Here is a 121,896-nt window from a genome sequence, read left to right as displayed (position 1 = left end):
ATGTGACGAAAAAACAATCTCAGAATGGCCTGGATAAGTCAAAGTGTTTTAAAGTTATCAGCACTTAAAGTGACACTGGTCAGATTTGCAAAAAATGGCCTGGTCCTTAAGGTGAAAATGAGCCCGGTCCTTAAGGGGTTAAAGTGACATTTCACACTGGAGAGCTGATAAACTTCCCACAAACTCAAGCCAGGCTGACATTTTGCTCAGAAGGAATACTCAGGCACATGCTACAAGACCAGTTATGGGAGGGGGAATACTGTAGAGCACTGTAAGATTTTAAGCTGTTGTGCTGCACCGCAGGCTAGCCCGCACCACACACCCATACAGTTATTCTTGTTTTATTTTAGGGTAATAAAAGGGAAGGTGTAACAGTTTAGTTGTGCCCGTCAGTAGGTAAATTACCACGCTTTTCTCCTGTATCCATCGGAGGGTGCTGCGCTGTGCAGCACAAGGGTCTGAGCCATCGGGCTAGGTGTATGTAAATCTATTGTAGGTTTCCAGCATTTGTGGTTGTGTTCATTGCCACATTTAAGTTAAATTCTGTTTTGGCAAAAGCTGCTGGTGGAGTTGTTTTCCTCGTTCATGACTTCGCTGTATCCTGGAAAGCCCACCCCGGTACACGGCTTACACAGGCACAGGCAGCCATTCTGGACAAATCATGATACAAATGAGACAATGAACTGTGTGTAATGGATCAAGCTTTTTACTTCCCCAAAACCATGCAATATTACATGAAGGAAACAGTACAAGTTTATATGGCAGAAATGAATATATAACTGATAGCTGAGCAATATATAAATATAGATAGCAAAGGCACATGTATAAGATATCCTTTATGTCCTAAAGCAATGGCCATGTGACTGTAAAGCTATAAATAACCTATAACTCCTAGCAAAACCTTTGTCTAAGGCATCATGCGCACGACCAGTGCCGTTATTTGCGGTCCGCAAACAGCGGATCCGCAAAAAATGGAAGCCACCCGTGTGCCTTCCGCAATTTGTGGAACGGAATGGGCGGCCCATTGTAGAAATGCCTAGTCTTGTCCGCAAAACAGACAAGAATAGGACATGCTATATTTTTCTTGCAGGGCCACGGAACAGAGCAGAGGATGAGGACAGCACACGGAGTGCTGTCCGCATCTTTTGCGGCCCCATTGAAATGAATGGGTCCGCACCCAAGCCGCAAAAACTGCGGCTCGGATGCGGACCCGAAAGACGGTCGTGTGCATGAGGCCTAAATCAAGTTTTACTGGGAGTGTTAGTTTTTCACTCGCTGTGGAAACAGTGGTGCAGGTTTGATTCCAGTAATAATGACTATGTTATGTTGCTGCAAGAAATTGGAAGTAACATCATGGAGGTCTTCATCATTATTATGCCAAAGTGTTGCAGTAGATATTTTCTTCCTGGATAATAAAAATGTAATAAACGAAACGCACAATTAGAGGCCAAATCTATTACTGTCTGCAATTTCTGTTAATTAACTACCAATCAATATTTGGCTAAAATATATTGAATATTTTATTATAATCCCTGGTTTCTGTTTTATAAAAATAAATTAAACAATAGTGACAATTTAAAAAGATTCTCATTAAGGTCAGGACTCCAGAGGAATTATCTGGCTCTTCACCTAAAGACACAATCCATGCATAACCAGCTACGTGTCTTTAGGCCTCTTTCACACGGGCGTCATTTTTTTTGCCCGGATAAGAGGCGGGTGCGTTGCGGGAAAATGCGCAATTTTTTCTGCGCAAGTGCCAAACATTGTCATGCGTTGCACTCGCGTGAGAAAAATCGCGCATGTTTGGTACCCAAACCCGAACTTCTTCATAGAAGTTCGGGCTTGTGATTGATGTTCTGAAGATTGTATTATTTTCCCTTATAACATGGTTATAAGGGAAAATAATAGCATTCTGAATACAGAATGCATAGTAAACCAGCGCTAGAGGGGTTAAAAAAAAGAAAAAATAATTTAACTCACCTTAGTCCACTTGCTCGCGAAGCCCGGCATCTCCTTCTGTATCCTCTGCGCTGAAGTTGAACAGGACCTGGGGTGAGCTGCTCCATTAAATATCAGTTAAGGACCTTCGATGACGTCACTCCGGTCATCACATGGTACGTCACATGATCTTTTACCATGGTGATTCACCATGGTAAAAGACCATGTGATGACCGGAGTGACGTCATCGAAGGTCCTTAACCGATATTTAATGGAGCAGCTCACCCCAGGTCCTGTTCAACTTCAGCGCAGACTCGGAGACACAAGGAGATGTCGGGCTTCGCGAGCAAGTGGACTAAGGTGAGTTAAATTATTTTTTATTTTTTTAACCCCTCTAGCGCTGGTTTACTATGCAGTCTGTATTCAGAATGCTATTATTTTCCCTTATAACCATGTTATAAGGGAAAATAATAATGATCGGGTCTCCATCCCGATCGTCTCCTAGCAACCGTGCATGCAAATCGCACGGCATCCGTACTTGCTTGCGGATGCCATCCGATTTTCACACACCCCATTCACTTCTATGGGGCCTGCGTCACGTCAAAATCGGACAATATAGAGCATGCTGCGATTTCAACTGAACGCACAAGTGATGCGTTAAAAACATCGCTCATGTGCACAGCCCCATAGAAATGAATGGGTCAGGATTTAGTGCGGGTGCCATACGTTCGCCGCACGGATCGCACCCGCACGGAAAACTCGCCCGTGTGAAAGGGGCCTTACTTTTTACCTCTCTGCCTTTTAGTAGCCAGTTCTTTGCCATTGATATAGCTCTATGAGGACTTGTTTTATGAGGAAAAAATAGTACTCCATGGGCCAGATTTATCATTAGCTCAAGTCAGAATAATGGAGTGAAAATTTGCGACTTTTTTCTGCTCTGCACTATGCTCGCCAGTTTTCTGAAAGTGGGGGTGTTTTCTTATGTAAATGACTCTCTATACAGATTTACTATTGCGACTATTGCAATTTCACTCCAGTGAGGACCATGCTTAATTTATGAGACTTTTTAATAGAACATGCAACTTTTTTGTAAAGAAGTGCCACTTTTTCGTAAAGATGTGCGACTTTTGTAAAGCTGCTTACTGACAGATAAACAACTACCGTCAAACCACATTTATTACAGTCTTTAAAGGCCAATCATAAATCTGACTTGGCTAAAACTGACTTTAGCCATATGTGAAATGAGTAATGATAAATCTGGCCCTATGACTTTATCTTAGTGGCACAAATATAGAAAAAAAATGATTTTTGGCATTTTTATTTTAACTTTTCATACTATTTACATTTCACAATGAGTAACCTGTTAAGTGAACTCTTCAGGTTATTGCATGACTAATAATAGTAGATGTTTGTTTTTATGTCGTGTACAAGAAAATTTATATTTTAATATTTTACTAGATAATCAAGACTTTGTCATTGTCCATCAACTAATACATCCTTTAAAACCTTTTTATTTTATTTATTTTATTCTCTTAAACACAGAGAATGCGCAGCAAAAAAATCCATAGTCTTCTCCTTTTTATCTACTCAATTTACTTGGTCCTGCTATCTCTAATATTTCTGTTAAGGGCTCGTTCACACAAACGTGTGCTGCCCGTTTCCGTATTGCGGACCACATTTGCGGATCTGCAATACACGGGCACCGTTCCGTGGCCATTCCGCAGCACGGATGCAGACCCATTCACTTCAATCGGGTCTGCAAATCCGGAGATGCGGAACAGAAGCACGGAACGGAACACTACGGAAGCACTATGAAGTGCTCCCTGGGGTTCCGTTCCGTGCCTCCTCACTGCAAAAAGATAGAACACGCTCTCTTTTTGCGGAACGGAGGGATCGCGACCCATTCAAGTGAATGGGTCCACGATCCCCAAGCGGCTGCCCTACGGATGGTGCCCGGGCATTGCGGACCGCACATTCGTGTGAATGAGCCCTAATACTGAAAAAATATAAGAAATCCTCTTTCTGTGATCCAGGAGCATGCCCATCCTTCTACTCCTCACTGTGAAATAACATGCTGTGCTACCAATGGATGCGACAGGAGCCTCCCTCCTCTGTTTTTTAGTAACTACCTGTATTTCTTATGTAATGACAATTATGGACCATCTATAGGGATGATCGAACCCGTGGAAGTTCGGGTTCGCCAGGTTCGGCCAAACTGCAGGTCAAAGTTCAGGTTTGGGACCCGAACTTGACCAAACTTGACCCCGAATCCCATTGAAGTCAATGGGGACCCGAACTTCACTTTATTATTTTGTGTTATAACATCGGAAAATAATAGCATTCTAAAGAGAGAATGCAAAAGTATATGGCCATTTAGGGGTTAAAAAAACAACTCACCTCATCCACTTGATCGCACTGCAGCAGCTTCTTCTATCTTCACTGAACAGGACCCGCCAAAGGACCCGCGACATGCATGATGGCCGACATTGCAGGTCCTTTGGCGGGTCCTGTTCAGTAAAGATAGCAGAAGCTGCTGCAGCGCGATCAAGTGGATGAAGTGAGGTGGGCTTTTTTTAACCCCTAAATGGCCATATCGTTTTGCATTTTGTCTTAAGAATGCTATTATTTTCTGATATAACCGCGTTATACGGAAAATAATAAAATCACCTGAACACCGAACCCGGACTTTAGTGAAAAGGTCTGCGTTCGTGTCCGGGAACTTTGCAGTTCGGGTTCGCTCATCCCTGTCTATTCTTATTACTCTATGTTGTGTCATTGACATTGACACATTGCTCTTTTATTCCTTCTAGAACTTTTGAATGAATTTCTAGGAGTTTTTAATGAAGCTCCATTTAGGTATTACTAATTGAGGTGTGTATCTTCAGTCTGCCACTGGTAGAACTGATTGGACAGTGTCAGACTGTGAAGGGACATCCACCCAACTGGCAACACCTAGATTGACCTTCATTGAAAACTGTTGGCAATTCATTCATGAACTTCTGACAATAATTCACCTATCCAGTCTCCAGCAGTGAGATCTCCAGCTTCAGTGTGACCACGCCGGGAGATATGCGCTGCAAAGTCATGCCCTCTTGTGACATGACAGCATCTCTAGCTACAGAATGCAATGCTCTGTCCACAGTTGGCATGTGCTGGAGGAAAACCACCAGGTCTTGATTATTCAGCTGTTCTGTTCCTGTGTCCTGCGTCTGACTAATGGAGTCATGGACCTATCAGGTTCTGATCCTGGGACTCGGTGCTCTATTTAAATCTCATGCTGGCAATTCACCCTTGAAAGTTATAGGTTTACTCTTGTGCTATGCACCTGGTTCTGTCTTTGCATGTTTTGGATTGTTTAGTTTATTGACCTTGGTTTGCCTCTGACCTCCTCTGTCTTGTGATTTTTGTACTGTGATATCCGTCTGGTTCTGATTTTGGCTTAGCTATTTTGACTACCCTCCATCTTGTGATTTTGTACTGTATTGTCCTTCTGGTTTTGACCTATTTTCATACAACACTTTTCTTTGTGGTTGCGTCTTTGTGTCTGTCTCTCTTGCACTTAGCTGAACAGGGAACGTTGACCAGTTGCGGTCTTGCGCTTAGGGCTTGCACTGCAAGTAGACAGGAAAAGCTGCTTGGGTTCCAGTCTGGACTCACCATGCGTGTTTCCTGCCTACTGTGCTAACAGATACCATGCATGCTAGTACATTTTCTTTTGTCACTATGACAACAGATGCTGTTTGGGCAACATTTTGTGTGCACTAGCAGCAGGATTATTATACAGACTGTCCTCTGGTCTTTTCTTGGTATCAGGTGCTGACTACACATGAGTTCTCCAGTTCTTGGTCCAATCACAAGAAAACGTGGGGACATGAGCAAAGATGGGAGCCTCTTGTGATCATTCTATGGTCACTATTGAGCACATGCAGGACTTATTTTGCAGCAACATTCAATCCTGGCCATTGTAAAAAACTGTATTGAGATATATATACAGTATGAATCAATAAACTGTATATCATTATATATACGGTATATATATATATATATATATTTATTTATTTATTTATTTTAAAAAGAGGATGCAGTTTAGACTGCTTAGACTTGGCTATGAGCCTGCTGCAGCGTAAACCTTCCAAACCACCGCGATATTGACCAGGTGAAGCCATGCCTCTAGGCCCCTATTGTATCTGCTAGGAATATACAAGACTGTTTGCTTTGGATGTTTCCCACCAAACCAAATGGGAGATTGTAAAGTACTGCACAGTAATAATTCAGTTTTACGTACGACTGGGAAACATCGCTTGCTCAGCTTTGGAACAGAACAGCTCTCAGTAATACGTACATTCCCACTATTGTCTTGTGCCTGATATGTGGATCCTTTTCTTTGTTTCCTGGGGTTTGTAGGTTTCTTCACTAGAAAACAAGTAAAAGTGTAATCAGTTGTATGTTCATGCAGCACATTTTGTAACGTATCAGCTGTAGATGGTCAGATGTTTCACCCGCAGTAGCCAACACAGGAGAAATCTAGTATGATAATGGCACCAATTGGAAAATGTTATACAGTATATGCACCCATGCCCTGCCCTAAAGGTAAGAGATCCTTCTCTGTGTCGCCCAAGTGCTGTAATACAGGGTGGGGCTAGCGGTTGTCTTATTAGGATATCACCTTGATGTAATGAGATTTGTGGCCATTCAAAAGCACAAAACTGATGTCTCAGAACATGAAAGGTGGAACGTGGAAGCTCTCTGTGATCTCTCATAGTCTATATTACTTATCGGAAGCAGAATATTTGATGCGGTTGGCAGTGTTGTGTCAGTCACTTTTGATTAGCTTCTGACCTTAAATCAAATTTCATAAGTAGAAATCAGAATTGGATGCATAGATGAGGAAAATGGAAAAAGGAGCAGCAACAGCCCGGGAGGAGGAGGAACAAAATTGACCTTTATCCTTTTATGCACTTACATTATATAGCGCTGACATATTCTGCAGCGCTTTACAGACATTAGCATCAAGCTGTCCCCAATGGGGCTCGCAATCTAAATTCCCTATCAGTATGTTATGTCTGCTTAGTGAAGGCAATTTTCAAAATGTTACTGTATATCTAAATAGAGAAAACATTCTTCCACCTAGTCATTCACTCAAATGCATGTTAATAGGGATCTTTAGGATACCTTCAAAATATCTCTTTACCTTATGTACATGTACAGAGTGGACGTCCTACATATACTGTACACATTCAGAAACTTATTTACAGTATTTTATACAGACCGAACACAGAAGAGCCCCGTTGTCCAGGCAGTAATATTGTGCACTCCCTTACCTAACTGATTTTTCTTCATGCGTTGCTTCATACAGAAACAGGATCCCACAAAAATGATGATGAGGGCACCAACATTGCCAATAACCATCCCAATAATGACGGTCAAATCCATGGTTGCAGTTATACAAGCTACAAAGATAATAATAATAATAATAAAAATAACAACAATATTTTCTGGCACCTCTACAATAGAACTTCATCATTGTTTCCAGTTATGATGCTCTCCATTCTGATTCCCCTACATAATGTGTCCACTAATAGGCATGGCATCATAATTTGTCTAAAAGGTCCAGGACTAGGGATGAGCGAACCCTAACTGCAAAGTTCAGGTTCATAACGAACTTTGCAAGCTTCGGTACCCGGACCTGAACCTGGACTTTTCCACTGAAGTCCGGCTTCGGGTTCAGTGTTCGGGTGATTTTATTATTTTCTGTTATAACATGGTTATATTGGAAAATAATAGCATTCTTAAGATAGAATGGAAAATAATATGGCCATTTAGGGGTTAAAAAAACAAACAAAAAAAAACCTCACCTCATCCACTTGATCGCGCTGCAGCAGCTTCTTCTATCTTCATTCAGCAGGACCTGCCAAAGGACCTGCAACATACACAATGGCGTCACAGCGCTGTCCCACGTGGTGACATCATCACACATATCGCAGGTCCTGTTCAGTGAAGATAGAAGGAGCTGCAGTGCGATCAAGTGGATGAGAGGATTTTTAACCCCTAAATGGCCATATTCTTTTGCATTCTGTCTTAAGAATGCTATTACTTCCCGATATAACCATGTTATAACAGAAAATAATAAAGTGAAGTTTGGGACCCCATTGACTTCAGTGGGGTTCGGGGTCAAGTTTGGGTCCTGAACCTGATCTTCGACCTGAAGTTCGACCGAACCCAGTGAACCCGAACTTCCACGGGTTCCCTCATCCCTATCCAGGAGGACAACCCAAAGTGTAGATCATGACACACTGAGTGTTCTCCCACATGGAGGGAGAGGTGTGCTGTAGACTTCACTGCACATACTGTATAACTATTTGTTGGTCTAGCAAAATCTAGAAAAATATAATTTTTCATACCTTTTTAGAGTTTTTCTTACTTTTTCATGTACAAAAGCACACATTTTGAATAAACAGCACAGTGATCTTTCTAATAGTCTTTTTATACCAAGAGGGCTTCAGTAAGATTTCACCATCAACACAGGTGGGGATTCTTTCCTGTAAGAGCAGGGAGACTGTGGAAATCCCTGCCACCAGTTAATGTGATTAGAGATCAGCGAATCGAATCCCACGAAGTGGAATTCGATCCGAATTTCAGGACAAATTCGATTTGCCTCGAAGTCGAATTTCCTTGTGCTTCGTGTCAGTGAGTCGATTTAGCCTTAAATAGTGTAAAAAACTAAAAAATTCAAAGTTACCTCCTCCATTTGCTCGCGACGGGCTGCCAGCCTCAATCTTGATTGAAGATCTCGGTCGAAATCCCGTGCGTGGTGACGTCACCACGCCGGCCGAGATTTAGCTCCAGATCTTCAAGCAAGATGGTGGCGGCCAGCCCGTCGTGAGCAAATGGAGGAGGTAAGTTTGATTTAATATTTTTATTGTTAATTTTACACTGTTTTTACACTCAGATGCCGCAATCATGTATGAACGCGGTATCTAAGGAGTACAATGATGGGGGAGGCGCTATCACATCAATTGTTTGGTCAAATTCGGCGAATCAGCCGAATCGTACTTTTGAATTATTCGCTCATCTCTAATTGTGATGGTTGATTCATTAAACAAGTATAATAAAAGGAAAGATTTTCTCCCTTCATTTGGGGCAATTGTCATTTGCTTCATAGGGGTATTTTGCAATCCTCTGATGGGTTTATTTGATGGACTTGTGTCTTTTTTCAATCCTACTAAATGCCAACTATCTACCTATTTTAGGAGAATCTACTTTAAAATATTTTAAATTTGCAGCTCTGCTCTCTCTGCAACTGCCACACCCGCTCCACCTTGATTGTCAGGGCCAGGTAGTGAAAACATCATCACATCTAGCCCTGTCAATCAAAAGGCAGAGGGTGCAGCAGTTGCAGAGAGAGCAGAGCCTCTAAGTGTAAGGGCAACGCCTCCGTTGCTCCTAGATTCTCATTTGCATATACTAAAACATCATTTTTTTCTCAGCAATTCAGGGAAATATGAAGATGGGACCAACACAGAAGCCTTCAGCTGCCGAGCGCACATGCAACAGTTCAGCCAGTGTCATAGGTACAAATCTGCTGACAGATGCCCTTTAATATACCCCAAATGACCAAATACACCTTCTATTCTCTCCCTAGAATCTTCTTATACTGTCCCTAGCTCAGAGCCACAGCACAGCTTCCTGCCAGATTGCAGGAAGAACAATGCTGAATAATGTCTGCTCATTGTACACAGGCAGCATCCTGCCTGCTTCCCCCTGATTGGCTGAGCCATATCAGGGTCAGCCCTCCTCTCCACTTCCTCCCAGTGATTCTTCTTCCTCCCTCATGGTTCTGCCCACCAACATGGACAGTAAAACGGCACTGAAAACAGAAAAGCTTTTGATTCATTTGTTGGACAGATTTTTGTAAAATTCTTAACAAATCTGGTTCAGCAGTCTACTCTAGAAAATCTCCAGTATACCATAAAATAAATAATCTAAGATTGCTTACATCTATTTAGCTTTCTAATCATGCAGTATATACTGTATATACACACAGTTCATATATATATACACACACACACATTTAATAGAAATAAATCTATTTGTTTTACCCCATTTTGTGCAAACTTGAATACGTTGTTCACTCAGCCCAAGTGTATTCCATGCCAAGCATCGGTAGACATCAGCTGTTGATGGCATCACATTTATCATTGCTGACTTTCGACCATTATTAGATGTCTCTATGTCAAATTCCCCCTTCACCCAGACCACAGTAGCATTTGGGTTGCCTTCAACACTGCAGACAAGGGTCAATGTTTCAGCTGAATCAATACGGACTTGTTGACTTGCTGGATGTTCTCCGCCTGCAAACATTTTACCATAATGAAACAAATGAAGGTTGTCCTTGCACCAGTGTGGGTAAAAGGTAAAACTGGAATCAAAGGGGAAGGCAGTATAGAGCTAAAAGGCTGGCACATGAGGGGGGTGGGGGAGGGTTGAATAGAAAAAAGAGCCTTGGGCCTGAGTGTGGAAGGTGGTGGAAAGGTAGGACCCAAGACTAGAAGGGATCTAAAATTGCAATAAAATGAAACTATAAAGTTTGTAAATTCAGTACTTAAAATAAATAAGGGAAGTCATGGACATGTCAAGGTCTATGGAAGTGACATCAACACATGAAGCTTCATAAAATGATTGCCCATTGTCCAGCAGCTACATAAGATAATCATGACCGATGCCGAGCTTTAGCAGAAGGCACTGGAAACATGTTCCTTGCAGTGATAAATCACATTTCACATGATAATGTATAAATCTTTAGATGCCTTGAGAATAATAAATACTAGAGTGTGTAGTGCCTACTGTGAAATTTAGGGAGGAGGGAGAGGTTTGGGGTAGTTTAGCACAGTTTGAGCCATTTGATGATTTGAGCGATGCTACAGTATGCAAAGACATTTTAGACACTCTTTGAAATGTTGTGGGAAGCTATTCTAGAGCAATGGAGGCTGCTATATCTGCAAAGGTAGGCTTACTACATAGTAACTCCAAGGATAGACATTCCTGGTCTATAAAAATGGAGCAACAGAGGTAAATTTGAAAGCCATCAGATTAAAAGTGTCTCTGTCTTGAGTAGTGGTCTCAAACCAGAGCCCTTATATATGTCAACGACCGGAGAGAAAGAAGAGAAAGTGGAATACAAGTGAAAGACCAAGTAGTGTTTAGTTGGTATGAAATTCAGGAATACAGAAATACTGGAATACAAAGCAAAGTAGGAAGCATAGGGCAGATCTAGAAAGAGGAGCAGAAAGTTATGTAGAAAGTGGAGGACAGGTCTAGAATGAAGAGCACAGAAAAATGGAGAAGGAAGAAGACAAGTGTAGAATATAGAGCACAGAATCATGGAAGTTAGTTAGTTTACAGATATAATTACTTTGTCTCCGTATTAACCCCTTCTACCCCAGGCCAGTTTTCACCTTCCTGCCCAGGTCATATTTTGCAAATCTGACCAGTGTCACTTTATGTGGTAATAACTTTAAAACGCTTTTACTTATACGGGACATTCGGAGATTGTTTTCTCATCACATATCGTACTTCATGACAGTGGTAAAAATAAGTAAAAAAAATAATAATTTTTATTTATAAAAAATACAAAATTTACCAAAAATGTTAAAAAAAATGAATTGCAAATTTCCAAATTTCAATTTCTCTACTTTTATAATAGATAGTAATACCTCCAAATGTTGTTATTACTTCACATTCCCCAAATGTCTACTTCATGTTTGGATCATTTTGAAAATGACATTTAGTTTTTTTGGGACGTTACAAAGATTAGAAGTTTAGAAGCACATCTTAAAATTTTTAACAATATTTCCAAAACCCAAATTTTTCAGGACCAGTTCAGTTATGAAGTCACTTTCTAGGGCTTACTTATTTGAAACCATCTATAAGTCACCCATTTTTAGAAACTACACCCCTCAAGATATTCAAAACTGATTTTACAAACTTTGTTGCCCAACGAGAATATAAGGAAAATGGGAATAACATTTCAAAATTTAACTTTTTTACAGCAGGTTTAAAATTGTAATCACTTTTTTCTTTAACACATTAAGGGTTAACAGCCAAACAAAACTTAAAATCTATTACCCTCTATTTGGAGTTTAAAGAAACACCCCATGTGTGCTTAAAAACTGAAGTATGGACGCACAGCAGGCTTCAGAGTTGAAAGAGCACCATATGGCTTTTGGAGAGCAGATTTAGCTGGAATGGTAATTGGGAGCTATGTTGCATATGAAGACACCCTGAGGTGTCCCTACAATGAAAACCCAGCAAAAAGTCACCCCATTCTGGAAACTACACCCCTTAAGGAATATTTCAAGGTGTAGTGAGCACTTTGACCCAATCTGGCGTTTCACAAAGTTAGGAAACGCTTGGCTGTGAAAATGAAAAATAATTTTTCATTTTCACAAGGGGTGACAGGACAAAATGTACCCCACATTCTGTTCCCCATTTCCCCCCGAATACGCCAACACACCATATGTGCTCAAAAAATTATGTATGGGTGCATGGCAGGGTCCAAAAGGGAAGTAGCGCCATAGAGCTTTTGGTGGACAGATTTTGCAGGATTGGCAACTATGTCACATATAAATTCACCCTGAGGTACCCCTAGAGTGGAAATCCCCCAAAATTGGCCCTATTCTGGAAACTACACCTCTCAAGGAATATTTCAAGATGTGTAGTGAGAACTTTGTCCTCAAAGGTAAATCATGGAATTGACAGTGAAAATGAAAAATAAAAAATCTTTCCAGAAAAATTGACTTTAGGCCCAAATTTTTCACTTTCAAAAGGGGGAACTGGAGAAAATGTACCCCCAAATGTATAAAAAATTTTCTCCTGATTACAGCAATACCCCATATGTGCTTGTATACTGCTATATGGGCATACCACAGGGATCAAAAGGAAAGGAGCACCAAATAGCTTCTGGAAGGCAGATTTCACTGGATTAATTCACAGGCGCCATCTTGCAATTGAACACACCCTGAGGTAACCCTAGAGTGGAAACCCCCAAAAAGTGACCCCATTTTGGAAACTTCACCCCTTCAAGGAATATTTCAAGGTATGTAGTGAGCACTTTGACCCATCAAAAAAGTTGCTTTACACCCACATTTTTCAGTTTCACAAGGGATAACAGGACAAAATACACCCCAAATTTTGTTCCCCATTTCCCTCCGAATACAATATATGGGCGCACAGCAGGCTTCAGAGTAGAAGGAGCACCATATGGGGTTAAGAGAGCGGATTTAGCTGGAATGGTAATTGGGAGCTATGTCTTATGTGAAGACACCCTGAGGTGGCCTTAGAGTGGAAACCCCCAAAAAGTTACCCCATTTTGGAAAAAGCACCCCCGTACGAACATTTTAATTGGTAGAAACGGTACTTTTTGGCAAACAGGTGTCTCACTAAAGACAGAAATACTTGAGAAAGCACTTCAAATCTCACATTTGTAAGAATGAAAAATTACTAGCAGACCCCAATATTTCACTTTCACAAGGAGTTAAAGGAGAAAATGCACCCCAGTATATGTTCCCCATTTTCTCCCCTTTTTGCAAACACCCCATATGTGCTTGTAGCCTGCTGTATTGGCGCCCAGCAGGTCTCTAGAATCAAAGTACAAAAACTGTTTTTTGCAGGCCTGAATAAACCGACATGGATTTTAGCTGCCATGTTGCAATAAATAAATTTCCTGAGGTTCCTAGAAATGAAAAACCCCAAGAAGTGACCCCATTTCGGTAAAAGCACCCCCGTACGAACATTTTAAGTGGTAGAAAGGGTACTTTTTGGCAAACAGGTGTCTCAAAGAAAAGAATATGTAGAGGTTGTTGGAAAGTGGAGATGCAAGCGAGGTGGACTAAATCAGGGATATAAAATTTAAATATTACAGGGAGCATAAAGGATGAAATAAAAAATCCATGGATGAGTGGTAAACTCGGAAACAATGCTTTATGCAGAGGCCAGGTTTTTCTGGGCAGGTGTCGCACTGATAAGTGGCGTCTTTTCATATTCCCTTTTTGTAACAAACACGACATTGTTTTTGGGTCTTGCCCATCTTTGCTATTTGTGGGACTTCACCAGGGAAATGTTGTCCTGGTCAGTAATGTATCTTGGTTTTGTGCTGCCCTAAGCAAGACTAAACTTGGGCACCCCACTAATATAAATTTGACCCACCCCTTCCTGTCAAGACCAAACCCCTTCCTCTTTAGGCTCCACCCTTTCCTGTTAGAGCTTCACATCTTCCTTTCTGTATTTAAAAGTGAATAACGATCAGTGCATTGTTGGCAGGGGCCTGGCCTCAGTTTTCAAGGTGCAGGATCCGTTCTGCACTTGGAGGAGATAAGGCTCACCCTAGAGTTGCCAGCCCATGACTCCAACTCTGTGTGACGTCACGACGGCAACGCGCGGACGCAAAAGGCAGGGGAGGTCGGGAGGAAGTCAGGAGGAGGAGGAAGTAAGTCTTTCAACTCCTTCACTATGCGGCACCGGCGTTGCCGCTCGCATAGTGAAGGATCGGATCGGACAAGGGGCAAAAAAAATATTTAGCATATTGTGTAACTATCACTAAGCAAACAAGGCATTTTGCCGCCCCATTGGCAAGTGCCGCCCTAGACAAATGCCTTGTTTGCCTCTTGATAGATACACCCCTGGTCCTGGTACAACACGGGAACTATGACCTCCTGAAGTACTCGGGCACTCCCCTTCCTGACTTTGGAAAATTAGGGTCTTGATGACCACCTCTTGGAACTGAAGGAAAGTTCCTGTGTGGTCTCCAGCTCGATGTAAAATGTATGCATTGTACAGTGCCATCTGTACAATGTATACGGCCAGCTTTTGGTACCACACCTTAGTTTTACGCATTGCACTGTAGGGCTTCAGAACTTGATCAGACAGATCAACCCCTCCCATGTGCCTGTTGTAATCAAAAATACAGTTTGGCTTGTTGACAGTGGTAGTGGTACCTCGCACTCGGGCTGGAGAACTGGTGTGAGTGTGAATGGTGGTCGGTACAAGAACATCCCACTTGTCTTTGTACTTAACTGCCAGGATGTTCTCATGGCAGAGAGCCTTACTGTCACCTTTTCGGAGTAGTTGCCCTACCAGGGATCTAGGCAAGCCTCTCTGATTTTTGCGTACTGTGCCACAAGCCACAGTACCTCTGGCTTTTAGGGACATGAATAAGGGTATGCTGGTGTAATAGTTATCCACATAGAGATGGTAACCCTTATCCAGCAGTGGGTGCAGTTAGTCCCACACGATCTTCCCAGTAACTCCTAGGACAGGGGGGCATTCAGAGGGTTGTATCCGGTAATCTTTCCCCTCATAAACCCAGAACCTGTATGTGTACCCAGAGGTACTCTCGCACAGCTTGTACATTTTTATTCTGTACTGTGCCCGCTTGCTGGGCAGGTACTGGTGGAATTTAACCCTTCCTTTAAAATGTACAAGGGACTAGTCTATGCTAATTTCTTTTTCTGGGGTGAACACCTCTGTAAATTTGGAGTTGAGGTGCTCCAGGAGGGGTCTTATTTTGAATAGACGGTCAAATTGTGGGTCATTTTTGGGGTGGGGGGGACACTGTGCGTTAACATTATAATGTAGGAATTTCAAAATTGTACAAGACATCTGAACTCCAATATTGTCTCATTTTGTTTTTTTTTACCAGGCCCATATGCAGCAACAGCCCCCAAAATGTCATAATGTCGGCTGCATTTACTGGGGCCAACCTAGGGGTCTAGCATATGAGGATGTCGGGTTTTGAGCTATAAACTGCTGGGCATATAAATTTGTTTGGGTCACCATAAAATTTATGAATTTTTCAGAGAAAAAGCTTTTGAAAAAATCTATTTCTGTGAAGCCCGTGTAGTCAATTTGGGGCTCATAATCCTCCGGTGGTGTGGTCCATAGGGGATCACTAGATGGGGGAGCTACTTCATCTCTCCTGGGGCATCTCCTTGAGGGTCCCTTATCCCTGGATGATGATGATGATGAAGGAGTAGAGGAGTCGAAGAATGTAACATCCTCTTCTCCCTCACTTGCAGTCTCCGTTTCAGAGGCAAGGATTGCGTATGCCTCTTCAGTGGAGTACATTCTCTGGGATGAATGAGACATTTTTATTTTTATTGGTGTGTGTAAAATGAAAAGTGTGAGGGGTGTATGTAGTGATTTAACACGTGAGGGGGCTTGTAATGCATTTAAAATAAAATTTACGATAAAGAAAAAAAGAGAGAGAAGGAAAAGAGAAAAAGATAAGTGAAATAATAAGAACATTTTTTAGAAAAAAAGGCTAAAAAAATAAATAAAAAAAAGCACTCAAACCTGAGCAGACGCTCATATATATAACTAGATAGCACTAAATTATTTCTTTTTTTACCCCCAAAAAAATAAAAACACTAAACCTGAGCAGATGCTGTCAGTAATTGGCACTGCTGACCTCAGCAGGTGCAGGACCCACGCACGCAGATGGCACGTGCTTGGGTTCAAAAATCTAACCTAGTACTAACAAAAATTGACATATATATATATATATATATATATATATATATGTATGTATGTATACTGACAAAAACACAAGTACTGATCAGCACTTGCCAGTCACAGCTTGCACACAGAAAAAGTGGTGCAGAGCTGGAAATGGCAAAAAAGCCAATAAAAAAAAATATAAAATTAGCCAAAGATCACTACAGCTGTTCCAGATGTTGTTGTTCTTCTACTAAGTTAACCCCTGCCCCACTGTCAATAAATACTTCCATTTCCACAGTTTTAGAATCTAGCGCCACTTTGGCAGGCAGGAGAAATCGAGTACTACCGGCAAAAGACAAAAGTACATTCTCAACTTCCCCATCCACACTACCAAGAGTGAGAAGAGGACTACACACATTAGGACTTTTTTTTCCCTTTTCACCTTGATGTTTAACATAAGGACATACGTTAACAAAATGTCCTCCTTGACCACAGAAAAAGCAAAGTCTTTACTAACCCTAAAGTTTTTATGACCTGGTCCAGGTGTGACCTGACCCAATTGCATTGGCTCATCACCAGACACGAGCTTGAGTGTCTCATTACCCAGAGTGTCAGAAGAGACCACTTCCCTGTATGATAATACGTCCCGAGCGAGAGGAACTTTAGATCTCTCTCTCAGGCATCTATCAATATGCACCACCAGAGACATGGCCGCCTCCAATGACTCTGGATTTAAGTGAAATGCCAAGGCGTCCTTCAGGTTCTCAGACAGTCCTTGACAAAATTAACTACGGAGAGCTGGGTCATTCCACTCCGTATCAGTTGCCCACCTCCTAAATTCAGAGCAATAGGACTCAGCAGAACATTCTCCCTGCTGCAAGCAACGCAACTTAGATTCGGCCAGGGAAACCCGATCAGGGTCATCGTAGATATGTCCCAGAGCTCTGAAAAATTCATCTACCAACCGGAGGGATTGTGAACCAGTCGGCAAAGAGAAAGCCCAAGATGAGTCACCTTTCAGCAATGAAATTATAATCCCCACTCTCTGACTCTCGTCCCCAGAAGAGCTAGGACACAGTCTGAAATATAATTTACACGATTTCCTGAACCAAACAAAGTTGTCACTTCCCCCGGAAAACCTATCTGGGAGAGCAGCCTTCGGTTCAGGACAGGCCTGGTTCCCTCTGCGGAAACCCACCGCCTGTGGTCTCTGAAACTGTGCAATGGCTGTGCGGAGGTCAGCTACCTCCAAAGACAGCTCCTGCATACGATCGACCAGTGCAGAAACAGTATCCATAGCTGCACTGATAAAACAAAGGATGACGGTTTAGGCGGTTGATAATGTCACAGGTTAAGGGGAACCGGACCCCAGTGATGGCCAGTTCGCAGTGTTCGCCAGCGAACACATGCAGGCTGCCATCTTTAGTAAGGTAGACTCGCCCGTCCAGCGATGCACAGGTATGCCCTTACCTGTGCCTGTGCCGCGAGCCGGTATGAAATCAAATGAGTTCGCCGGGAGCAGGCAGTTCTGAGAACAGCCCGATGAATGTCCCTGGCGACTGTTCTCGGAACTGCCTGCTCCCGGTGACCGCATTTGATTTCAGACCGGCTCCCAGCACAGGCACAGGTAAGGGCTTACCTGTGCATCACCGGACGGGAGAGTCTACCTTACTAAAGATGGCAGCCCACATGTGTTCGCTGGCGAACACTGTGAACTGACCATCACTGCCGGACACCCAAATACACACCAAAATGAATAGACAACAATCTAGGCCTCAAAAGCTAAGGAAGAGGGATGGGGACCTCCTAGGCCTTTCCCTAACTCCTGCCAGTATGAGCAGATCCTGATGGTGGAAATACTCATACACCAGATACCTAACACCCTGCTAAAACTGACGAGCCCTAGGATAGGTAGCAGGGGATGAGATAGCTGGTTCCTTCCAGAATTAAGGAATCTGAGTCTCCCTGAGGCCTAGAACCAACACACACCAGATAATAAGAAACAGCGAAGGCAACAAGTACTTAGCTTAGAGATGTATGGAGAAGCAGGAGATCCCAGACAAACCAGCACTAGCAACTCCAAGCAGAAACTATCAACTGCATGGTCAGCAGTGTGAGGCGGATCTAAATAGAGCCTCATCACTGATAATGAGCGGCACCTGAGGAGAGGTGAGATCCTGCTAAACAACAACATACATAGAGGAAAACAGAGTGTCACGGACGGTGTACAGGAAACAAGACAATGCAACATGCATATAATGTCACGGATGGTGTACAGGAAACAAGACAATGCAACATGCATATATGACTCATTGGATCCAAAGCTAAGGAACCAAAAGGGAGACCCCTGCACAAGATCTGGCACTTTCCCTGGCTGCTCAGCCTATGCAAAAATACCAAAGGTGGATGGTTGCATATCCACGTACCTCGACTATATAACACCTGAACACCCTACAATAGTGAGGGGACACGACCACCGGCTCCCTACACCAGACACGGAGGGAGTCAGGGTCACCTGGGATCCAGCAAACAGATAAATGTACAGCACTTAGCTTAGTAGCAGACTGGGAAATAGGATCAGCATGCACACACACTCCAGGAAGAAGTATAAGCCGCCCAGTAATGCATTATGGGGAGGAATTTAAAGGGTAGCAATCAGTCCAACTACATGACAGCTGAGAGAGGGTAACGAGATGAGGAACTGAACACCACAACAAAGAAAACTCAAGGAGGAGGTTCTGAAAGGCTTCTGTCAGAGCTTCTCAGCTGTCTGGTTGTGACAGTACCCCTCCCTCTACGAGAGGACTCCGGACACTCAGAGCCCACCTTCTCAGAATGGGACCTATGGAAAGCCCTGATGAGACAAGAGGCCTTAATGTCTGTCACTGGGACCCACATCCTCTCCTCAGGACCATAACCCTCCCAATGAACAAGGTACTGAAGAGAACCGCGGACAAGACGAGAATCCACAATCCTAGAGACCTGAAATTCAAGATTCCCATCAACCATAATCGGAGGAGGAGGCAAAGGCGAGGGTACAATGGGTTGAACATAAGGTTTCAATAAGGACTTATGAAAAACATTATGGATCTTCCAAGTCTGAGGAAGATCAAGATGGTAGGCAACAGGATTGATGACAGACAGGATTTTATAAGGCCCAATAAACCTAGGACCCAACTTCCAGGAGGGAACCTTCAATTTGATATTCTTGGTAGACAACCACACCAGATCACCAACATTCAGGTCCGGACCAAGCACACGTCTCTTATCTGCCACACGCTTATATCTCTCACTCATGCTCTTTAGATTATCCTGAATCTTTTTCCAAATAGATGACAAAGACGAGGAGAATCTGTCCTCATCAGGTAAACCAGAAGACCCCTCTCCCGAGAAAGTCCCAAACTGCGGATGAAACCAATATGCACCAAAAAATGGTGACTTATCAGAGGACTCCTGACGACGGTTATTTAAAGCAAACTCAGCAAGGGACAAAAAAGAATACCAATCCTCTTGATTCTCCGCCACAAAACAGCGCAGATATGTCTCCAGATTCTGATTGACGCGCTCTGTCTGGCCATTCGACTGCGGGTGGAAAGCAGAAGAGAATGACAACCGAACCCCCCAAGCGAGAACAGAAAGCCTTCCAGAATCTGGAAACAAACTGCGTGCCCCTATCAGAGACTATGTCTGAAGGAATACCGTGCAATTTGACAATGTGATCAATAAATGCCCGCGCCAGCGTCTTAGCATTGGGCAAACCAGGAAAAGGGATGAAATGCACCATTTTGCTAAAACGGTCCACCACCACCAGAATCACAGTCTTCCCCGAGGAACGAGGCAGGTCCGTTATGAAGTCCATGGACAGATGTGTCCAAGGACGGGAAGGAATGGATAAGAGAAGGGGACCTGATGGCCATGAATGAGGGACTTTGGCACGAGCGCAAGTCTCGCAGGCTGCCACAAAACCCTCAACCGACTTACGAAGCGCAGGCCACCAGAATCTCCGAGCGATGAAATCCAGTGTGGCTCTTGCCCCCGGGTGCCCAGCAAGGACCGTATCGTGGTGTTCCTTAAAAATCTTGTGTCTTAAAGCGAGAGGCACAAACAACCTCCCAGGAGGACAAAGATCAGGAGCCTCTGACTGGGCTGCCTGCACCTCTGCCTCCAATTCAGAAAAAAGAGCAGAGACCACCACACCTTCAGCCAAAATGGGACCCGGGTCTTCAAACTTCCCGCCTCCCGTAAAGCAACGTGACAGGGCATCTGCCTTCACATTCTTAACTCCAGGGCGGAACGTGACAACAAAATTAAACCTAGAAAAGAACAAAGACCATCTGGCCTGTCTCGGGTTCAGACGCTTGGCTGACTCCAAGTAGGCCAGATTTTTATGGTCAGTAAATACGGTAATAGGGTGTCTGGCTCCCTCTAGCCAATGGCGCCATTCCTCAAAAGCCAACTTGATGGCCAACAATTCCCTATCTCCCACATCGTAATTTCTCTCTGCGGAGGAGAGTTTTTTCGAGAAAAAGGCACACGGTCGCCATTTGGCAGGAGAGGAACCCTGAGACAAGACCGCCCCCACACCCACCTCAGAAGCATCAACCTCAACTATGAAGGGTAAAGAAATATCTGGTTGCACCAAGATGGGAGCGGGAGCAAAACTCTCCTTGATATTAGAAAAAGCCTTACGCGCCTCTACTGACCAAGAAGAAAAATCTACCCCCTTTCTGGTCATATCAGTGAGTGGTTTAACAATAGAGGAATAATTCAAAATAAACTTCCTGTAATAATTGGCAAAGCCCAAAAACCGCATCAGCGCCTTCTGATTCTCAGGAAGCTCCCACTCAAGCACGGCGCGGACCTTCTCGGGGTCCATGCGAAAACCAGAAGCGGAGAGAAGAAACCCCAGAAATTGAATTTCTGGAACCGCAAACACACATTTTTCCAGTTTTGCATATAATTTATTCTCCCGCAGGATGAGCAAGACCTGACGTAAATGTTCCTTATGAGTCTTGAAATCAGGAGAAAAAATCAAAATGTCATCCAAAATGTCATCAAATGATAAAAAATGCTGTTCATGAAATGCTGAAAAACGGCTGGGGCATTCATCAAACCAAAAGGCATAACCAAATTCTCAAAATGGCCCTCAGGGGTATTGAAGGCCATCTTCCATTCGTCCCCTTCTCTGACCCTGACCAGGTTGTATGCCCCTCTTAGATCTAATTTGGAAAAGACTTTAGCCCCAACAACCTGGTTAAACAGGTCCGGGATCAGAGAAAGCGGATAAGGGTCACGAATAGTGATACTGTTCAGCTCCCTGAAATCCAGACAAGGTCTTAACCACCTCCGGACCGCCTAACGCACATGTGCGTTCCGGAGGTGGCAGGCTGGCGCACAGTCACGCATATATGCGTCATCTCGCGAGACGCGAGATTTCCTGTGAACGCGCGCACACAGGCGTGCGCGCTCACAGGAACGGAAGGTAAGCGAGTGGATCTCCAGCATGCCAGCGGCGATCGTTCGCTGGCAGGCTGGAGATCCGAATTTTTTAACCCCTAACAGGTATATTAGACGCTGTTTTCATAACAGCGTCTAATATACCTCCTACCTGGTCCTCTGGTGGTCCCTTTTGTTAGGATCGACCACCAGAGGACTCAGGTAGGTCAGTACAGTCGCACCAAACACCACACTACACTACACTACACTACACCCCCCCCCCGTCACTTATTAACCCCTTATAAACCCCTGATCACCCATGATCACCCCATATAAACTCCCTGATCACCCCCCTGTCATTGATCACCGCCCTGTCATTGATCACCCCCCTGTCAGGCTCCGTTCAGACGTCCGTATGATTTTTACGGATCCACGGATACATGGATCGGATCCGCAAAACGCATACGGACGTCTAAATGGAGCCTTACAGGGGGGTGATCAATGACAGGCGGGTGATCACCCATATACACTCCCTGATCACCCCCTGTCATTGATCACCCCCCTGTCATTGATCACCCCCCTGTAAGGCTCCATTCAGACGTCCGCATGATTTTTACGGATCCATGGACACATGGATCGGATCCGCAAAACGCATACGGACGTCTAAATGGAGCCTTACAGGGGGGTGATCAATGACAGGCGGGTGATCACCCATATACACTCCCTGATCACCCCCTGTCATTGATCACCCCCCTGTCATTGATCACCCCCCTGTAAGGCTCCATTCAGACGTCCGCATGATTTTTACGGATCCATGGATACATGGATCGGATCCGCAAAACACATGCGGACGTCTGAATGGAGCCTTACAGGGGGTGATCAATGACAGGCGGGTGATCACCCATATACACTCCCTGATCACCCCCCAGTAAGGCTCCATTCAGACGTCCGCATGTGTTTTGTGGATCCGATCCATGTATCCATGGATCCGTAAAAAATCATGCGGATGTCTGAATGGAGCCTTACAGGGGGGGTGATCAGTGACAGGGGGGTGATCACCCTGATCACCCCGTCATTGATAACCCCCCTGTAAGGCTCCATTCAGACGTCCGCATGTGTTTTGTGGATCCGATCCATGTATCCATGGATCCGTAAAAAATCATGCGGATGTCTGAATGGAGCCTTACAGAAGGGGTGATCAGTGACAGGGGGGTGATCACCCTGATCACCCTGATCACCCCCTGTCATTTATAACCCCCCTGTAAGGCTCCATTCAGATGTCCGCAAGTCTTTTGTGGATCCGATCCATGTATCCATGGATCCGTAAAAAATCATGCAGATGTCTGAATGGAGCCTTACAGGGGGGGTGATCAGTGACAGGGGGGTGATCACCCTGATCACCCTGATCACCCCCTGTCATTGATAACCCCCCTGTAAAGCTCCATTCAGACGTCCGCATGTCTTTTGTGGATCCGATCCATGTATCCATGGATCCGTAAAAAATCATGCGGATGTCTGAATGGAGCCTTACAGGGGGGGGTGATCAGTGACAGGGGGGTGATCACCCTGATCACCCTGATCACCCCCTGTCATTGATAACCCCCCTGTAAGGCTCCATTCAGACGTCCGCATGTCTTTTGTGGATCCGATCCATGTATCCATGGATCCGTAAAAAATCATGCGGATGTCTGAATGGAGCCTTACAGGGGGGGTGATCAGTGACAGGGGGGTGATCACCCTGATCACCCTGATCACCCCCTGTCATTGATAACCCCCCTGTAAGGCTCCATTCAGACATCCGCATGTCTTTTGTGGATCCGATCCATGTATCCATGGATCCGTAAAAAATCATGCGGATGTCTGAATGGAGCCTTACAGGGGGGGTGATCAGTGACAGGGGGGTGATCACCCTGATCACCCCCTGTCATTGATAACCCCCCTGTAAGGCTCCATTCAGACGTCCGCATGTCTTTTGTGGATCCGATCCATGTATCCATGGATCCGTAAAAAATCATGCGGATGTCTGAATGGAGCCTTACAGGGGGGGTGATCAGTGACAGGGGGGTGATCACCCTGATCACCCTGATCACCCCCTGTCATTGATAACCCCCCTGTAAGGCTCCATTCAGACGTCTGCATGTGTTTTGCGGATCCGATCCATGGATCCGTAAAAATTATACGGACGTCTGAATGGAGCCTTACCAGGGGCGTGATCAATGACAGGGGGGTGATCCGGGAGTCTATATGGGTGATTACCCCCCTGTCATTGATCACCCCCCTGTCATTGATCACCCCCCTGTCATTGATCACCCCCCCTGTCATTGATCACCCCCCCCTGTAAGGCTCCATTCAGACATTTTTTTTGGCACAAGTTAGCGGAAATTTTTTGTTTGTTTTTGTTTTTGTTTTTTCTTACTAAGTCTCATATTCTACTAACTTGTGTCAAAAAATAAAATCTCCCATGAACTCACCATACCCCTCACGGAATCCAAATGCGTAAACATTTTTAGACATTTATATTCCAGACTTCTTCTCACGCTTTAGGGCCCCTAAAAAGCCAGGGCAGTATAAATACCCCACATGTGACCCCATTTCGGAAAGAAGACACCCCAAGGTATTCCGTGAGGGGCATATTGAGTCCATGAAAGATTGAAATTTTTGTCCTAAGTTAGCGGAAAGTGAGACTTTGTGAGAAAAAAACCCAAAAAATCAATTTCCGCTAACTTATGCAAAAAATAAAAAATTTCTAGGAACTCGCCAGGCCCCTCATTGAATACCTTGGGGTGTCTTCTTTCCAAAGTGGGGTCACATGTGGGGTATTTATACTGCCCTGGCTTTTTAGGGGCCCCGAAAGTGTGAGAAGAAGTCTGGGATCCAAATGTCTAAAAATGCCCTCCTAAAAGGAATTTGGGCCCCTTTGCGCATCTAGGCTGCAAAAAAGTGTCACACATCTGGTATCGCCGTACTCAGGAGAAGTTGGGGAATGTGTTTTGGGGTGTCATTTTACATATACCCATGCTGGGTGAGAAAAATATCTTGGTCAAATGCCAACTTTGTATAAAAAAGTAGGAAAAGTTGTCTTTTGCCAAGATATTTCTCTCACCCAGCATGGTTATATGTAAAATGGCACCCCAAAACACATTCCCCAACTTCTCCTGAGTACGGCGATACCAGATGTGTCACACTTTTTTGCAGCCAAGGTGGGCAAAGGGGCACATATTCCAAAGTGCACCTTTCGGATTTCACCGGCCATTTTTTACAGATTTTGATTGCAAAGTACTTCTCACACATTAGGGCCCCTAAATTGCCAGGGCAGTATAACTACGCCACAAGTGACCCCATTTTGGAAAGAAGACACCCCAAGGTATTCCGTGAGGGGCACGGCGAGTTCCTAGAATTTTTTATTTTTTGTCACAAGTTAGCGGAAAATGATGATTTTTCTTTTTTTTTCTTTTTTCCTTACAAAGTCTCATATTCCACTAACTTGCGACAAAAAAATAAAAATTCTAGGAACTCGCCGTGCCCCTCACAGAATACCTTGGGGTGTCTTCTTTCCAAAATGGGGTCACTTGTGGCGTAGTTATACTGCCCTGGCAATTTAGGGGCCCAAATGTGTGAGAAGAACTTTGCAATCAAAATGTGTAAAAAATGACCGGTGAAATCCAAAAGGTGCACTTTGGAATATGTGCCCCTTTGCCCACCTTGGCAGCAAAAAAGTGTCACACATCTAGTATCGCCGTACTCAGGAGAAGTTGGGGAATGTGTTTTGGGGTGTCATTTTACATATACCCATGCTGGGTGAGAAAAATATCTTGGTCAAATGCCAACTTTGTATAAAAAAATGGGAAAAGTTGTCTTTTGCCAAGATATTTCTCTCATCCAGCATGGGTATATGTAAAATGACACCCCAAAACACATTCCCCAACTTCTCTTGAGTACGGCGATACCAGATGTGTCACACTTTTTTGCTGCCAAGGTGGGCAAAGGGGCACATATTCCAAAGTGCACCTTTCAGATTTTGCAGGCCATTTTTTACAGATTTTGATTGCAAAGTACTTCTCACACATTTGGGCCCCTAAATTGCCAGGGCAGTATAACTATGCCACAAGTGACCCCATTTTGGAAAGAAGACACCCCAAGGTATTCCATGAGGGGCATGGCGAGTTCCTAGAATTTTTTATTTTTTGTCGCAAGTTAGTGAGACTTTGTAAGGAAAAAAGAGAAAAAAAAAAAAATCATCATTTTCCGCTAACTTGTGACAAAAAATAAAAAAATTCTAGGAACTCGCCATGCCCCTCACGGAATACCTTGGGGTGTCTTCTTTCCAAAATGGGGTCACTTGTGGCGTAGTTATACTGCCCTGGCAATTTAGGGGCCCAAATGTGTGAGAAGAACTTTGCAATCAAAATGTGTAAAAAATGACCGGTGAAATCCAAAAGGTGCACTTTGGAATATGTGCCCCTTTGCCCACCTTGGCAGCAAAAAAGTGTGACACATCTGGTATCGCCGTACTCAAGAGAAGTTGGGGAATGTGTTTTGGGGTGTCATTTTACATATACCCATGCTGGGTGAGAAAAATATCTTGGTCAAATGCCAACTTTGTATAAAAAAATGGGAAAAGTTGTCTTTTGCCAAGATATTTCTCTCATCCAGCATGGGTATATGTAAAATGACACCCCAAAACACATTCCCCAACTTCTCCTGAGTACGGCGATACCAGATGTGTCACACTTTTTAGCTGCCAAGGTGGGCAAAGGGGCACATATTCCAAAGTGCACCTTTCAGATTTTGCAGGCCATTTTTTACAGATTTTGATTGCAAAGTACTTCTCACACATTTGGGCCCCTAAATTGCCAGGGCAGTATAACTATGCCACAAGTGACCCCATTTTGGAAAGAAGACACCCCAAGGTATTCCGTGAGGGGCATGGCGAGTTCCTAGAATTTTTTATTTTTTGTCGCAAGTTAGTGGAATATGAGACTTTGTAAGGAAAAAAGAGAAAAAAAAAAAAATCATAATTTTCCGCTAACTTGTGACAAAAAATAAAAAAATTCTAGGAACTCGCCATGCCCCTCACGGAATACCTTGGGGTGTCTTCTTTCCAAAATGGGGTCACTTGTGGCGTAGTTATACTGCCCTGGCAATTTAGGGGCCCAAATGTGTGAGAAGTACCTTGCAATCAAAATGTGTAAAAAATGGCCTGCAAAATCTGAAAGGTGCACTTTGGAATATGTGCCCCTTTGCCCACCTTGGCAGCTAAAAAGTGTGACACATCTGGTATCGCCGTACTCAGGAGAAGTTGGGGAATGTGTTTTGGGGTATCATTTTACATATACCCATGCTGGATGAGAGAAATATCTTGGCAAAAGACAACTTTTCCCATTTTTTTATACAAAGTTGGCATTTGACCAAGATATTTTTCTCACCCAGCATGGGTATATGTAAAATGACACCCCAAAACACATTCCCCAACTTCTCCTGAGTACGGCGATACCAGATGTGTGACACTTTTTTGCTGCCAAGGTGGGCAAAGGGGCACATATTCCAAAGTGCACCTTTTGGATTTCACCGGTCATTTTTTACACATTTTGATTGCAAAGTTCTTCTCACACATTTGGGCCCCTAAATTGCCAGGGCAGTATAACTACGCCACAAGTGACCCCATTTTGGAAAGAAGACACCCCAAGGTATTCCGTGAGGGGCATGGCGAGTTCCTAGAATTTTTTATTTTTTGTCGCAAGTTAGTGGAATATGAGACTTTGTAAGAAAAATCGTTAATTTCTAACGATAATTTGTTTTCCCTTAGTCCTAACAGTGGCACAGATGGGGGGTATTCTGCCCCTGTGGACTGGTTAGGACAGGTGGAAGTTTTAATGAACAATAAAAAAACACTGGCATGCACACGCCCTCCCTGCCCCCAATAAAGAGGGGCGTAGCCCTCATGCTATTGTGTAGTAACAAGTAGACCAAAAATAATAATAATAAACAAAGGGGGGGAAATTTGTGTGCCACTGTTAGGACTAAGGGAAAACAAATTATCGTTAGAAATTAACGATTCCCTTACGTCCTAACCAGTGGCACAGATGGGGATTTAGCAAGTAGAAACCCCCATGGGAGGGTCCTCATGCCTGGCGGAAGATAACACTGTCCGGCCAAATGAGGAATAACTATGTATTCTAGTATCCACTCTATAGTGTGAGATAAAAGTGGAGTGAGAACTCCAAGAAGCTGACTTACAGATCACATCCAATGGGATCGAGCTTCTCTCTGCAAAAGAAGTGGCCACTGCTCGAGTAGAGTGGGCCCTTACAAATTCAGGGGGCTCCGAGCCCTGAGACATATAAGACTCCCGAATTGCCTCTTTAATCCAGCGGCTGATGGAGGGCTTAGAGGCTTTCCTCCCCATATGGGTACCGGAAAAAAGGATAAGGAGGTTTTCATCCTTCCTAAATACCTTGGAGCGTTCCAGGTAAATCCTAAGACATCTCGCAATGTCGAGGGTATGGAGCCCTCTTTCCTCAGAGGAGAGGGATGGAGCCAATGTTGGTAGGGAGATCACCTGGTTAATATTGTCAAAGGAGGGAACCTTTGGGATGAAGGTAGGTAAAAATGTGAGGAGTACCCAATCCTGCAGGAACTTTGTATAAGGCTCAAAGGCAGAAAAAGCCTGGAGTTCCCCAACTCGCTTTGCAGAGGTAACAGCCAACAAGAAGGTGATCTTCCAGGTTAGGAACCTGAATCCCGCCTCCTCTAGGGGCTCAAAGGGGGGAGATGATAACCCCCTGAGCACGACCGATAAATCCCAAACAGGGATGGGTCTGATTACTGTAGGCTTTAATCTTGAGGCTCCCTTCAGGAATCTCTTGATAAGGGGGTCTTGAGAAACAGCTCTGTTGAGACAAGCAGAGATTGCTGAAATCTGCACTTTAAGGGTAGCGGGTGATAGCCCCCTGTCCAGACCGTCCTGTAGAAACTGTAGAATCATCGGGATGGAAGCTTCAGCGGATGTTTGCTGATGCCTAGAACACCAGGACGAAAAAATCTTCCAGATTCTGGAGTAGGCCTTGTTGGTAGCTTCTGATCTGGAGTGCTCCAGGGTTCTCAAGACAGACCCCGATAGCCCTTCTATCCTTGGAAGGGGCTGATCAACCTCCAGGCTGTCAGGTTGAACATTTGAAGATTTGAGGAGACCTGGGTGCCCCCCGACACCAGTACTCTCTCTGGGGGGAAGCCTCAGAAATTGACCCCGACTCATCTGTAGGAGTTGGGTAAACCAAGCTCTTTTCGGCCAGTATGGGATAATGGCGATAACTGACGCTTGGTCCTGCCTGATTTTCATCAAGACCCTTGGTATCAAGGAAATTGGAGGGAAGATGTAGGCCAGCCTGAACCTCCATGGGATTGACAGTGCATCTATTGCCACCGGGTTGTCCTCCCTGTAAAGGGAGCAATACCTCTCCACCTTGGTGTTGAACCTCGTTGCCATGAGATCGATCTCTGGCATGCCCCACCTGAGTGTTATCTCCTTGAAGACCTCTGGATGAAGTGACCATTCTCCGGTTGGAAGACCTCGGCTCAGGCGATCCGCAATCACATTGTGAACTCCGCGAATGTGAACGGCTGATAAGTGGGTGAGGTTCAGTTCTGCCCAATCCAAGATCACCCCTATCTCTCTCAGGAGACTTTGTGACCTCGTGCCTCCCTGCTTGTTGATATACAACACAGCGGTCATGCTGTCTGACTGTACCTTCACTGCCTTCCCTCGAATGATGGGAGCAAAATGAAGAAGAGCTAGCCTGATTGCTCTGATCTCCAGGAGATTCGATGACAATAACCTCTCCTGAGGTGTCCAAGTTCCCTGGACTGTCTTGTCCTGAAGATGCGCACCCCAGCCTACTAGGGATGCGTCTGAAGTAAGTATGATCCAAGAGGGCTGGATCAGGGACTTGCCGTCCATGAGGTGGGACCACCACCTCAGAGAGGATCGGACTTTGTAAGGCAGGGAGAGCACGGAATTGAGTCCCACTGGACTGTGATTCCACTTGGCTAATACTTCCGACTGGAGCGGACGTAGATGCCATAATGCCCAAGGCACCGCCTCTGCGGTTGAAGACATTAGTCCCAACATCCTCATCCACGTTCGAATCGTTACCTGTTTTGGTACAGAGAGGGAATGGGCTGTCTGTTGTACGGATTGCTTTCTTTCGGGAGTGAGATGAATCGTCATCCTGACTGAATCCGCCATGAACCCCAGGAACCTTACTGAGGTGGCTGGTTGAAGTTGGGATTTGTCCCAATTGATTATCCATCCTAACTGATGTAGGAATGTAACAGCCTGTTGGATGTGTTGGGACAGGATCGCTTGGGAAGGAGCTCTGAGGAGCCAGTCGTCCAGGTATGGAACTATGCTCAAGCCTTGAAGTCTTAGTGCGGCCACCACAGAGACCACCACTTTGGTGAAAGTGTGTGGGGCTGAAGAAATCCCAAACGGGAGGGCCACAAACTGAAAATGCTTTAGGACCCCCCCGATGTTTACCGCAATCCTTAAGAATCTTCTGGACCCAGGATGGATGGGAATATGGAGATAAGCATCCTTGAGGTCCAAGGTTGCCAAGAAATCTCCCGGCATAAGAAGATTGGTCACTGACTGGATAGTTTCCATACGGAACTTCTTTTGTCTTATGAAACGGTTGAAGAACCTCAGATCTATAATCATTATCCACCCTCCGGTACTCTTGGGTACCAGGAAAACTGGGGAGTAGATACCTGTTCCCCTCTCTTGGAGAGGAACCTCTTCTAAGGCCCCCTTCTGGAAGTATTCTAGTACGTAACTTTCTAGAATCTTCTGCTTGTTGCTGGGAAGAAGCCTTGTCTGGACAAATTTGTCCAGAGGCCGACTGCTCAAGTATACAAGGTAGCCCTGAGAAATTACACGCAGGACCCAACTGTCCTGGATATGATCCTGCCAACAAGGTAGAAAGTGTTGTAGGCGACCGCCTACGGGAATGTGGGGAGAAGGGAGCCCGAGATTTCCAGTCAAACCGGCTAAATACCAAGAGCCTCGAGGAGGCCCGCAATCAGAGCGCCGAGGACTTCTTGGGGGGTCTAGAACCCCGAGAGGATCTCCCTCCTCTACGGGAACCCCAATTCCTCTGGGGTCTGGGTTGCGGTTCCGCTCTGGAACCATACCCCCTGCCCCGACCACGAAAGGACTGCTGGGGAAGGGACTTGCCCTTCTTGTCCGACAGCCCCTCCATTATCTGGTCCAGCTCTGCACCAAAAAGTTTGCCGGGTTCATACGCCATGGCACAAAGATTGTGCTTTGAGGTCGTATCGGCCTTCCAGGGTTTCAACCAAAGCGGACGCCTGTCCACGGTTGAAAGGGCCATAGACTTGGATGCCAGCTTCAGTTGTTGTGGAGCTGCGTCACACAAGTAATCAATGGCAAGGCTGGCCGTCTTGCATGAGGCCAGAATGTCGTCCCTAGAGACCCCATGGTCCAGGTCAGACTCAATTTGGGAGAACCTTGTTTTTAGAAAATTCGCCACTTCGGACGACGCAATCGCGACTGAGGCGGAGGCCGAGGAATAGGCGCGCCTAAGGGCGCAGTCCGCCTTCTGGTCCATTGGGTCCAACAAACTTGACCAGTCGTCTGAAGGGATCAGGGTCCTTCTGGATAATTTCGCGATCGCCATGTCCACCTTCAGGACAGGCCCCCAGGAAGATACCAGATCCTCCTTGACCGGAAACACGGCCTTGAACCTTTTGGTCAACACTGGACCCTTCTCTGGCTTTCTCCACTCTGTTTTCATCAGAGATAGGAGAGAATCATCCGCTTTAAAGGCCCTAGGCCCCCTAGAGGCAGAGGATGAGGCTTCCCCCGGGTCAACGTCCTGGTCCTCCGACCGGACGGATTTTAGTAGCCGCTGGGCCTTCTCCAGCGGGAAAAAATAGGAGAATCCATCCTCCTCGTCCGAGGAGGAGGCGGAACCTTCCCTCGCCTCCTGACCCCCCGAGACCTCCATCGCACGATGGGGGGAGGAGGGACGATGACGCTTGGCGACCAGGGCACTCTTCAGTTCCTGTATGGAGGCGTTGACCTGGGTCATGTTGGACTCCATGTACCCCTTCACCCAATCGACCACGTCGTGGACAGATGGCTCCAACTGGGGGAGTGACTTGGCCCTACAGGGTGGGCAGCGGGAGAAATCATAAGAGTCCTCCAGGACAATCTGGCAGTCATGGCACTGCAAGTGGCGCCTCTTGCCCGCGGATTTCCTGCTGGGCTCTCGCTCTCCGTCACCGGTAGACGACATGGCTGAAAATCAAAAGAAACATGAATTTAGGAAAATTCAAGAAAGACAGAGCTTAATCGCAAGCTTCAGGATCTTTACCCAGAAGATCCTAGCAAGCTCTTATAATAAGGAAACAAATGATTTTCAGCACAGAGGTAGCAAAACTCTCTAGCACCAAACCACACTCAAGGTTGACAGCAAGCTGCGCTCCAGGAGACTGAACCTGGAGCTTCACCAAGTTTAAATAGGGTTTGTTGGCGCCAAAACGAAAGCCCCGTCCCCAAAGGGGGCGGGGTAAACCTCTGAGTTTTTCTCATCTGAAAAACAAGGAAAACCTCTGCATTAGGGACCCAGAAAAGGACCCTGAACCACTTTAAAGGCCCCCACGGTCCTAGTTATCTAAAATACACCTCCGGCCGACGTTATCAAACGGCCGGAGCGAAAACCGGAAGTGACGTCACTTGACGTCACCTCCGCAAGATGGCGGCGCCCAGCTAAACATGCGGGACGCCGCTACTGCCGCTCCCTACTCCACCTCAGGACAGAGGTAAGCCCCAGCCTAGGGCTGTGCCAGACAGACCGCTGGATACCACAAAGCTACGGCCGGAGGACATCCTCCGGCCGCATGGGAGGAGCGGCATCGTTCCAAGGAACCATAATACAGAAAAAAAGGGAATAGTACTCTCTCCACCACAAGGATGGAGGAGTGCACCACCCGTCCCTTCCTGTCCGCAGGACAGAAAAAAACACAATAGCATGAGAGCTACGCCCCTCTTTATTGGGGGCAGGGAGGGCGTGTGCATGCCAGTGTTTTTTTATTGTTCATTAAAACTTCCACCTGTCCTAACCAGTCCACAGGGGCAGAATACCCCCCATCTGTGCCACTGGTTAGGACGTAAGGGAAATAAAAAATCATCATCATTTTCCGCTAACTTGTGACAAAAAATAAAAAGTTCTATGAACTCACTATGCCCATCAGCGAATACCTTAGGGTGTCTACTTTCCGAAATGGGGTCATTTGTGGGGTTTTTCTACTGTTTGGGCATTGTAGAACCTCAGGAATCATGACAGGTGCTCAGAAAGTCAGAGCTGTTTCAAAAAGCGGAAATTCACATTTTTGTACCATAGTTTGTAAATGCTATAACTTTTACCCAAACCATTTTTTTTTTGCCCAAACATTTTTTTTTTATCAAAGACATGTAGAACAATAAATTTGGCGAAAAATTTATATATGGATGTCGTTTTTTTTGCAAAATTTTACAGCTGAAAGTGAAAAATGTCATTTTTTTGCAAAAAAATCGTTACATTTTGATTAATAACAAAAAAAGTAAAAATGTCAGCAGCAATAAAATACCACCAAATGAAAGCTCCATTAGTGAGAAGAAAAGGAGGTAAAATTCATTTGGGTGGTAAGTTGCATGACCGAGCGATAAATGGTGAAAGGAGTGTAGTGCCGAAGTGTAAAAAGTGCTCTGGTCATGAAGGGGGTTTCACCTAGCGGGGCTGAAATGGTTAAAGAACCATCTTTTTTCTTAACAAAGAAAAAACCAGCGGCAACAGGTGACTTCGAGGGTCGTATGTGTCCTTTTCTCAGACTCTCAGAGATATAAGCACGCATAGCGATCCTCTCAGGTTGGGAAAGATTGTATAAACGAGATTTAGGCAGCTTGGCGCCTGGGATGAGATTAATAGGGCAATCGTACTCCCTGTGCGGGGGCAAATCCTGAACTCCACTCTCAGAGAAGACATCCGAAAATTCAGAGAGAAAAGATGGTACAGTCTTAGTAGCAACCTCAGAAACAGATGTCGTGAGGCAATTCTCTCTGCAAAAGTCACTCCAACCATTTATTTGCCTCACTTGCCAATCAATGGTGGGGTTATGTTTAGTGAGCCAGGGTAGCCCCAACATTAGAGGAGTAGGCAAACCGCTAAGGATGAAACATGACACATCCTCAACATGAGCATCACTCACAATTAAACGGATATTGTGAACTATGCCCTTTAATGATTTCTGAGAAAGTGGAGCGGAATCAATAGCAAAAACAGGAATATCCTTTCCCAAAGTGCGCACCTGGAAACCATGAGTTATTGCAAATTGATTATCAATGAGATTGACAGCTGCTCCACTATCCACAAAAATCTCACAAAAAATGCTCTTGCTCTCTAGCGCCACCGTAGCAGGCAGGACAAAACGGGAACTACAAGCAAACGGAAAACCTTCAATTTCCGCCTCAACCCTGTCAATAGTAACAGACGGAACATTTTTAAAAGATTTTTTCCTGTTTGTTTCTTTATTACTCCCAGAAAACTGCCTGAATCTCCTAGAGGGACAATCATTTGCCAAATGATTTATACCACCACAACAAAAACAAACCCTCCCATGCGAGCTGAATCTTCTATTGTCAGAAGCAATCAACCCCAGCTGCATGGGCTCCTGCTCAGAAGGGGCTGACAGCGACTGAGACACCTGCGCACAGAATGAGACCGCTGCACTGTCCTGGGACTGAGTATGACAAGAAGGAGATATCTCTCCTCTCTCTCTAAGACGCCTGTCAATACGAACGGCCTGAGACATAGCAGAGTCCAAGGAAATAGGCCTCTCATGAAAGGCAAATGCATCTTTCAATCCCTCTGAAAGACCATGGCAAAATTGACTTCGGAGTGCAGCATCATTCCAACCAGTATCAGCTGCCCATCTCCGAAATTCTGAGCAGTATATCTCTGCGGATTGTTTACCCTGGCATAATAGACGTAGTCTAGACTCAGCCAGAGCAATACGATCCGGATCATCATATATATGACCCAGGGCTAAAAATAATTCATCGATTGAACGGAGAGGCCGTGCCCCCTCCGGCAGCGAAAAGGCCCAAGACTGAGCGTTACCCCTGAGCAGCGATATAATGATCCCCACCCTCCGTTCCTCATCACCAGAGGAATGGGGAAGAAGGCGAAAATGGAGTTTGCAAGCCTCTCTAAAACGCACAAAATTCTCACTATCCCCGGAGAACGTATCCGGGAGCGAGATCTTAAGCTCAGAACAAACTCCATGAACGCAAGCTGAACCGGTCACTTGAAGCTGAGAAAAAGTCTTACGGAGATCAGCTACCTCCAATGAAAGACCCTGGAAGCGTTCAGCCAAAAGTGAAACCGGATCCATGCTTGAGACGGTTTTGGCGGCTTATAATGTCACGGACGGTGTACAGGAAACAAGGCAATGCAACATGCATATAATGTCACGGACGGTGTACAGGAAACAAGACAAACCAACATGCATATATGACTCACTGGATCCAAAGCTAAGGAACCAAAAGGGAGACCCCTGCACAAGACCTGGCACTTTCCCTGGCTGCTCAGCCTATGCAAAAATCACAAAGGTGGATGGTTGCATATCCACGTACCTCGACTATATAACACCTGAACACTCTACAATAGTGAGGGGACACGACCACCGGCTCCCTACACCAGACACGGAGGGAGTCAGGGTCACCTGGGATCCAGCAAACAGAAAATAACAGATAAATGTACAGCACTTAGCTTAGTAGCAGACTGGGAAATAGGATCAGCATGCACACACACTCCAGGAAGAAGTATAAGCCGCCCAGTAATGCATTATGGGGAGGAATTTAAAGGGAAGCAATCAGTCCAACTACATGACAGCTGAGAGAGGCTAACGAGATGAGGAACTGAACACCACAACAAAGAAAACTCAAGGAGGAGGTTCTGAAAGGCTTCTGTCAGAGCTTCTCAGCTGTCTGGTTGTGACACAGAGAGACCTGTCAGATAGCCTCACGTGCAGCAAGTCTATCTGATTTTCTCACCTCTCAACCAGAGAGGGGTCGTGTCAGTGAGAGGCCATTGTCTACTTACTGAATGTGAATAGTATCAGTGACATACTGAGGTCCAGGCACACATTAGGCAATAGTGTTATTATACACTCAATGTGGTGAGGAATTATTGGACATCCTTTGCCGTCTTGTCTGTTCATATATTCCTCCTCCCCACATCAATTTTGTCCCTAGCAGTGCCTGCAAGATAGCAGTGCCTGCAAGTTAGCTGGCAAACCCCCTGGTGAATTATCCCTGAGAAATTAGGGGGATTGGACTACTTTCTATGATAATAATTTTCCCCAATTATTTTAATATATATAAAAGTTATACTTTAGCGACACCTATTTATTTAGTTAAACTTCTAGCACGTGTAGTCGCCAAATCAATTACATGATCTCTGAGTTAATCCTAATAAATATAGAGTTTTTTTGACTGTTAACCTTTGCTTTGTTACTGGAAATTTTTTTACTAAAATGGAAAATATGACAAATAAGTGATATTCTGAAATTTCATCTACATTTTCCATTAATTTTTGTGGAACACCAAAAGGGTTAACAAAGTTTGTAAAATCAATTTTGAATACCTTGACGGGTGTTGTTTCCAAAATGGGGTCATTTTTTTGAGTTTCTACTCTAGGGGTGCATCAGAGGGTCTTTAAATGTGACATGGCAACTTAAAATTATGCCAGTGAAATCTGCCTTCCAAAAACAATATGGCATTCCTTTCCATCTGCGCACTACCGTGTGCCCGTACAGCAGTTTGCGACCACATATGGGGTGTTTCTGTAAACTACACAATCAGGGCAATAAATATTGAGTTTTGTTTGGCTGTTAACCCTTGCTTTGTTACTGGAAAAAATAGATTAAAATGGAAAATCTGCCAAAAAAGTGAAATTCTGAAATTTCATCTACATTTTCCATTAATTCTTACGGAACACCTAAAGGGTTAATAAAGTTTGTCAAATCAGTTTTAAATACCTTTAGGGATGTAGTTTCTAAAATGGGGCCATTTATAGGTGGAGTCTCCATTCCCCAGCAGCTGTGTTTTTTACAGGGAATTGGGAGCCCAGTCTCCATTCCTCAGCGGCAGAGTGTCCTACAGGGAATAGAGAGCCCAGTCTCCTTTCCCCAGCAACAGGACACTGTATTGGGAGCGGAGACAGTCGGTCTCCCTCCCCAGAGGCTGGAAGTATGTATGGGAGAGGAGCTTGTTACCCCCTCTCTCTATTGGCAGTGTGAATTCCAGGGAATTGGGAGCCCAGTCTCCATTCCCCAGCGGCTGTGTGATTTAAAGGGAATTGGGAGCCCAGTCTCCATTCCCCAGCGGCCGTGTGATTTACGGGGAATTGGGAGCCCAGTCTCCCTTCCCCAGCGGCCGTGTGATTTACAGGGAATTGGGAGCACAGTCTCCATTCCCCAGCGGCCGTGTGATGTACAGGGAATTGGGAGCCCAGTCTCCATTCCCCTGCGTCCGTGTGATGTACAGAAAATTGGGAGCCCAGTCTCCATTCCCCAGCGGCCGTGTGATGTACAGGGAATTGGGAGCCCAGTCTCCATTCCCCAGCGGCCATGTGATTTACAGGGAGTTGGGAGCCCAGTCTCCATCCCCCAGCGGCAGTTTAACGCACCAGGGGGAGACAGTAAGCCCCACAACAGTGCAGATGGGACCGTGGTCTCTGCACTCACAGCACAGGGGGTAGGGACAGTCGGTCCTGTCCCCCAGCAACAGGGCTGTTTAGCCAAAAGTCTCCCCCCACTGCAGCATGGTGGTCTATCTAAAGGGGAGACAGTCGGTCTATCCCTACAACAGCAGAGCTGTGTATGTAAAGGGGAGACAGTCGGTCTCCCCCTCCAACAACCAGGCTCCAACCAGGCTACTTCCGTGGTAGTGCTGGCACCAGGGCAAAGTACCGCTGGTCTCTGCCCACTCAGCAACCCACCAAAGCAGTCTACCAGTCCCCCACACAGCCGTGGTGAGGCACCTGGACATAGACAAGTTTATCCCTTGCTCAGGTACAGTAACCATTTATTGTGGGTGGGCTGTACTGTTGTTTCTATTTTGTGGGTGGGCTGCTGGACTAACAAGGGCACTGACTGGCAGGAAGTCAGATACCCTGTTAGTCTGTTTGGAAAAGGGGAGAGATGTGACGAGACCAATCTCGCCACATTGCATTGGAGAAGTCTAGTTGCCAGCCTGCTTCCTTTAGACTATGGCCTCATGTTAAAACGCTTGATTTTCCCCTGCAAAGACTATGTGAAAGAATTTGGCTCCATGGCAATTGAACTGTATTTGTGTATTCTGAGTGCCATTCACCTAATAATATGTGCTCAGACCTGAGCTATCTGGGGATATGTTAAATGTCTATGTTTTATGCAATAGCTACACAGTTAAATATTCTTATGTCTTTGATTGTCTTTTGCTACCATGTGGCTAATGAAGTTTTGCCTCTGCCCTTGGAGATAAATGGTTTCCAGTTTGGGAGATTGGTGTCTTTAGTAGCTGCCTTTGCATCTGGAAAGGGAATATCTCTTAAACGGCGTTTACCCCGTTTTATGCACGGGGTGGCGTTACAGTTTCTATTATGTAAGCCCCACAAAGTGAATTCAGACATGAACTGGTCCTTAAAAATTGGGTTTTGGAAATTTTTGTAAAAAATTTAAGATTTGCTTCTAAACTTCTAAGCCTTGTAACATCCCCCAAAAAATGTAATTTACAAAATGATCCAAACATGAAGGAGACTGTTACGGATCTCCTGGCACCCCGACTGGGTACCTCCATGGGCTTCCTTAGGGCTTCAAGCACCCCACTTGACATCGTAAGCACTGCAGACCCCACAAACCGCCGCAGCTTGGTTGGGGTCTCGCCGTCTCCTACCCACCCTAGACCTATAACAAGGCTCTAGTGGGTGAACCTCTCTTCCTTCAGAGAGCCATGCAGGAACAAGCTCTTAAAAGAGCTCAGTGATTAGGACCAATGGAGTATACAGCATATAGCATTCCCCAGTGTAGATACAGCCTTTCCCCCCACAGATGAGACAAGGCTCTATGTTGAGGGTAAAACAGGAACTCTTTAATGGGGCTACATGTCAGCCTTTTATGCAGGTCTTCCAGCAAAGGACACTCCCCCTGGGGACCTTGTGGAAGACTGCGACAGTTTATACATTAGCCAATCACATGCATTTACAATTTTGAAACCTTCCCAGCAACCACCTCCTCTGTCTGTGACGCAATCAACAACATACAATTAGCATTGCCTGTGATGCAATTACCAAAAACAATTAACAAAACACAATAGGCTCTGCCTGTGATACAATTACCAAACATAATAGACTAACTTAATCACTCACAGGCAGAAAACAGAAATTTTTCCCAAAACACAGAAAACACCTCAAAACCCCACGTATCCCCATAATTTTTACATCCATGGATAGTTCTGATCTGGGCCAACAACATATCCAAAAACACTCAGATCTGAGCAGGGGTTCCCGAAGTCCATGGAAGTCATATTTGACCGACCGCAAGCATGGCTTTCCTGCTCAAAACAGTTCCACAGATTTAGGCTGTGCGGCCGGTCTACCTTCTCCTTTAAAGTTAGTATGGGCCATAATCCTGAGGCAAGAGGCTGGAAAACAGGCCCTTCCAAAACCCAGTGGCGAGGTTATTTTCGCCACAGAGACATATGGGAAATTTAAAGTAATAACTATTTTAGGAGGTATCTGTTTTCAAAGCAGAGAAATTGAAATTATGAAAATTTGGTATTTTTTTTATAAATAAAAATGAAATATTTTGTCCCAAATTTACCACTGTCATGAAGTACAATATGTGACGAGAAAACATTCTCAGAATGGCTTGGATAAGTAAAAGCGTTTTAAAGATATCACCACATGTCAGATTTGCTAAAAATGCCCTGGTCCCTAAAGGGGTTGTCCGGGGTCAAAGTTTTTTTTTTTTTTTTAAGTGTTAACAGGTGATTCTAGGTCCCATATGTTTTAAGGTATTTTCGCCATTTCTACACTGCTCCGACAGTCCCCCACGGACTGTTTACATCTCTGTTTATTTATATCTAACTTCCTGTCGCTCTGCACTGTGGGTCCCAGCGCAGCGCGGCATCACGTGCTTTCAGAAGACTCTCATCCCCTCTGTGACTCCGCCCCCTCATTGCTATTCATATTATTATTATTATTATGCATCCGCCCCCCCCCTTGAATCATATTCCGCAAAGTTCCCTTGCCTCCTTCATTGTAAACAACACACCCTGCCCGGGGACGTTACCGGACACTGGGCGTGTCTCAGTGCGATCTGTTGCTGCCTGAGTACCGTCCCTTCGAGCGCTCTGCATAATGCCTGCGGCTGATGGTGACATCACCGGGCTCCTTAGGAAGCAGATGAAGTGGCTTCGCTCTGCAGAAGGGACTGAATGTGAGAAAAGACTCACTTCCGGCGGAGAATTTGTGTAATGAATACGGGGTATGGGAAAGGTAGTACAGTCATGTAGGAGATATTTATGTCCTTGTTAAACAATTAAATCAATGTCCCCAATCCAGGACAACCCCTTTTAGGTGAAAAATGGCACGGTCCTTAAGGGGTTAAATGACAAATAAGATGCATTTTATAAATATCAGCTCTGCAATATCTACAAGTACAGTATGTAAAAGATAGAAATATTACCTTTGGACGAATGAATGTTGATTTTCATATTTCTAGGTGGGTCTGAAAGAAAACAGTGTTTGTAAGAAATAACATTCCCATTTTCGCAGTGATTATTTTTTATGATGTCTTAAGATATGACATGATTTGCACAGTCGAGTAACATTATTATGACTACTTCCTACTTTCGACATCAGCAGGGAATAGCTCATGAAGGACCCATGAGTCGTCAGCTGCCTTGGAAGGCTTTGGCTGCCTGCACACTTACCCCTCGTTGCTGTCATAAGGTGGGCAATTTATGAGAGTTGTACAAGGGGATAATTATTGGCTTTCGGGACAAAGGTGGCGGTATTTATGAACTGGACAGTTTGTGAACTGTTTTTGTGCTCCTGTGGGGAAAGTGTATCATGAGTGGACAAATGGCACAATTGTGAATAAGTGACATGGAAACTGCTAAGGACTACGTGCCATTGATGTGAGAGGTGAACGTCAGATACTAAGGAGAGCGACTGCTGACCGATGCGCTACAGTGGAGCAGCTATCTAAAACATCAGGCTTTGAAGCAAATGCATGGTCACAGCACCTCTGCTAACCAAGTTGCATGCACAGAAAAGGCTTCAATTTTTGTGTCAGTTTCTAAATTGGACCTCAAATGATTTACAAAGGGTTGTTTTCGCCAATGATTTATGTCTAGAAGTGTCCAACATCGGTTTGTAACAGCATGACAAAGACTTCTACGTACTACCCCCTTAACAGTGGCGTACATAGAGAAGTAAGGGCCCCCTAACAAGGATCAAACCAGGCCCCCACACAGGACAGAAGGGTTTCTGCCTAAACCCTTTTCAATGACCCTTGGGACATTTTTCCACTGCTTCATTTGCTAAAAGTTGTTTCTTTAGAGCATGGGTGCACAACCCGCGGCCTACAGAACCAAGTTTTGCGGCCCCCATCTTCCTGGGCAGAAGCACAGCTGATTGTGCAATCAGCTATGTTTCTGCTGGCAGCGCCGCGCGACGATGGATGACAACTCCTGCACTGTAGCAGAAGCAAGTCGGAAGCAATAGTGAGGAAGCCAAGGAGAAGGCAGAAGCACTTTATCAGCGCTTCTGCCTTCTCCTCAGATAGATGAGTGGTGCGATGAGCGGCTTGGGGCAGAGGAGCACAGAGCTAACCCTAACCCTGATCAGCTCTGCCTTCTACAAACCCCCACCGCATTAAACTACATTAAAAATACAAATAAAAGAAAAAAATAAATTAAATATGTGGCAAAAAAATAAGAATATAAAAAAACATAAAAAGGAAAAAAGGAAAAAGCGCAAAATAAAAGAGTGCTCAAAAAGAGCGTTTTTATGATCATTTGGGGAACATATTATGTGGCAAAAATATATTTAAAAAATATTAGAAAGTTCTATTTTTTTTTTTTTATAAAATACAAATAAAATAAAAAATAAAAATAAATAAGATACAAATAAAATAAAAAAGGAAAAAGTGCAAAATAATAGCGTGTTCATTGTCCCCCAACAGACTTTTTATGACCTTTTTGGGGACATATTATGTGGCAACAATATACCTAAAGAATTATTAGGAACACCTGTTCTATTTCTCATTAATGCGATTATCTAGTCAACCAATCACATGGCAGTTGCTCCGATGCATGTAGGGTTGTGGTCCTGGTCAAGACAATCTCCTGAACTCCAAACTGAATGTCAGAATGGGAAAGAAAGGTGATTTAAGCAATTTTGAGCGTGGCATGGTCCGAATTTGGCGTAAACAGAATGAGAACATGTATCCATCATGCCTTGTTACCACTGTGCAGGCTGGTGGTGGTGGTGTAATGGTGTAGGGGATGTTTCCTGGGCACACTTTAGGCCCCTTAGTGCGAATTGACCATCGTTTAAATGCCATGGGCTACCTGAGCATTGTTTTTGACCATGTCCATCCCTTCATGGCCACCATGTACCCATCCTCTGATGGCTTCTTCCAGCAGGATAATGCACCATGTCACAAAGGTCGAATCATTTCAAATTGGTTTCTTGAACATGACAATGAGTTCACTGTACTAAAATGGCCCCCACAGTCACCAGATCTCAACCCAATAGAGCATCTTTGGGATGTGGTGGAACGGGAGCTTCGTGCCCTGGATGTGCATCCCTCAAAGCTCCATCAACTGCAAGATGCTATCCTATCAATATGGGCCAACATTTCTAAAGAATGCTATCAGCACCTTGTGGAATCAATGCCACATAGAATTAAGGCAGTTCTGAAGGCAAAAGGGGGTCCAACACCGGATTAGTATGGTGTTCCTAATAATTCTTTAGGTGAGTGTAGTTAAAAAAAAAGTAATAAACCAATTATAAAAAAATAATACAATAAAATTTTTATAAAATGCAAATAAAAATAAAAAAAATAAAAGGTGCAAATAAATCAAAAATAGGGTCAGTGTCCCCCAAAGGTCTTTTTATGACCTCTTGGGGGACATATCATGTAGCAGAAATATATTAAAAATTAAGTTAAAAAAATGACTAAAAAATTATAAAATTCATAAAAGAAAAAACACCCACACCAACCAAAACCGTCACCATTACCGCCCCATTTACATAAAACTATACATATTATATAACAAAACGTCCTACACAAAATAGGAAACTAATTATAATAATTTATTTTGGAGTAAGTTTGCATATTTAAAGAATAAGGAGCTATGGTTTGAAAAAAATAATACTTTAAAAAAATGTTTTGTAAAGGTTCCCCCAAATCAAACTACAAAAAAATTTATTATAAAGCCCTATTTGTCACGTAAAAAAAAAATTGTTGCAAAAAATATTTTGGTAGTTTAACAAATAAGATTGTTACAGCTTTTTGAACCACTTATGCTAAATCACAAAAAAGTGGTCATTGAAGGGTTAACCAATGATCTCCTTCCCCACTAGTTACTTGGTGTCTAGGCCTAGCACTCATACTTACTTTGTGAATTATTTATTATTGGTGTTTATCTTTTTCCCCACTAGTAAGTTAAAGCGTTTACTGGTTATTGCAGAGCCCCTATAACGGTAGGAGGCGGTAATAACCAGTGGGCCCCATAGCAGTTGCATTGTCTGCCGTTATGGTACTTAAGCCCCTGCCCCTTAATTCCCCAGACTTGGACCCAATTAAGCATCTGTTTGACCACCTCATTCATTTTGTTCGTCCTGTGGATAGTCCCCCGTGCAGCCTCCATCAGCTGTGGGATGCAATACAGTCAGCATGGCTCCAGATACCTGTGACAACCTACCGGGACCTTATTATGGCACTCCTAGCTGGTCTAGCTGCTGTTCGTGCTGCATGCGGCAGTTACCTTGGATTTTATCTGGTGTTCATCATAATGTGGCTCCACTTTGTAATAGGTAATGATACTTACAGTGTACAATTACATTAATATTTGTGCTTTTTATCACATTTTCAGTCAATGTTGAGCATGTGTAGACACCGGTATGGTTCAACGTTATGTTTTGTAGTCTAAGTTCTAGCTTCTTTCCATTCCCTTGCTGGAGAACATTGTTCTTCTCATCCGACCAGGTCATATTAAGTGTTAGATTACTTTGTACTGAGCAGGTCAATGTCATTGATGAACCTTCATCCACTTTTATAAGGTCTATTATGTTCTCTTTGTTTCCTATAAAAAAAAGAAATTCTTTACAACCTGAAGACATAATAGAGTATGACTGACATAGCGTTCATAGAGAGAGAGAGGGCTAACCCAAGGTTGGAGGGATATCCTCTCCACAGAACCTACCCCTTTAATAAACTAGCATGAGGAGAATCAACTCAAGTATCATGGAAAGGAGATGAGACAAACAAACCTAAGTCCTTCCATCTGGTTAGCAGTGTGGTGATGGTAAGACCACCAGAGGATATCACTAGAAATAAGTCAAAGCAACTGGGCATGTTGTAATTATTTTTTTTTCTTGAAGATGTTTCACTAATTATCTGACCGGTGTTCTAAATTAGAATTGTAACTGTAATAAAATTATAATTCAGGAAGCTAGTCAGATGAGTGGTGAAATGTCTTAAAAAAAGAAAAGTACGGCTGTTGAGACTTATTTCTACTGATGATGCATGACCTGGATGAATGAGAACCTTCACAAATAGCACCAGAAGAGACCACCATGATACTCCTTTGTTATGAAGACCACTCAATGCTCTATTTGCAGCTACACAAAAGGAATTTCTAACCTACAATATCAGCCCCTAATTTAAAACCCAATTCAACCTAAATAATTGAAAACTCATAAAGGAGATAAAGGAGCACCCTTTTTAAACTCTTGATAATAATAATAAAATAGTTTCCCAAAAATACCCCATCTTCCTTAAAGCCACGGATGAAATATTTGGATGTCTGCCGCATAATATTCTATGATCTACACCATTTTGGCTCTCAATATACCTGAAAACACGAGCAAATCACTCCTTAAAGGGGTTTTCCCTCAGGACAGGTCATCAATAAGATAATTTGAGACCCCTGCCTATCAGCTTTTTGAAGAGGCTGTGGCATAATGCGATGGCTTCTGATAAGTGATCTGCACAGACCAAGAAGTGGTATCTAATATTAGGCTTAGGGGCCAGTGCAAAAACTGCAGAACTTTAGTTGTAAAGTAAAAATAGTAATATGAAAAATACAAATAACCACAAAAATGTCTTTAGAAATGTTTTGCTTAAAAACTTGATTTTAACAGTAGGTCATTTTAGATGACACATTTCATTTAAGTTACAGTACTTTAGAACCTCCGATTTTAGGTCTACAAAGCTAAAAGTTAAAATTGTGTTTTAGCACAAGTGGTCCAACATGAGATGTTAGTTATACGGTAGTTTTTGTGAGGGCAGAGGGTAAATCTCCAACATTATTATACTGTGTTTCAATGACTTTTTCCAGTATACAAGATAGACAATAACATGGGAAACTATGTTGTTCATTAAAAGGGTTCTGCCAAGTTTAGAAGTTATCCCCTATCCAAAAAATAGGGGATAGCTAACTGATGAGTGAGGTCTAACCATGTATCTGATGGAGAGGCAGGTTGGGCAGGCACCCTACCACTCCATTCATTCTCTATGGGAACTCCGGGGATAGCAAAGTCCAGCGCTTCGATATTTCTGGCTGTCCAATAGAGAATTAATTCATCAGCTTGAGGAAATGGAACTTCCATTCTTGGAATCAGTGGGTGTCCCAGAGGTTAGACCCTCAGCGATCAGTTAGTTATCCCCTATCCTGTGGATAGTAGATGACTTTGAAACTTGGCACAACCCCTTTAAATGGCCTTACCATTTATCTCCCCTGTGATCATAATAGATGTAGGACCTGCAAGACAGAACACAGGTGAGAAATAAACTAATCTCAATTGATCTGATAAATCACCTCATCACCTCATAGGGGTAACACTCGTCTCCTCAAAGTCCTGAATCTAAAACTGACTAAGCAGCCACTGCTTATATAGCCATAATTAATGAAGCATCCCGGTTCTGAAGTCTAGTATAACCAGGTGACAACCCCTGTGGGAACTGACTAGAATGGATGCTGCAGTGCTGTAGAGAAAATCTATAACTACCCAGCCTTCTAGTCCTGGGATAATGATGATAATAATCTCAGAGTGGGGAATAATAATGATTGACTCCAACGTCACCACCACATGGGATGATCTTCAGCTGGACCATAATTGTTTATAAGTTTATGCCCACTAGTGGATCCCTTTGTTCTCTGACAGCCAATCCAACCCTGAAGAAGGATAACTGTAATATGTACTTACAGCAGACATCAAGAAGAATGTTTTTTTGAGTTTTCATCCCCTGGATATTTGTAATCTCACAAGTGATGGTTTCCTGGTGATCATCTAGAGATGGGATGAATGTGACTGTAGATGAATTCTTCCAGACACCAGCCACATTACTCTTCTTCCATTGGAAATCTATTGATTTCTCAGAGCAGTTCCCAGGAGGAGCACAGGTCAAAGTCTTACTTCTTCCAGCAATCACTCTCCCAACATGAGATGTGACCGGAGCTAAAGGATGAATACGGCGATACAAGAAATTATTAGAATTTTTTATCTTTGAAACATCTACTAAACTTAATCCAGCAGGAATAATTGGGAATCTACATTTTCATTCTGTAAAATCATCGATATATAAAATAATACAAAGATTGAAAGTGTAGAAATCAATTTTATTTTATTTTTTTCATTTTGCTAACTGACCTGGAGAAGGTTTGATAATACTAGACAACAAACTGAACTGTAGCAACAAATGCCAGGAGTCTTCTGCCATTGTATGAATGGCAGAGAATCCTCCTGTGGGTCCAGGGTCTGGTACCATAATGGGCCTCAAACGTCCAGGAGAAAAAAAAAAACGATTCTTTTGGAGACAATCTCTTACCAATAAGTTCTATTTCTTTGATTCAAAACCTCTAACCTTTAAGGACCAGAATAATTTTTAATCTATGGATTTTTGGTGGCCGTTTTTTTTGTGTGATAGGTAGGGACGTAGCTAGGCAGTATTGCCAGTTGTAAGATACCAGCTGCAGTTAAAATCTACAGTATAGTGGTCAGGACAGACAGGAGAGGTGGTGGGGTCTGCAAACATGGAGTCTGCTCATCACTCTGCTCTCTCTTTATTGGTTGGACCTAACCAGTCCAACTTTATATAGGAAAAGTAAATGTGTAAGTTGTATATATGTATGTGTGTGTATATACTGTATGTACGTGTAATAGATGTGTATGTGTAATTAGTATACACTTACAATATGTGCTATCTGTATATATCCATGTATAATCTACTAATATAGCTATATGTAATGTCTGTGCATTCTGTAAATACATATGCACCATGCTATATAGTATGTGTAATGTTTGTGTGTATATTTATGTGTTATGTGCAGTATATGTAACTTGTATGTGTAGTGTAACAGTATGTGCACGTAATGTGCATGTATCTGTGCTTAGGGTAAGTGTATGCATGTATACGGTATATAATATGTGTGTAATGTGTAACTTCTGTATACTAGTGTGAATACATACATGTTTATGTACAGTGTACTAATTATGAGTATGGTATAAGCAGAGGTGGACAACTTTTTTTGGCTTTTGGCCTGAGGACCGCATCATTGTCACGTCCCTATATTTTAAGGGGCTGCAAAAAAGAAAGAAACAAACATTGGCATTCGTTTTTATCAGTTTATTACACAGGCTGATGCAAAATGAATGGGGAAGAATGATCACTACCACGGTCATTCCTCCCTCCTATTGATAATCGGTAGCCCATCACTGATTACACTGTGACATCTGCTGACCATTATTGTACATCCTGATAAAATATGGAAATCAGCCAACAAACAAGTGATTGCTTGTTAATCAGCTGATCAGCGGCACGATTATACCGGCCAGATATCAGGAATGTCCATTCCTATGAAGACTTGTTCGATGTAATAGGGACCTAAAGGGATTTTCAATTTTTTTTAGCAAGTTCCTTCACCATGGTCCCTGAAACCGAAGACTTACCTTATCTTTCCTGCTCCCCGCTGCATCGGTCCTCTGTGCTGCCCCCGCTGTCTCCATCTTCCGTCCCGGCACTGTTTACATCCAGCAGGCTCCCGACATGTCAGAGCTGCTGCATAAAGTGCAGGCCGTCTGTTCGCGCTTCCGGCGTTCACTTCCTGCCGCTGCTCGCCTGTCTGCGCTACAGCGTAACTTCGGCCTTCCCGCTCACCGCCTCATATGCGACGTGCCCACCAGGTGGAACTCCACCTTGCACATGCTGGACAGACTGTGCGAGCAGCAGCAGGCCATAGTGGAGTTTCAGCTGCAGCACGCACGGGTCAGTCGCACTGCGGAACAGCACCACTTCACCACCAATGACTGGGCCTCCATGCGAGACCTGTGTGCCCTGTTGCGCTGTTTCGAGTACTCCACCAACATGGCCAGTGGCGATGACGCCGTTATCAGCGTTACAATACCACTTCTATGTCTCCTTGAGAAAACACTTAGGGCGATGATGGAAGAGGAGGTGGCCCAGGAGGAGGAGGAGGAGGAAGAGGGGTCATTTTTAGCACTTTCAGGCCAGTCTCTTCGAAATGACTCAGAGGGAGGTTTTTTGCAACAGCAGAGGCCAGGTACAAATGTGGCCAGCCAGGGCCCACTACTGGAGGACGAGGAGGACGAGGATGAGGAGGAGGTGGAGGAGGATGAGGATGAAGCATGGTCACAGCGGGGTGGCACCCAACGCAGCTCGGGCCCATCACTGGTGCGTGGCTGGGGGGAAAGGCAGGACGATGATGATACGCCTCCCACAGAGGACAGCTTGTCCTTACCTCTGGGCAGCCTGGTACACATGAGCAACTACATGCTGCAGTGCCTGCGCAACGACAGCAGAGTTGCCCACATTTTAACGTGTGCGGACTACTGGGTTGCCACCCTGCTGGATCCACGCTACAAAGACAATGTGCCCACCTTACTTCCTTCACTGGAGCGTGATAGGAAGATGTGCGAGTACAAGCGCACGTTGGTAGATGCGCTACTGAGAGCATTCCCGAATGTCACAGGGGAACAAGTGGAAGCCCAAGGGCAAGGCAGAGGAGGAGCAAGAGGTCGCCAACGCAGCTGTGTCACGGCCAGCTCCTCTGAGGGCAGGGTTAGCATGGCAGAGATGTGGAAAAGTTTTGTCAACACGCCACAGCTAACTGCACCACCACCTGATACGGAACGTGTTAGCAGGAGGCAACATTTCACTAACATGGTGGAACAGTACGTGTGCACACCCCTCCACGTACTGACTGATGGTTCGGCCCCATTCAACTTCTGGGTCTCTAAATTGTCCACGTGGCCAGAGCTAGCCTTTTATGCCTTGGAGGTGCTGGCCTGCCCGGCGGCCAGCGTTTTGTCTGAACGTGTATTCAGCACGGCAGGGGGCGTCATTACGGCACCTACGCAGCCGCCTGTCTACAGCCAATGTGGACAAGCTGACGTTCATAAAAATGAACCAGGCATGGATCCCACAGGACCTGTCCATCCCTTGTGCAGATTAGACATTAACTACCTCCCCTTAACCATATATTATTGTACTCCAGGGCACTTCCTCATTCAATCCTATTTTTATTTTCATTTTACCATTATATTGCGGGGCAACCCAAAGTTGAATGAACCTCTCCTCTGTCTGGGTGCCGGGGCCTAAAAATATCTGACAGTGGCCTGTTCCAGTGTTGGGTGACGTGAAGCATGATTCTCTGCTATGACATGAAGACTGATTCTCTGCTGAGTCGCTGACATAAAGCTTGAATCTCTGTTATGGGACCTCTCTCCTCTGTCTGGGTGCCGGGGCCTAAATTATATGACAATGGACTGTTCCAATGTTGGGTGACGTGAAGCATGATTCTATGCTATGACATGAAGACTGATTCTCTGCTGGCATGAAGCCAGATTCTCTGTTATGGGACCTCTCTCCTCTGCCTGGGTGCCGGGGCCTAAATATCTGACAATGGACTGTTACAGTGGTGGGTGACGTGAAGCATGATTCTCTGCTATGACATGAAGACTGATTCTCTGCTGACATGAAGCCTGAATCTCTGTTATGGGACCTCTCTCCTCTGCCTGGGTGCCGGGGCCTAAATATCTGACAATGGACTGTTCCAGTGTTGGGTGACGTGAAGCATGATTCTCTGCTATGACATGAAGACTGATTCTCTGCTGACATGAAGCCAGATTCTCTGTTATGGGACCTCTCTCCTCTGCCTGGGTGCCGGGGCCTAAATATCTGACAATGGACTGTTACAGGGGTGGGTGACGTGAAGCATGATTCTCTGCTATGACATGAAGACTGATTCTCTGCTGACATGAAGCCTGAATCTCTGTTATGGGACCTCTATCCTCTGCCTGGGTGCCGGGGCCTAAATACATGACAATGGACTGTTCCAGTGTTGGGTGACGTGAAGCCTGATTCTCTGCTATGACATGAAGACTGATTCTCTGCTGACATGAAGCCAGATTCTCTGTTATGGGACCTCTCTCCTCTGCCTGGGTGCCGGAGCCTAAATATCTGACAATGGACTATGGACTGTTACAGTGGTGGGTGACGTGAAGCATGATTCTCTGCTATGACATGAAGACTGATACTCTGCTGACATGAAGCCTGAATCTCTGCTATGGGACCTCTCTCCAATTGATATTGGTTAATTTTTATTTATTTTATTTTTATTCATTTCCCTATCCACATTTGTTTGCAGGGGATTTAACTACATTTTGCTGCCTTTTGCAGCCCTCTAGCCCTTTCCTGGGCTGTTTTACAGCCTTTTTAGTGCCGAAAAGTTGACTTCAATGGGGTTCGGGTACGGGACGAAGTTCGGGTCGGGTTCGGATCCCGAACCCGAACATTTCCGGGAATTTTGGCCGAATTTCTCGAACCCGAACATCCAGGTGTTCGCTCAACTGTATTCATAAGGCCAGACTGTCATTGTAACCAATCAGACCCCTGTGATTTCAGGCTATTAACTGCAGCATCTGAGGAGTTAAATGACCAGGATCAGAGTAATTTTGATCCCAGCCATTGTCAGTGAATGACAGCCAGAACCTGCCACGTATGAACTGTGCTGTCTGCATCCATAAGCCCATTCTGCAGCCCCACAAAAAAAAAAAATAGAACATTTTCTATTCTTGTACATTTTATGGACAAGGATAGGACTGTTCGAGAGATGGCAGGACATTTCACAAAATGCGGAATGCACACGGCCAGTATGCATGTTTTGCAGGTTAGTGATTTGTGGATTGCAAAACCACCAAAGGTCGTGTTCATGATTCTAAGGCTACATGCACACTACCGTATGTGTTTTGCGGTCCGCAAATTGCGGATCCATTGTAACAATGCCTAAAACGGACAAGAATAGGACATGTTCTATTTTTTTTTGCGGGGCTATGGAGCGGACATACTGATGCGGTGTGCTGTCCGCATTTTTTGCGGACCCATTGAAATGAATAGTTCTGCATCCTATCCGCAAAAAAAAATGAACGGACACGGAAACAAACATTGTTCATGTGCTAATGGTTTTAAGGGTTAAACTCAGGGATGGGAGTATTCAAACATCTGTGCTCTGTTTACACAATCTGAAGGATTGCATGGAAGAGTGAATTATTAGGCTTTTCTGTTATTTCTCCTTTTTATTTTTAGAACAAGTTCTGCAAATTTTATATAAGTCCTTTATTTCGTATATATTAAAGGGGTTTTCCTTTTTTTTTTTTTTTTTTTTTTTTTTTTTTATAATAAAAGGACCCAGAACTAACAAAGAATTGTTACTCATCTCCTCTTCTCCCCTATGCGTCTGTTCCTGCACAGCTTCAGTCCTAGAAATGGCCTGATTAACGAATGACTGTTAGGGATGAGCGAACTCGAACTGTATAGTTCGGGTTCGTACCGAATTTTGGGGTGTCCGTGACACGGACCCGAACCCGGACATTTTCGTAAAAGTCCGGGTTCGGGTTCGGTGTTCGTCGCTTTCTTGGCGCTTTTGTGACGCTTTCTTGGCGCTTTTTGAAAGGCTGCAAAGCAGCCAATCAACAAGCGTCATACTACTTGCCCCAAGAGGCCATCACAGCCATGCCTACTATTGGCATGGCTGTGATTGGCCAGAGCACCATGTGACCCAGCCTCTATTTAAGCTGGAGTCACATAGCGCCGCCCGTCACTCTGCTCTGATTAGCGTAGGGAGAGGTTGCGGCTGCGACAGTAGGGCGAGATTAGGCAGATTAACTCCTCCAAAGGACTTGATTAACTGATCGATCTGCAGCTGTGGATCATTGAGCTGCTGATCCTCAATTGCTCACTGTTTTTAGGCTGCACAGACCGTTTGTCAGTCTCATTTTTCTGGGGTGATCGGCGGCCATTTTGTGTCTTGTGGTGCGCCAGCACAAGCTGCGACCAAGTGCATTTAACCCTCAATGGTGTGGTTGTTTTTTGGCTAAAGCCTACATCAGGGTGAAGCTGTCACACCAAGTGCATTTAACCAGCAATAGTCTGTTCATTTTTTGGCCATATACAAAATCAGGGGCAAGCTGCGCCTGTCACCAAGTGCATTTAACCCTCAATGGTGTGGTTGTTTTTTGGCTAAAGCCTACATCAGGGTGAAGCTGTGACACCAAGTGCATTTAACCAGCAATAGTCTGTTCATTTTTTGGCCATATACAAAATCAGGGGCAAGCTGCGCCTGTCACCAAGTGCATTTAACCCTCAATGGTGTGGTTGTTTTTTGGCTAAAGCCTACATCAGGGTGAAGCTGTCACACCAAGTGCATTTAACCAGCAATAGTCTGTTCATTTTTTGGCCATATACAAAATCAGGGGCAAGCTGCGCCTGTCACCAAGTGCATTTAACCCTCAATGGTGTGGTTGTTTTTTGGCTAAAGCCTACATCAGGGTGAAGCTGTCACACCAAGTGCATTTAACCAGCAATAGTCTGTTTATTTTTTGGCCATATCCCAGTCTAATTCTGTCACTAAATCCATACCGGTCACCCAGCGCCTAAATACTAGGCCTCAAATTTATATCCAGCTAAATCTGTCCCTAGTGCTGTAGCTGGGCGAGTTATTTAGTGTCCGTTCAAGCACATTTCTTGTTCTGGGTTGAAATACAATTCCCAATTTAGCAATTTCATAATTTAGTGGTTCCTGCTATATCAGAGCTATTTGAAATCTATCCCAAAAAGGGTATATAATATTAAAGGTGCACATTGGGTCATTCAGAATAACTTCACACACACCCGCTACTGTGTATTTCCAAGTCTAATTCTGTCACTAAACCCATACCTGTCACCCAGCGCCTAAATACTAGGCCTCAAATTTAAATCCCTCTAAATCTCTCGTTACCGCTGTACTGTTGTTGCTGGGCAAGATATTTAGTGTCCGTCAAAGCACATTTTTTGTTCTGGGTTGAAGTACAATTCCCAATTTAGCAATTTCATAATTTAGTGGTTCCTGCTATATCAGAGCTATTTGGAATCTATCCCTAAAAGGGTATATAATATTGAAGGTGCACATTGGGTCATTCAGAATAACTTCACACACACCCGCTACTGTGTATTTCCAAGTCTAATTCTGTCACTAAACCCATACCTGTCACCCAGCGCCTAAATACTAGGCCTCAAATTTAAATCCCTCTAAATCTCTCGTTACCGCTGTACTGTTGTTGCTGGGCAAGATATTTAGTGTCCGTCAAAGCACATTTTTTGTTCTGGGTTGAAGTACAATTCCCAATTTAGCAATTTCATAATTTAGTGGTTTCTGCTATATCAGAGCTATTTGAAATCTATCCCTAAAAGGGTATATAATATTGAAGGTGCACATTGGGTCATTCAGAATAACTTCACACACACGCTTCTGTGCATTTCCAAGTCTAATTCTGTCACTAAATCCATACCGGTGACCCAGCGCCTAAATACTAGGCCTCAAATTTAAATCCCTCTAAATCTCTCGTTACCCACCGCTGTACTGTTGTTGCTGGGCAAGATATTTAGTGTCCGTCAAAGCACATTTTTTGTTCTGGGTTGAAGTACAATTCCCAATTTAGCAATTTCATAATTTAGTGGTTCCTGCTATATCAGAGCTATTTGGAATCTATCCCTAAAAGGGTATATAATATTGAAGGTGCACATTGGGTCATTCAGAATAACTTCACACACACCCGCTACTGTGTATTTCCAAGTCTAATTCTGTCACTAAACCCATACCTGTCACCCAGCGCCTAAATACTAGGCCTCAAATTTAAATCCCTCTAAATCTCTCGTTACCGCTGTACTGTTGTTGCTGGGCAAGATATTTAGTGTCCGTCAAAGCACATTTTTTGTTCTGGGTTGAAGTACAATTCCCAATTTAGCAATTTCATAATTTAGTGGTTTCTGCTATATCAGAGCTATTTGAAATCTATCCCTAAAAGGGTATATAATATTGAAGGTGCACATTGGGTCATTCAGAATAACTTCACACACACGCTTCTGTGCATTTCCAAGTCTAATTCTGTCACTAAACCCATACCTGTCACCCAGCGCCTAAATACTAGGCCTCAAATTTAAATCCCTCTAAATCTCTCGTTACCGCTGTACTGTTGTTGCTGGGCAAGATATTTAGTGTCCGTCAAAGCACATTTTTTGTTCTGGGTTGAAGTACAATTCCCAATTTAGCAATTTCATAATTTAGTGGTTTCTGCTATATCAGAGCTATTTGAAATCTATCCCTAAAAGGGTATATAATATTGAAGGTGCACATTGGGTCATTCAGAATAACTTCACACACACGCTTCTGTGCATTTCCAAGTCTAATTCTGTCACTAAATCCATACCGGTGACCCAGCGCCTAAATACTAGGCCTCAAATTTAAATCCCTCTAAATCTCTCGTTACCCACCGCTGTACTGTTGTTGCTGGGCAAGATATTTAGTGTCCGTCAAAGCACATTTTTTGTTCTGGGTTGAAGTACAATTCCCAATTTAGCAATTTCATAATTTAGTGGTTTCTGCTATATCAGAGCTATTTGAAATCTATCCCTAAAAGGGTATATAATATTGAAGGTGCACATAGGGTCATTCAGAATAACTTCACACACACGCTTCTGTGCATTTCCAAGTCTAATTCTGTCACTAAATCCATACCGGTGACCCAGCGCCTAAATACTAGGCCTCAAATTTATATCCCGCTAAATCTCTCGTTACCGCTGTACTGTTGTTGCTGGGCAAGATATTTAGTGTCCGTCAAAGCACATTTTTTGTTCTGGGTTGAAGTACAATTCCCAATTTAGCAATTTCATAATTTAGTGGTTTCTGCTATATCAGAGCTATTTGAAATCTATCCCTAAAAGGGTATATAATATTGAAGGTGCACATTGGGTCATTCAGAATAACTTCACACACACGCTTCTGTGCATTTCCAAGTCTAATTCTGTCACTAAACCCATACCTGTCACCCAGCGCCTAAATACTAGGCCTCAAATTTAAATCCCTCTAAATCTCTCGTTACCCACCGCTGTACTGTTGTTGCTGGGCAAGATATTTAGTGTCCGTCAAAGCACATTTTTTGTTCTGGGTTGAAGTACAATTCCCAATTTAGCAATTTCATAATTTAGTGGTTTCTGCTATATCAGAGCTATTTGAAATCTATCCCTAAAAGGGTATATAATATTGAAGGTGCACATTGGGTCATTCAGAATAACTTCACACACACGCTTCTGTGCATTTCCAAGTCTAATTCTGTCACTAAACCCATACCTGTCACCCAGCGCCTAAATACTAGGCCTCAAATTTAAATCCCTCTAAATCTCTCGTTACCGCTGTACTGTTGTTGCTGGGCAAGATATTTAGTGTCCGTCAAAGCACATTTTTTGTTCTGGGTTGAAGTACAATTCCCAATTTAGCAATTTCATAATTTAGTGGTTTCTGCTATATCAGAGCTATTTGAAATCTATCCCTAAAAGGGTATATAATATTGAAGGTGCACATTGGGTCATTCAGAATAACTTCACACACACGCTTCTGTGCATTTCCAAGTCTAATTCTGTCACTAAATCCATACCGGTGACCCAGCGCCTAAATACTAGGCCTCAAATTTAAATCCCTCTAAATCTCTCGTTACCCACCGCTGTACTGTTGTTGCTGGGCAAGATATTTAGTGTCCGTCAAAGCACATTTTTTGTTCTGGGTTGAAGTACAATTCCCAATTTAGCAATTTCATAATTTAGTGGTTTCTGCTATATCAGAGCTATTTGAAATCTATCCCTAAAAGGGTATATAATATTGAAGGTGCACATAGGGTCATTCAGAATAACTTCACACACACGCTTCTGTGCATTTCCAAGTCTAATTCTGTCACTAAATCCATACCGGTGACCCAGCGCCTAAATACTAGGCCTCAAATTTATATCCCGCTAAATCTCTCGTTACCGCTGTACTGTTGTTGCTGGGCAAGATATTTAGTGTCCGTCAAAGCACATTTTTTGTTCTGGGTTGAAGTACAATTCCCAATTTAGCAATTTCATAATTTAGTGGTTTCTGCTATATCAGAGCTATTTGAAATCTATCCCTAAAAGGGTATATAATATTGAAGGTGCACATTGGGTCATTCAGAATAACTTCACACACACGCTTCTGTGCATTTCCAAGTCTAATTCTGTCACTAAACCCATACCTGTCACCCAGCGCCTAAATACTAGGCCTCAAATTTAAATCCCTCTAAATCTCTCGTTACCCACCGCTGTACTGTTGTTGCTGGGCAAGATATTTAGTGTCCGTCAAAGCACATTTTTTGTTCTGGGTTGAAGTACAATTCCCAATTTAGCAATTTCATAATTTAGTGGTTTCTGCTATATCAGAGCTATTTGAAATCTATCCCTAAAAGGGTATATAATATTGAAGGTGCACATTGGGTCATTCAGAATAACTTCACACACACCCGCTTCTGTGCATTTCCAAGTCTAATTCTGTCACTAAATCCATACCGGTGACCCAGCGCCTAAATACTAGGCCTCAAATTTAAATCCCTCTAAATCTCTCGTTACCCACCGCTGTACTGTTGTTGCTGGGCAAGATATTTAGTGTCCGTCAAAGCACATTTTTTGTTCTGGGTTGAAGTACAATTCCCAATTTAGCAATTTCATAATTTAGTGGTTTCTGCTATATCAGAGCTATTTGAAATCTATCCCTAAAAGGGTATATAATATTGAAGGTGCACATAGGGTCATTCAGAATAACTTCACACACACGCTTCTGTGCATTTCCAAGTCTAATTCTGTCACTAAATCCATACCGGTGACCCAGCGCCTAAATACTAGGCCTCAAATTTAAATCCCTCTAAATCTCTCGTTACCGCTGTCCTGTTGTAGCTGGGAAAGTTATTTAGTGCCCGTCAAAGCACATTTTTTGTTCTGGGTTGAAGTACAATTCCCAATTTAGCAATTTCATAATTTAGTGGTTCCTGCTATATCAGAGCTATTTGAAATCTATCCCTAAAAGGGTATATAATATTGAAGGTGCACATTGGGTCATTCAGAATAACTTCACACACACGCTTCTGTGCATTTCCAAGTCTAATTCTGTCACTAAATCCATACCGGTCACCCAGCGCCTAAATACTAGGCCTCAAATTTATATCCCGCTGAATTTGAATACAATACATTGGGCCAAATAATATATTTGTTGTTGTGGTGAACCATAACAATGAGAAAAACATCTAGTAAGGGACGCGGACGTGGACATGGTCGTGGTGGTGTTAGTGGACCCTCTGGTGCTGGGAGAGGACGTGGCCGTTCTGCCACATCCACACGTCCTAGTGTACCAACTACCTCAGGTCCCAGTAGCCGCCAGAATTTACAGCGATATATGGTGGGGCCCAATGCCGTTCTAAGGATGGTAAGGCCTGAGCAGGTACAGGCATTAGTCAATTGGGTGGCCGACAGTGGATCCAGCACGTTCACATTATCTCCCACCCAGTCTTCTGCAGAAAGCGCACAGATGGCGCCTGAAAACCAACCCCATCAGTCTGTCACATCACCCCCATGCATACCAGGGAAACTGTCTCAGCCTCAAGTTATGCAGCAGTCTCTTATGCTGTTTGAAGACTCCGCTGGCAGGGTTTCCCAAGGGCATCCACCTAGCCCTTCCCCAGCGGTGAAAGACATAGAATGCACTGACGCACAACCACTTATGTTTCCTGATGATGAGGACATGGGAATACCACCTCAGCATGTCTCTGATGATGACGAAACACAGGTGCCAACTGCTGCGTCTTTCTGCAGTGTGCAGACTGAACAGGAGGTCAGGGATCAAGACTGGGTGGAAGACGATGCAGGGGACGATGAGGTCCTAGACCCCACATGGAATGAAGGTCGTGCCACTGACTTTCACAGTTCGGAGGAAGAGGCAGTGGTGAGACCGAGCCAACAGCGTAGCAAAAGAGGGAGCAGTGGGCAAAAGCAGAACACCCGCCGCCAAGAGACTCCGCCTGCTACTGACCGCCGCCATCTGGGACCGAGCACCCCAAAGGCAGCTTCAAGGAGTTCCCTGGCATGGCACTTCTTCAAACAATGTGCTGACGACAAGACCCGAGTGGTTTGCACGCTGTGCCATCAGAGCCTGAAGCGAGGCATTAACGTTCTGAACCTGAGCACAACCTGCATGACCAGGCACCTGCATGCAAAGCATGAACTGCAGTGGAGTAAACACCTTAAAACCAAGGAAGTCACTCAGGCTCCCCCTGCTACCTCTTCTGCTGCTGCCGCCTCGGCCTATTCTGCTGCTGCCGCCTCGGCCTCTTCCTCCGCCTCTGGAGGAACGTTGGCACCTGCCGCCCAGCAAACAGGGGATGTACCACCAACACCACCACCACCACCTCCGTCACCAAGCGTCTCAACCATGTCACACGCCAGCGTTCAGCTCTCCATCTCACAAACATTTGATAGAAAGCGTAAATTCCCACCTAGCCACCCTCGATCCCTGGCCCTGAATGCCAGCATTTCTAAACTACTGGCCTATGAAATGCTGTCATTTAGGCTGGTGGACACAGACAGCTTCAAACAGCTCATGTCGCTTGCTGTCCCACAGTATGTTGTTCCCAGCCGGCACTACTTCTCCAAGAGAGCCGTGCCTTCCCTGCACAACCAAGTATCCGATAAAATCAAGTGTGCACTGCGCAACGCCATCTGTAGCAAGGTCCACCTAACCACAGATACGTGGACCAGTAAGCACGGCCAGGGACGCTATATCTCCCTAACTGCACACTGGGTAAATGTAGTGGCAGCTGGGCCCCAGGCGGAGAGCTGTTTGGCGCACGTCCTGCCGCCGCCAAGGATCGCAGGGCAACATTCTTTGCCTCCTGTTGCCACCTCCTCCTTCTCGGCTTCCTCCTCCTCTTCTTCCACCTGCTCATCCAGTCAGCCACACACCTTCACCACCAACTTCAGCACAGCCCGGGGTAAACGTCAGCAGGCCATTCTGAAACTCATATGTTTGGGGGACAGGCCCCACACCGCACAGGAGTTGTGGCGGGGTATTGAACAACAGACCGACGAGTGGTTGCTGCCGGTGAGCCTCAAGCCCGGCCTGGTGGTGTGTGATAATGGGCGAAATCTCGTTGCAGCTCTGGGACTAGCCAATTTGACGCACATCCCTTGCTTGGCGCATGTGCTGAATTTGGTGGTGCAGAAGTTCATTCACAACTACCCCGACATGTCAGAGCTGCTGCATAAAGTGCGGGCAGTCTGTTCGCGCTTCCGGCGTTCACATCCTGCCGCTGCTCGCCTGTCTGCGCTACAGCGTAACTTCGGCCTTCCCGCTCACCGCCTCATATGCGACGTGCCCACCAGGTGGAACTCCACCTTGCACATGCTGGACAGACTGTGCGAGCAGCAGCAGGCCATAGTGGAGTTTCAGCTGCAGCACGCACGGGTCAGTCGCACTACAGAACAGCACCACTTCACCACCAATGACTGGGCCTCCATGCGAGACCTGTGTGCCCTGTTGCGCTGTTTCGAGTACTCCACCAACATGGCCAGTGGCGATGACACCGTTATCAGCGTTACAATACCACTTCTATGTCTCCTTGAGAAAACACTTAGGGCGATGATGGAACAGGAGGTGGCCCAGGAGGAGGAGGAGGAGGATGAGGAAGAGTGGTCATTTTTAGCACTTTCAGGCCAGTCTCTTCGAAGTGACTCAGAGGGAGGTTTTTTGCAACAGCAGAGGCCAGGTACAAATGTGGCCAGCCAGGGCCCACTACTGGAGGACGAGGAGGACGAGGATGAGGAGGAGGTGGAGGAGGATGAGGATGAAGCATGGTCACAGCGGGGTGGCACCCAACGCAGCTCGGGTCCATCACTGGTGCGTGGCTGGGGGGAAAGGCAGGACGATGACGATACGCCTCCCACAGAGGACAGCTTGTCCTTACCCCTGGGCAGCCTGGCACACATGAGCGACTACATGCTGCAGTGCCTGCGCAACGACAGCAGAGTTGCCCACATTTTAACCTGTGCGGACTACTGGGTTGCCACCCTGCTGGATCCACGCTACAAAGACAATGTGCCCACCTTACTTCCTGCACTGGAGCGTGATAGGAAGATGCGCGAGTACAAGCGCACGTTGGTAGACGCGCTACTGAGAGCATTCCCAAATGTCACAGGGGAACAAGTGGAAGCCCAAGGCCAAGGCAGAGGAGGAGCAAGAGGTCGCCAAGGCAGCTGTGTCACGGCCAGCTCCTCTGAGGGCAGGGTTAGCATGGCAGAGATGTGGAAAACTTTTGTCAACACGCCACAGCTAACTGCACCACCACCTGATACGCAACGTGTTAGCAGGAGGCAACATTTCACTAACATGGTGGAACAGTACGTGTGCACACCCCTCCACGTACTGACTGATGGTTCGGCCCCATTCAACTTCTGGGTCTCTAAATTGTCCACGTGGCCAGAGCTAGCCTTTTATGCCTTGGAGGTGCTGGCCTGCCCGGCAGCCAGCGTTTTGTCTGAACGTGTATTCAGCACGGCAGGGGGCGTCATTACAGACAAACGCAGCCGCCTGTCTACAGCCAATGTGGACAAGCTGACGTTCATAAAAATGAACCAGGCATGGATCCCACAGGACCTGTCCGTCCCTTGTCCAGATTAGACATTAACTACCTCCCCATAACCATATATTATTGGACTCCAGGGCACTTCCTCATTCAATCCTATTTTTATTTTCATTTTACCATTATATTGCGATGCTACCCAAAGTTGAATGAACCTCTCCTCTGCCTGTGTGCTAGGCCTAAATATATGCCAATGGACTGTTGCAGTGGTGGCTGACATGAAGCCTGATTCTCTGCTATGACATGCAGACTAATTCTCTGCTGACATGAAGCCAGATTGTCTGTTACGGGACCTCTCTCCTCTGCCTGGGTGCTGGGCCTAAATTTATGACAATGGACTGTTGCAGTGGTGGCTGACGTGAAGCCTGATTCTCTGCTATGACATGCAGACTGATTCTCTGCTGTCATGAAGCCAGATTGTCTGTTACGGGACCTTTCTCCTCTACCTGGGTTCTGGGCCTAAATTTATGAAAATTGACTCTTACAGTGGTGGGTGACGTGAAGCCTGATTCTCTGCTATGATATGAAGACTGATTCTCTGCTGACATGAAGCCAGATTGTCTGTTACGGGACCTTTCTCCTCTGCCTGGGTTCTGGGCCTAAATTTATGAAAATTGACTCTTACAGTGGTGGGTGACGTGAAGCCTGATTCTCTGCTATGATATGAAGACTGATTCTCTGCTGACATGAAGCCAGATTGTCTGTTACGGGACCTTTCTCCTCTGCCTGGGTTCTGGGCCTAAATTTATGAAAATTGACTCTTACAGTGGTGGGTGACGTGAAGCCTGATTCTCTGCTATGATATGAAGACTGATTCTCTGCTGACATGAAGCCAGATTGTCTGTTACGGGACCTTTCTCCTCTGCCTGGGTTCTGGGCCTAAATTTATGAAAATTGACTCTTACAGTGGTGGGTGACGTGAAGCCTGATTCTCTGCTATGATATGAAGACTGATTCTCTGCTGACATGAAGCCAGATTGTCTGTTACGGGACCTTTCTCCTCTGCCTGGGTTCTGGGCCTAAATTTATGAAAATTGACTCTTACAGTGGTGGGTGACGTGAAGCCTGATTCTCTGCTATGATATGAAGACTGATTCTCTGCTGACATGAAGCCAGATTCTCTGTTACGGGACCTCTCTCCTCTGCCTGGGTGCTGGGCCTAAATTTATGACAATGGACTGTTGCAGTGGTGGCTGACGTGAAGCCTGATTCTCTGCTATGACATGCAGACTGATTCTCTGCTGACATGAAGCCAGATTCTCTGTTACGGGACCTCTCTCCTCTGCCTGTGTGTGTGCTGGGCCTAAATATATGCCAATGGACTGTTGCAGTGGTGGCTGACGTGAAGCCTCATTCTCTGCTATGACATGCAGACTAATTCTCTGCTGACATGAAGACAGATTCTCTGTTACGGGACCTCTCTCCTCTGCCTGGGTGCCGGGGCCTAAATATCTGAGAATGGACTGTTCCAGTGGTGGGTGACGGGAAGCCAGATTCTCTGCTATGGAACCTCTCTCCAATTGATTTTGGTTAATTTTTATTTATTTAATTTTTATTTTAATTCATTTCCCTATCCACATTTGTTTGCAGGGGATTTACCTACATGTTGCTGCCTTTTGCAGCCCTCTAGCTCTTTCCTGGGCTGTTTTACAGCCTTTTTAGTGCCGAAAAGTTCGGGTCCCCATTGACTTCAATGGGGTTCGGGTTCGGGACGAAGTTCGGATCGGGTTCGGATCCCGAACCCGAACATTTCCGGGATGTTCGGCCGAACTTCTCGAACCCGAACATCCAGGTGTTCGCCCAACTCTAATGACTGTACATCGCAGTGATCCTCCTCAGTCAGTGGTTGGCCAAGCAGGCTTTTCCTTCCATTTCTGGCAAGTGAGGACTGGACAGAGAGTGCAGAGAGGCGGGAACTGGAGCAGGAGCGGAATGACAGCAGAGGGGGATCAATGGAGGTACACCTCTAAAAATGTATCCATGGAAAAGTAAAGTATAATGTAAAAAACCTTTATGACTCTGTCTTGTTGTTTCTAAATGGTATCTCCCAAAGAAGGAGAGCCATCTTGCTAGTGCCAGCTATTGGAATGAGTACCCTATGAGTTAAAATTCTTTTTTTCAGCAATTCTTGGAACATGACAGCAAAATAGCCAAGCTATATATCCACCCAGAGAGAACTATATTGGGGGATTTGACCTTCATCAGTATGGAGTAGGATTATATTTTCCTTGTCATGATCCAAGACTTGCTAAAAAAAACTAAACACTTACTTATTAGGGAGTCCCTTCCAAAAGTTGGTGGTAACAACATGGTTCTCTACCTGTGGGAGAACCTCTTTATGCAAATGCAGTATTTTTCTATAGAGCATTGCTAGTAAGTCTATATACAAAGGAGAGAGAGTTCCTTCCCAAAAGCTCCATCGAAAGGGGCTTCTTATGAGTAAATTTTCAACTTTTTAACAAGCCTTGGAACACAATAAGGGAAATGTAAGGTAAACGTTGGAGGTCACTCTCCGGAAGCACAGTTATAGAAACTCCAAATTGCAACCTATCTTCCAACACCACTCTGGTTAGTAGGTACCCCTAGGTGTTCATCAAAGCCCACTGCAAAGTCAAGTGGAATTAGCTGTAAGAAACCTAGGTTACATCTGTGGAGTAAGGCAACAGAAAACTGGGGCAAGCTCATAGGAAGAAGACCTTACCTGGTGACCAAAATAAAAACTGAAAAATAATCAGCTAGCCAGGGTCAAGACCAGACGAGTCAGTAGTGGCATAATCAGCAGACAAGAGGTTAATTAGGATCCAAGCTAAAGTTAGTCTACAGAGCATATCAATCAAGATTGGGGAATGAGAACTAAGCATAGCAGGGTAAAAAGGAGTCAGGAGAATCACAAAATCACAGGCACTGATGAAGAGTCAGTGCCGGATCTAAATCCTAGCCCTCTGATAAGACACTGAGCCAGAGGTCTGACTTGTCTTATCTCTCTAATAGGCTCACCAGATTGGCTCTACGTGCAGCCAAGCGAATGGCACATGCATCACCACTGATCTCCTCCTGCACCACCGCACGGATGGGAGTGGTAGCTCCTGGGTTTTAGAGACAGACACCACCAGATTGTGGCCAGGTAGGTATATGACAGAACAATAGCCAAGCTAAATATCTGGCATACGTGGCCTCTCACTCAGCAAGCGAGAATCATTCCAAAACAGCTTGTCTAAAAATTGATGCATGGCTTGACTATTTTCTCTTCAGGAATCTTGTGTCTGTTTAGTTCTAGAAAGAAGTTGAGTATGTGGCATTTGGACTTATCCCCCATAATTGGTGGTGGTACTGTGGTGGTACTGTTCGTGTTTTTGGGTGTCTGGACTGTTTTAGGTAAATTTGATGATCAATTTGCAGCTTGTGTGACTTGCAAATTTGATTGATTTACTTATTTATTTGCTTGTTTTTTAAACAGATTAATTGACATTACTTTCTATATTGGCAGACTAAATAAAATAGGAAGTGCAGCCATGTTAGTTCTTACTTTTGAAGCAAAGTCATCAACAAATGCCCATTTGCCATATTATCAGACTGGTTATTAAGGGCCCTTTACAGAGTCCGAGAATCCGGCAGATAATTGCTAATGAGCGTTCATAGAAACTTTCATTAGCAATTATTTGGCGGTGTAAATGTGGTGTGGGTAATAGACGAACGAGCGAAACATACATTCATCGGATAACAGATCATTTGAGCGGACACTAAAATCGTTGTTTGCCGGTAGCAGATCGCGCTGTGTAAACACCCTCTGCTGCTGGCAAATAAAGGTCTCTTTAAACGGGACGACGCAGCAGGTGAGTTCCTTCCTGACAAGCCCCTGATTATCAGTGACGGAGAAACATTTACATGCCATTGCCCGTCCCCATACAGACTTGTTATTTGCTGTCTGCACAATCTGCTGCTGGCAAAAGACGATGTTTGTGTTCACACAAATTATCTATTAAGCGAAGAATGATCGTTTTGCTTGTTCATCGGGTAATCGGCAGCACCTTTACGCTGCCAGATAATCTCTAACAAGGGTTCCTATGAATGCTTATTAGTGATTTTCTGCCAGATTCTGTATAGGGATGAGCGATGGCATTAGCGATCACTCCTCTCCATACTGTGGAGGAGACTGCTGCATGTAAATGAAGAGGTCTCCTTTACTGATGAGCAGGCTATTGCCGACAAGGAGCGATTCCTTCCCGATAATCGTCTGCTGTATCGTCCCATGTAAAGGGACCTCTAGAAACCACAGACATAGATCACAATTATCTGAGATTATATGGGGTTGTTACTGGCGGATTCCTGCACATTGTCTCACACTTACCAGTCACAGTAACAGAGGTTTTTCTTTCTCGGATATAACCATATTTTACGTTACTGTCTTTGCTTTCTTCAAATCTAAAGAAATATTCCCCCTCATCATCTCGTCTGGCGTCAGTTATGGTCAGGGTGCAGTCTCCGGAATCTGGATTTCCAGTCAGATGGAAGTTTGGTTTTTCCACGGCACTAGATTTATCATTACTGGCTAGGAAAGAATCTGAATTGGGATCTCTCCAGTATCCAAAGGAATTACTGAATGTATTTCTGCCATCAGCAGTGAATTTACAAGGAATCGTGACGCAGAGACCCTCCTGTACCCTGACACTGGAAGCCACTTCAATAGAATAACCTTGAAGATGTATGACCTGGCTTGAGATACCTGTAGAAGGATAAATGACAGCATTATTACTAGTATCGAATGAATCAAAGTATCTGAAGTAGACTTTGATATGAATTTCAGGAAGAATTTGATTTGCATGGAAGCCAAATTTCCTTGCGCTTCGTAGTAGCAAATCAATTTTTCCTGAAATGGCGTAAAAAAGAAACAAAATACATACTCACCTCATCCATTTGAGCACAAAGATGCCGCGGCGGCCATCTTTATTGAAGATCCCACCCGAAATCTCGTGTGCGGTATGATGTCTCCATGCTGGCCAGCGTGATGATGTCATTTCCCACCACACAAGATTTTGCATGGGATCCTCAGTCAAGATGGTCGCGGGAGCCTCTTTGGGCTCAAACAGATGAGGTGAGTATTATGATTTTTTTTAACGCCTGAAACAACTAATTTTTCATCTCAGATGCAGCGATCAGCAGTGAATGCGGCATCTGAGGGGTCCAATGATGGGGGACAACGCAATCACTGTTCTCCATCATTGCGCCTGCTACTTACAGAGAAATGCACTAATAGATGATATGTAATAATTAGAGATGAGTGAAGCTATGAAAACTTTGATTCACAAAGAAATTTGCTTTGTAAAGAAATTCATCACAAAGCAAATTTCTTTGTGAAATTTGGCGAAGCAGCCGAATCAAAGTTTTCATAGCTTCACTCATCTCTAATTATTACTTATCATCGATTACATGTATCACATAATCCACATGGATATTGACCAATAAAGGACACAATGCTTCATTTATTTATTGTGGTAATAAATTAAAACTTAAAGGGGACGGCCCATCTGGGACATTGATGGCATATCTCTAGGATATGCCATCAATGCCAAATACAGTCATGTGAAAAAATTAGGACACCCTTTGAAAGCATGTGGTTTTTTGTAACATTTTTAATAAAAGGTTATTTCATCTCCGTTTCAACAATACAGAGAGATTAAAGTAATCCAACTAAACAAAGAAAACTAAAGAAAAGTCTTTTCAAGATCTTCTGTAAATGTCATTCTACAAAAATGCCTATTCTAACTGAGGAAAAAGATAGGACACCCTCACATGTATTCCCTCTTAAATTGGCTCAGATCTCACACAGGTATATCACACCAGGTGCACATAATTAGTAGATCGTTACTCTGCATGTTGAATGAGGCTTGCCCTATTTAAACCTCAGACATTTAGTTTGGTGTGCTCCTGACTGTTGAAGTGAGAGTGAGCACCATGGTGAGAGCAAAAGAGCTGTCAGAGGACTTCAGAAAAAAGATTGTAGCAGCCTATGAGTCTGGGAAGGGATTTAAAAAGATCTCAAAAGATTTTGAAATCAGCCATTCCACTGTCCGGAAGATAGTCTACAAGTGGAGGGCTTTCAAAACAACTGCCAACATGCCCAGGACTGGTCGCCCCAGCAAGTTCACCCCAAGAGCAGACCGCAAGATGCTAAAAGAGGTCTCCAAAAACCCTAAAGTGTCATCTCGAGAACTACAGCAGGCTCTGGCTACTGTTGATGTAGAAGTACATGCCTCTACAATCAGAAAGAGACTGTACAAGTTTAACTTGCATGGGAGGTGTGCAAGGAGGAAACCTTTGCTTTCCAAGAGAAACATCGAGGCCAGACTGACATTTGCCAGAGATAAAGTTGACAAAGACCAGGACTTCTGGAATAATGTTCTTTGGACAGATGAGTCCAAAATTGAATTATTTGGACACAACAGCAGAGGACATGTTTGGCGTAAACCAAACACAGCATTCCAAGAAAAGAACCTCATACCAACTGTGAAGCATGGAGGTGGAAGTGTCATGGTTTGGGGCTGCTTTGCTGCAGCAGGACCTGGTCAGCTCACCATCATAGAATCCACGATGAATTCTACTGTGTATCAGAAGGTGCTTGAAGAACATGTGAGACCATCAGTTAGAAAATTAAAGCTGAAGCGGAACTGGACCATGCAACATGACAATGACCCAAAACATACTAGTAAATCAACCAAAGATTGGCTGAAAAAGAAGAAATGGAGAGTCCTGGAATGGCCAAGTCAAAGTCCAGATTTGAATCCCATTGAGATGCTGTGGGGTGACTTGAAAAGGGCTGTACGTGCAAGAAACCCCTCAAACATCTCACAGCTGAAAAAGTTCTGCATTGAGGAGTGGGGTAAAATTTCCTCAGACCGATGTCGAAGACTGGTAGATGGCTACAAGAACCGTCTCACTGCAGTTATTTCAGCCAAAGGAGGTAACACTCGCTATTAGGGGCAAGGGTGTCCTATCTTTTTCCTCAGTTAGAATAGGCATTTTTGTAGAATGACATTTACAGAAGATCTTGAAAAGACTTTTCTTCAGTTTTCTTTGTTTAGTTGGATTACTTTAATCTCTCTGTATTGTTGAAACGGAGATGAAATAACCTTTTATTAAAAATGTTACAAAAAACCACATGCTTTCAAAGGGTGTCCTAATTTTTTCACATGACTGTAGGTGTGAGTCCAACTTCTGGGATCTGCTTCTCTCTAGAGAACCGGACCCCAAAGTGAAGGAGAGCGCACCACCCACACTCGGCTTGAGCCCAACTATGTTCGGAAGTCCCATAGCTGTGACTGGAGAGCACACTGCGCAAGCGTGGTCACCTCTGCATTCACCATTATGGTACTTCTGGAAATAGCCAAGCGTATTTTAAAGACAACTATAGCAGTAAATGGGGGGTGGCATCGCATGCATGGCTGATCTCTTTTTACTTCAGGAGTTCTATTCTGGAGATAGGAGTGGGTTCTAGATGTAGGATCCCCACCTATCTGACATTGATGGCATATCCTACCGCCAAGACCAACTTCACCCGCACCTACTGTGTCCTTCTCCCATACCATGTAGATTGTAAGCCCTCATGGGCAGGGCCCTCTCTCCTTCGGTACCAGTTTGTAACTTGTCTTGTTTATGATTAGTGCAATTGTCTGTATTATGTATGTATACCTCTTCTCATATGTACAGCGCTATGGAATGAATGGCGCTTTACTAATAAATAATAAATAATAATATTCTAGTGATATTCCATCAATGTCTTGTAAGGAAACACCCTTTAAACCAGGGGATATAGAAACATAGAAACATAGAATGTGTCGGCAGATAAGAACCATTTGGCGCATCTAGTCTGCCCAATATACTAAATACTATGAATAGCCCCTGGCCCTATCTTATATGAAGGATGGCCTTATGCCTATCCCATGCATGCTTAAACTCCTCCACTGTATTTGCAGCTACCACTTCTGCAGGAAGGCTATTCCATGTATCCACTACTCTCTCAGTAAAGTAATACTTCCTGATATTACTTTTAAACCTTTGCCCCTCTAATTTAAAATTATGTCCTCTTGTAGCAGTTTTTCTTCTTTTAAATATTCTGTCCTCTTTTACCTTGTTGATTCCTTTTATGTATTTAAAAGTTTCTATCATATCCCCTCTGTCTCGTCTTTCTTCCAAGCTATACATGTTAAGGTCCTTTAATCTTTCCTGGTAAGTTTTATCCTGCAATCCATGTACCAGTTTAGTAGCTCCTCTCTGAACTCTCTCCAAAGTATCAATATCCTTCTGGAGATATGGTCTCCAGTACTGAGCACAATACTCCAAATGAGGTCTCACTAGTCCTCTGTAGAGCGACATGAGCACCTCCCTCTGTCTACTGGTAATGCCTCTCCCTATACATCCAAGCATTCTGATAGCATTTCCTGCTGCTCTATGACATTGTCTGCCTTCCTTTAAGTCTTCTGAAATAATGATCCCTAAATCCCTTTCCTCAGATACTGAGGTTAGGACTGTATCACTGATTTTATATTCTGCTCTTGGGTTTTTACGTCCCAGGTGCATTATCTTGCACTTATCAACCTTAAATTTTAGTTTCCAGATTTTTGACCATTCCTCTAGTTTTCCTAAGTCCTTTTCCATTTGGTGTATCCCTCCAGGAACATCAACCCTGTTACATATCTTTGTGTCATCAGCAAAAAGACACACCTTACCATTGAGGCCTTCTGCAATTTCGCTGATAAAGATATTAAACAATATGAGTCCCAGAACAGATCCCTGAGGTACCCCACTGGTAATAAGACCTTGGTCTGAATATACTCTATTGACTACAACCCTCTGTTGCCTGTCCCTCAGCCATTGCCTAATCCATTCAACAATATGGGGGTCCAAGCCCAAAGACTGCACTTTATTGATAAGCCTTCTATGTGGGACAGTGTCAAAAGCCTTACTAAAGTCGAGATAAGCGATGTCTACTGCACCCCCTCCATCTATTATTTTAGTCACCCAATCAAAAAAATCAATAAGATTAGTTTGACATGATCTCCCTGAAGTAAACCCATGCTGTTTTTCATCTTTCAATCCATGGGATTTTAGATGTTCCACAATCCTCTCCTTAAGTATGGTTTCCATTAATTTCCCCACTATTGATGTCAGGCTCACTGGCCTATAGTTGCCCGATTCCTCCCTACTACCTTTCTTGTGAATGGGCACAACATTTGCTAATTTCCAATCTTCTGGGATGACTCCTGTTGCCAGTGATTGGTTAAATAAATCTGTTAATGGTTTTGCTAGTTCACCGCTGAGCTCTTTTAATAGCTTTGGGTGTATCCCATCAGGCCCCTGTGACTTATTTGTATTAATTTTAGACAGTTGACTTAGAACCTCTTCCTCTGTAAAGACACATGCATCAAAAGATTCATTAGTCTTCTTTCCTAACTGAGGTCCTTCTCCTTCATTTTCCTTTGTAAAAACTGAACAGAAGTATTCATTGAGGCAGTCAGCTAGTTCTTTATCTTCTTCCATATACCTTCCTTCTTTTGTTTTTAATTTGGTAATTCCTTGTTTTAGTTTCCTTTTTTCATTTATGTATCTGAAGAATGCCTTATCGCCTTTTTTCCCTGACTGAGCTAATTTCTCTTCTGCCTGTGCTTTAGAAGCTCTTATAACTTGTTTGGCCTCTCTCTGCCTAATCTTATAAATTTGCCTGTCATCCTCGTTTTTTGTTTTTTTTTATAATTCCTAAATGCTATCTTTTTGTTTTTAATGATTTTGGCCACTTCTGCTGAGTACCACAGTGGTCTCTTCCTTTTTTTGCTTTTACTGACAAGCCTAATGCAATTTTCTGTTGCCTTCAATAGTGCCACTCTTAAGTAGTTCCATTTCTCCTGGACTCCAATGAAACTGTTCCAGTCTGATAGGGACTCGTATACCACTAATCTAATTTTAGAAAAGTCAGTTTTTCTAAAATCTAAAACTTTTGTTTTTGTGTGGTGTGACACAGTCACTGTACTTATAGTAAACCACACTGACTGGTGATCACTAGATCCCAAGCTTTCCCCTACAGTAATATCAGATACCAAATTCCCATTTGTGAATACTAAATCTAAAATGGCCTCCTTCCGGGTTGGCTCCTCCACTACTTGCTGTAGAGATAATCCCAGTAGGGAATTTAGAATATCTGTACTCCTGGTAGAACTAGCTATTTTGGTTTTCCAGTTTATATCTGGAAGATTGAAGTCTCCCATAATGATAACTTCCCCCTTCAATGTCATTTTAGCTATTTCCTCAACTAGTAGATCATGTAATTCTTTGACTTGGCTAGGTGGTCTATATATCACACTTACACGAGTTACCTTATGATTATCAAGCTGCAAGGTAACCCAAACTGACTCTAAATTGTTCTTGCTAACTTGTATCAAATTAGATTTTATGCTATCTTGCACACACAGGGCCACCCCTCCCCCTTTTTGCCTTCTTTGTCTTTCCTGTATAGAGAGAACCCTGGTATTTATATATCCCAGTCATTACTCCCCTTGAACCACGTCTCAGTAACAGCCACTACATCTATATTCTCAGATGCCATTATAGCCTCAAGTTCATTGATCTTATTCCCTAGATTGCGAGCATTTGTAGACAAGACTCTGAGCTTGTCATTTCTTAACCTTTGTGCTACTGGCCTCTTCTGGCATTGATCTGGGGGGTAGTCGGACTGCTGGATTATCACTCTTTTGCCCCCCTTTCCTAGTTTAAATACTTCTTAGCAAATACTTGGAACTGTTCACCGAGGACATTCGTTCCCTTGAAAGAAAGATGCAAACCATCTTTCTTGTACAGTTCTTTTCCATTCCAACAAGAGCTTACATGAGACACAAAGCCAAACCCTTGGTTCAGACACCATTCACCAAGCCATACATTGCCATATCATAGCTTCAGGGGGTTCATCTGTAAGAGTGTTTGATGTGTGATGGACTGTGGCTCGCATAAGGGAAGCATGATGGCTGAATGGCAGACAGTTTTTTGGCATTGTACAGGGATTTGAGGATACTGTATTTTTCATGGGAACATTCTGGTTGGAAAATAATAGTTGAAATTTGAAAAAAAGTGGTCGTCACTGGTGTTAAATTCCTCTGAGGCTGCAACAATTATTAATTCACCGTACATAAAAGAACAAATAAGTATGTGGTTGGAAGTAGATTACATGGCCATTGGATATCAATTTTAAAGCAGGCCAGTATACTATAGGCCACAAAAATTATGCATTCAGTGTACAGAAATGAACACGTAAGTATGTGGCTGGAGGTAGATTACATGGTCATTGGATATCAATTTTACAGCAGGCCAGTGTACTACAGGCCCCAAAAATTATGCATTCAGCGTATATAAAAGGACAAGTAAGTATGTGTCTGAAGGTCTATTAGACGGTCAATGGATATCAATTTTACTGAAGGCCAGTAAAAATACAGGTGAAATACATATGTTTAAAATAACTAAAAATAAAAAATTTGATTAAAAACATGGCTAACGAAATACCCCATCTTGAAAAAATCCCTAATGATAATAGTTAAAACACGTGGTTGTCACAGGTGTTGAATTCCTCCTGAGGTCCTAAACATTAGGCATTCAATGGACAGAAAAGGCTTTTTATGCCGCTGTATTTACTTAAGACAGGGACCATTATTTGTTCTGGGTGGTGGTGGATATTTGTGGGCTGTCAAGAGTAAATTCAATTAAACGTGGTTGTCACAGGTGTTGAATTCCTCCGAAATCCATCCCTAATTCATTTTTAGAAATGTGAGGTAGTCCACACTGTTGTGAGCTAGGCGACTGCGCTTATCGGCCACGATCCCCCCTGCTGCGCTGGACGTCCTTTCAGACAGGACACTGGACGAGGGGCAAGCCAAGAGTTCCATGGCAAATTGTGCCATCTCGGGCCACAGATCAAGCCTGCACACCCAGTAATCCAGGGGTTCCTCGCTTCTCAGGGTGTCCACATAGGCTGTTAACCCGATGTAGTCGGACACTTCTCAGTCTAGGCGTTCCCTGAGGCTGGATCCATGGGGCGGCTGTCGATGGGTTGACTGCAAGAATAATCTCATATCCGAAGTGACCAACACATCTTCAAATCGCCCTCTTCTTGCATGTGCTGTTGGTACCCGCAACTGTTTCTTTGTGAATAGAAATTCCTCTGCAAGTGCCCGCAAAAGCAGAATGCAGCATTTCTCAAAACAAGACCTGGAAGTGCTGCATTCTGACAGCCCTCTGTGATGCTGGTTACATGTCCGCCATTTTGTGTTTGTATCGTGGATCTAAGTACAATGCCATCCAGTACTGGTCCTTGAACTTTATGCTTTTTATATAGGAGTCCCTCTACAAACACTGGAGCATGAAGGCCCCCATTTGCACTAAACTGGAAGCGGTGGAGTGGCTTGGCTCCTGCTCATCGTCCAGGAGAATGTCCTCCTCAGTCTCCTCCCCCAGCCACAGACAACACCAGGGATCCCAGAAAAGCATGCTCTTCTTGCTCCTCCTCTGCCCCAGCACCATACTCCTGTGACTCCCCTTCAGACTCCTGTTGACTTGTTTCAGATCGAGTAGTCCCCCCTGGGAATTCATCCAGCATTGAAAGTTTCTCATCTTCCTGCTCCTGCTCCTTGACGGCTTGATCAATGACATGACGCAATGCATGATCCAGAAAGAAGGCGTAAGGTACAATGTCACCGGTACAATGTACTCTGGCTGCGACTGACCAGTTTGGTGATCGAATCAAATGGGCGCAGAAGTCTGCATGGCGCGGTAAAATAAAAAACAAGCTCCCCAGAACCTGTCCTGGCGCAGAGTTCATACAGGTAGTCGTTAACTGCATGTTTCTGCTGGAGCAGCCTATCAAGCATATAGAAGGTGGATTTCCATTGCATCGGGAAGTCACAAATCAAACGTCTGACGGGCAGGAGGTGTTGCCGCTGAACATCAGCAAGGCGAGCCATGGCCCTGTAAGATCTTCTTAAATGGCCAGCGATTTTCCTGGCCTGCCGCAAGACATCCTGGACCCCGGGGTATTTGGCAATGAATCACTGCGCGACTAAGTTCAGGACGTGTGCCATGCACGGCATGTGTGTCATTTTGCCCTGTTTCAGCACGCTCAGCAGATTGGCACCATTGTCGCACACCATTTTGCCAACTGTCAAATTGATCTGGGTTATTGGCCTGTGACTGCAGAGCTAAAAGCAGTGCAGGACCGGTGTGGCTCTTGACTTCCAGGCATAACAGCTGCAGCACAGCGTGGCAATGTCTCACCTGGCACGTCAAATAGGTTCTGGGGAGATTGGGGGGCAGCAGAAGAGGCGGTAGCAGTGGAAATGGAGGAGGAGATGGTGGATGGAGTAGAAGGAAGAGAAGAAGAGGCAGGCCTGCATGCAATCCATGGCAGTAACACCAAATCCACACGGGTACCACGGGTTGCATGCTTGACAGCCATCACAAGATTCACCCAGTGGGCAGTAATAGTTATGTACCTTCCCTGCCCGTGTTTGCTAGACCACATGTCTTTGGTCAGATGTATTTTGGCACCAACACTGTGTGCCATAGATACATTCACTTGCCACTGAACATGGCCATATAGCTCTGGGATGCCCTTCTTGGAGAAAAATTTCCTTCCAGGGACCTTCCATTGCGGTGTGCCAATAGCAACAAATTTTCTAAAGGCCTCTGAGTCCACCAGTTTATAAGGCAGTAGTTTTTAAACGGGCTAGCAGTTCCAACAAGCCAGTGATCAGTCGTTGGGCAAGAGGGTTATCTGTCGTCATCGCATTTTTACACTCGAACATTTGGGCCACGGAAGCCTGTCTTTTGACAGATGAACACGACGATGGCACGGTGGAAGGTGGAATGGACGAAAAATGGGAGGAGATAGGAGAAGGAGAAGAGGCAGGACGTGGCGCGCCGGGAGTGCGGATTTGTGGGTTCTGACGATGTTGCTCTCACTGGGCTCGGTGATGGGAGGCCAGGTGCCTTCTTAAGGCGCTCAGCCCTAGGTGAATGTTGGGCTTACCACGGCTTATGCGTTGATAGCACAGGCTGCAGATGGCAGCACTATTGTCAGTAGCTGACACAAAAAAAGCCCAGACTGCGGAGCCATGTGCCACCGTCCTGGGAGCGCCAGATGTGACCGTGCATGGTGGATGACTTACTCCAGATACATTTGCAGTCTGTTTTTCGTCTCATGTGCAATGTGAGTTCTTCCTGCTTCTCCTTCTTCTAACCCCAATCTGCTGCTCTCTCTCCCTCTGAACTCCCCTCCTCTTCCTCTCTTCTGGGAACCCACGTGACATCCATTGACACATCATCATCGTCATTTTCACCACCACTGACATTAGAGATCTCGGAGTAGGCAGCAACAGCAGGGACCTCCGTCCTTGGGCTGATCTGGGTACTGTTGTCAGACCGCTGGGTGGCGGCAGTTGCTACCTTCTCTTCCTGATCTGATGCCAAGAATGGCTGCGCATCGGTAAGGTCTGGGAATAGATGGGAAAATAATTCCTCTGACTCGAAAGGAGGGGCTATGGTGGTGGTGTCTTTGGGGGTGCACACAGCAGAGAGTGAGGAGGGTGCAGATACAGAGGATGAGGAGGGTGCAGAAGCGGAAGGCTGAGTGAGCCACTCAACCAACTCTGGTGCGTCCTTTGACGTAATCGTACGCACCTTCTCAAACTTCCCACTGGTGCACCTGCCTGACCCCTACCACCCCTGCGGAATGGCCTGCCTCTTCCTCTGCCTTTTATTTTCAAAATGACCCTGTGACAAAAGTCCCTATAGAAGAGCAGCATTTGTGGAAGCAGGTATATCTCAGGCCTTAATCAATATTTGGTGGAAGCAGGTGTACCAAACCCCTTAATCAATATTTGGTGGAAGCTGTTGTATCGCAGACCTTAATCAATATTTGGTGGAAGCCAGGATATCAATCCACTTTATCAGTATTTTGTGGAAACAGGTATATAGACCCCCATAATGAGTATTTTCTGGAAGCTGGTATATCAAACCCCTTAATCAATATTTGGTGGTAGCCGGTGTATCGCAGGCCTCAATCTATATTTGGTGGAAGCTGGTATATCACTCCCCTCAATCAATATATTGTGGAAGCTGGTGTATCATACCCCTCAATCAGTATTTTGTAGAAGCAGGTATATTAAACCCCTTAATCAGTTTCAAAAGCCTTTGTCCCCCTATCTAACTGCGGTATCTCAGCAGAACCGTACACAACTGCTGCACAATACAAATGCACTATAATACACTTTCTATGTTAGAAGGTATATTATAGGTATATCACACCACTCAATCGGTTTTTTTTGGGGCAACAGGTATATCACACCAGTTGCAATAAATTATTCCAATAGCGCTTGTCCCTCTATCTAGCTGTGGTATTTCAGCAGAACCGCACACAACTGCTGCACAATACAAATGCACTATAATACACTTTCTATGTTAGAAAGTATATTATAAGTATATTACACCCCTCTGTATGTCACATCTATCGAACACACCTATACCAGTCCTTAAACTGACTTTTGTGGCCCTATTAGCTAGTGTTTGGTGCCCCTAACAGCCTGTCCCTGCTCCACACAGCAACCTCTCCCTACACTGGCAAAAAACAGAATGTAAAATGGCTGCTAGATCAGGTTTATTTATAGGGTAGTGGGTGTGTCGATGTGCTGAAATGTCTCAATTGGCTGTCCTGTACCACCTGATGGTCAACAACCTGGCTCAAACGGATGATAACTGATGCAACAGGATAAATTTTTTCCTGGATCAGTTTTTTTCCTATTTCTCTTCTTCTGACGGATCAGAAGAACAGAAAGCTAAAAGGTGATGTGCACAAAGTTATGGTGATAGGCCGGTCACATTATTACTAGACCCTCAACGGTCACCTTTAATCTTTGGTGAAAACTGGCAACAGTGTTCCCTTTTCCTGCAGCACCACTATAGAAGAAATTAAGCATTACATATCGCCCACAATAACCTGTCATGCTGGGTCCTTCAAAGCAGGAGATGCTCTCTGTGGCTTTCCCCACTTTGAATACTAGATGAGGATCCTGAATAGGGGTCCTTTTTTAACACTATTACTCATTATGAATTACCTAGTAGGATTGTTAACATTTATTTATCTGCAGGCACCCTACGGTTTTTCATTATTTAACAAATATAAATATTGGCACTTCTGGGTACCAACCCAAAGCAGCACCTTAGATTCCAGATTCCTTCACCCATGTCTATAAAATGTGACAAGCACAGTATTTCCAATAACTTCATTGCATGTTTCAAAACAGGCCAAGATATCAGTACTTTGTACTTACCTTTCCAGAGGAGAGGCAGGATGACCACAAGACTGACCCACATGATGCTGTGCTTTATGTGCCTCATCTTGATAGTGAAATCACATATAGATGTAGGATAGGGTCTGTGGAATACATTAGAACTTAATTTTTTTTTGTCAAAATGTCCAATATCTGAGCCATGTTCACCCATTTTAGACAGCTAACTCTATAATTCTCCTCTGAACCTTGTTCAGTCTGGCTTGTACATTCTGTGTTCTATAAAAATTGCCCTTACAAACATTTCAAATGATCTCATGATGGAACAATGTAATGACAGCTACTCTCTACTGATTCTTCTGTATCACTTTCCAAAGTCTGACCGAGTAAACCACCAACTCCTACTTAGTACAGAGTTTCTAAGATCATTAAATATCATAGGAACAAGGTTCAAGCTAAGGATGAGCAAACCAGTTCAGACTGAAGAGGGTTCGGTACAAACTTTGCTATTTTTTGGATGCCAGACATTTTGGGGTTAATTTTGGAAGAATCCACTGAAATGTCCTGCATTGCCATTTTAGTGTACATGTCGTGGGAAAAAAGCATTAGGGAGGAAGAAGGGTTCTCACATGACCCTGAGAGGAAGTGGGGGGAGGGCTTGTCGTGATTATCTCCCCGACTAAGAGACATATTGGATGAGCCAATCAGAATTGCAGGAGGCAGGGAGGTGCCCTAGGAGAACGAGCAGAATGCCATTCTGTGCTGGGCTGTGAATGAGGGTTGTTGGGTCTTACAGTAGTGTCTGCCAGGAAAACAATCTTAGGGAGTCAGGGACAGTGAAAAATCAATCAATAAGCTTGTATTCTATTGCCAGGGAGAGTGAAGGGAAAGGCTAGGGTTCAATGAAGAAGAAGAATTGTGTGTGTAGAAAAGGGACAAGTGGGGCAGATGACAGCCAGGAATTAAGAAGAGAGGAGCTGTGGCCACTGTGCTTCCTGCTGCTACAACCCTTTAAAAGAAGCTACCAGCAAGGAAATACGTACTTTAATTTGTTTCCCTTTTTCATAGAATTTTTTTTTTGGGGGGGGGGGGGGGGTTGGAGTAACCAAAAACTGTACAACATGTGATCTACCATCATTCTAGCATAGCATATATAATACTTGTCATCTGGTCATCTCAGATAGTTAATTTAATTCATTTTTTTTTTTGTTTTAGTTTGAAAAACCTTATACATATAGTGCAAAATAATTTTTTTCTACACACCCAAAGTTCAGTTCCAATTTTTTTTGGGGGGTATTGAATTTAATGAAACTAGCATATAGGTGATCAGTACTCCAATACATACTAGGGTAATAATTTACCTGTGAGTGTTAACCCAATATTAAGGGTCAAGCCACAATCGTCCATTTCAGTGAATTCTATTTCCACGTGGTTGCAATTTAATTTTTGGGGGGATTGTTAAATTTTATTAACCAACATATATATTTGATTACTGCAGCAATACACATGGTAATGCAGCAATCTACCTGTGAGTGTTATCGTGAAATTGATGGTCAAATCTCAATTGTCTGTTTCCGTGAATCCCATTTCCACATGGTTGGAATAAAAAATTTTGGGGGGGTTTTCCAATATAATTAACCAGCATATATATGTGATTACTGCAGCAATATACAGGGTAATGCAGCAATTTACCTGGGAGTGTTAACGTGAAGTTTAAGTCTCAATCGTCTGTTTTCAGGAATGAGCGAACTTTGCAAGCTTGGGTTTCCAGACCTGTATCCGGACTTTTTTACTGAAGTCCGGGTTCGGTGTTCATGTGATTTTATTATTTTCCGTTATATCATGGTTATATCAGAAAAATATAGCATTCGTAAGACAGAATGCAAAAGAATATGGCTATTTACAGGTTAAAAAATAAATAAAAAAATTCACCTCATCCACTTGATAGGTGATCAACATCAATACACAGGCCAGCACGCAAAAGTTACTGTGAGGGTTAACAAATTTAGGCCAAAATCAGTTTCCCTTTTTTTCTTTGTTAACAAACACGATTCCAATCTTTTTTTTTTTTTTTTTGAGGACTGATTATATTCAAAGTAGCAGCATATATACGTGATTACTATACCAATAGACAGGGTAGCACACAAAAGTATCTGGGAGTGATAACGAATTTATGCCCAAATTTGTTTCACCTTTATTCAAACGTTTTAAATCAACTTTTTGGGGGTGGGTGGGGTTGTTGATTATATTCAAACTATCAGAATATATATAAATACACAACTGCTCAAAAAATAAAGGGAACACTTAAACAACACAATGTAACTCCAAGTCTTCTGTGAAATCAACCTGTCAAGTTATGAAGCAACACTGATTGTGAATCAATTTCTCCTGCTGTTGTGCAAATTGAATAGACAACAGGTAGAAATGATAGGCAATTAGCAAGACAACCCCTATGAAGGGGTGGTTCTGCAGGTGGTGACCACAAACCATTTCTCTGTTCTTATTATTTTGGCTATTGTTTTGGTCACTGCTCTCACCCCTCGAGGGAGCACGAGGCAGTGTTTTTAACCCACAGAGGTTGCTCAGGTAGTGCAGCTCATCCAGGATGGCACATCAATGCGAACTGTGGCAAGAAGGTTAGCTGTGTCCAGCTGTGTCAGCACAGTGTCCAGAGCATGGAGCAGATACCAGGAGACAGTCCAGTACACCAGGAAATGTGGAGGGGGTCATAGGAGGGCAACAACCCAGCAGTAGGACAGCTACCTCCTCCTTTGTGCAAGGAGGAGCAGTGCCAGAGCCCTGCAAAATAACTTCCAGCAGGCGCCTAATATCAATGTGTCTGCTAGAACTGTCAGAAACAGACTTCATGAGGGTGGTATGAGGGTCCGTCATCCACAAGTCAGTGTTGTGCTTACAGCCCAATTCCGTGCACAGCGATTGGCATTTGCCAGATAACACCAAGATTGGCAGATTCGACTTTGGCGCTCTTCACGGATGAGAGCAGGTTCACAGTGAACACATGTAACAGACATGACAAAGTCTGGAGACTCCGTGGAGATCGTTCTGCTAACTGCAACATCCTCCAGCATGACCGGTTTGGCAATGGGTCAGTAATGGTGTGGCTAGGCATTTCTTTGGAGGGCTGCACAGCCCTCCATGTGCTAGCCAGAGGTACCCTGACTACCATTAGGTACTGGGGTGATATCTTCAGACCCACTGTTAGATCATACGCAGGTGCAGTGGGCCATGGGTTCCTTCTGATGCATGACAATGCTAGGCATCATGTGGCTGAAGTGTGTCAGCAGTTCATACATGATGAAGGCATTGATGCTATGGACTGGCCTGCTGGTTCCCCAGACCTAAATCCAATTGAACACATCTGGGACATCATGTCTCATTCCATCCACCAACGCCGCATTGCACCACAGACTCTTCAGGAGTTGATTGTTGCTTTAATCCAGGTCTGGGAGGAGATCCCTCAGGAGAACATCCGTTTCCTCATCAGGAGCATGCAAAGGCACTGTAGGGAGGTCATACAGGCACGTGGAGACCACACACAGTGAAAAATGTGATTTTCCACATAGATTTTGAGTATCATTCCAAATCCAGACCTCCATGGGATATTAATTTAGATTTACATAGATCATTATTATGTTTTATTGTTCTCAATGCATTACACAATGTAATGAATAAAGATTAGCAACTGGAATATGTCATTCATTGAGATCTAGGATGTGGTATTTTAGTGTTCCATTTATATTTTTGAGCAGTGTATATATCATTACTACCCCAATATACAGGGTAGTGCAGAACATTATCTGAGAGACCCAAAAATGTCAAGGCTACGGAAAGGTTCCAAACTTAAGACCCAGAGCCAGAATATGTGTAATAGTAGCACCAACTATCCGGCCAGAAGTAGTAGTAGTAGTAGTAGTAGTAGTAGTAGTAGTAGTAGTAGGCCGCAGTTGTCCCTGCTGAATTTGGAAAGTAGCAACATTATATTTGAATAGAAAGAGGATGAGATTGTGGATTGGATGGCTCATTCCTTCTCTCAGTCGCAGCAGGATGATGTGGTAGTTACTACAGAGTTTGACACTGTGTCATTTAGCCACAAAGAAGGCTTTCAGTGAAGTCCTCTCTGTATTTACTGCCCATTCCTAGAGGTGCATCTTCTATTTACCAAAGAAGGGACAAGAAAACCCGATCATGCCCTATGGCAGATATTCAAGAAAGTCTCCCTGTTGATGACTTGTGTGAGAGCAGTCAGCATTTCTACTGCCCTGAGGATGATGTGGAGGAGGCTGCAGACCCCAGGCATAGCTGTGTTGGTGGTATTGGTACTGGCCCCCGTAGCGCGGTATTCGCGTTGGGGGCAGCGACAGTGGGAGTCGGGGCAAAGCAGGGGAGGGAGGCCCAAGAATCCATCATGATATCCCACAGTCTGATAGAAGAGGAAGGGAGGGTGAGGACTTTGTGTCAATTATGTGCTTGACAGGATCTGGAAGACACATCGGGGTGCTGAGGAGAAGACAACATCAGAGGAGGAGGATGATGGCAACAGCAATAAAGAGCAGAGTCTACATACCACGTACCTCTCAAAAAACAGCAAGGGCCACATCTGCTTCTGATGATGCAGCTGACACTGTGGGTGAATGTGGCCCAAAATGGGCAAGAAGTAAGCTAAGCTTGGCTGCCTCTACTTCTGCTGCCCAAGTATCTCCCATCTGGCATTACTCAGAAGACAAAAGCATTGCCTTGTGCAAGCTGTGCAAGAGCAAAATAAAACGAGGCCAGGCAAACACAAACATATGCATTACAATTACAGCTGTATTGAACCACATGAATCGGCATCACCCGATCTCATGGGAAAACAGAGGTAGGAGATCCCCCGTTTCTACGGTACTTCTTGCAGCAGCCAGGCTGCATCCATGGGCAGTACGGTGTCTTTCACATCGTCATCCTCCTCTTCTCCAGGAAACAACTTTATGAGCCCATAAATCTGATGGTGTGCATGCTTAATTCCCACCTGGCCAGGTTGCTGACAGTGCTGTTGCTGCCATTACCATTTAGTCAAGTCTGCTGCCTTTAGGGAGCTAATGGCATGCGCTCACTCACTGAAAGATTCCTAGCGAGCATTATTTCTCCCAAAAAGCCATCCCTACATTGTTCTCTCACATGGTGGACAAGCCACTCCATGTGATTCTCGCTTTGCAGCCAGGTTCACACCATGGTGGAAGCCTGAAATGGGTTGGAACTGATTGGCCTGTAAGAGAGAACCCAGACTGGCGAGCAGTTTCTCCAGTATATCAAGCAGCAAGCATCCCGCTGGCTGTCAACAATGAATCATAAAAAATAAATGAAAATAGATTTTCCTAGAGTACTAGATGGAGTTATATACCAACTTTCAGGGCAATTGGAGCAACTTTGTTTTGGAGGTAACTAGGAGCAACACACTATATGTGCGGGGTCTGCGCTCCTGAACATAAATGCATAACGGCATAGGCAGGTTTAGCGTAGGATCCGCCTGAACTGAGACCACCTTGTCGCTTGGTAGGTGGGCTTAGATGTGTTTTGATCAAAATGTATTGACCAAGTGTTTCAGATTTTATCAATAGAGTGAGGGCTTAGTCCATATGTTAGGCTTGCATCTATTATTATAGTGCATTATTTTCTGTGATTGTATAAATGTAGCCATGTACATCCGCAACATTCATTATCAAATTGTGCAAGATGTTTTATATATTTTTTTCATGATTTGTTCAACTTTGCTTAGGCCCCAAACCGATTTCGGTCCAAACAGAACTTTTTCAAAACTTTTGCGAACTGGACCGGAAACCAATTTTGAGTGTTTCGCTCGTCTCCAGTCCAAGCCATGTGTTCCAAATACCCCCACCCATGCAAAAGACACATTTTTCACAGAAGGTCTAGTTACCCTCTCTCAGCTGCCCCTGGATGGATATCACAGTAATCTTTTGTCTAAATTGACTGTTTAACATCACCATCTGCCCAATTACACAACAGAAATCTCTCCCAAATGCTGCACCACCATATACGCCCTTGTTGAAGAACAGAAAAATAAAATTAAAATTTATATGAAACCAGCTTAACTACCTCCATTATCTGACCCTCCCTCCCCTGTCTCCAAGACTTCAATCATGCTGCCCATTTCCCCAGAATGTGCTACCCCAGGCAATCAGATTAATTCCCAATATTAGCACACATATTTTTGGGTAAGTCTATAACATTCCAAACATTTCAAAAATCAACTCACTTCATTGCCATTTTTCCTGAGAATCTCAATGATTCAGTCAACAGCATGTCCCACCTCTTCACCAAATGCACTTCATTCCCGTACATACACAGATACCAGCTAGAGGCCAGTTCTTGCCTTTTTATGTCTATTACCCTATTTACTATAAAAGTTGGCTGGAACATTGACCATAACACTGCAGATTTCTTCAAAATTTGCCTTTTGCTAATTTGTTGCTCAATCTGTTGGTTCAGATTTATGATTTTCTTTTGGTGACTTACCTACTCCCTCCTCACAGTTGCTGTTTCCCAGAGAAGAAGAAGATCTTAGTAGATTTAGACCTCACCCTGCTGAATTGAAACTGAAAACTGTGTCCCTGAAATATGAAGAAATATTGAGGAACTTGAGCTCTATGAAATGTAATCAGAGTTTTGGTCCTAATAAGTAGAGATTTTTTTATTTGTTTACGCTTCGTTTGGATGTAAAAGCAGAATTGGGTTATGGATTCCGTTACCACAGACCATAACACAATTCTATGATGGAATGCATAACGGAATGCCTTTAGAGGCATTCCGTTATTCATTCCGTCATAATATAAGTCTATGGGCTGCAAAACGGATCCGTCCCGTGTCCATTATGCCCGGGAGTCCTCTCCAGCCCATAGAATTCTATTATGACGGAATGAATAAAGGCATTCTGTCATAGAATTGCGTTATGGTCGGTGGTAATGGAATCCATAACGCAATTCTGTTTTTACCACCAAATGAAGCGTGAACGAATTTCATAACATGAAATTCGCTCATCTCTACTAATAAGATTTAAAGATCAAGGGAGGACATTCACTTAACGTTGCCTACCAAAATTAGATTTTGAAAATGGGGCTTAAATTCCTGGTGTGCTAGTTCCTTTAAGGAGTATTCTGATTATCCCTATCCACTGGATAAGGGATAATAACTAGATTGATAGGCTTCTTACTGCTGGGACACCCACTGGTTACGAGAACAGGGGTCAGATTCTCCCATTTAAATGGTCAAATGTGCACGTTGCAGTTCAATCTTTACTCCATTTAATCAAGGAACTCAGGAGCACATTCTTCTGATATTTGGTTGGTCCACTATGGATCTACTAGTTATTCCCTATCCTGTAGATAAATTGCAGAAATACTTCCAGAGCGGCCTGGTTACTTGTCATTTCCCTTGGCACCAGAGAATTAGCATGAACTTAGCACAGATCAAATTTTTTTTTCTTAAACACCTTCTATATGTAGCATGAATCTAATATCAGCCTGTGTAATATATAATATTATCAACCATGAATACCGAGAACTATAATAAACACAGGATACAACAATTCTCTTAGTAGTAGTATTCGATAGGATACTCACAGATTTCAGTCCTCTCTCTTCTTTTTGATTATGAAAATGATTTTGAATCTCATCAACTTCTATTTTAAGTTATTTCCGTATGCTGGTCACCACTGTGGTAAGTGACTGGCTGAGCTGCAATTTTTGGTGTATTAAAAGGAACTACAGTACTAACAAGTAACATTAGTAAGGGATTTGAGGGTGTGAGGAAGGTGGTGACGTTGCTTGATAGCAACACTTTAATTGTCTCGTAAACTACAATGATAAATCATCGCAGTCTATGGGAGAAGCGATCAGATGATTACATATTCCAGTGTCCTACAGTAGGCTATGGGGACTAAAAATAAATGTTAAACATTTTTTTTTTAATGTTAAAATTCTAATCACCCCCATTCCTTATTTAAAACAAACAAATAAATAAATAAAGCTCCTCAGTAGAGATCAGGTTCGTCCTGCTACATGTCATATTCAATGTGATCCCTATCTCCGTACGTGCATTAGAATGTATTGCCTCTGATTAAGCTCTTTCAGTTTGGTCAATGTTAGCGAGAGACTTCATTATTCTCGTGCATGGACCTCTATTGTGAGTTTCATTAAGCGCATCACAGTCATTTACAAATCCGGGTTCGTATTTGTTATGTAAGACATTAATGCGCGCACCACAACTCACGGTAACGGCGCATGCATGAGACTAATGGAGTCTCGCGTTGACATTGGCCATATTGAGAGAGCCTCACTGGAGGAAATATATTATAATTCAATTGTGGAGATAGGAATCACATTGAATATGAATTATGTAATGAACGAACCGGGTTTGTCTAAAGCAAGATGTACCGGTTCGCTCATCACTACTCATTAGTATCACCGTGTCTCAAAATGCCTGTACTATTACAATATAAAAGTATTTATCCTGGAAAGTGAATGAGAAATAAATCAAATGATCACCATTTTATGGATGCTTCACCTCCCCCCAAAAAATGGAATAAAAAGTGATCAAAAGGTCACACAGATCCCAAATGGTATCAATAAAACGACAGATCACTCTGCATCAATAAATGAGCCCTACATACCTCCGGAATGTAAATATAATAAAGTTATGGGGTTAAGAATATCCTGATTCAAAGAAAATATATTTTTTCCAAAGTTTTTTATTTTTATTTTAAAAGACAAGAAAAACTATAAAAATGTGGTATCTCTGGAATCGTACTGACCAGGAGAATGAAGTAAGCATGTCCGTTTTACTGCTTAGGGAGCACTGTAAAAATAAAATACATAAAACTATGGTGAAATTGCCTTTTTTTTTCTAATTTCATCTTGTTGGACAGCATACTACATGAAACAACATAACAATACCACGGTTTATCACCTTAAAGGAAACACTCTAACATGTATCAAAATAAAATTTGGTTACCACCACAATAAAATATAGAAAGTGACTCTGAGTGTACAGTAGTAATATATAAAGAAAATAAAAAGGGGTCATTAGATTCACCCATAGATGGTCTGACCAAACTTTTTGAAATTGTGCATGCCAGCTCCTCCAATATTGTACAATCAGTCAATTTTGTTTATCCGTTGTGGAGGTATTGGGGATACAGTTGATTGCAATGAAGTGTCCATTAACGGTCCAGGCACTGCGAGAATAAGGGAGGTTTTCTGGCAACAGATGGAGGAGATAACCCTCTGACATATAGGAAGGTGCAGATTTAGGTCTATGGACTTAGATATATCTGTCCAGAAAACCTGAGCAATCACATGTGGAAATAGGTGCCTTCTTTATTTTGGTATTTCCAGCAGGTAATCTTTTACATAGTTACATATTTTTATAGTTAATACAGTTGAAAAAAAGACGTAAGTCCATCAGGTCCAAAAAAGGAATAGGTGGGGAATGACGTGAATTTACTAAAAAGAGGAGTGAGACTCAGACTTCTACACATTTTCATAAGCATTACTGTTTTTAAAACTTTTAAAACCACCCACTGTTCCTGCTGTGACCACGTCTGAAGGTAGTCTATTTCACAGATTCACAGTTCTTACAGCTTTGACACCTCTGGAGACAGAACTTTTTCTTCTCCAGTCAGAGGCAGTGTCCCCTTGTCTTTTGAGGAAATTTTACATGGAACAGTTTTTCACCATATTTTTGTACGGCACATTTATATTTTTGTATAGGTTAATCATGTCCCCCCTTAGACGTCTCTTCTCAAGACTAAAATGTAATTCTAATCTTTCTTTGTAACTAAGACCCTCCATGTCCCTTATCAGTTTAGTCACTCTCTCTGTACTCTCTCCAGCTCCAGGGCATCCTTTCTATGGACTGGTGCCCAGATCTGCATAATGCATACAAGAGTTGTCAATTTTGTATAATTGAGATGCAGTGATGCACCATTTTTCTAATGTCTTCAAGACTACTAGAGATGATCGAGAGCTCCAGGATCTTATCCACAGCTTTTGCTTTTCAGAATGATTGAAGCACCTCCTGACATGTCTGTTTTAGTAGCTACTTGCATTCCCCATGTAATCCAAATCTGTGGCATCTATTTTTTATCATTCTTTGTTGTGCCATTCCTTTATTATTCCTGCTAGAAGTTATGAATGAATTACTAGCAGTCTGCAATAAATGTCCATCAGGGTGTTACCGGTTGGGGGATGTCCTGGCACAATCTGAAATGGTCCAATCAGTGCTACCAGTATCAGACACACCCCAAACGGGTAACACCCAGGATGCCCTTTATTGCAGACTGCTAGTAATTCATTCATAACTTTTAGAACAATACAGAGTCATAAGAACAAACGCTCCAGAATTGTTGTTACATTGGGAATCCAAGTAGTAAAACAGACATGTCAGGAGACGAGACAGCTCCTCTTTAAAACCATTGTCTTGATCAGGCAAGCTCAACTTGCTGCCCTCCAGCTGTTGCAAAACTATAACTCCCATCATTCCCTGAGAGACTACAACTATCATCCTACAGAAGAGCATCATGGGAGTTGTAGTTTCACAACAGCTGGAATGCCACAGGTTGAGCATCCCTGGTCTTGACTATGAGAGCATCTGGTTGTGAATTGGGGGACTGCTAACATATTGGAGATTTTCCCATTGGAGAATGTTGGGTGTAGATTGTTTTCCGTGTCAGAAAGAAAAGATTCAAGCCAGATACCACAAAATTAATTAATGTTTTCCATGCTGTGGAGGTTCAGCTTGAAGGTGCTTCTCTTTATTCAGTTATATGGTAGTTCTGAAAACAGCCAGGGAGGTCCTGCTAGTGTTATATGAAATTCAAAAGTATAGAGCTTTATGGACAAGTCATGAGACAAATAAAGTGAGTGTAATGGATTGAGCTTTATACTTCTCCACAATTACTGTACAATATGACATGAAGGGATCCATGCAGTTTACGCGACAAACAAATTCATAACCAATTGCTAAGCAATATCTAAAAAATACATGGCAACAGGAAATAGTAGAAGAAGTTCCTTTATGATTTTCAACCCATGGTCCTCAAGCTGTTGTGAAACTACAGTTTCCAACATCCTTTGGTATGCTATGGCTTTAAAGGAATGCTTGTAGTTAGACTCCTGCCATAGATGTGGAGTAATCGGTTGGAGATCACTGGTTGAGTTGGTCCAAGGTTACATCAGATGATATGAACGTGTTTATCACAGGCACCATGCCGGCTCTCTGGTTAGTAATGTTGTCTTGCAGTCATGAGTTTCTGGGTTCTTCATGAGCTTTGGACGGTCACTCCAGAAACATAGTGATAAGATATTACCTTCCTATAAATGTTCCCCAGTGGGTCTCAGTAGGACAATTAGATTGTGAGCTCCATTAGGGAGAGATCTGAAAGTTGACAATCTCTGTACCCAGTCTGAAGCCTATGTGGCGGCTATTGGAGCATTAGAATATGAAATACTGGAGGTCATTTATTAGATTATTGTGCTTTCAAGTTGTAGTAGACGTCATTGTCCCGTTTTTTTAATTCCTAGAAAATAAAAATTGGTAACAGAGTCAGACTAAATATATATTTACATCATATTTCTGTGAATATAATTCCAAATGATATTCAGCTTAAAGTGACTTTAACATTAAACTCAGATAAGTTATTTTACCCTTGAAGAGGTTGTCCCATGAAAAATATTCTACTATTTTCAAACCAGCACCTGGATCTGAATACTTTTGTAATTGCATGGAATTAAAAATGTAGTATAGCCACTGAATCATTCAATAAAATCTATCTGTATAGCGCCACCTGCTGTTTGTTCTTTTTCTTATTTCTTTGACCTGCTCACTGAGAAGGCCGCACATGCTCCGTTTCTTCTTTCAACTGCCTCCTGAGTTGTGATGGGCAGAGCATGGACATGCCTCCTGAGCTGTCAGCTTGATATAAGTTAGCAGAGCAACAAATGAGGAGATCTCTGGATCCATGTGAGGTACAGGGCTGATTCTCGCTTTGTTAGAAAGGTATTGTCATGTACTATACGATGCCTGATTTTCGATTTTTACATTATTCATGGAATAGCCCCTTCAAATTATTTTATGACAACATCATGTGAAATAATATACTGTATGTGAAAAAAAGGTTTATTGTATCTCCAGCTGGGAGGCAGCCTGCTGTAGTTGAAACCTCCCCGCTACAAATGACAATAAGCCCATTAATCCATGTCTTTTTTATCTCCTAATTATATCGACCTTGTTTCTGCTTTGGGTGTTATGTTGCCTCACGCTAACTGGGGCATGTTCAAAGGTTTTGTAGTCTGAATTTTGTATTCTGTCCTTTTGGGATAATTTTTATGAATGAATGATTATTCCGAAACACTTTCTATACAAGCGGCTGAGCTTTAAAGTTTTGTGAGAAGAGATAAAAAAAAGCAACTATTAGAAACATTTTCCCATGAACAACTAATACCTGATATGTGGATTCTGTCCCTTGCTTCCCGGGGTCAGTAATTATTTTTCCTAAAATGCAAGCATTTTTAGTCAGTTATTTGTCCATGCAGCATAATATTAAAGGGGTTGTCCCACAAAAATGATAGATTTTTTTTTTTGCAAACCAATACCTGAATCTAAATACTTTTGTAATTGCATGTAATTAAAAATGTAGTATGACCAGTGAGCAATTAAATAAAATTTATCTGTATAGCGCCACCTGCTGCTCTTTTCTTCATTTGTCTGTTCACCTCAGTAAAATTGCTGAGATGGACGCATATGCTCAGTTCCATTTCTCAACGGCCACCAGGCAAAGTGAGAAATTCCAAGCCTTTATAGTTTGGATGATTATGGCTTACAGCTTATGAAACACCAAAGTCACATTTTTGAGGTCCCCTTTGCTCAGGGGGTATGGATTAATTAGCTGACTACAGTGTGACACTTTGAGCCTAGAATATTGAACTTTTTCACAAAATTCAAATTTTAAGCTGCATTAATGCAATTCCTTTTAATTTGCATTACTGAAATAAATAGACTTTTGCACAATATTCCAATTTTTCGAGTTTCACCTGTATATTCTGTTAGAAGCTACACAGTTACAGGGAGAGAACTGCAGTAAAACAGGACACACAATCTGATAAAGGACACACCCCCTGATAAAGGATATACCCCTTTGCTGCTAGCCTGAAAATAATCTACTATCACTGTGGTTTAGGATAACAAGATTTCAAATGGTATGAATTCTGTCGCTGTCTCAAGCCCTCTTGAAAAAAAATAACTTTTTTTCAACAAAACACAGAAATCCCCGATATGAATGAAAATTATTTAACATGTATGATAACATAATATGGTGCATGATGATGGGTCACCACACATTTGAGGGTGGGTGCATAGCTGCGGTAGATGGGACTTGGTACCGCTTTGCACCTTGTTCGTCTTACTTATGGTTTGTTGATGGAGTAAAGTTCTGTAGAAGATACCCGGTCAGGACCACCTCTTCTCTCCCTAATAGCTATCCTTGCCTACAGGCAGACCCCCACCTATTGGTGGCTAATCCCTGAATTTCATGATATGGTAACCCTATTTTCATGAGAAAAAACAAAGTCCAGACACTTGCGTTTCCCCAACACAAAGCTGGTTTGTCAGCTATTTAAAAATAATAGCGGCACCATCCAGTCAATACTGGCACCCTAGATGAACCCCACATTGCTATTTAACATTCAGTCCTTTCTTTGGCTAGATAAACATAGATCACAGGTACACCTTAATTAAGCCTATTTCTTATGTTTACAGATGTCATTATCAGACAACCATTGCTGATCAATAAGGGACATAATAATCAGTAAACTTATTGTAAACCAGTAAAGGAAATGCTATCTAACATGGGCCTGACATCAGATCTTGCCAACATTTTATGCTCATTCATCTCTTATCTAGGGTGCTAATATTGACTGAAGGGTACCATTATCATTTTTATGGTACCTCCATGTTATATTCATCTTGTACTCTAATGAACCAGCTTTGTGTTAAGGAAACACACGCAACAGGGCTTTGTTTTTTCTTATGAAATTAGGGTTAAATTTCATATTATGAAATACAGGGTTTAGCCACCAATAGGTGGGGTCGTCTGTGTCGGGTTGGGTGCTCTGCCTGTAGGCAGGGATAGCTATAAGGAACATCAGAAAGAGAGAAGAGGTGGCCCCGACCGGTTTCTTCCACAGAGCCTTACTCTATAAACAAATCATAAGTAAGACAGATGAGGTGCAAACTGGTACCAAGTTCTATTTACTCCAGCAATGCACCCACCCTCAAATGTGTGTTGACCCACCATCATATTATGTTATCATGCATGTTACTTTTTTAAGTAATATAGGGGATTTATGTGTTTTGTTTGACAGCCAGAGGGATGTTTACTGCTTGATGTACTTTAGCAACTGTTCGCCGATATGGCTACTCTCATCCAGACCAATCAGGAACACTTGACATGACACATCTAATAGAAGGAGCAGTAATCTGAGTGACCCTGTGCTCTGCTGCTGTTGGGGACAGACCAGCATCCAAGGAGGAGGAGGCAGAGGAGGCAGAGGAGGCAGAGGAGGCAGAGAAGTGCCTGGTGTGGAAGCCAGGCCGACACAATCGTCAGGGGGCCAAAAGGACCTGGCCTTGTTGCTGGGGTGCTGCATCGCCACTGCCAGAAAAAACATTGACCCAATGGGCCGTGAAAGAGATGTACTGTCCCTGCCCATAAGAGCTGCTTCAATTGTCCACCATGGCATGAACCTGGCCAAACAGCGAGAATCACAGGGAGCGGCCCGCGTTCTCCGCCTCATGAGAGCACAAGGCAGGGTTGGCTTTTTGAGAGAAATAATGCTGACTAGGAATCTTCCAGTGAGGCCGAGTGCCTCCCATTAGCTCCCTAAAAGCAGCAGAATCGACAAAATGGTACGGCAGAAACTGCACCACCAGCAACTCGGCCCGGTGAGAATTAAGCTTGTGCACCATAAGATTGTGGCCATATAGAGTTGTTTCCTAGCCACACAGTCCATTATCAATGATTCATGATGGAGCAGAGAAGGAGTCTGAGCAGTAAAAGTAGAAATAGATGATGATGTGAAAGACACCATGCTGCCCATGGAGAAGGAGTGAGCTCTTGTTGCGATAGCTGGCTGCCACATCTGTTTGTTCAAGGGATGGGGTGATGCCACTTAATATGGTTCAATAGAGCTGTGGTGTCTACGTTTTTGTTTGCCTGCCCATGTCTTATTTTTCTCTTGAACAACTCACACAAGGAAATGCTTTTGTCTTCCGGCAGTGTGGAGAAAAAATGCCAGATAGGAGATACTCAGACAGCAGAGGTAGAGACATCTGAGCTCGGCTTAGCTATGGCATGTTTTGGATCTTACCCACCAACAGTGTCAGCGGCATCACCAGATCCCGAAGCAGACGTGGCTCGGGCTGTTCTTTGGGAGGTATGTGGCCTCTGCTCTTTATTGCTGCTGCTGCCATCACCCTCCTCTTCTAATGTTGCCTCATCTTCAGCTCCTTGATCCAGCTCCCACGTTCATGCATGTTACAGATTTACAGCACACAATTAACATTGAAGTCCTCACCCTGCCTTTCGCTTCTATCAAACTGTGGGATATCATGGTGAGTTCTTTGGACCCCCAACTCTGCTCTTCATTTGCCCCGACTGCCACTGTTGCTGTCCCCAACATCAATACCGCAGCTACGGGTGTGCCTACTACTACCACTAACATGGCTATGCCTGGGATCTGCAGCCTTCTCCTCCACCTCCTCCTTAGGGCAGTACAAACGCTCTCTGCTCTCACACAAGTCATCAACAGGGACACTCTCATGACTATCTGCTGTAGGGCGTGGTGGGGTTTTTCGTCACTTCTTAGGAAAGCACCCCACTACAAAGGGGCAGTGAAGGCTGAGATGACTCCACTAAAAGCCTTCTCTGGGGCTGCAAAGAGGAGGAGCAGTAGGAACGGTGACCTCTGGCTCCATGGCATGGTGTCACCTCTATATCATCCAGCCCTGACATATTTGGGCTTCTCTGATAATATTGTACGCTACCCTGTGTATTGGTGTAGTAATCATGTATATGCTGATTTTAAAAATTTCAACAACCTCCCCCCAAAAATTGGATTGGAAACATGTAAAAAAAGAAATAAACTTTAATGGATTCAGGTCTAAATTCGTTATCACTCACAGATCACAGTAATCACATATAGAATGGGTTCAATAATTTTACCAACCCCCCTCCCCCAAAAACAAAACTTTACACCGTGTGGAGATAGAAATTAAGGGAAACAAATTTAGGCCTGAATTCATTAGCACGATATAGGCCTGATGTTCAATTTCACTTTAAGACTCACAGATAATAAAAATTTAATTCCAACCATGTGTAAATACAATAGACTGAAATAGACAACTGAGGCCTGAGGCTCAATTCCACATTAACACTCAAAGGTAAATTGTTGTCCTAGCCTGTGCATTTGTGTACTGATCACCTATATGCTGGTTTCATTAAACTGAACAAGTCTCCCCAAAAATTTTTATTCCAACCGTGTGGAAATACAATACAATGAAAACAGACAATTGAGGCCGGACACAGAATTTCACGTTAAAACTCAACGGTAAATTGTTGCCCTATCCTGTGTATTGCTGTACTGATCAGCTATATGATGGTTTCATTACATTGAACATGTCCCCCAAACTAAAGTCAACCCATGTGGATATAGAATATACAGAAACAGAGTATTTAATATATAATTCTGAATCACTGATTCATAAATTATTAAATATGTGAGATGACCTGACACCAAGTTCTCAGTGGTATTCTATATGCTATGCTAAAATTGTTGGTAGAACACGTGGTGCACAGTTTTCACTTATTACACCCCCAAAAAAAATATTTCTGTAAAAATGGGAAAAACTGAAAGCATTTCCTTGTAGGTAGCTGCGTTTGAGGTTTGCAGCAGCTGCAGTTGTGCTAGGAGGCACAGCCTCAGTGCCTCTCTTCTCACTCCCTAGTTGACAGCTTCCCTGTCTCTCTATTCTACCCACACATTTCTTAAACTTCTTTGTAATTCTAGCCTTTCCCTTCACTGTCACTGGCAGAATACCACCCCTTATAACAAGTAGGCGGCCACATATTTCCCCTTCAGTGATCACTACAGGAGAAATGCAGAATCATTAAAAAAAATATTTATTTTAGACAATGCCTCGTCCTTAAAGCAGGAAACCCTTATTCATGGTGCCCTGTCCAATGGTAAGGTGTCTAACTAGAACATCCCGTTTCAAGTATTACCAACTTTAAGTTATACCATCTGACTGATGCCCTAATATTTTTAAACAGGTCTCAAATGTAAAAAAAAAAAAAAACATATAAAGTCACAAGACTATATCTCCAATTTTGATTCTGTAATTCCTACAGAATCGAAATTGGATCACAGAAAGCGGGAATTCAAAACGTAACCTTTAATACTGCTTTATAGATAAAAAATTCACTTCCAGGTCCTTCAAAACAACAATGTGATACAGACCCTTGTATCAATCTGTCCATCCAAAAAAATCACAATTACAAAAGGGGGAGAAAAAATAATCGGGATGCATGTGAGAAGAATTTGTCCCTATGAGGACCCTAGCTGATGCCTCAACCCACAGGAACACACCGATGGTGGATGGCCTGTGGTCCCGTGCCTGCCCTAACTCACCCTATCATTACCCTAAACATTCCCAATGTGTTTCCCCAAATATCGGTTTATCAGGGGAATAAATACAGGGTAAAAGAAAAATAAAGATAGAAACATTAAAGTTAAATTAGTTCTAAATCTATCAAAACTCCATGATTGATTGCAGATAATTAAATAGAAGTATTTACTGTATGATTCACCAAATGTGGCCATTACAGAAAATGAATACTAAAAAAACCATACCACTCAAGAGTGGCCCTCAATTAATAGACATATGGTTATTACACACTCGCCCGGGTATTGCTGAAAAGGGATATGTATGCACCTTAGATGCTGTGCACCATTATATCCACTCTTACATTCCCAGCCAACCAGGTATTTCTATGATATAACATCCCAAATATAAACATTGTGGTCAGGGATGCCTCTCACACGTCCAATGGGCGATAAGCAGGTGGCGACCCAGCTGGTGCAATAGCTGATATCGGTATAGATGCGCAACCCCATGTTCCATCTTATCTCTATATATAGCAGTAATAAAGGTTAAGTTTTAAATGCCTGCTTTCTGTTATCCAAGGTCTCAAATGTTCTCTGTGACTTCTGTTAGTCTGAACAATTCACTTTTATCTATATAACTTATGCAAAATATTATTTTGGTGATTAGGTTAGGATTAGCAAGAATTTACATATAAAGAAGTTTTTTACCAGCTGGCCTTATATTGTGCAGTAAATTCCTACAATTTGAAATAAGAAAACTTATTTCAAAGGGGGCAGAAAGATGGAAAGCATGGGTAGGCCCAGAGAGGAGGGGAACATAGAGCAAATCCAGAGAATATGGACAGGAATATCTACAGTCAGGGAGGAGGAGGAACACATTATTATTTAAAAATGAATTATTATGCAGTAAGCATTAAAGGGGTTATCCGATATCTAAAATATCCACCCAATGCCCAGGGCTCTTGTATGGATTGAGGCTGCTCCCCCCGTCACTCTGATCCAAACATGCAGTGGCGTCCGTGCAGGGATATAAAGCAACGCGGGTGACGGGGAGCAGGTAAATATACATACAGTCCCGGGCATTTGGGGGGGGGGGGATATTTAAGATATCGGATAACCCCTTTAAGTAGTAGATATGTGATATTTCCATGTTGACTTTGTCCCAAGCTTCTGTAATAATTAAAGGCAATCTCCAAAACACATATCTTAATGTATAAATCTTCACACCCACATCCTAATTTCATAGTCATCCAAAGTAATGACATCTAAAGGGGTTCTTTAGTAGTGTTGAGTGCGAATATTTGAATATCAAATTTTTTTTGCGAATATCGTCACTTTGCTAATTCGCGAATATTTCAAATATAGTGCTATAAATTCGATATTTTGAATATTCTTTTTTTTTATTGTTATTTTTTTTTCTTTCCCACTTCCCTAAAGTAGTTCTTACCTGTCCTTAGGATTCCTGGCTTCCTGGCTGCTCCAGTCAGTGCCCGTTGCCGCTTCTGCCGACTTCCGTGCTCATGGAGTGTCCCCATCACCATGGGAACGTCTCCATACTAGAATGTACTGTCAGATTTAAGAATTACGTTGAAATCGCAATTCGATTAATTCAAGTTATAATAATCGAATTGCGATTTCAACTTGGACCTTGTTTACTATGGTTGGCTTGGTAGAATTAGTGAATATGACGAATGTATTCGTCATATTCCTCAAAAAGAAGATAACAAAGTATTCTCCATCTTTGTTTTAGCTCCATATTCGCTAATTCTAGCAATCATATAGGAAAGTTGAGTATAGAGACAGCTAAGTTAATTTGCGATGCGAAAGTATTATAATTATTCAATTTATTAAAAAAAAAAGCTAAGTAATATAATCACATAGCGAATTAAACTTAGCTGTCTCTATAGTCAACTTTCCTATTTGATTGCTAGAATTAGCAAAGTTGACGAATAGGTAGCTAAAACGAAGATGGAGAATATTTCGTTATCTTTGTTTTGAGGAATATGACGAATACATTCGTCATATTCACTAATTCTACCAAGCCAACCATAGTAAACCAGGTCCAAGTTGAAATCGCAATTTGATTATTATAACTTGAATTAATCTAATTGCTATTTCAACTTAGCACTGCTATATTCCATATTCGTTAATTCTAGCCTAATATGGAATATAGCAGTGCTAAGTTGAAATCGATTAATTCAAGTTATAATAATCGAATTGCGATTTCAACTTGGACCTGGTTTACTATGGTTGGCTTGGCAGAATTAGCGAATATGACGAATGTGTTCGTCATACTCCTCAAAACGAAGATAACAAAGTATTCTCCATCTTTGTTTTAGCTACCTATTCGTCAACTTCGCTAATTCTAGCAATCAAATAGGAAAGTTGACTATAGAGACAGCTAAGTTTAATTCGCTATGTGATTATATTACTTTGCTTTTTTTTTTATAAATAGAATAATTATAATACTTGATAATTATTATAATTATTCTATTTATTTTTTTAAAAAAAGCAAATCTTTGCTTATTCTAGATATCAAACCAATAGGGAAGTAGCCTTAAGTTACAATCGCAATACGCAATTATTTAAATCGCATATTAATCGCGATAACTAGAAAAATTACGAATATTCGATTTCGACAAATATGAAACAAATATTCTAGCGAATATTCGTGAATTTCGTCGAAATCGAATATGGCACCTCCCGCTCATCACTATTCTTTAGGATGCATCTACATATAAACTTCCATCAACGTATTTAGAATGTAATTTACCGTACTTATAGATAGAAGAGTGATGTGCAATCCATGTAGTAAAATGTTGCATTTTCTTACCTAATTGTCGTTTTTCCATGCGTCTCTTCAGAAAGAAATAGGATCCCACATTAATGAGGACGAGGGCGGCAATATTACCAAAAACCATCCCAATAATGATGGTAGAATCCATGGTTCTAGTAATACACACTATGAGGATAGTAATGATGAGTTTCAAATGTGATGTGACTACTACAATAGAGGTTCATCAGTGTTATCATTCATGATGTATTATTTCCTATTATTTCCTTCTACTTTAGACACCATCTCTGTTCTGATTCTTTTTTATCCCCTACAGTCTGGAACCCCAATGTGTCCATTATCGAGCAGAAATATTTAAAAAATATGAATTACTCTATACGCTTTCTAGACAGAGTTGGATTGTCCCATCAGAGAATCCTGGAGTTGACTTTGGAGTCAATCATGTACCACTATGGTCCCTTGTATTGGTTGACCCAAGGGACATTGATTGATCTCTACTTTATAGATTCTCTGTGCCGTCTTCTTTCTCGCATTAACTTTACTGACGGCTGTCTCGATATTTTTTGAGTAAGTTCTCTTCTTGCAGCTAAAGTTTTAGTTTCTACTCTATAAAATATTTTTCTTTGCATCCTTTTTTTATTATTTACTTCCTCTTTCCTGACATGGTGGCTCTGAGAAGGCTCCCAATGTTCTGTTCTACATTTATACACAGAAATCTCAGAATAGGCCCCACCATCAAAACATAGAGGGACATTCTGCTTGCCGCCAGCCACCACTAGGTAGAGATTGCTGCATATAGATGTATGGAACTTATTTCAAGATATATAAAACTGTATGGGGTAAGTTTTTCCTAGTGGTGGCTTTAAATAGACACAATTCTGTAATTTCACTTGCACATATTAGTATAGCATTACCGTTTGTTTCCTCTTTAAATGCGATGGATTCAGAATCTGGGACAAATAATAGCATTAAACACATAATATTTAGATTAAGAAAAATAAACAAATCTATGTAATTAAGAAGAATGTTTTTTCTAGGAGCAATTTTACTAGGATATTGATTCTCTAGCGATCCGACAAAGGGTAGGGAGACTTTAGGACAATGTTCTCTGGGAAAATTAGGCAAAATTGCTCTGTCCTGTGTGATGTCATTGTGTCCACTACCTATAGGTCGTACCCTGTAAGTCAACATTTAACTCCACTACATAGAGTGATACCTGTTGGTGGGTGATACATCTAGGTCAGTGGTCAGCAAACTGCGGCTCTAGAGCCACATGCGGCTCTTTAGCCCCCTGATATTGGCTCTTCCAGGTGCGGGCTCAAATGTACAGTGCGATAGCATTTTCGTTGCCCATAGCAAAAATAGGCAGGAGGGTGAAGAGCAGGAAGCGATGAAGGCTCTGTACTCACCGCTTCCTGGTCCTCGGTTGTAGGCTGTGCAAGGCTGCGCACAGTGTGAGGCGCTCTGTGACGTCACGCTGTGCGCGCCAGTTCACAGCACAGCCGACAGCAGGAGGAACACAGAGCGCGGGTGGTGAGGAGCAGCGGCATCCAGGAGCCGGAGAGGTAAGTGCTTTTTTATTTTATGAAACTTGGGGCTGATCTGAGGCAATGGGGTGATGAGAATCATAATGGGGGATATGAGAGGCATCATGGATGATGAGAGGCATCATGGATGATAATGGGGATGATGAGAGGCATGGGGCTCTTATCTGAGGTCTGATTGAGGGGGTCATTTACTATGGGGTCTGAGCTGACGTCTGATCTCAGGGAGGTCTTATTAACATTGGGCTTCTGATTAGTGGTCTGACCGGAGGTGTAATGAAAAATATTTTTTTCCATATTGTCCTCCTCTAAAACCTACGTGCGCCTTATAGGGTGAAAAGTTGTGGAGTGAAAGAAGATGTAGTGTCGAGGATTAAGAAAGGTATGTTCAGATGGTTAGGAATACCCTTATGAAGTAAATAACAATGTACTTTCCTATATATTTGAAGTAGAAAAAATTTGGCTCTCAAAAAAAATAAAAATCGCTGTTTTGTCGATATTTGGCTCATTTTACTAATAAGTTTGCCCACCACTGATCTAGGTGACTACCCTGCAAGTAAATGTCCAAAACCTCAGAAAGCCTTGCAACAAGACTCTGGTATCGACAGTCGTGGAAATTTCAATGTAAGTTCAGTCATGATAGGATATATTGATATTGTGTATCAGGAGGCATTCTACATATGGTCAGGTTTCATTGTGTCTGACTCAGTGCTGGGAGGGTACTTATAAATCTTACAGGTTCTTACACACATCAAGAAGAAAGATTTTTTGAGTTGTCTTCCCCTTGGAATTTGTCATCTGACATGTGATAGTTCCCTGGTGATCGTCTATAGATGGGGTAAATGAAATTGTAGATGAATTCTTCCAGATACCAGCCACATTACTCTTCTTCCACTGGAAAACTAATGATGTTGCAGTGCAGTTTCCAGGAGGAGTGCAAGTCATTGTCTTATTTTTACCTGCAATCACTTTCCCAAGATCTGAGATAACCGGTTCTTCTGTGAGATCTACATGAGGAAAAATGAATAAAACATGAGATGTATATTGAGAGAAATAATAATGCCATAATGTATATATGGCTTAAGTTCACATACACCAATATGACTGTGCCTTTAAATAACCTGGAGATAAATTGGAGATTTACCTGCAGCGGTATTTTTAAGGTCTACATTAAAGATTTACTTGCCCTTTGCTTGATTTCATAGAATATTTAAAAGAAATCAGCCAACTCATCAGAAAAAGAATTGTGTACCTTCAGAAGTCTGGTACATCTTTTAGAGCAAATTATAAATGTCTGAAGGTACCATGTTCATCTGTTCAGGTGTATATGCAAGTTTAAACACCATAGAACCATGTAGCATGATACCAATCAGGAAAGAGACACGTTCTGTCTCCTAGAGATGAATGGACTTTTTTTGCACAAAATATTAATTAATCCAAGAACAACGGCAAACATCCTTGAGAAGATGTTGGAGGGCAAAGGTCCAATATCAAAAGTAAAATTTGACAAAGTTTTCTGAATCGACAAGACCCGAAAAGCAAGGAAGAATTCAAATTCAATGCTTCAAAACCACTGTAAAAAACAGGTTAAAGTTTGCAGCTGGACCTGGAAAATTATCTGAAGATATTGAAGAAACATCTGAGGATATCAGCCAGGAAGTTGAATCTTGGGAGAAAACAGGTCTTCCAAGTGGATAATGACCTCAAGCATACATGCTGTGGAAAAATGGCTTAACGAAAATAAAGTGAAGGTAATGGAGTGAACATCCGAACATCCCAACTTGAAGTTCTAGTAGTGATCCTAGCTGACCTAAGACTGTGCGCTAGGATTAAACGTGGCTAAAGTGTATGTAAACCGTAGATATATATATATATATATATATACACACACACACAGAGAGACATCCTCTTTGACATACTGTATGATGAGGACATGATAAAAAAAAAAAGAAATCTGGAATACATTCTTAGATATATAATTCTTAATGTTTTCCAGCCTGATGAGCATCAACAACTATTCTTCTGAGGTCCACAGAAATCTCCTTTGTGCCATGATACACATTCACAAACATGTGTAGTGAAGATCAAACTTTGACAAAACCCTGTTCTTTAAATAAACAGGTCACCCCTTCACATCTAATTGTGAAAACACCTGAATGAATTACCAGCTAATGTGAAAGGTAAGGATTAGTGTTGAGCAAATTAGTTTTGTTGAGCAAATTAGTTTTGGATCATAGCTCCGAAGTCGCTTCGGTCAAATCTTTGGGGCACATTTATGAAAACCAGCGTTTTAGACGCCGGTTTTAAGAAAACCCATAGCTGGCAGTCGACCCGCCAGAGTTATGAAGAGGCACAGGCCTCTTCATAACTTCAGCGGATCCTACAGCAGTTCTAAATGTAAGACAGCTTCCAAGCTGTCTTACATTTAGATCTTTTACTATGCCTAAAACAGGCGTAGAAAATGGCAAATGAGATGGGCCTGCCGGCCTATCCCCTTCCCCGCCCATGCCACACCCACTTATTTAGACTTGGCATGAGCAGGGAAAAGTCGCAGATTGCAATGTAACTAACCATTGTGCCATAATCTGCGCCTGAAATACACCTAATATAGGCGTATTTCAGAATAGTAAATGACCCCTTTTGTTTAAATGGTGTACTGAGATTCATCTCCGTACAGCATGCAAATGTATGGGCTCCGCCGAGGTGCAATTTGTTATCTTCGAAGTCGCGCAAGACTTCGTTGAATAACTTCGGACATCGATTATTCAGTTTGAAGACAAATTTAAAACTAAGTTAGCTTTGGTACCCAAGTACCAGTAGGTGATGAAGCCAACTTCAGATCCCAGTTTTACTATTGGTTTCTAGTTAAATAAATGGAAGTTCGAAGTAATAATGAATTTCAACTCCGTGGAGCTCATACATTTCAATGCTGTATTGAGACAGATCTCCCTACAGCATTCAAACAAAGTTTTGACTGAAGTGATTCAGATCTATGATCCGAAGCTCCCTTCGCTCAACAATAGTAAGGATGAGCAAACCAGGTCAGACTGAACTGACTTCAGCCTGAGCTTTGCTATTTATCGGATGACAGACAAACTCCAATCTTTCCGAGTTTGTTTCAGACGAATCCACTAAAATGGAGCATAGCACCATTTTAATGCACATGTCAGAGGAAAAAAAAAAACATTACGGAGGAAGAAGAAGGGTTCTCACATGACCCTGAGAGGAAGTGGGGGGCTTGCGCTGATTGCCACCCAAGCCACCAGACAGCCTGGATGAGGCAATCAGTGCTGCAGCAGGTAGCTCATCCGAGATGCCTGTTGAGTGCTGAAGCCCTTCGAGGAGACCACAAAGAATGCCAGCAGGGACAACTGTGGCATGAGGAATGTCATCCCTCTCATATTTTTCTTAGAACAGACGCTGACCAGCAGCAGGGGACCACAGAGGAAGAAAAGCAGCTGATGCATCTTGCTGTCTGCCCTATAGCTGTTGGGGACACACAGAGGGAATCTGCCAGCAAGATGAGGAAGAATAGGATGAGGAGCTGCTGCTACAAGAGAAAGGGGAGTCAGAGATGGAGGAGCAAGAGCACAATGATGAGGTTCACACTGACCAAGACACCCATTCGTCTCAGTGGGAGGCAGAGCCAGAAAGAAGTCATTCCTCAGGCTCACTGGCCAGAATGACCACCTGTATACTCGCTTGCTTATGCAATGACAGGTGTATCGTTGACATCAAGCAGTCTGATGATTACAGGATAGCTATCTTTTTAGAACCTCACTAACAAGGCAAAATGAGGCAATGATTTTCTCTGGAAGAATTGGAGGACAACTACCAGGAAACACTGTGCACAGCTTGCCACAGCTTACGGAGAGCAAATGCATTCCACCAACGTGTCTGAAAGGGAGGCCCCGTTCTGCCCCCGCAGAGTCACTCCCCTTCCTCCACCATGAGCAGCAGAAACAGCCATTTCAGTCTCCTCAACATGATGGAGGAATGTTTCCACGTGCCGTGTCTGGCTGAGCACCCAGGTTCAGGCCTACCTAAACTATGCCAGTCTTTGTCACATATCCAGTTCCCTGACCCCACTGGCACAGCATGCTCTCCATCTTCTTTCTTGCCCTGCCTCCAGTGTCATCTCAGAGAGGGTTTTCAGCACCGCCGAGGGCGTGGTCACACCCAAACGGACCAAGTTGTCATCCGCCAGTGTCCAAAACAACACTTTTGCCAAAATGCGGCTGATTTCAATGAATAGACCTTGGCCACTTCACCTTACTGGAGGTGCCCCATCTTGCCACTCTTTCCGTCTGTCTGCCTTTTATCACATTGTGTATCGCTGCTGCCGCCTGTATCATGCTACTAATGCCTCTCAGTCGTCAGTTTATGTGTATTCACTTTCCACGAGATTGAAATTTAAAAATTCTGTATGTCATTGCTTACAAATGAAAAAAAAAAAAAAAATTAAAATTAAATATATACATTTTGGGGGGTGGAGGTGCGTACAACATTTTCTCACAGTAAAGACAATGCTGGGGCCTGGATCATGCCACTGCCACTAATGCCTGATGGTTTCCATGTACTCACTTTCGACACAGTTGAAATGTAGAAATTTTGTTTGCAGGGTCGATGATATAACACAGTTGAAATCTTTTGGGGGCCTTTAAAATATTTTTTTATTTTTTTGGGGTGCGGTAAATTTCATGAGGTGCCATATGTGCGCGATTACTGTATTAATACAGAAATTTTTTCACAATCCAGGCAGGCTGAATGTGATCAATAGACCTCTCCTTGCTGCTGGTGCCCATCTTGACACTCTTGCTGTCTGTCTGTCTGCCTACCTGCCATCACGCTCTGTACACCTGCTGCTGCTGTCTGCATCATGCCACTAATGATACTTGCCAACCATCATGTTCCCTAAAGGCACAGTTTAATTTTTATTTATTTGTTTTATCCCATAACACTGTGTTTGTTTAAACATCATCTGCCCCAATAAGGGACAATTTTTTGAAGCTTTGCAATATGAAGAAGCATGAGACATGTGCAGACACAGTGTTTTTAAATACGCTGCATGTTAACGCCGCCAAATTTATTTTATATTTACCCGCTGCTATATATGTCAGTGTCACTTACACATCATCTACTATTGCTGTCATTGCGTTTCAGAGCTTGGGGAGGGGGTGTTATATACAATTTTTCAGGACAATTGGAGCAACTTCAGTTCTGCCTGAATGGATTTGGGTCTGAACCAAACATTTTTTTTAAAAATTGGCGAACCTAACCTGAAACATATCTCGACTGGTTCGCTTATCTCTATTGACATGTGATATTGGATTGTTTTCTTTAATAAAATAAATGACCAAGTCTAAATCTGGTGTACTTTTAGGTCATATTTATGCAGAAATATAGAACATTCTAAATGGTTCCCAAACTTTCAAGCACCGCTGTATATCTTCTCATCTTCTCTCCTGGCATCAGTCACGCTGGGTTCACACCTGAACGTTTTACAGCGCGTTCAAACGCGCTGTAAAACGCTCAACACATAAAAAACCAATGCTTCCCTATGGCCCTGGTTCACACTTGAGCGTTTTACAGCGAGTTTGAACGCGCTGTAAAACACCCTACGCTCCAAAAAGTTCTTGAGCTTCTTTGGGGCGTTTTGTCGCGCGTTCCCGTACATAGACTTTCGGGAACGCGCGACAATGGGCGTTCGCTTGTCTCTGTATTCGCGATTGTAAACGCCGGTACAATCGCGCATACAGAGCGCTCCTTTCAGAACGCTCAGGTGTGAACCCAGCGTTATGGTCAGGGTGCAGTCTCCAGTTCCTGGAATTCCCATCAAATTTTTTTTGTTTTGTACAGCACTGGAATTATCTATTGTGGCTACAATATATTATGGACTGAGATGTTTCCAGTATCCAAAGGAATTACTGAATGTTTTTCTACTGTCAGCTGTAAAGGTGGATGACACTCTGACACTGAAAGACACCTCCTGTACCCTGACACTGGAAGTCATTTCTATAGAAATGTCCAAACTAGGAATTGCATTATATCAGATTGTTATCACACTTACCAGTCACAGAAATGTTGGTTACTTTAGTGAAATAACTAAATCTCACTCCTCCGGCTTTGTAATCTTCAAATCTGAAGAAATATACCCCCTCATCTTCTCTCCTGGCATCAGTTATGGTCAGGGTGCAGTCTCCAAAATCTGGATTTCCCATCAGATGGAAGTTTGGTTTTCGTCCAGCACTGGATTTATCATTAGTGGCTACAGTAGAAAATGAATTGAGATATTTCCAGTATCCAGAGGAATTACGGAATGTATTTCTACCGTCAGCTGTGAAGTTACAAGGAATTGTGACGCAAAGACCCTCCTGTACCCTGACACTGGAAGCCACATCAATAGTATAGCGCATTAACTGGCCTGTGATACCTGTTGAAGCATAATGGATGGCATTATTACATATCGGTTATTAGATGTATCACATAATCCACAGAGATGTTGACAGATGGAGAAGTCTTTGTTGCACAGAAAAATAGTGAGCATAGAGAGCATGAGAAGGGAAGCTGAATCCAAAAAAACAAACAAAAAAGTGCAATTTTCATTTTCTGCTGCATTTTTGTAAGATACGAGTTTATAGATTTTTCATGCACAAAGGTTTCCATAGCCTTTAAATCTATCTAATTTATATAATTACCGTATTTTTCAGACTATAAGATGCTCTTTTTTTCCCCTCCAAAAATGGGGGGAAAAGTGGCAGTGCATCTTATAGTCTGAATAACAATGATTATGGAAGCAGTCATTAGCAAGCAGGAGGAACAGGGAGGTGAGGACAGCGCTGTGCTGGCTGTACTCACCTCCCCTGGTCTTCTTCTGGGTCCTGTTGTGGGGTCCTGATCACGCAGAGCTGCAGGACATGGTGCACATAGGCGCGCACTATGACCTTACTCTGTGAACGTGAGATCACAGTACACAGCGGGACCCGGAAGAAGCAATGGAGTGGTGAGTCCTAGATTTGGGGCACCACCCGGAGAAAGCGAGGTAAGTTTATTTATTTATTTAAATGTCTGTTCTTAGGTCTGATGAGGCTGGGGGGGGGCGATCTGAGGTCGAGTGCGGCTGTGAGGATCCAATTAGAGGCTGATAGTGTCTGACTGGGGGTCTAATCTGAGTCTGATGGGGCTGATCTAGGCTGTGAGGTCCAATCCGAGGATGATTTGGGGTTTGATCTGAGTCTGATAGAGGCTGGAGGGCTGATCTGAGGCTGATGGAGGTTGGGGGAGTGTGATCCGAGGCTGATGGAAGTTGAGGGGTCTGATTTGGGGTCTGATGAGGGTCTGATGAAGAATGGGGGTTTGATTTGGGGGTTTGATTTGGGGGTTTTCTCTGATGTCTTATCAAAAATATTTTTTTCTTATTTTACTACACCAAATCCTAGGTGTTTATTATTGTCTAAAAAATATAGTATGTCCCTATAGCTTCTGTCAGTAATAGCTTTTTGGGCAGACACAGCCAACACACATGCTCTAAGATCTCAAGCTGCCCACAGAATGACATCTATAGCATTCTGAGACAAAAGACCTGCCAGAATCCTGCCCCCTGATAGGCTGAAGGGCTGCCTTTCTGCCTCTGAGCCAATCAGCGCAAGGCCCCTCCCCCTCAGGGTCATGTGATCCTCCAACTTCATCCTTCCTATCTTTTTCTGCACCATTTGACATGGGCGACGTTTTGCATGATTCATCTGAAGTAAATCGCTAAAATTTCGGATTCGGTTGCCAGCAGAATTTTGGGAAATTTGTAGCTAATCTGATTAATTCAAAATTTATTTGCTCATCTCTATCTTAGATATCAGTATGTTAAGCTTACCTTTGCAGAAGAAAAGCAAAAAAAACATGAGACTGACCCCCATGATACGGTCCATATTGTGCATTATCTTGATATTGCAATGAACTTCTAATTTCTTCTCTGTGTATTCATTTATAGATGTTCTGTAGATGCTGTGAAATAAATTAGACCTTAATTTATGTCCGGAAAGAACATAAAAGTCATCTCTACCCACTGTACAGAATAATCTATCTCTCCATCTATCTTCTCATATTTGTCTTTAAATATCTACAAACCGGATTCCAAAAAAGTTGGGACACTAAACAAATTGTGAATAAAAACTGAATGCAATGATGTGGAGATGGCAAATGTCAATATGTTATGTGTAATAGAACGTAGATGACAGATCAAACGTTTAATCCGAGTAAATGTATCATTTTAAAGGAAAAATATGTTGATTAAAATTTTCACGGTGTCAACAAATCCCCAAAAAGTTGGGACAAGTAGCAATAAGAGGCTGGAAAAATGTAAATTTGAGCATAACGAAGAGCTGGAAGACCAATTAACACTAATTAGGTCAATTGGCAACATGATTGGGTATAAAAAGAGCTTCTCAGAGTGGCAGTGTCTCTCAGAAGCCAAGATGGGTAGAGGATCACCAATTCCCACAATGTTGCGCAGAAAGATAGTGGAGCAATATCAGAAAGGTGTTACCCAGCGAAAAATTGCAAAGACTTTGCATCTATCATCATCAACTGTGCATAACATCATCCGAAGATTCAGAGACTCTGGAACAATCTCTGTGCGTAAGGGTCAAGGCCGTAAAACCATACTGGATGCCCGTGATCTCCGGGCCCTTAAACGACACTACACCACAAACAGGAATGCTACTGTAAAGGAAATCACAGAATGGGCTCAGGAATACTTCCAGAAACCATTGTCAGTGAACACAATCCACCGTGCCATCCGCCGTTGCCAGCTGAAACTCTACAGTGCAAAGAAGAAGCCATTTCTAAGCAAGATCCACAAGCTCAGGCGTTTTCACTGGGCCAGGGATCATTTAAAATGGAGTGTGGCAAAATGAAAGACTGTTCTGTGGTCAGACGAGTCACGATTCAAAGTTCTTTTTGGAAATCTGGGACGCCATGTCATCCGGACCAGAGAGGACAAGGACAACCCAAGTTATCAACGCTCAGTTCAGAAGCCTGCATCTCTGATGGTATGGGGTTGCATGAGTGCGTGTGGCATGGGCAGCTTGCATGTCTGGAAAGGCACCATCAATGCAGAAAAATATATTCAGGTTCTAGAACAACATCTGCTCCCATCCAGACGTCATCTCTTTCAGGGAAGACCCTGCATTTTTCAACAAGATAATGCCAGACCACATTCTGCATCAATCACAACATCATGGCTGCGAAGGAGAAGGATCCGGGTACTGAAATGGCCGGTCTGCAGTCCAGATCTTTCACCTATAGAGAACATTTGGCGCATCATAAAGAGGAAGGTGCAACAAAGAAGGCCCAAGACGATGGAACAGTTAGAGGCCTGTATTAGACAAGAATGGGAGAGCATTCCTATTTCAAAACTTGAGAAACTGGTCTCCTCGGTCCCCAGACGTCTGTTGAGTGTTGTAAGAAGAAGGGGAGATGCCACACAGTGGTGAAAATGGCCTTGTCCCAACTTTTTGGGGATTTGTTGACACCATGAAATTCTGATTCAACATATTTTTCCCTTAAAATGGTACATTTTCTCAGTTTAAACTTTTGTTCCGTGATTTATGTTCTATTCTGAATAAAATACTAGAACAACTTTTTTGGAATCCGATTTGTATCTCTCTACTTCTTGCTTATAGAGACTATGATGTCTTCTCTAAAACCTGGACCAGATTGTGCCACTTGTGCAATCTGATAAAATTATGAATACCAATAAAATATTTTTCACCTCCAAATAATTCCTTCATAAAACCAAACTTCATCCACTTATAAATAAATTAGAAGAATATGCAAGAATTATATATGTTGAGGAAGGGTTGAGACGGATGCATATATATCCATGCATGCCTGCAAACATGTGCGGGCATGTATGGTATATATGTGCATACATTAACCACAGCATCATGGGACGATGTGCGCAGATGTGCCCAGCATCTGCGCACGTCTGCCCATGGTGATCCCCAGGGGCTCATGGTGGCCCCTGTGGGAAATATGTGCCTCCTTTAGACCGTGCCCCTTATAATATATATATGGCTGTGGCCCCTTATGACATATAGAATACATTATGCCCCTTATATATGTGTATATATATTATCAGGAGGACATATATATGTATCTGCCCCTTCTTTGATATATATGGGCCCCTTTATATGGCCAATAGGGATATATATTTCCTGTATGGCCAGTGGGGACAGATGTATGTCCCCTGTATGTGATGCCCCAGGTATATGAGAGTGTTTGTGTATATATAGATATGTGTGTATGTATTTGCACACATGTCTTTATGTATATACACTTGTGACTGCATGACAGTATGTATGTGGGCTTATTGCTGCCCATTCATACCCCCGGTTTTGTATGTGTATGTGTTTATAGATGTGGATATATATATGTACTATGTATATGTGTATAATTGTGCATATGTGCGTATATACATATATATACATATATATATTGGCCCTGTATGGCCAGAGGGGGGGAAGGTCATAGTGTTATGTCTGTATATGTGGATATGTCTGTATGCTGCACACATGTCCATTTATACTTACATTAGAGTTGGGTATATATAGATATGCCCCAATTGTCTTATATGCATGTGGCCAGTTATGTCCCCCAGCCATGGAGCCCCCCCGCCTACCTGCGGGTGATGGCAACAGATGGCTAGATTGTCCAGTTTCTGGTGACTTCAAAGGCAATTGATTTGAGGTTTATCAGCCTATTTACTATGCGGCCCCACCTTGTGTTTGTGACATGGCTGGGCGTGTGGTGCTGTGAGCCTCAGGGGGCCAGCCAGTTGTCTGCTGCAATCTGAGTGCATGCATTCCGTCACACGCACACGATGATGTCACACCCCTGGAAAGGGGGGGGGGGGTGAGAGTGACTGATATATCAGTCCAAGACAAAGGAACAGGGTCTCTTTGCAACCAGACTAGAAGCAGAGACACATGAGGACTGCTGCCTGAAGGAAGAGAGGCCCATTTTGGCCCTGGAGATGGCTGAGTATACGCTGGCATGGCATTGTACCTCCCTTGCAGTGCCAACCATATTCACCCCCCTTATTTCCCTACCACTATCCTAACCCTTTGTATCCCAGACCCCATGCTGCCCCTTGTAACACCTGATATCCCTTATCCATTAACCCCTGCTGCGCCAGTCCCCTGTTAACCGCCTTCTCCTACTCTGCACACCTTCTCCTACTCTGCCCTGCTGTGTCCCTGGACCCTTGCTGTATACAAACTGTATAACCCTCTTGTAACCCCGTAGGGACAGTATAGAGCTAGGCGGGTGGGTTGTTATACTTGTATGTGTGTATTGTATAGTTAGTTTATGGGTGGAATTGGGAACTTGTAGCGTAGTTGTAGTTATTGTATATGTGTAGTGCTGTGTATTGTTAGTGTATTGCGTGCTTAGTGTGTTAAATAAATACCGTTATATTTGTACCCTTTGTGTAGCGTGTACTTGTTAGCGGTAGCGAGTTAGTAAGGCGCATGCAGCTAGCATAGTGATTAGTGTAAAGCATAGCAAAAGTATTGTGTTATTTATTATATAAAGGTATAAATAGGTGGAGTCATCACTAGATGGCTCCTCCTATTTAGGAATATTAATTATCGATATTCGCATAATATTGGTGATTAATATTCCCCCTTTACAATATACCATACAGATTATAATGTGGAGGTGGGCACTAGGGGTGAGTGAATCGAGCTTCGGATCCAAGATCCAAATTCGATATATCTCCCAATTTGGTTTTGATGCTGTATGGAGATCGCTCTCCATATAGCATTAAAATGTATGAGCAAGACTTTGGCCTTTGTTTCTATGACTTTAAAAACATTTTAAAACAGGAATCTGAAGTTGGTACTGATATATACAGTACAGACCAAAAGTTTGGACACACCTTCTCATTCAAAGAGTTTTCTTTATTTTCATGACTATGAAAATTGTAGATTCACACTGAAGGCATCAAAACTATGAATTAACACATGTGGAATTATATACATAACAAAAAAGTGTGAAAAAACTGAAAATATGTCATATTCTAGGTTCTTCAAAGTAGCCACCTTTTGCTTTGATTACTGCTTTGCACACTCTTGGCATTCTCTTGATGAGCTTCAAGAGATAGCCACCTGAAATGGTCTTCCAACAGTCTTGAAGGAGTTCCCAGAGATGCTAAGCACTTGTTGGCCCTTTTGCCTTCACTCTGCGGTCCAGCTCACCCCAAACCATCTCGATTGGGTTCAGGTCCGGTGACTGTGGAGGCCAGGTCATCTGGCGCAGCACCCCATCACTCTCCTTCATGGTCAAATAGCCCTTACACAGCCTGGAGGTGTGTTTGGGGTCATTGTCTTGTTGAAAAATAAATGATGGTCCAACTAAACGCAAACCGGATGGAATGTCATGCCGCTGCAAGATGCTGTGGTAGCCATGCTGGTTCAGTATGCCTTCAATTTTGAATAAATCCCCAACAGTGTCACCAGCAAAGCACCCCCACACCATCACACCTCCTCCTCCATGCTTCACGGTGGGAACCAGGCATGTAGAGTCCATCCTTTCACCTTTTCTGCGTCGCACAAAGACACGGTGGTTGGAACCAAAGATCTCAAATTAGGACTCATCAGACCAAAGCACAGATTTCCACTGGTCTAATGTCCATTCCTTGTGTTCTTTAGCCCAAACAAGTCTCTTCTGCTTGTTGCCTGTCCTTAGCAGTGGTTTCCTAGCAGATATTCTACCATGAAGGCCTGATTCACACAGTCTCCTCTTAGCAGTTGTTCTAGAGATGTGTCTGCTGCTAGAACTCTGTGTGGCATTGACCTGGTCTCTAATCTGAGCTGCTGTTAACCTGCGATTTCTGAGGCTGGTGACTCGGATGAACTTCTCCTCCGCAGCAGAGGTGACTCTTGGTCTTCCTTTCCTGGGGCGGTCCACATGTGAGACAGTTTCTTTGTAGCGCTTGATGGTTTTTGTGACTGCACTTGGGGACACTTTCAAAGTTTTCCCAATTTTTCGGACTGACTGACCTTCATTTCTTAAAGTAATGATGGCCACTCGTTTTTCTTTACTTAGCTGCTTTTTTTCTTGCCATAATACAAATTCTAACAGTCTATTCAGTAGGACTATCAGCTGTGTATCCACCTAACTTCTCCACAACGCAACTGATGGTCCCAACCCCATTTATAAGGCAAGAAATCCCACTTATTAAACCTGACAGGGCACACCTGTGAAGTGAAGACCATTTCAGGTGACTACCTCTTTAAGCTCATCAAGAGAATGCCAAGAGTGTGCAAAGCAGTAATCAAAGCAAAAGGTGGCTACATTGAAGAACCTAGAATATGACATATTTTCAGTTGTTTCACACTTTTTTGTTTTGTATATAATTCCACGTGTGTTAATTCATAGTTTTGATGCCTTCAGTGTGAATCTACAATTTTCATAGTCATGAAAATAAAGAAAACTCTTTGAATGAGAAGGTGTGTCCAAACTTTTGGTCTGTACTGTGTATATATATATATATATATATATATATAATTTTATTATAAGCCTATTTTATTTCCGGATTCCGAATTCACAGTACAGCTTCCTTTAAAAATAGACAAACCGCCTGAGATAAATAAACCAGAGCAACTGGTGCAATGAATGGGGAGATCTCTGGAACCATGTAAGGTACAGAGCTTCTTGGGTTTTAGCTTTGTTAGGCCTCATGCACACAAACGTATTTTGTTTCCGTGTCCATTCCGTTTTTTTTGAGGATAGGATGCAGACGCATTCATTTTAATGAGTCCGCAAAAAATGCGGACAGCACATAGTGTGCTATCTGCATCCGTATGTCCATTCCATAGCCCCGCAAAAAAAAATGAACATGTCCTATTCTTGTCCGTTTTAGGTATTGTTACAAGGGATCCTTAAAAAAAAAACGGATGGCATACGGACCGCAAAACACATACGGTCGTGTGCATGTAGCCTTAGAAAGAGGATGTTATGTACTGTGTGATATCTGATTTACATTTTTTTTCATTACACATGGGAAAAAAAAACTTTAATTCTTGTACATGTCTCAGGGTCCATTCCCACGTCTGCAAAATGGGTCCGCATCCGTTCCACAATTTTGTGGAACGGGTGCATACCCATTCATTTTCAATGGGTCCAGAATGTGCTGTCCGCATCCGCATTTGCGGATCCGCACTTCTGCATCCGTGCTTCCGCCAAAAAATAGAACATGTCCTATTCTTGTCCGCAATTGCGGACAAGATTAGGCCTTTTCTATTTTCGTGCCGGCGATGTGCGGTCCGCAAATTGCGGAATGCCCATTGCCGGTGTCCATGTTTTGCAGATCCGCAAAACACTTGCGGACGTGTGAATGAACCCTCATTCAATCTTAGGGCCCATTCACACGTCCGTAAGTGTTTTGCAGATCCGCAAATTGCGGATCCGCAAAACACGGACACCGGCAAAGTGCATTCCGCTATTTGTTTGCGGAAACGTAAGCACAGATGTGGAAGTGCGGATCCGCAAATGTGGATGTGGACATCACATTCCGGCCCCATTGAAAATGAATGGGTCCGCACCCGTTCCGCAAAATTGCGCAACGGATGCGGACCCATTTTGCGGACGTGTGAATGGAGCCATAGCCATTGTATACAGTATGTTTTAGGCCTCTTTCACACGATCGTTTTTTTTTTGTTTACAGGCCGTTTTTTGAGTTTCACATACGGTCCGCATACGGAACCATTCATTTAAATGGTTCCACCAAAAAAACGGAATCTACTCCGTATGCATTCCGTTCCGTTGAAAGATAGAACATGTCCTATTATTGCCCGCAAATCACGTTCCGTGGCTCCATTCTAGTCAATGGGCCCGCAAAAAAAAACCAGAACACATAGAAATGCATTCGTATGTCTCCCGTATCCGTTCTGTTTTTGCGGAACCATCTATTGACCATATATTTTATGCCCAGCCCAATTTTTTTCTATGTAATCACTGTATATTGTATATGCCATATGGAAAAACGGAACGGAAATATGGAACAGAAACAAAAACACAACAGAAACAAAAAACCGAACAACGGAAAAACAGCCTGCAAATCACTGAAAAAGCCATATGGTCGTGTGAAAGAGGCCTTATAGTATCTTAGTAATGAATATATGCAGTATTTAAAGGCGGCAGACTGATGTTCACATGAGAACCAGAGCAACTATACATTGGATGATGGATTTAACGATGAACGAACTATTGATGAATTTGATTTGGTTACTTCACTGAATTTTCCCCAAAAACTGCTTTGAGACTAATAACTTTGTCACGAAACACAATTCTTTGTGACTAGTGGGTGCAATGGCAGGGATGGCTGTTGCGCTGCCCCAATACCACCCCAATACCCCCCCCCCCTCCCCCGTGTGATTGTGTCCCTCAGATGCAGTGTTCATAGCTAATCACGGCATCTCATAGCAATAATACAGTGTAAAATGTTTTAATTTTTTTTATAAAATCATATATACCCTCATCCATTTGTCCGTGAAGAGCAGGCCACCACCATCTTGATTGAAGATCTACCGCAAAATCTCAAATGGCCCGTGAGTTGAGTCATGAGTCACCACGCACGAGTTTTGTGTGAGATCTTCAATCAAGATGGCGGCAGCCGGCTCTTCTCGTATGTGGAAAGTACGATTTTTTATTTCTTTTTATTGCACCCATTTCAGTGAAAATCTTTTTGCTACCACGAAGCACGAGGAGTTTCGGCTTGGCCACACTAAACACAGGAGGGAAGGGGAACAGTAACTGGGCCTGGAAATTAGGGGAGGAACAGGTCACCTCCTAAATAACCCTAATCCGGGCCCTAACTACCTATTAATATGAATAGACCTTAAAGGTAGGAATATTCATATGCAGGATACCTAGGCCCTTATATCCCTATAAGGCCCTGGAATGAGGTTAGGACCAGAGACAACCCATTCCTCCCCAGATGGACGAATGGAAGTCTCTGTCTCAGTCCCAGATACAAACAACAGGGAATATAACAAACATAATACAATAAGAAAAGACATACTTAGCTGAAAGTAGAAAACTGGCAACTCCAGAAGCACCACAGAGTACAACCGACCAGCTAGTTAGAAGTCAGGAAGAAAATCTATAAACCGCACCTCCAAGAGTGAGAAGCGGCTACTTATGGAAAAGGTGATTTACCAACAAGCAACACCTGAAGCAAGGGGTGTGGCATTCACCAAAACACCGACACAACAAGATCCACAGGGAACTTGTCAATTTAACCCACGAGTTGCCAGTCTCTCTGATCTCCTGGTACCTGCGACGGGAACGTCCGTGACAACACTAGACTTAAAGTGGTTTTGCACTTTGTTTAAACTGATGATCTATCCTCTGGATAGATCATCAGCATCTGATCGGTGGGGGTCACCCGGAACTCCCGCCAATCAAATGTTTGAGGTTGCAGCGGCGCTCCAGCAGCGCCGCGGCCTTCTAACTGTTTACTGCAGGCCCAGTGATGTCACGACTAGTATCACTGGCCTGGGCGTGGCTAAGCTCCGTTCCCTTGAATGGAGCTTAGCCCCGCCCCAGGCCAGTTGATACAAGTCGTGACGTCACTCGGCCAGCTGTAAACAGTAAGAACGCCGTGGCGCTGCTGGAGCTCCGCTGCCTTCACAAACAGCTGATCGGCGGGGGTCCCGGGTGTCGGACCCGCGCCGATCAGAAGCTTATTATCTATCCAGAGGATAGATCATCAGTTAAAACAAAGTGCAGAACCCCTTTAACATTTGGGCTGGGATTGGGCATCCGGCATTTATTGTGCAGTTGGTGCCACTCTTATATCAGTTAGTGAAATAACCTATTCTTTAACTCTATGAATACTTAAAAAATGATTGTAGATTCACTTTAAATTATTTGTGATCCCATTCTTCTCTTAAAGGGAAGCTGTCACCTGGATTTTGTGTATAGAGCTGAGGACATGGGCTGCTAGATCACCACTAGCACATCCGCATTACCTAGTCCCCATAGCTCTGTGTGCTTTTATTGTGCAAAAAAAAAGATTTGATACATATGCAAACTAACCTGAGGTGAGTCCTGTCCCTGACTCATCTCACGTGCAGGACTCATCTCAGGTTAATTTGCATATGTATCAAATCGTTTTTTTTACACAATAAAAGCACACAGAGCTATGGGGACTGGGTATTGCGGATGTGCTAGCGGCCATCTAGCAACCCATATCCTCAGATCTATACACAAAATCCAGGTGACAGGTTCCCTTTAAGGGTGCATTCACACGACCGTGCTGTATTTTGAGGTATGCAAATTGCAGATCCACAAAACACGGATACCGGACAGCGCTATATAGAAAAATCGCTTATTCTTGTCGGTAATAGCGGACAAGAATAGGACATGCTCTATATTCTTTGCTGTGGCCATGGAACAACGGATACGGACAACACAAGGTATGCTGTCCACATCTTTTGTGGCCCTATTGAATTGCGGAACGGATGCGGACCCATTCATACGGTCGTGTGAATGAGCCCTAACCATGAGGCTTCCAGAGCTGCCTGGTTACTTTTTACCTCCCAATGTCTCATATAATTAACATGAACTGCCAAGATGATCTCCTGTCTTTTGTCTTGAACGGCTAGACAAATGCTCATAAGACATTACATATGTAACATTGATTTAATATCAGCTCGGAAAGACCTGTGTAATATATAATAGAACCGACCACAAACACCCAGAATGATAATACAAGATGCAATAATCTCTTATTATTAATATTAATCCGCAGCATACTCACAGATCTCACTCCTCACACTTCTGTTCTCCACAACTTCTCCTTTCGGCTATTTCAACATTAGAAACAGGATGGTGACAATTCTATTGCCACAGTCTTCATTTCTCAACATTCCCACCAGTCTAATGATGTACTTTTGGCACGGTGCTGCTTTATATTCTATGCATATTTTCATCTCTTAGTGACCGGCCTGATTTTGGCCTTAAAGGGGTTGTCTCACTTCAGCAAACAGTATTTATAATGTAGACACAGTTATTACAAGGCACTTATTAATGTACATCATACTTTTGTAAAATAGTAAGCAAAAAGCAGCAAATCACCATGTGAAATAATTGGATAGTGCGGGTCATTACGGATGCAGTGATATGAAATATGTGGAGGGGATATTATTTTATATATATTTTTTTCAATTGAAAGGCATTTTTCAGTTGAAAAATTGTGCATTTTTTTTTTAGCTTTTTTTTATTTAACCCCTTTAGGACCCTTCCATTTTTCACCTTAAGGACCAGGCTGTTTTTTGGAAATTGTCATTTTATGTGGTAATAACTTTGGGACGCTTTTACTCATCCAAGCCATTCTGAGATTTTTTCTTGTGACACATTGTACTTCATGATAGTGGTCAATTTTAGTAAGTATTTTTCTTTTTTATAAAATTTTTTTTTACAATTTGCAACTTTCCAAATTTCAATTTCTCTGCTTTTGAAACAGATAAGTGATACCTCCCAAAATAGTTATTACTTTACATTTCCCATATGTCTACTTTATGTCTGGATCATTTTGTGACTGCCATTTAATTTTTGGGGGGACATTAGAAGGCTTAGAATTTTATAGGTAAATCTTTAAACCCACTTTTTAAGGACCAGTTCAGTTATGAAGTCACTTTGTGGGTCTTACATAACTACCGTACACCCCTCAAGGAATTCAAAACAGATTTTACAAACTTTGTTAACCCTTTAGATGTTCCACAATAATTAATGGACAAAGTAGGTGGAATTTCAGAATTCCACTTTTTAGTCAGATTTTCCATTTAAATCAACTTTTTCCAGTAACAAAGCAAGAGTTAACAGTAGGGATGAGCGAACCCGAACTGTATAGTTCGGGTTCGTACCGAATTTTGGGGTGTCCGTGACACAGACCCAAACCCGGACATTTTCGTAAAAGTCCGGGTTCGGGTTCGGTGTTCGTCGCTTTCTTGGTGCTTTTTGAAAGGTTGCAAAGCAGCCAATCAACAAGCGTCATACTACTTGCCCCAAGAGGCCGTCACAGCCATGCCTACTATTGGCATGGCTGTGATTGGCCAGAGCACCATGTGACCCAGCCTCTATTTAAGCTGGAGTCACATAGCGCCGCCCGTCACTCTGCTCTGATTAGCGTAGGGAGAGGTTGCAGCTGCGACAGTAGGGCGAGATTAGGCAGATTAACTCCTCCAAAGGACTTGATTATTGATCGATCTGCAGCTGTGGGTCATTGAGCTGCTGATACTCAATTGCTCACTGTTTTTAGGCTGCCCAGACCGTTTGTCAGTCACTTTTTTCTGGGGTGATCGGCGGCCATTTTGTGTCTTGTGTTGCGCCAGCACAAGCTGCCACCAAGTGCATTTAACCCTCAATGGTGTGGTTGTTTTTTGGCTAAAGCCTACATCAGGGTCAAGCTGTCACACCAAGTGCATTTAACCAGCAATAGTCTGGTTATTTTTTGGCCATATACTACATCAGGGGCAAGCTGTGCCTGTCACCAAGTGCATTTAACCCTCAATGGTGTGGTTGTTTTTTGGCTAAAGCCTACATCAGGGTGAAGCTGTCACACCAAGTGCATTTAACCAGCAATAGTCTGTTTATTTTTTGGCCATATACTACATCAGGGGCAAGCTGCGCCTGTCACCAAGTGCATTTAACCCTCAATGGTGTGGTTGTTTTTTGGCTAAATCCTACATCAGGGTGAAGCTGTCACACCAAATGCATTTAACCAGCAATAGTCTGTTTATATTTTGGCCATATACTACATCAGGGGCAAGCTGCGCCCGTCACCAAGTGCATTTAACCCTCAATGGTGTGGTTGTTTTTTGGCTAAATCCTACATCAGGGTGAAGCTGTCACACCAAGTCCATTTAACCAGCAAAAGTCTGTTTATTTTTTGGCCATATACTACATCAGGGGCAAGCTGCGCCTGTCACCAAGTGCATTTAACCCTCAGTAGTGTGGTTGGTCAAGCTGTCACACCAAGTGCATTTAACCCCTTAGGGACACAGCCTTTTTACACCTTAGGACCAGGCCATTTTTTGAAAATCTGACCAGTGTCACTTTAAGTGATGATAACTTTAAAACGCTTTGACTTATCCAGGCCATTCTGAGATTGTTTTTTCGTCACATATTGTACTTAATGACACTGGTAAAATAAAGTTAAAAAAAATATTTTTTTTTGCATAAAAAAATGTCAAATTTACCAAAAATTGGGAAAAATTAGCAAATTTCAAAGTTTCAGTTTCTCTACTTCTGTAATACATAGTAATACCCTTAAAAATTGTGATGACTTTACATTACCCATATATCTACTTCATGTTTGAATTTTTTTGGGAATGATATTTTATTTTTTGGGGATGTTACAAGGCTTAGAAGTTTAGAAGCAAATCTTGAAATTTTTCAGAAATTTACAAAAACCCAATTTTTAGGGACCACTACAGGTCTGAAGTCACTTTGCGAGGCTTACATAATAGAAACCACCCAAAAATGACCCCATTCTATAAACTACACCCCTCAAGGTATTCAAAACTGATTTTACAAACTTTGTTAACCCTTTAGGTGTTGCACAAGAGTTATTGGCAAATGGGGATGAAATTTGAGAATTTCATTTTATTGCCTAATTTTCCATTTTAACCAATTTTTTCCACTAACAAAGCAAGGGTTAACAGCCAAACAAGACTGTATCTTTATTGCCCTGACTCTGCCGTTTACAGAAACACGCCATATGTGGCCGTAAACTACTGTACGGCCACACAGCGGGGCGTAGAGTGAAAGGTGCGCCGTTTGGTTTTTGGAAGGCAGGTTTTGCTGGACTGGTTTTTTGACACCATGTCCCATTTGAAGCCCCCTGATGCACCCCTAGAGTAGAAACTCCATAAAAGTGACCCCATCTAAGAAACTACACCCCTCAAGGTATTCAAAACTGATTTTACAAACTTTGTTAACCCTTTAGGTGTTGCACAAGAGTTATTGGCAAATGGGGATGAAATTTGAGAATTTCATTTTATTGCCTAATTTTCCATTTTAACCATTTTTTTCCACTAACAAAGCAAGGGTTAACAGCCAAACAAGACTGTATCTTTATTGCCCTGACTCTGCCGTTTACAGAAAAACGCCATATGTGGCCGTAAACTACTGTACGGCCACACAGCGGGGCGTAGAGTGAAAGGTGCGCCGTTTGGTTTTGGAAGGCAGGTTTTGCTGGACTGGTTTTTTGACACCATGTCCCATTTGAAGCCCCCTGATGCACCCCTAGAGTAGAAACTCCATAAAAGTGACCCCATCTAAGAAACTACACCCCTCAAGGTATTCAAAACTGATTTTACAAACTTTGTTAACCCTTTAGGTGTTGCACAAGATTTAATGGAAAATAGAGATACAATTTCAAAATTTCACTTTTTTGGCAGATTTTCCATTTTAATATTTTTTTTCCAGTTACAAAGCAAGGGTTAACAGCCAAACAAAACTCATTATTCATGGCCCTAATTCTGTAGTTTACAGAAACACCCCATATGTGGTCGTAAACCGCTGCACGGTCACACGGCAGGGCGCAGAAGGAAAGGAATGCCATACGGTTTTTGGAAGGCAGATTTTGCTGGACTGGTTTTTTTGACACCATGTCCCATTTGAAGCCCCCTGATGCACCCCTAGAGTAGAAACTCCAAAAAAGTGACCCCATTTTAGAAATTACGGGATAGGGTGGCAGTTTTGTTGGTACAAGTTTAGGGTACATATGATTTTTGGTTGCTCTATATTACACTTTTTGTGCGGCAAGGTAACAAGAAATTGCTTTTTTGGCACCGTTTTTTTTTTTGTTATTTACACCATTCATCTGACAGGTTAGATCATGTGGTAATTTTATAGAGCAGGTTGTCACGGACGCGGTGATACCCAATATGTATACAATTTTTTTTATTTATGTACGTTTTACACAATAATTTCATTTTTAAAACGAAAAACATTTTTTAGTGTCTCCATAGTCTAAGAGCCATAGTTTTTTAAATTTTTGGGCGATTATCTTATGTAGGGTCTTATTTTTTGTGGGATGAGATGCCGGTTTGATTGGCACTATTTTGGGGTGCACATGACTTTTTGATTGCTTGCTATTACACTTTTTGTGACGGAAGATGACAAAAAATGGCTTTTTTTACACCGTTTTTATTTTTATTTTTTTACGGTGGTCATCTGAGGGGTTAGGTCATGTGATATTTTTATAGA

The 121,896-nt window shown here is 43.1% G+C and overlaps 2 protein-coding genes across 16 annotated transcripts; both read right to left on the bottom strand.

The window, feature by feature from the left end:
* Positions 1–1,119: 1,119 nt before the first annotated feature.
* LOC122921762 (sialic acid-binding Ig-like lectin 13) lies at positions 1,120–85,300 on the bottom strand. 2 transcript variants are annotated; one of them, XM_044271992.1, is made up of 12 exons: positions 85,183–85,279; positions 84,080–84,174; positions 77,591–77,694; positions 65,581–65,955; positions 46,413–46,664; positions 45,932–45,967; positions 44,033–44,287; positions 40,657–40,698; positions 10,038–10,289; positions 7,260–7,388; positions 6,281–6,351; positions 1,120–1,405 (listed from the first exon to the last, which is right to left on the bottom strand). In XM_044271992.1, the coding sequence occupies exons 3-12, from the start codon at positions 77,655–77,657 to the stop codon at positions 1,373–1,375; spliced, it is 1,512 nt and encodes a 503-aa protein (XP_044127927.1). In that variant the 5' UTR covers positions 77,658–77,694; positions 84,080–84,174; positions 85,183–85,279; the 3' UTR covers positions 1,120–1,372. The 2 variants fall into 2 exon arrangements, with proteins under 2 accessions (XP_044127927.1, XP_044127935.1); XM_044272000.1 differs by lacking the exon at positions 84,080–84,174 and having other exon boundaries at positions 85,183–85,300.
* A 3,396-nt stretch (positions 85,301–88,696) lies between these two features.
* Positions 88,697–117,546, bottom strand: LOC122921701 (sialic acid-binding Ig-like lectin 12). 14 transcript variants are annotated; one of them, XR_006387063.1, is made up of 9 exons: positions 117,443–117,546; positions 107,486–107,616; positions 105,689–106,051; positions 100,578–100,625; positions 100,369–100,445; positions 98,989–99,024; positions 98,114–98,242; positions 90,063–90,112; positions 88,697–89,138 (listed from the first exon to the last, which is right to left on the bottom strand). XR_006387063.1 is itself a non-coding variant. In XM_044271902.1 (9 exons), the coding sequence occupies exons 2-9, from the start codon at positions 107,547–107,549 to the stop codon at positions 89,088–89,090; spliced, it is 822 nt and encodes a 273-aa protein (XP_044127837.1). In that variant the 5' UTR covers positions 107,550–107,616; positions 117,443–117,546; the 3' UTR covers positions 88,697–89,087. The 14 variants fall into 14 exon arrangements, 12 of the variants coding, with proteins under 12 accessions (XP_044127837.1, XP_044127906.1, XP_044127915.1 ...); XM_044271902.1 differs by having other exon boundaries at positions 100,365–100,445; XM_044271971.1 differs by having other exon boundaries at positions 100,365–100,625; positions 105,689–105,886; positions 106,038–106,051.
* Positions 117,547–121,896: the final 4,350 nt, after the last annotated feature.

This window comes from Bufo gargarizans, chromosome 1 (genome assembly GCF_014858855.1).
Source record: "Bufo gargarizans isolate SCDJY-AF-19 chromosome 1, ASM1485885v1, whole genome shotgun sequence".
Classification (NCBI taxonomy): Eukaryota; Metazoa; Chordata; class Amphibia; order Anura; family Bufonidae; genus Bufo; species Bufo gargarizans.
Note: the sequence above shows the minus strand (reverse complement) of the source record. Positions and strands in the feature narration are given on the sequence as shown.

Bases quoted from the DNA above. Each gene is read 5' to 3' on its own strand.
- LOC122921762 (XM_044272000.1), bottom strand. From the start codon at position 77,657: ATGAGGCACATAAAGCACAGCATCATGTGGGTCAGTCTTGTGGTCATC. The intron at 45,968-46,412 runs GTAAGTACATAT...TCTGTCTTGCAG, and splicing joins CATTCTTCTTGATGTCTGCT to GTCCTACATCTATTATGATC. The intron at 6,352-7,259 runs GTAAGGGAGTGC...CTTGTTTTCTAG, and splicing joins CATGAAGAAAAATCAGTTAG to TGAAGAAACCTACAAACCCC.
- LOC122921701 (XM_044271879.1), bottom strand. From the start codon at position 107,549: ATGCACAATATGGACCGTATCATGGGGGTCAGTCTCATGTTTTTTTTG. The intron at 106,052-107,485 runs GTAAGCTTAACA...ATGCTTCAACAG, and splicing joins TTTGCTTTTCTTCTGCAAAG to GTATCACAGGCCAGTTAATG. The intron at 89,139-90,062 runs GTATTAGTTGTT...TTTATTTTCTAG, and splicing joins GGACAGAATCCACATATCAG to GAATTAAAAAAACGGGACAA.